This window comes from Oncorhynchus gorbuscha, linkage group LG20 (genome assembly GCF_021184085.1).
Source record: "Oncorhynchus gorbuscha isolate QuinsamMale2020 ecotype Even-year linkage group LG20, OgorEven_v1.0, whole genome shotgun sequence".
NCBI lineage: Eukaryota > Metazoa > Chordata > Actinopteri > Salmoniformes > Salmonidae > Oncorhynchus > Oncorhynchus gorbuscha.
Window position 1 is genome coordinate 282,501 of NC_060192.1, and position 110,000 is coordinate 392,500.

The 110,000-nt window shown below is 47.0% G+C and overlaps 2 protein-coding genes across 6 annotated transcripts; both read left to right on the top strand.

The window, feature by feature from the left end:
- The first annotated feature begins 6,118 nt into the window (after positions 1–6,118).
- On the top strand, positions 6,119–54,192 carry LOC124006781 (metal transporter CNNM4-like). 3 transcript variants are annotated; one of them, XR_006833835.1, is made up of 9 exons: positions 6,119–7,575; positions 15,264–15,407; positions 26,606–26,743; positions 27,805–27,974; positions 34,444–34,540; positions 46,178–46,267; positions 50,960–51,135; positions 52,449–53,687; positions 53,743–53,757. XR_006833835.1 is itself a non-coding variant. In XM_046316929.1 (8 exons), exons 1-8 carry the CDS (start codon positions 6,162–6,164, stop codon positions 52,872–52,874), a joined length of 2,655 nt encoding a protein of 884 aa, XP_046172885.1. In that variant the 5' UTR covers positions 6,119–6,161; the 3' UTR covers positions 52,875–54,192. The 3 variants fall into 3 exon arrangements, 2 of the variants coding, with proteins under 2 accessions (XP_046172885.1, XP_046172886.1); XM_046316929.1 differs by having other exon boundaries at positions 52,449–54,192; XM_046316930.1 differs by lacking the exon at positions 46,178–46,267 and having other exon boundaries at positions 6,120–7,575; positions 52,449–54,192.
- A 5,515-nt stretch (positions 54,193–59,707) lies between these two features.
- LOC124006951 (metal transporter CNNM3) lies at positions 59,708–85,073 on the top strand. Of its 3 annotated transcripts, XR_006833851.1 has the most exons (14): positions 59,708–60,454; positions 60,752–60,946; positions 61,860–61,999; positions 62,355–62,531; positions 62,745–62,902; positions 63,088–63,231; positions 63,943–64,101; positions 64,921–65,090; positions 67,558–67,654; positions 75,883–76,013; positions 76,113–76,242; positions 78,638–78,706; positions 84,312–84,365; positions 84,707–85,073. XR_006833851.1 is itself a non-coding variant. In XM_046317144.1 (13 exons), the coding sequence occupies exons 1-12, from the start codon at positions 59,741–59,743 to the stop codon at positions 84,326–84,328; spliced, it is 2,232 nt and encodes a 743-aa protein (XP_046173100.1). In that variant the 5' UTR covers positions 59,709–59,740; the 3' UTR covers positions 84,329–84,365; positions 84,707–85,073. The 3 variants fall into 3 exon arrangements, 2 of the variants coding, with proteins under 2 accessions (XP_046173100.1, XP_046173099.1); XM_046317144.1 differs by lacking the exon at positions 78,638–78,706 and having other exon boundaries at positions 59,709–60,454; XM_046317143.1 differs by lacking the exons at positions 78,638–78,706; positions 84,312–84,365 and having other exon boundaries at positions 59,709–60,454.
- The last annotated feature ends 24,927 nt before the right edge of the window (positions 85,074–110,000 follow it).

Genomic DNA, 110,000 nt, shown 5'->3' on the forward strand with positions numbered 1-110,000 from the left:
TAAAGATAATTAAATCACATCTAGGCCTCCCTCAATATTAAACGGTGACATATTTAAAACGTATGCACACAAATTGAATGATCTAAAGCATTTAATAAGAGATTTGATTATTTCAATCACTACACTAGTCTATTAGCCGACATTTCGACATGATACAGCCTATTTTAGGATATATTAAAGACTGTTTAAAAATACATATGGAGCGAAGACTGAAACAAGTTTTGTTGTTGTCCACCCTCTGTTGGATACCTCAGCTCAAATGTCATGTACAAAACACCTGGGAAGTCTGAACTCAGAAATATCCCAATTCAGTGCATTCAAGACAATTTGCAACTCAGGGAAAAAATATCTCAGACTGGAAAAATGGCTTTCAACAGTCATCCAACACAGAATTCCAAGTCGGAAACTCCGGCATCTTTCTAGAACTCGACTTTTAGAACTGAAGATCACTGGCGTCATGATTTGACCTAGTGTTTTTCCGTGTCTCCAGTTTTCGTGAAAGCACCAAAGGTAACATCCAGTGACCTCGAGGCTTTGAGATATAATGCCACGTTCAAACAACTGCAAACTCAGAAAAACACGAGGTCAAATCATGACCTCAGAGATCTTAAGGTTGGAAAGTCGGAGCTCTGGAAAGCGGCCCGAGTTCCCGAGTTGGAATTTTGAGTTGGATGACCGTTCAAATCAAATTTTCCCCAGTTCCCAGTTGTTTTGAATGGAAGGAAGTTGGAGATTTCCATGTTCCGAGTTCCCAGTGGTTTTGAATACAGCATAATCCCTTATTGCGCGGTGGTCGGACACATTGCCACTCCCCAAAAGGAGCAGTCTTCCATAGGAATGAGTGGAATTCTACAGTATTTCAATAAAAAACTTCAGGGACTAAATTGCAAAAACAAATGTCGACATTAATAAATGCCTTTCTATAGTTCCCTAAATGGTTTTTACAATGGTGGGGGCGTACCAAGATGGAGACGCCGGTGGGGGCGTACCAAGATGGAGACGCCGATGGACGCGTACCAAGATGGAGACGCCGGTGGGGGCGTACCAAGATGGAGACGCCGGTGGGGGCGTTCCAAGATAGAGACGCCTGTGGGGGCGTACCAAGATGGAGACGCCGGTGGGGGCGTACCAAGATGGAGACGCCGGTGGGGGCGTACCAAGATGGAGACGCCGGTGGGGGCGTACCAAGATGGAGACGCCGGGGGCGTACCAAGATGGAGACGCCGGTGGGGGCGTACCAAGATGGAGACGCCGGGGGCGTACCAAGATGGAGACGCCGGTGGGGGCGTACCAAGATGGAGACGCCGGTGGGGGCGTACCAAGATGGAGACGCCGGGGGCGTACCAAGATGGAGACGCCGGGGGCGTACCAAGATGGAGACGCCGGGGGCGTACCAAGATGGAGGCGCCGGTGGGCGTACCAAGATGGAGACGCCTGGGGGCGTACCAAGATGGAGACGCCGGTGGGGGCGTACCAAGATGGAGACGCCGGGGGCGTACCAAGATGGAGGCGCGGGGGCGTACCAAGATGGAGACGCCGGGGGCGTACCAAGATGGAGACGCCGGTGGACGCGTACCAAGATGGAGACGCCGGGGGCGTACCAAGATGGAGACGCCGGTGGGGGCGTACCAAGATGGAGACGCCGGGGGCGTACCAAGATGGAGACGCCGGTGGGCGTACCAAGATGGAGACGCCGGGGGTGTACCAAGATGGAGACGCCGGGGGCGTACCAAGATGGAGACGCCGGGGGCGTACCAAGATGGAGCGCCGGGGGCGTACCAAGATGGAGACGCCTGGGGGGCGTACCAAGATGGAGACACCGGTGGGGGCGTACCAAGATGGAGACGCCGGTGGGGGCGTACCAAGATGGAGACACCGGTGGGGGCGTACCAAGATGGAGACGCCGGTGGGGGCGTACCAAGATGGAGACGCCGGTGGGGGCGTACCAAGATGGAGACGCCGGGGTGGCGTACCAAGATGGAGACGCCGGTGGGGGCGTACCAAGATGGAGACGCCGGGGGCGTACCAAGATGGAGACGCCGGTGGGGGCGTACCAAGATGGAGACGCAGGGGGCGTACCAAGATGGAGACGCCGGTGGGCGTACCAAGATGGGGGCGTACCAAGATGGAGACGCCGGTGGGGGCGTACCAAGATGGAGACGCCGGTGGGGGCGTACCAAGATGGAGACGCCGGTGGGGGCGTACCAAGATGGAGACGCCGGTGGGGGCGTACCAAGATGGAGACGCCGGTGGGGGCGTACCAAGATGGAGACGCCGGGGGGCGTACCAAGATGGAGACGCCGGGGGGGCGTACCAAGATGGAGACGCCGGGGGGGCGTACCAAGATGGAGACGCCGGTGGGCGTACCAAGATGGAGACGCCGGTGGGGGCGTACCAAGATGGAGGCATCAAAACAGCGCCCCTGTCAGTCATTTAGTGTATATATAAGTCATTGGTTACATCGCTGACAGTGACCGCAGCTGTGACCATCGACAATCCATCTGCACCCCCACTTGGCACAGACGTCACAGCATTATCCAGATCTGCCCTTGGGTTTGCTTGAATCTGAAAACAACTTTTAGCTACTGTATTGTTGAAACATATTGAACTGAGACCAAAACTGTGTTTCCCACATTGACATTGATGACCTTTTATAAATTCAACCAAATAGTCACGTTGAGGCATTTATGTTAACTAATTAAATAAAAGCCTAAACTGAAATAACAATTAACAAACAACACGTTGATTCAGCCCTTTTTTTTTATCAAGAGCCTCTGGTTTCTCAAGGGGCTTCCTTCCCTTTGCATCCCACCAGAGGAGGCTGGTGGGAGGAGCTCTAGGAGGACAGGCTCATTGTAATGGCTGGAATAGAATGAACAGAAAAATGAAGGCCACTCACCTTCCTCCAGCCATCATCATTGGTCGCTCCATGGTGAGTCACATCTCGGTTGTTGGAGCAAAAACCCTGTGCTCGGTGAAGAATATCACAGGATATTTTCCATCCGTCCTACATCAACAGCCAAGGGCCGCTGCTGTCGTAGTGAATGTGGGATCAAATGATATCAAAAGGGTAAATCAGAGCTAATGAAACAGGATTTTATTGAGCTGATCAACACCCTGAAAGGCTCTGAAACGCAGCTGATTCTCTCTGGCCCCAAGGTTCAGCAGGCTCTTAGGCACTTCACATCCGGCTTTGGATAAAAGCGTCTGCTAAATGGCACATATATATATATATTAAAGACTACTGCCACTCTGTTGGCATACCTTTTATTGACCATTTCAAACACTTTTTGGAAGAAAATAAAATGCTCTACAGAGATTATGGACTCCATCGAAAACATCTCGGAGCCTGGAGCCTCTCTTTTTACATTTCAAGGCCGCTTTAATAAGATATTGACACAGAGACAGACCTGGCCACGCTCAGGTGTTACCCACGAACTCAAGATTCTTCCGTGTGAAAATGTTGCCAAAGTCCAGCTAAGGTAATCACATCCATAAATCAGCATTGTCATCATACTGCAGGCCAACAACAGGTAAACCTCACTGACTCTCGTTTTAACCCACGTCCTTGAGGCATAGGCCCGGTGGTTCAGTTCTAGACAATCCTATACCAACTCAAATCAATCCTAGGGTATATTCTAATAAGGGCTTACCTACTGATCATAGCATGCTTGTATTAGAGACTCCACCTGACCTGAGAACTGCTGCTGCGGTTTTAGATTAGTTTAGATCCAATTATGGATCAGAAGGAAGATTCGGACTCCTCAGTCCAACGTGGACATTCTGATCATTTCTGAAACTTGGTTGAATAATTCTGTGCTGGTGTAACGGATGTGAAACGGCTAGCTTAGTTAGCGGTGTGCGCTAAATAGCGTTTCAATCGGTTACGTCACTTGCTCTGCAAGGGCCGTGGCTTTTGTGGAGCGATGGGTAACGACGCTTCGTGGGTGACTGTTGTGGATGTGTGCAGAAGGTCCCTGGTTCGCGCCCGGGAATGGGCGAGGGGACGGTTTAAAATTATACTGTTACACTGGCCTGTGATGTGTCTCTGTCTGGTTATAATGTCTACAGATCAGACAGAATTGGCAGAGGTGGGGAGGGGGGTATTGCCATATTTACAATTTAGATGTTTTCTACCTCTGTCAATATGCAGTTTGATTGTCTCATTCTTAATGTGGGCCTTGGTCATAATAACCAGCTGACACTAGTAGGAGGAGTGTAATCGTACTCCCTCGGCTCCCCTCGTTCGCTCTTAACAATTTATCTGAATTTCTATGGTAAATCTGAACTATTAATTATGGGCAATTTCAATATTGATTGGAGGATGTCAGTGTGAAATACACTGAAAGGTATTTGCTCTGAGCTAAACCTGGCAGCTGATAACTGGATACTATATGGAAATCTACTTTGATTGATGTTAGATAAATATGTTGCTAGTTGGGTTTTCCCCTGGATTTTAGTGACCCTTGTCTGTGTCAGAGATGTGACAATGCATTAACCTAAGCCTCCTGTCACCACTAAGAGGAACTTTAAAAACTTTAGTGAACAAGGTTTTTTTTAACATTATCTTTATTTTATTGACCTTGATTGTATCTCAGCTCTCCCTGAACCTGATTTAGCTTTAAGCTTTTTTTTGGACAATTTATTCAATACTATTGGAGATAATCATGCCCCCTCCAAATGTCCCCTTTCGTGGTTAGAGCATTGGGCCAGTGACCGAAAGGTTGCTAGATCGAATCCCCGAAGCTGACAAGGTAAAAATCTGTCGTTCTGCCCCTGGACAAGGCAGTTAACCCACTGTTCCTAGGCCGTCATTGTAAATAAGAAGTTATTCTTAACCGACTTGAATCCAGCGAGTCTCTGCATACAAATACATTGGTATTTTGGCAATGATTTATTGTTTAACAATTATACAAATTAGCTTGTTAAGAAACTAAGATTTAAATTGGGATTTTTCACTATAACTTCACTATAAAGATTTAAAATGACAAGTTATCAAATCCGTTCACAGGTAGTTAACTCCGGAGACTCATTTTGGCGTAAACGGGCATTTAGTTTTTCTGCTCCATATATTTGGAATAATTTCCAAAAAACAGTACACAGTACAGCCTTAGTGTCCCTAGTGGAGATTAGAGAGTGGACCGAGGAATTTTATAATGAAGAATGTGTTTAGTTGATCGTGTTTTGTGTATATATTTATGTTTGTCTGTGCAATTTGTGTCGTGCTGTATTTGACTTGTTTTATATTGTATTTCATGTTTTTGTTCTATGAAATTCTATAAGCAGGGCTTCCTTTAAAAAGAGACACTTTTCTAAAGTAAAACATTTGAAAGAAAAGAAGGGAAACCGCGTTTGACTCCGTTCCATTAATTCAATTCCAGCCATTACAATGAGCCCGACCTCCTATAGCTCCTCTCATCAGCCTCCTCTGCATCATACATTTAGGAGCGGGTACAGAGCCAGGGAGATGCTGGTGAGACGTACAGATGCAGTGTGCGGCACTTTATATAACAGCTTTGTCTCTGACTGAATACAAACCGATGGGCACCGCCACCACTTTGCTGCATTGCCTTGGGCCTTTATGGCAAAATGTGAGGATGCCAGTTAATTGTGGATAATATACCTCGGGCTCATATCAAGATGCAACAACACAATTTTATGTGGCTATAAAGTTTATGGGCTATAAACGCAATCATAATGGTGAGTCTAATAAATGACAGATAAACTACAGAATGCAATTAGCAAACACTCAAATTGCTCAAAATAAAGTTTGTGTGCAAGATACAGTAGGTTAGTTACATATAAATAGAGTGATTTATTACATTTCTATGGTTCGTTCTACATAGCATTACGCTTGCCTTAGTCTCCCATGCACGCGCACGACCATGCGACATGAGAAAAACTGCAGCGCGGTCCCTCGTGAACGTGCAGCTCCGAATATTGCCCAACAGTAGCCCAATATCAAACCCAAACAGTAGCCAAAAAAAAACAAATCCTGCATAGTAACGTGTTCAGGATGGCGCGTGTTTGTATGTGGGGCTGTACTTGCCGTGTCCGATAGGCGGTGCTTTAGGGTTATTACGGTACTAAAGGGGCGGGGCCGGAGGGACATCAGTAAGTGACGTCAGCTCCCAGTTCGCCAGCGACAGAGTGAAACAAACATGGCGACAGAATGGAGCGGGCAGCAAGGCTACGTTCTGACTCTAATCGTTTTCCTTTGGAGTGCAGTCGAGGGACGCACCGAAACGGCCACGTCGAGTGTCAGCAACAGCGGGACCCAGGTGCTCGGTATGCGGCTGGAGAGGAGCGACAAACCGGCTACGACCACTGACGACGGGGTCATACAGGTAACGGAGGAGAGCACAGTGCAGCTCCGGTTCTACGGTGTGCAGCTCAACTCGGGCACCTGGGCGCAGATCCGCTTCACGGAACGAGGGGATGGGAGTGATGAGGGGGGGGACAATAACATTATTGACGACACACCTAACAGGACTTGTGTTGATTTCACCAAAGACTTCAGCATCGCGACCTACATGAACATCAGTAGCCGGGGGACCACAGGGATACTCAGCATAAACATTAAACCCCTTCGAAAGAGCGAGCCGCACAAGGAATATGGGTTGTGCATCAAGAGTTTGGCCAATGGCAGGTGGGCTCTGCTTGGGGATAGCGACGGGAGACTCCGGGTGGTGGAGGGGGAGAAAACTCTCCTCCCCCTGTGGTTCCAGATCATCCTTATCTGTTGTCTGTTGGTGCTGTCTGGCATGTTCAGTGGGCTGAACCTGGGGCTCATGGCTCTGGACCCCATGGAGCTCCGTATAGTCCAGAGTTGTGGTTCAGAGAAGGAGAAGAAATATGCCCGCAAAATTGAGCCCATCCGCAGTAAGGGGAACTACCTTCTCTGCTCGCTGCTGCTTGGCAATGTCCTGGTCAACACCACACTCACCATCCTCCTGGATGACTTAATAGGCTCTGGGCTGGGCGCTGTGGTCGCCTCCACAGTGGGTATCGTGATTTTCGGCGAGATCGTCCCTCAGGCACTGTGCTCTCGCCACGGGCTGGCGGTGGGCGCCAACACCATCCAGGTGACCAAGTTCTTCATGTTGCTCACCTTCCCCCTCTCCTTCCCTGTCAGCAAGCTCCTAGACGTGCTCCTAGGCCAGGAGATTGGCACTGTGTATAACCGCGAGAAGCTGGTGGAGATGCTCAGGGTGACGGAACCCTACAACGACCTGGTCAAAGAGGAGCTCAACATGATTCAGGGTGCTCTGGAGCTCCGGAGTAAGACGGTGGAGAGCGTGATGACTCCGTTGGCACACTGTTTCATGATCCAGAACGACGCGGTCCTGGACTTCAACACCATGTCGGAGATCATGGAGAGCGGCTACACACGTATCCCCGTGTTCGACGACGAGCGCTCCAACATCGTGGACATCCTGTACGTGAAGGACCTGGCGTTCGTGGACCCTGACGACTGCACCACCCTGAAGACCATCACTAAGTTCTACAACCACCCGGTGCACTTTGTGTTCCACGACACTCGACTGGACTCCATGCTGGAGGAGTTCAAGAAAGGTGTGTGCATCTGGAGGGTGTGTGTGTGTGTGTGTGTGTGTGTGTGTGTGTGTGTGTGTGTGTGTGTGTGTGTGTGTGTGTGTGTGTGTGTGTGTGTGTGTGTGTGTGTGTGTGTGTGTGTGTGTGTGTGTGTGTGTGTGTGTGTGTGTGTTTGAAAGGTGTGTGCATCTGGAGGATGGTTGTGCACGTGTTTGTGCATCTGGAGGATGGTTGTGCGTGTGGTTGTGTGTTTGTGCACGTGTCATATGCTTACATGCATGGTTGATGTATTTCAAATGCATTCATCTCTCCACATAATCAATAGGCTACACTTTGACACACACACAGCGATGTGCCTGCCATTTGGTGTGGACACACCCCGTGGCTGTATTGACGTGGGTATCGACGAGTGGAATATCTCGACGCGGTTGTCACGGCAGGGAACCAATGTGATGAACACCACAATCTAGGGTTCAGCAACTCTGACCCTGGAGAGCTACATAGACACGGGGTGCAGATTTGAGTCCCAGACTTGCACTAATCAGGTGTGTTCGTGATGGGCTGGAATGAAAGCCTGTATAGGTAGCCTAGTTCTCCAGTTACCCCATAATTAGTTCAGAGTAATGGTTGTCAAACTCATTTCTTCATATTCCCATGTGTTGTAGGTTCGACCCTACTTTACATCCATCTGAAGTGTTTGTGCCCGTCATCTGTTGAGACACAACTTGCTCTTGAATACAGGGTGGAAGTCATTTTCATCATAGAAATAGAATTCATAGATTGTACCGATCCCTTTAGACCACTGCAATTTAGCTTGTTAACCAATTGAAATGGATTTACAGTCACAAAAATGGCTGCCGGTCCCCGCGCCGTTAAATGCCAACTTAAATGGTCATGACTATTCTATTACCTATATTTATTTGGTTTCTTTAGTTTTCCTATGGAGTAGTGACGGTATAATTTAAAACAACAGATATTCCCATTCAAATCAACATTCTCTGATGTGTGGGTCTCCAGCCATCTTTGCAGTACCATTTTAAATTCTAAAGTTTTAGTACATTTGTCAGCCAAAACATGACATCCTCCCTGTATTCGAGAGCATGCTGTGTCTCAACAGATGGCGGGCACAACACAGCTCGGGTGATGTAGCAAAATAGGGTCTAAGCTACAACATATGCACATATTTAAAAAGTCTGAGTAGATGTGCTTTCAGGTAATTGACATCAAAGGTATAAAAAGATCTTTTGAAAATGAAGAAACCCATCTCTCAACCGTTTATCTTCTCTAGTGATGAAGACGTGGATGTGTCATGGTATGGTGGAGTATGGAAAATTGGTTAACTTTGAGCACCCATCTATGGAATGTTTTGGCCTTGGTTCAAAAAGTCACTTTCTAAGCACTTTTACGATGGGCTGATATGTATGGAAGGTTTCATTCAAACCAAAAAAACATCCATTCTGTTGTCGTTTAGCTCTTAAGAGTAGAAGGGCCACGCAGGAGAGAGCATTCATTGGGCTAGTGCTGCTATCATCACTCAGCCGTAGGTCTATACAGGGTCTAGGCTGTTGTTGAAATACAAAACATTAAGAACATCTTCCCCCACCACACACGCACTTTTACCCTCAGAACAGCCTCAATTCGTCGGGGCATGGACTTTCAAGGTGTCGAAAGTGTTCAACAGGGATGCTGGCCCATGTTGACTCCAATGCTTCCCACAGTTGTGTCAAGTTGGCTGGATGTCCTTTGGGTGGTGGACCATTCTTGATACACACGGGAAACTGTTGAGCGTGAAAAACCCAGCAGCGTTGCAGTTCTTCACACAAACTGGTGCGCCTGGCACCTACTACCATACCTCGTTCAAAGGCACTTAAATCTTGTCTTGCCCATTCACCCACTGAATGGCACACATACACAAATCAAGCCTCAATTGTTGTAAGGCTTTAAAATTCCTTCTTTAACCTGTCTCCTCCCCTTCATCTACACTGATTTACTAAGTGTATTTACTAAGTGACATCAATAAGGGATCATAGAATTCACCTGGTCAGTCTATGTCATGGAAAGAGCAGGTGTTCTTAATGTTTTGTATAGTCAGTGAAATGTTTCTTACAGATATTTACTGTACTTTTCCTCATTTGTTTAATAACAAAACTAAAATTTGTTGGAACTCTGGATACATTCAGTAACAGAAGAATATTCCTGGAAAACGTGGGGTACAGTTGAAGTCGGAAGTTTACATCAACCTTAGCTAAACATTTAAACTCAGTTTTTCACAATTCCTGAAATTTAATCCTAGTAACAAATCCCTGTCCTTAGGTCAGTTACGATCACCACTTTACTTTAAGAATGTGAAATGTCAGAATAATTCATAGTAGAGATTTATTTCAGCTTTTATTTCTTTCATCACATTCCCAATGGGTCAGAAGTTTACATACACTCAATTAGTATTTGGTAGCATTGCCTTTTAAATAGTTTAACTTGGGTGAAATGTTTCGGGTAGCCTTCCACAAGTTTCCCACAATAAGTTGGGTGAATTTTGGCCCATTCCTCCTGACAGAGCTGGTGTAACTGAGTCAGGTTTGTGGGCCTCCTTGCTCGCACGCTCTTTTTCAGTGCTGCCCACAGATTTTCTTTTGGATTGAGGTCAGAGCTTTGTGATGGCCACTCCAATACCTTGACTTTGTGGTCCTTATCTACATCATTTTCCTGCCTCATGATGCCACTATTTTGTGAAGTGCACCAGTCCCTCCTGCAGCAAAGCACCCCCACAACATGATGCTGCCACCCCCTTGCTTCACGGTTGGGATGGTGTTCTTCGGCTTGCAAGCCTCCCCCTTTTTCCTCCAAACATAACGATGGTCATTCTGGCCAAACATTTCTATTTTGTTTCATCAGACCAGAGGACATTTATCCAAAAAGTACGATCTTTGTCCCCATGTGCAGTTACAAACTGTAGTCTGGCTTTTTTATGGCGGTTTTGAAGCAGTGGCTTCTTCCTTGCTGAGTGGCCTTTCAGGTTATGTCGATATAGGACTCGTTTTACTGTGGATATAGATACTTTTGTACCTGTTTCCTCCAGCATCTTCACAAGGTCCTTTGCTGTTGTTCTGGGATTGATTTGCACTTTTCCCACCAAAGTACGTTCATCTCTAGGAGACAGAACGCGTCTCCTTCCTGAGCTGTATGACGGCTGTGTGGTCCCATGGTGTTTATACTTGCGTACTATTGTTTGTACAGATGAACGTGGTACCTTCAGGCATTTGGAAATTGCTCCCAAGGATGAACCAGACTTGTGGAGGTCTACAATTGTTTTTCTGAGGTCTTGGCTGATTTCTTTTGATATAACCACAGGTACACCTCCAATTGACTCAAATGATGTCATTTAGCCTATCAGAAGCTTCTAAAGCCATGACATCAATTTCTGGAATTTTCCAAGCTGTTTAAAGGCACAGTCAACCTAGTGTATGTAAACTTCTGACCCACTGGAATTGTGATACAGTGAATTATAAGTGAAATAATCTGTCTGTAAAAAATTGTTGGAAAAATGACTTGTCATGCACAAAGTAGATGTCCTAACCGACTTGCCAAAACTATAGTTTGTTAACAAGAAATTTGTGGAGTTGGTTGAAAAACTAGTATTAATGACTCCAACCTAAGTGTATGTAAACTTCCGACTTCAACTGTCGGTGCATGATAAGACAAAACAATGACAAGGGTTTGAGTGAGAGGACTAACTGCTGTCTCCCAAGTGGCCACACACCTCTCCAAAGTGTGCACCGTAGTAATTCCAATGCACTTTTATGACTCAAGGAAGAGTCTTGAACTATAAGGTGCTCTTTAGAACTCTCCTAGCTATGTTGTTAAGGAACTAGAGCAGGCAGACTTGTAGTAGTTTTGTTTGGAACACAGCCCCGCATCCCCCCCCGCCCGCCATCTCATCATTTCTGTTGTTTACGCAATCCATAAACGACCCTTTATCAATTGCAATCTGGTTCAGGCATCATTTGAAAGCGAGTGCAAATGTTCTTTTTTAATAAACAAACAGGCTCATTCTGTTCAGGACAGCCCTGGGAATGATGCCGTGTCATCTTGTAACTGTATATCAAATGTTGCCCAATTAGCGGCAGGGATGGGGGGGGGGGGGGGGGCAGCTTCTTGTCACGTGCAGTGCTCACGTTCAGAATGCTTGTCAGTCAAATCCCACAGCCTGAGCTGTGACACAATGTATAGCATGTTACTGTATAGCCTGTCCGTGCCGATTTAGGCTCTTATTAGTGCCCAAATCTGCCATTTGTAACCCATATACAGGTACAAGTGTAAAGGGCTACTGATGTAACATCAAGTCATTTGACATGGCACGTTCATAGAACACGAAACGTTGTGTGGCTAACTAGTCCTGTGCCTCGCCGGTTAGCTGACCGAAACAACCGTTTGTGTCACCATGAGTGGGTAAAGACAGTTGTCACCAGTGGTCATAAATGTTTGTGACAGAGTTATATATAGCCTAGGCCTTATGGCAAAGAGAATCTTAGTGAAGCGTCACTGCTGTTGTTATCCAGAACGCACCACAGAGAGCAGAACGTACTCACTGTATCTTCAGAAGTCTCTTCACTGTGCTTAGAGCAGGGTTGCCTGGAATACAAAACTTATGTACTGCAAATTGAGCATATCAATTTGTATTTCAGGCAAGGGATGGACAGCTCTGGTCCTGGGGAGCCACATTGTCTGCTGGTTGCAGTGTCTGCTGGTTTCCTTCCTCAAAGTTTAATCAGAGATTGATTTAGACTTGGGAAACCGGGTGTATGTACTCTCTGGGCAATCAGAGAACTGAATGGATCGGTTAGGAACATGAGAGAAACAGAAATCAGCTGTACTGTCAGTCAGGCAATGTAGCGCTCCGCTATAAAGCAAGCTGCTGGTAACCAAGTATCAAGACAGCGAAGTACCTCACCCTGGTGCTGGAAGGTTGGGGATAAAGTATTGGTGAGGGTTACGGGTAGAGTTAGTGATTGAAGTAGCCTAGTTTCTGTTGTTAGACAGCATGGTGAGATAGTGGAGGGATATTGATAGTTACAGTCCTGATCCTGACATCACACAAGCCGATCAAAGATGGCTGACCGAACCTAACAACCGACACTGACCGAACCTAACAACCGACACTGACCTAACAACCGACACTGACCAACCCTAACAACCGAACCTAACAACCGACACTGACCGACCCTAACAACCGACACTGACCTAACAACCGACACTGACCTAACAACCGACACTGACCGACCCTAACAACCGACACTGACCCTAACTAACAACCGACACTGACCCTAACAACCGACACTGACCTAACAACCGACACTGACCGACCCTAACAACCGACACTGACCGACCCTAACAACCGACACTGACCTAACAACCGACACTGACCGACCCTAACAACCGACACTGACCTAACAACCGACACTGACCTAACAACCGACACTGACCTAACAACCGACACTGACCTAACAACCGACACTGACCGACCCTAACAACCGACACTGACCTAACAACCGACACTGACCGACCCTAACAACCGACACTGACCTAACAACCGACACTGACCGAACCTAACAACCGACACTGACCGACCCTAACAACCGACACTGACCGACCCTAACAACCGACACTGACCTAACAACCGACACTGACCGACCCTAACAACCGACACTGACCTAACAACCGACAATGACCGACCCTAACAACCGACACTGACCGACCCTAACAACCGACACTGACCGACCCTAACAACCGACACTGACCTAACCTAACAACCGACACTGACCGAACCTAACAACCGACACTGACCTAACAACCGACACTGACCGAACCTAACAACCGACACTGACCTAACAACCGACACTGACCGACCCTAACAACCGACACTGACCGACCCTAACAACCGACACTGACCGAACCTAACAACCGACACTGACTGAACCTAACAACCGACACTGACCGACCCTAACAACCGACACTGACCGACCCTAACAACCGACACTGACCGAACCTAACAACCGACACTGACCGAACCTAACAACCGACACTGACCGACCCTAACAACCGACACTGACCTAACAACCGACACTGACCGAACCTAACAACCGACACTGACCTAACAACCGACACTGACCTAACAACCGACACTGACCGACCCTAACAACCGACACTGACCTAACCTAACAACCGACACTGACCGAACCTAACAACCGACACTGACCGAACCTAACAACCGACACTGACCTAACAACCGACACTGACCTAACAACCGACACTGACCGACCCTAACAACCGACACTGACCGACCCTAACAACCGACACTGACCTAACCTAACAACCGACCCTGACCGAACCTAACAACCGACACTGACCGAACCTAACAACCGACACTGACCAAACCTAACAACCGACACTGACTGAACCTAACAACCGACACTGACCTAACAACCGACACTGACCGGACCTAACAACCGACACTGACCGAACCTAACAACCGACACTGACCTAACAACCGACACTGACCTAACAACCGACACTGACCTAACAACTGACACTGACCTAACAACCGACACTGACCTAACAACCGACACTGACCGAACAACCGACACTGACCGAACCTAACAACCGACACTGACCGAACCTAACAACCGACACTGACCGAACCTAACAACCGACACTGACCGACCCTAACAACCGACACTGACCGACCCTAACAACCGACACTGACCGACCCTAACAACCGACACTGACCGAACCTAACAACCGACACTGACCGAACCTAACAACCGACACTGACCGACCCTAACAACCGACACTGACCGACCCTAACAACCGACACTGACCGAACCTAACAACAGTCACGGCTATATAATCACTGACCTCACTCTTCTGACCCAGTGGCGTCTCTTCTCTTTATTGGCTGCAGAATTTGAGGTGTCAGCAGTGTTGTCAGTGGAATGTTTGTTTGTTAGGTTGACTTGACAGCCAATCACTTCCCACTTCCTGTTCACCCCCACTTTAAGTGGAGACTGACAATACAATTGGCTGAATATTATACGTTATGTGACAGAAATGTTGAAATACACGGCACAGTGTGTTCCCAACTCTAACACTTGGAGAGGAGGGATAGTAAGTTAAGAGAGTGAGTGGTTTACTCCTTCTGTCTTTTTATTCCCATCCCCCTTTCTTGTTACAGACTTAGAGCTTAAAGAGAGGAGAACTGGGGGAACTGCCAGAGGGAGATGAGATGACTTACTATACAGTGCACTAAAGTACCCCCAGGGACCAGGCACTGTCTCTCCTCTCAACCTTCAGAAATCCCCCCGACAGAACTGACTGACAGACTGACTGACTGACTGACTGACCGCAGTACTGATTGATTGACTGACTGACCGCAGTACTGACTGACTGACCACAGTACTGACTGACTGACCGCAGTACTGACTGACTGACTGACCGCAGTACTGACTGACTGACTGACCGCAGTACTGACTGACTGACTGACCGCAGTACTGACTGACTGACTGACCGCAGTACTGACTGACTGACTGACTGACCACAGGACTGACTCCAGTACTGACAGATCTTGGTCTTGTCACTGTCTCATTGGTATACACTAGGTTGTGGTCTTGTGGGTTTTAAGTCTTGACTCTAACTCTGGTGTGCTACTCTTCTAGGTAAATCCCACCTGGCCATCGTTCAAAAGGTGAACAACGAGGGGGAGGGTGATCCCTTCTACGAGGTGCTGGGATTGGTCACCTTGGAGGACGTCATCGAGGAGATCATCAAATCAGAGATCCTGGATGAGTCCGACCTTTATAGTGAGTCAAACTACACGTCGACAATGGATCGATCCGGAGTCCGTTTACTTAAACTGTAGTGACCTGTGTGTAGTGTAATGAGTTGGGCCATTAGTAAACCCTACTCCTGCAGGGTTTGGTTCCTATTCTAACACATCTGATTCTACTAATGAGCTGAATGAAGCGTGTAACTGCAGGGTTGTACTTGGTGGCATTTGGGCATGGTATTTGTTTTTATTTAAATGTATTTTGGGTACATATTCCCATTCAAAAGGAACTAAATAGTTAACTAAATGTTAAAATAAATAATGTGTGTAGGGCTAAAAAAAAGAGTCTACCTATTGGCTTCCCAGGGGATCGTTGGCCTCTCCTGCTAAACATGATTTTTTTTATTGAAAAGGTTTTATGATAGTGACTTCACTCGTGTGCACATGCTGCAATGTTTTTGACTTGAGGTTATTGTTCATAGGTGCCAGATAAATTGTACGATTTTCCCTTTTTGTTTGAGGGAATGAGTCCCGTCTGGTCTGTCAAATCTATACCAATGCAAAGGACTGGAAAGTCAACTTTTCATTAACCCTTAAACATTAGAAATAACTTTAAAACAATTAGGCTTCTCCAAGCTCTGATGCTGCTGGTGGTCATTTAGTAGCCTACCAAACTTGATAACTGCCAGATACTCAGCACTCTATTGTCCCTCTAATCACTCTGACATTAATGCAAATGTCATCGAAAATCTAATCAAAGACTTCATGAGAGCTCATGTTGCGCAACATTTCTATCGGCTATGCAATTGCATGAGAAAACAGAGTGATGGCCTTTTAAAAGGAGGATCCCATCAGCCTTCTATAGGCCAGGCCTACTATATTTATTTCTCATCTTTACTAATATTAAGCACATTGCTTATCTTTACTACAGGAGTATAGACTACCTGGCTGGCATGAACCACAGGAAAGTGCATAGATGACATGTATTTTTCCCACTGTTTCGAGACTGGCGCACGATAATGGTCCATTCTAAATCAAAACAAATTTCATACATATAATATTTAGCATGTGTAAAGACCAGATTAAATCAATCAAGTGTCTGATGGGTGACAATATTAGCATATCACTTGTGAATTATAAACTCGGCAAAAAAATAAACTTAGTTTATTTTCAGAACTTAACATGTGTAAATATTTGCATAACAAGATTCAACAACTGAGACATAAACTGAACAAGTTCCACAGACATGTGACTAACAGAAATGGAGTAATGTGTCCCTGAACAAGGGGGAGGTCAAAATAAAAATAACTGGTGTGGCCACCAGCTGCATTAAGTACTACAATGCATCTCCTCCTCATGGACTGCACCAGATTTGCCAGTTCTTGCTGTGAGATGTTACCCCACTCTTCCACCAAGGCACCTGCAAATTCCTGGACATTTCTGGGCAGAATGGCCTAAGCCCTCACTCTCCGATCTAACAGGTCCCAGACGTGCTCAATGGGATTGAGATCTGGGCTCTTCGCTGGCTATGGCAGAACATTGACATTCCTATCTTGCAGGAAATCACGCACAGAATGAGCAGTATGGCTGGTGGCATTGTCTTGCTGGAGTGGCATTGTCATGCAGGAGGGTCATGTCAGGATGAGCCTACAGGAAGGGTAACACATGAGGGAGGAGGATGTCTTCCCTCTAACGCTCAGTGTTGAAATTGCCTGCAATGACAACAAGCTCAGTCCGATGATGCTGTGACACACCGCCCCAGACCATGATGGACCCTCCACCTCCAAATCGATCCCGCTCCAGAGTACAAGCCTCGGTGTAACGCTAATTTCTTCAACGATAAACGCGAATCCGACCATCTCCCCTGGTGAGACAAAACCGAGACCCGTCAGTGAAGAGCACTTTTTACCAGTCCTGTCTTGTCCAGCGACGATGGGTTTGTGCCCATAAGCGACATTGTTGCCGGTGATGTCTAGTGAGGACCTGCCTTACAAGAGGCCTACAAGCTCTCAGTCCAGCATCTCTCAGCCTATTGCGGACAGTATGAGCACTGATGGAGGGATTGTGCGTTCCTTGTGCAACTCAGGCAGTTGTTGTTGCCATCCTGTACCTGTCCCGCAGGTGTGATGTTGGGATGTACCGATCCTGTGCAGGTGTTGTTACACGTGGTCTGCCACTGCGAGGACAATCGGCTGTCCGTCCTGTCTCCCTGTAGCACTGTCTTAGGCGTCTCACAGTAAGGACATTGCAATTTATTGCCCTGGCCACATCTACAGTCCTCGTGCCTCCTTGCAGGATGCCTAGGGCACGTTCAGGCAGATGAGCAGGGACCCTGGGCGTCTTTCTTTTGGTGTTTTTCAGAGTCAGTAGAAAGGCCTCTTTAGTGTCCTAAGTTTTCATAACTGTGACCTGTCTATAATAAATAATGGATTTGTTGTGACGGTGTAGGCTATATTACATGGATTTATTAGACTTTTTAAAATGTATATGTTCCAAAGGTCTGCATCAGTGGCTTGTAGGTGGAAGCCAGGAGATGCTACATGTCTTTGTTATTTGACGGTTAATTACCATGAGGCCGACAGTTATTTGCTTGACAGTCACCGGCTGAGGAAATTTCGTGACCGCCACAGCCCTACTCAGACCTAAAGAAATTCCAGCCCGGTAGCCATGAAGTGCTTTGAAAGGCTGGTCATGGCTCACATCAACACCATCATCCCGGAAACCCTAGACCCTCTGCAATTCCCGTACCGCCCCAACAGATCCTCAGATGACGCAATCTCAATCGCACTCCATACAGCCCTTTCCCACCTGGACAAAAGGAACACCTATGTGAGAATGCTGTTCATTAACTACAGCTCAGCATTCAACACCATAGTGTCCACAAAGCTCATCACTAAGCTAAGGACCCTAGGGCTCAACACCTTGCTCTGCAACTGGGTCTTGGACTTCATGACAGGCCGCCCTCAGTATGGTAAGGGTAGGCAACAACACATCTGCCACGCTGATCCTCAACATGGGGGCCCCTCAGGGGTGTGTGCTTAGTCCCCTCCTGTACTCCCTGTTCACCCATGACTGCGTGACCAAGCACGACTCCAACACCGTCAAGTTTGCTGACGACACAACGGTGGTAGGCCTGATAACCAACAACGATGAGACAGCCTATAGGGAAGGAGGTCAGAGACCTGGCAGTGTGGTGCCAAGACAACAACCTCTCCCTCAACGTGAACAAGACAAAGGAGATGATCGTGGACTACAGGAAAAGGAGGGCCGAACACTCCCCCATTCACGTCGATGAGCTGTAGTGAAGCGGGTTGAGAGTTTTAAGTTCCATGGTGTTCACATCACCAGAAAACTATCATGGTCCAAACATACCAAGAGAGTTGACAACACCTTTCCCCCCTCAGGAGACTGAAACAATTTGGCATGGGTCTCCAGATCCTCACAAATGGGTCTCCAGATCCTCACCCAAGTCATAGACTGTTCTCTCTGCTACCACACGGCAAGCTGTACCAGAGTGCCAAGTCTAGGTCCAAAAGGCTCCTTAACAGCTTCTACTCCCTAGCCATAAGACTGCTAAACAATTAATCAAATGGGCACCCAGACTATTTGCATTGACACCCCCCCCCCCCGTCCCTTTGTTTTTACACTACTGCTACTCGCTGTTTATTATCTATGCATAGTTACTTCACCTCTATGTACAAATTACCTCGACTAACCTGTACCCACGCACATTGACTCGGTACCGGTACCCCCTGTATATAGCCTCATTATTGTTCATTTTTACATTAGTTTATTTAGTCAATATTTTGGTAACTTTTTTTCTTACCTGAATTGTTGGTTAAGCGCTTGTGCTCTTTTGGCGGTAAGGTCAACCTGTTGTATTGTGACATACGATTTGTTTTGAATCATACAATCAGAAGCTCAACAACTCTCTCTTACCACACAACAAGAAAGGTTATCAGAACTACCAGTAGTCTTCATAAACAACTGAACACATAAACAAACACAGTGTAAATGACAATAAAACAAACTAAATACTGGTTGGAAAAAGTTGTAATAAGTCAATGGAATCCGCCACGAACAGAAAGGCCACGAAGAACAGCAGAGACCACCGGAGATGGGTAGTCCAACAATGTGTCCCGGAGATGGGTAGTCCAACAATGTGTCCCGGAGATGGGTAGTCCAACAATGTGTCCCGGAGATGGGTAGTCCCACAATGTGTCCCGGAGATGGGTAGTCCAACAATGTGTCCCGGAGATGGGTAGTCCAACAATGTGTCCCGGAGATGGGTAGTCCAACAATGTGCCCCGGAGAACAGCAGAGACCACCGGAGATGGGTAGTCCAACAATGTGTCCCGGAGATGGGTAGTCCCAACAATGTGCCCCGGAGAACAGCAGAGACCACCGGAGATGGGTAGTCCAACAATGTGTCCCGGAGATGGGTAGTCCAACAATGTGTCCCGGAGATGGGTAGTCCCAACAATGTGCCCCGGAGAACAGCAGAGACCACCGGAGATGGGTAGTCCCAACAATGTGTCCCGGAGATGGGTAGTCCCAACAATGTGTCCCGGAGATGGGTAGTCCCAACAATGTGTCCCGGAGATGGGTAGTCCCAACAATGTGTCCCGGAGATGGGTAGTCCCAACAATGTGTCCCGGAGATGGGTAGTCCCAACAATGTGTCCCGGAGATGGGTAGTCCCAACAATGTGTCCCGGAGATGGGTAGTCCCAACAATGTGTCCCGGAGATGGGTAGTCCAACAATGTGTCCCGGAGATGGGTAGTCCAACAATGTGCCCCGGAGATGGGTAGTCCAACAATGTGTCCCGGAGATGGGTAGTCCAACAATGTGCCCCGGAGATGGGTAGTCCAACAATGTGTCCCGGAGATGGGTAGTCCCAACAATGTGTCCCGGAGATGGGTAGTCCCAACAATGTGTCCCGGAGATGGGTAGTCCCAACAATGTGTCCCGGAGATGGGTAGTCCCAACAATGTGTCCCGGAGATGGGTAGTCCCAACAATGTGTCCCGGAGATGGGTAGTCCCAACAATGTGTCCCGGAGATGGGTAGTCCCAACAATGTGTCCCGGAGATGGGTAGTCCAACAATGTGTCCCGGAGAACAGCAGAGACCACCGGAGATGGGTAGTCCCAACAATGTGTCCCGGAGATGGGTAGTCCCAACAATGTGTCCCGGAGATGGGTAGTCCCAACAATGTGTCCCGGAGATGGGTAGTCCCAACAATGTGTCCCGGAGATGGGTAGTCCCAACAATGTGTCCCGGAGATGGGTAGTCCAACAATGTGTCCCGGAGATGGGTAGTCCAACAATGTGTCCCGGAGATGGGTAGTCCAACAATGTGTCCCGGAGATGGGTAGTCCAACAATGTGTCCCGGAGATGGGTAGTCCAACAATGTGCCCCGGAGAACAGCAGAGACCACCGGAGATGGGTAGTCCAACAATGTGTCCCGGAGATGGGTAGTCCCAACAATGTGCCCCGGAGAACAGCAGAGACCACCGGAGATGGGTAGTCCAACAATGTGTCCCGGAGATGGGTAGTCCAACAATGTGTCCCGGAGATGGGTAGTCCCAACAATGTGCCCCGGAGAACAGCAGAGACCACCGGAGATGGGTAGTCCCAACAATGTGTCCCGGAGATGGGTAGTCCCAACAATGTGTCCCGGAGATGGGTAGTCCCAACAATGTGTCCCGGAGATGGGTAGTCCCAACAATGTGTCCCGGAGATGGGTAGTCCCAACAATGTGTCCCGGAGATGGGTAGTCCCAACAATGTGTCCCGGAGATGGGTAGTCCCAACAATGTGTCCCGGAGATGGGTAGTCCCAACAATGTGTCCCGGAGATGGGTAGTCCCAACAATGTGTCCCGGAGATGGGTAGTCCAACAATGTGTCCCGGAGATGGGTAGTCCAACAATGTGCCCCGGAGATGGGTAGTCCAACAATGTGTCCCGGAGATGGGTAGTCCAACAATGTGCCCCGGAGATGGGTAGTCCCAACAATGTGTCCCGGAGATGGGTAGTCCCAACAATGTGTCCCGGAGATGGGTAGTCCCAACAATGTGTCCCGGAGATGGGTAGTCCCAACAATGTGTCCCGGAGATGGGTAGTCCCAACAATGTGTCCCGGAGATGGGTAGTCCCAACAATGTGTCCCGGAGATGGGTAGTCCAACAATGTGTCCCGGAGAACAGCAGAGACCACCGGAGATGGGTAGTCCCAACAATGTGTCCCGGAGATGGGTAGTCCCAACAATGTGTCCCGGAGATGGGTAGTCCCAACAATGTGTCCCGGAGATGGGTAGTCCCAACAATGTGTCCCGGAGATGGGTAGTCCAACAATGTGTCCCGGAGATGGGTAGTCCAACAATGTGTCCCGGAGATGGGTAGTCCAACAATGTGTCCCGGAGATGGGTAGTCCAACAATGTGTCCCGGAGATGGGTAGTCCAACAATGTGTCCCGGAGATGGGTAGTCCAACAATGTGTCCCGGAGATGGGTAGTCCAACAATGTGTCCCGGAGATGGGTAGTCCAACAATGTGTCCCGGAGATGGGTAGTCCCAACAATGTGTCCCGGAGATGGGTAGTCCAACAATGTGTCCCGGAGATGGGTAGTCCCAACAATGTGTCCCGGAGATGGGTAGTCCAACAATGTGTCCCGGAGATGGGTAGTCCAACAATGTGTCCCGGAGATGGGTAGTCCAACAATGTGTCCCGGAGATGGGTAGTCCCAACAATGTGTCCCGGAGATGGGTAGTCCCAACAATGTGTCCCGGAGATGGGTAGTCCCAACAATGTGTCCCGGAGATGGGTAGTCCCAACAATGTGTCCCGGAGATGGGTAGTCCCAACAATGTGTCCCGGAGATGGGTAGTCCAACAATGTGTCCCGGAGATGGGTAGTCCCAACAATGTGTCCCGGAGATGGGTAGTCCCAACAATGTGTCCCGGAGAACAGCAGAGACCACCGGAGATGGGTAGTCCCAACAATGTGTCCCGGAGATGGGTAGTCCCAACAATGTGTCCCGGAGATGGGTAGTCCCAACAATGTGTCCCGGAGAACAGCAGAGACCACCGGAGATGGGTAGTCCCAACAATGTGTCCCGGAGATGGGTAGTCCCAACAATGTGTCCCGGAGATGGGTAGTCCCAACAATGTGCCCCGGAGAACAGCAGAGACCACCGGAGATGGGTAGTCCAACAATGTGTCCCGGAGATGGGTAGTCCCAACAATGTGTCCCGGAGATGGGTAGTCCCAACAATGTGCCCCGGAGATGGGTAGTCCCAACAATGTGCCCCGGAGAACAGCAGAGACCACCGGAGATGGGTAGTCCAACAATGTGCCCCGGAGAACAGCAGAGACCACCGGAGATGGGTAGTCCAACAATGTGTCCCGGAGATGGGTAGTCCAACAATGTGTCCCGGAGATGGGTAGTCCAACAATGTGTCCCGGAGATGGGTAGTCCAACAATGTGTCCCGGAGATGGGTAGTCCAACAATGTGTCCCGGAGATGGGTAGTCCCAACAATGTGTCCCGGAGATGGGTAGTCCCAACAATGTGCCCCGGAGAACAGCAGAGACCACCGGAGATGGGTAGTCCAACAATGTGTCCCGGAGATGGGTAGTCCCAACAATGTGCCCCGGAGAACAGCAGAGACCACCGGAGATGGGTAGTCCCAACAATGTGCCCCGGAGAACAGCAGAGACCACCGGAGATGGGTAGTCCAACAATGTGTCCCGGAGATGGGTAGTCCAACAATGTGTCCCGGAGATGGGTAGTCCAACAATGTGTCCCGGAGATGGGTAGTCCAACAATGTGTCCCGGAGATGGGTAGTCCCAACAATGTGTCCCGGAGATGGGTAGTCCCAACAATGTGCCCCGGAGAACAGCAGAGACCACCGGAGATGGGTAGTCCAACAATGTGTCCCGGAGATGGGTAGTCCCAACAATGTGCCCCGGAGAACAGCAGAGACCACCGGAGATGGGTAGTCCCAACAATGTGTCCCGGAGATGGGTAGTCCAACAATGTGTCCCGGAGATGGGTAGTCCAACAATGTGTCCCGGAGATGGGTAGTCCAACAATGTGTCCCGGAGATGGGTAGTCCCAACAATGTGCCCCGGAGAACAGCAGAGACCACCGGAGATGGGTAGTCCCAACAATGTGTCCCGGAGATGGGTAGTCCCAACAATGTGCCCCGGAGAACAGCAGAGACCACCGGAGATGGGTAGTCCCAACAATGTGTCCCGGAGATGGGTAGTCCCAACAATGTGTCCCGGAGAACAGCAGAGACCACCGGAGATGGGTAGTCCCAACAATGTGTCCCGGAGATGGGTAGTCCCAACAATGTGCCCCGGAGAACAGCAGAGACCACCGGAGATGGGTAGTCCCAACAATGTGTCCCGGAGATGGGTAGTCCCAACAATGTGTCCCGGAGATGGGTAGTCCCAACAATGTGTCCCGGAGATGGGTAGTCCCAACAATGTGTCCCGGAGATGGGTAGTCCCAACAATGTGTCCCGGAGATGGGTAGTCCCAACAATGTGTCCCGGAGATGGGTAGTCCAACAATGTGTCCCGGAGATGGGTAGTCCCAACAATGTGTCCCGGAGATGGGTAGTCCAACAATGTGTCCCGGAGATGGGTAGTCCCAACAATGTGTCCCGGAGATGGGTAGTCCCAACAATGTGTCCCGGAGAACAGCAGAGACCACCGGAGATGGGTAGTCCCAACAATGTGTCCCGGAGATGGGTAGTCCCAACAATGTGTCCCGGAGAACAGCAGAGACCACCGGAGATGGGTAGTCCCAACAATGTGTCCCGGAGATGGGTAGTCCCAACAATGTGTCCCGGAGATGGGTAGTCCCAACAATGTGTCCCGGAGAACAGCAGAGACCACCGGAGATGGGTAGTCCCAACAATGTGTCCCGGAGATGGGTAGTCCCAACAATGTGTCCCGGAGATGGGTAGTCCCAACAATGTGCCCCGGAGAACAGCAGAGACCACCGGAGATGGGTAGTCCAACAATGTGTCCCGGAGATGGGTAGTCCCAACAATGTGTCCCGGAGATGGGTAGTCCCAACAATGTGCCCCGGAGATGGGTAGTCCCAACAATGTGCCCCGGAGAACAGCAGAGACCACCGGAGATGGGTAGTCCAACAATGTGTCCCGGAGATGGGTAGTCCAACAATGTGTCCCGGAGATGGGTAGTCCAACAATGTGTCCCGGAGATGGGTAGTCCCAACAATGTGTCCCGGAGATGGGTAGTCCCAACAATGTGCCCCGGAGAACAGCAGAGACCACCGGAGATGGGTAGTCCAACAATGTGTCCCGGAGATGGGTAGTCCCAACAATGTGCCCCGGAGAACAGCAGAGACCACCGGAGATGGGTAGTCCCAACAATGTGCCCCGGTGAACAGCAGAGACCACCGGAGATGGGTAGTCCAACAATGTGTCCCGGAGATGGGTAGTCCAACAATGTGTCCCGGAGATGGGTAGTCCAACAATGTGTCCCGGAGATGGGTAGTCCAACAATGTGTCCCGGAGATGGGTAGTCCCAACAATGTGTCCCGGAGATGGGTAGTCCCAACAATGTGTCCCGGAGATGGGTAGTCCCAACAATGTGCCCCGGAGAACAGCAGAGACCACCGGAGATGGGTAGTCCAACAATGTGTCCCGGAGATGGGTAGTCCCAACAATGTGCCCCGGAGAACAGCAGAGACCACCGGAGATGGGTAGTCCCAACAATGTGTCCCGGAGATGGGTAGTCCAACAATGTGTCCCGGAGATGGGTAGTCCAACAATGTGTCCCGGAGATGGGTAGTCCAACAATGTGTCCCGGAGATGGGTAGTCCCAACAATGTGCCCCGGAGAACAGCAGAGACCACCGGAGATGGGTAGTCCCAACAATGTGTCCCGGAGATGGGTAGTCCCAACAATGTGCCCCGGAGAACAGCAGAGACCACCGGAGATGGGTAGTCCCAACAATGTGTCCCGGAGATGGGTAGTCCCAACAATGTGTCCCGGAGAACAGCAGAGACCACCGGAGATGGGTAGTCCCAACAATGTGTCCCGGAGATGGGTAGTCCCAACAATGTGCCCCAGAGAACAGCAGAGACCACCGGAGATGGGTAGTCCCAACAATGTGCCCCGGAGAACAGCAGAGACTACCGGAGATGGGTAGTCCCAACAATGTGCCCCGGAGAACAGCAGAGACTACCGGAGATGGGTAGTCCCAACAATGTGTCCCGGAGAACAGCAGAGACCACCGGAGATGGGTAGTCCCAACAATGTGCCCCGGAGAACAGCAGAGACCACCGGAGATGGGTAGTCCCAACAATGTGCCCCGGAGAACAGCAGAGACCACCGGAGATGGGTAGTCCCAACAATGTTCCCCGGAGAACAGCAGAGACCACCGGAGATGGGTAGTCCCAACAATGTTCCCCGGAGAACAGCAGAGACCACCGGAGATGGGTAGTCCCAACAATGTTCCCCGGAGAACAGCAGAGACCACCGGAGATGGGTAAGTCCCAACAATGTTCCCCGGAGAACAGCAGAGACCACCGGAGATGGGTAGTCCCAACAATGTTCCCCGGAGAACAGCAGAGACCACCGGAGATGGGTAGTCCCAACAATGTGCCCCGGAGAACAGCAGAGACCACCGGAGATGGGTAGTCCCAACAATGTGCCCCGGAGAACAGCAGAGACCACCGGAGATGGGTAGTCCCAACAATGTGCCCCGGAGAACAGCAGAGACCACCGGAGATGGGTAGTCCCAACAATGTGCCCCGGAGATGGGTAGTCCAACAATGTGCCCCGGAGAACAGCAGAGACCACCGGAGATGGGTAGTCCCAACAATGTGCCCCGGAGAACAGCAGAGACCACCGGAGATGGGTAGTCCCAACAATGTGCCCCGGAGAACAGCAGAGACCACCGGAGATGGGTAGTCCCAACAATGTGCCTCGGAGAACAGCAAACGTTTAAATACAACAAACGTTTAAATACAACAAACAAACGGAGTAAAGGAGCTTCCGAACTGAGGGTTGAACACTTCCTCAATCCCACCACTGTCAACCATCTTTTGTGCAGCTGACGCTGGCTATTTAATAGGAAATGAAAAGGTAAGCTCCCCATTTGGGAGGAGAAGCACTGAGGCGGTTCAGACAAATTCAGGGCCGTCACAACACGGGTCAGTGCTAAACATGTTAGTTGCTGTTTTCTCTCTCCAGCTGACAACAGGAACCGAAAGAAGGTGGACCCTAACAAGAGAACGCGTGACTTCTCTGCTTTTAAACACACGGAGAACGAGTGCAAGGTGAAGATCTCTCCCCAGTTGATGCTGGCTGCGCATCGCTTCCTGGCTACAGGTGAGTGGACTGTCATAAGCACGTAAGAGCCTTCCTAATGTCTTATAATCCATTTTATAATCAATGGTCTCTCTAAATCAATGAAAGTATCTATTTGTATCAACAGAACAGCCGGTATTTAGTCTGGATGATAATGGGATTAGACAGAATTCTCATCAGTTTTATGATGCATCTTAATGGTTAGAGTGTAGAGGCGGGCGGCAGGGTAGCCTAGTGGTTAGAGTGTAGAGGCGGGCGGCAGGGTAGCCTAGTGGTTAGAGTGTAGAGGCGGGCGGCAGGGTAGCCTAGTGGTTAGAGTGTAGAGGCGGGCGGCAGGGTAGCCTAGTGGTTAGAGTGTAGAGGCGGGCGGCAGGGTAGCCTAGTGGTTAGAGGGTAGCCTAGTGGTTAGAGTGGTTAGAGAGGCGGGCGGCAGGGTAGCCTAGCCTAGTGGTTAGAGTGTAGAGGCGGGGGCAGGGGCAGGGTAGCCTAGTGGTTAGAGTGTAGAGGCGGGCGGCAGGGTAGCCTAGTGGTGGTTAGAGTGTAGAGGCGGGCGGCAGGGTAGCCTAGTGGTTAGAGTGTAGAGGCGGGCGGCAGGGTAGCCTAGTGGTTAGAGTGTAGAGGCGGGGGCGGCAGGGTAGCCTAGGCGGGCGGCAGGGTAGCCTAGTGGTTAGAGTGTAGAGGCGGGCGGCAGGGTAGCCTAGTGGTTAGAGTGTAGAGGCGGGCGGCAGGGTAGCCTAGTGGTTAGAGTGTAGAGGCGGGCGGCAGGGTAGCCTAGTGGTTAGAGCGTTCGACTAGTAACCGGAAGGTTGCAAGTTCAAACCCCGAGCTGACAGGGTACAAATCTGTCGTTCTGCCCCTGAACAGGCAGTTAACCCACTGGCAGTTAACCCACTGTTCCTAGGCCGTCATTGAAAATAATAATTTGTTCTTAACTGACTTGCCTATAAAGGTTAAATAAAGGTAAAACTAAAGGTTCAAAAGTGTTAGCGCCTTCAATTCAGACAGATCGGTATCTGTAAGTCTGATTTCCGGGTGTCTCTCTCTTCCCGTTCAACCCTCACCCCCTCTCTCCTTTCCAACAGAGGTGAGTCTGTTCAGTCCCTGTCAGGTCACTGAGAAGGTGTTACTGAGGATCCTGAGGCACCCTGATGTCATCCAGGAGATCAAATTCAACGACGGCGACAAGCGATCCGCTCTACACTACATCTACCAAAGAGGCAAACCTGTCGACTACTTCATACTCATACTGCAGGTACCCATTACACTCTCTCTCTCTCTCTCTCTCTCTCTCTCTCTCTCTGTCTCTCTCTCTCTCTCTCTCTCTCTCTGTCTCTGTCTCTGTCTCTGTCTCTCTCTCTGTCTCTGTCTCTCTCTCTGTCTCTCTCTCTGTCTCTCTCTCTCTGTCTCTCTCTCTCTGTCTCTCTCTCTCTGTCTCTCTCTCTCTGTCTCTCTCTCTCTGTCTCTCTCTCTCTGTCTCTCTCTCTCTGTCTCTCTCTCTCTGTCTCTCTCTCTCTGTCTCTCTCTGTCTCTCTGTCTCTCTCTCTCTCTCTGTCTCTCTCTGTCTCTCTGTCTCTCTCTGTCTCTCTCTCTGTCTCTCTCTGTCTCTGTCTCTCTCTGTCTCTCTCTGTCTCTGTCTCTCTCTGTCTCTCTCTGTCTCTGTCTCACTCTCACTCTCACTCACCTCAACATCTACCAGAGAGGCAAACCTGTCGACTACTTCATACTCATACTGCAGGTACCCATTACTCACACACTCTCTCTCTCTCTGTCTCTCTCTCTGTCTCTCTCTCTGTCTCTCTCTCTCTCTGTCTCTCTCTCTCTCTGTCTCTCTCTCTGTCTCTCTCTCTGTCTCTCTCTCTGTCTCTGTCTCTGTCTCTCTCTCTCTCTCTCTCTCTCTCTCTCTCTCTCTCTCTCTCTCTCTCTCTCTCTCTCTCTCTCTCTCACACCTCAACAGAGGCAAACGTATATCGACGACTTTACTCATACTGCAGGTACACTCACACGTGTGCAAAAGCGCACTTAAACTGCAATACCACATTGTGGCATCTATCCTATTCTTACAGGTTTCATTATTAAACCTTTCTTTAACTAGGCATGGTAGAGACGTAGACTGCTGTTTAACTAGGCATGGTAGAGAGGTAGACTGCTCTTTAACTAGGCATGGTAGAGAGGTAGACTGCTCTTTAACTAGGCATGGTAGAGAGGTAGACTGCTCTTTAACTAGGCATGGTAGAGAGGTAGACTGCTGTTTATTTAACTAGGCATGGTAGAGAGGTAGACTGCTGTTTATTTAACTAGGCATGGTAGAGAGGTAGACTGCTGTTTATTTAACTAGGCATGGTAGAGAGGTAGACTGCTGTTTATTTAACTAGGCATGGTAAAGAGGTAGACTGCTGTTTATTTAACTAGGCATGGTAGAGAGGTAGACTGCTGTTTATTTAACTAGGCATGGTAGAGAGGTAGACTGCTCTTTAACTAGGCATGGTAGAGACGTAGACTGCTGTTTATTTAACTAGGCATGGTAGAGACGTAGACTGCTGTTTAACTAGGCATGGTAGAGACGTAGACTGCTGTTTAACTAGGCATGGTAGAGACGTAGACTGCTCACTTACAGCTTTAAACACACGCAATCTGTCTGAAATCTGACTTGCCTACTACTTATGGCATATATTACTTAATAAAACTGCATACTCTTGACTAATCGTACTACGTACGTAAATATCACATACTCTAAAGTATGTTCTATTCTCGCATACCCAACATCTCTACTATTTAGAACGCAAGTACGGGTATTCAGGCACAGCCACAGACTTCTTGACTGTGAATTAGGCTCAGCTGTGTGGTTCCTTTGGTGTGACTACTGGCTTCAGCTGTTTAAGTGTACAGCACAATGTACATGTGTATATAAATATATATATATATGTACATAAATGCCTAGTGAAAGTAATATGTATATATGTACATAAATGCCTAGTGAAAGTAATATGTATATATGTACATAAATGCCTAGTGAAAGTAATATATATATGTACATAAATGCCTAGTGAAAGTAATATATATATGTACATAAATGCCTAGTGAAAGTAATATATATATGTACATAAATGCCTAGTGAAAGTAATATATATATGTACATAAATGCCTAGTGAAAGTAATATATATATATATATATATATATATATATATGTGTACATAAATGCCTAGTGAAAGTAATATGTATATATGTACATAAATGCCTAGTGAAAGTAATATATATATATATATGTACATAAATGCCTAGTGAAAGTAATATGTATATATATATGTACATAAATGCCTAGTGAAAGTAATATATATATATATATATATATATATGTACATAAATGCCTAGTGAAAGTAATATATATATATATGTACATAAATGCCTAGTGAAAGTAATATATATATATATATATATATATGTACATAAATGCCTAGTGAAAGTAATATATATATATATGTACATAAATGCCAAGTGAAAGTAATATATATATGTACATAAATGCCTAGTGAAAGTAATATATATATGTACATAAATGCCTAGTGAAAGTCTACACACCCCTTTGTGTACAGTGTTCGGAGTTTTCTGAAAGGGATTCATTTGTTGTTTTTTTTGTACAGATCTACTTCACATATTTCAAAGTGCAAGAAAGTTGGAGAAATTAATGAATTAAAAATAAGATAACGAAGATGTCTTGATTGTGTATGTCTTCACACCCCAGAGTTAATATTTGGTAGAAGCACCTTTAGCTGCCTAATAACTCTTAGGGCAACCTATGTCAAATCAAATCAAATCAAATTTATTTATATAGCCCTTCGTACATCAGCTGATATCTCAAAGTGCTGTACAGAAACCCAGCCTAAAACCCCAAACAGCAAACAATGCAGGTGTGTGTGTGTGTGATGCTTAGCTGTGGGGCAGACTTGCTCTTCACTAATTGATCCCTTTTATGTAAGGAGAAACCGAAAGCGGGAAGAGGAGTGGAGAGAGAGAGAGAGGATTGGAAAGGGGAGGAAAATACAGTTGATGTCGGAAGTTTATATACACTTAGGTTGGAGTCATTAAAACTCGTTTTCCAACCACTCCACACATTTCTTGTTAACAAACTATAGTTTTGGCAGTCGTTTAGGACATCTACTTTGTGCATGACACAAGTCATTTTTCAAACAATTGTTTACGGACAGATTATTTCACTTATAATTCACTGTATCACAATTCCAGTGGGTCAGAAGTTCATATGCACTAAATTGACTGCACCTTTAAACAGCTTGGAAAATTCCAGAAAATGGCTTTAGAATCTTCTGATAGGCTAGTTGACGTCATTTGAGTCAATTGGAGGTGTACCTGTGGATGTATTTCAAGGCCAACCTTCAAACTCGGTGCCTCTTTGCTTGACATCATGGGAAAATCAAAAGAAATCAGCCAAGACCTCAGAAAAACAATTGATGACCTCCACAAGTCTGGTTAATCCTTGGGAGCAATTTCCAAATGCCTGAAGGTACCACGTTCATCTGTACAAACAATAGTACGCAAGTATAAACACCATGGGACCACGCAACCATCATACCGCTCAGGAAGGAGACGCATTTTGTCTCCTAGAGATGAACGTACTTTGGTGCGAAAAGTGCAAATCAATCCCAGAACAACAGCAAAGGACCTTGTGAAGATGCTGGAGGAAACAGGTACACAAGTATTTATATCCACAGTAAAACAAGTCCTTTATCAACATAACCTGAAAGGCCACTCAGCAAGGAAGAAGCCACTGCTCCAAAACCGCCATTAAAAAATCCAGACTACGGTTTGCAACTGCACATAGGGACAAAGATCGTACTTTTTGGATAAATGTCCTCTGGTCTGATGAAACAAAAAATAGAACTGTTTGGTCAGAATGACCATCGTTATGTTTGGAGGAAAAAGGGGGAGGCTTGCAAGCCGAAGAACACCATCCCAACCGTGAAGCACGGGGGTGGCAGCATCATGTTGTGGAGGTGTTTTGCTGCATGAGGGACTGGTGCACTTCACAAAATAGATGGCATCATGAGGTAGGAAAATGATGTGGATATATTGAAGCAACATATCAAGACATCAGTCAGGAATTTAAAGCTTGGTCGCAAATGGGTCTTCCAGATGGACAATGAGTCCAAGCATACTTCCAAAGTTGTGGCAAAATGGCTTAAGGACAACAAAGTCAAAGTATTGGAGTGGCCATTACAAAGCCCTGACCTCAATCCTATAGAAAATGTGTGGGCAGAACTGAAAAAGTGTGTGTGAGCAAGGAGGCCTACAAACCTGACTGTTACACCAGCTCTGTCAGGATCAATGGGCCAAAATTCACCCAATTTATTGTGGGAAGCTTGTGGAAGGATACCTGAAACGTTTGACCCAAGTTAAACAATTTGAAGGCAATGCTACCAAATACTAATTGAGTGTATGTAAACTTCTGACCCACTGGGAATGTGATGAAAGAAATAAAAGCTGAAATAAATCATTCTCTCTACTAATATTCTGACATTTCACATTCTTAAAATAAAGTGGTGATCCTAACTGGCCTAAAACAGAATTTTTACTTTGATTAAATGTCAGGAATAGTGAAAAACTGAGCTTAAATGTACTTGGCTAAGGTGGATGTAAACTTCCGACTTCAACTGTAGAACATCATTCTCATTCAGACAAGAATCACATCCCTGTTTAAGTCAGCGCTATGCTGCATCAGGCACACACACGCATCAGTCCACTCTGACTGCAGACCGTAAAAGCCTGCAGTGTTTAGACTAGTATGTTTGCCCAGCCCACAGACACACTGCCTCACAGAGCACATCATTAAATCATAGCCTGGCATTCCGCTCCCTTGATGGCGGTCGGGCAAAGGTTAACCCTCCCCTCACACACACACACACACACACGCACTACCCCATGCTGATTCACCGGGGGGATTACCCAGATCACCCTGGGGAAGAGATCGGGGCGATGAGTCTTAAACGACCCTGAGTAATCAGTCATTTCAGCATGGCTGTCAGTGTGTGTAATCGTGCCAGGTTTGAATCTCTTCTGAGAAAGGGCAAGGCACTACAAGTGTACATACCACAGCCTACCACAATACGCACAGACGATACATCAACACATAGACCAGGGGTACTCAAGTGCTATTTATTGTTTACACAGCCCTCTCCGCTGACAGTCCAATAGCTGCCGATGTTATTCATGACTTTGTATCCCAGGCTGAGACGGAGTCACCTGAAGCAGTAAAGCTAACCACAGAGAACTTTAACCAACATATCAGCAATATGTTACATGTCCTACCTGAAATGAAGCCTGTCTGGACCTCTGTTATGGTAACATCCCAGGTGCGTGTTCTTCCAAGGCGCTACCCGATCTTGGGGGTTCAGATCATAACATGGTTCAGCTCATCCCAGCTACTGAAGCCCTCCAGGACCGTTTTGAGTCCACTGACTGGACAGCACCAATGACCTGGACGAGGCAGCGCATACTGTCTCAGAGGATATCCGTTTCTGTGAGGCTCTCGTTATTTCTAAAAAAGAAAGTCAACATCTTCCCCAATAATAAAACGTGGGTAGTAACTCAGGAATTGAAAGAGCTCCTCTGCCAGACAAAACGAGTGTTTAAATCAGTGCAAGGCAGCATACAAAGACACATGTAGAAAAACATTTTCAAGGACAGTAGGAAAGGCTGGCAAAGGCTACAAACCATCACAGGCTACAAACCATCACAGGCCACAAACCATCATTCAACCACCATTCAGGAAGGTGTGTGTGCACGGTTCGGCTGTGTGTGTATGTGTCATCTGTTGGCGGGTTATTGGGATGTATTTTGCCAGGGCACATTGACATTAGAGTGTGTGTGTGTGTGTGTGTGTGTGTGTGTGTGTGTGTGTGTGTGTGTGTGTGTGTGTGTGTGTGTGTGTGTGTGTGTGTGTGTGTGTGTGTGTGTGTGTGTGTGTGTGTGTGTGTGTGTGAGAGAGAGACACTGGAACCTCAGCATGCACACCTGCACTGTGATATAATATTGATGAGACCACCGGGGTTCTCTTTTACCTTGGTAGGAAGGCTCAGTCATAGAAACGTAGCAGATAGATCAGACAACATTAGCAGTAGAAATATAATCATAATATTCCTGGTCAGATGATCAGGCTTAACTTGACGACTGCATAAAATTGCATTGATGTCAATGGAGTTAGGATTCGGGTCTTTGTGGCTAGATCAGTGCTAAAACAGCATACTATAAAAAGTAGAATGTGGAAACGTAGTAGATAGAAGAGACAACACCACTGAAGCAGTAGAAACGCTGCATCTCTGTGTGTTCACTTTGTCCGACTGAGATCTGTGTGTGTGTTAATGTATGTCAAACTGCTCATCAGTGTGTGTGTGTGTGTGTGTGTGTGTGTGTGTGTGTGTGTGTGTGTGTGTGTGTGTTAATGTATGTCAAACTGCTCATCAGTGTGTGTGTGTGTGTGTGTGTGTGTGTGTGTGTGTGTGTGTGTGTGTGTGTGTGTGTGTGTGTGTGTGTGTGTGTGTGTGTGTGTGTGTGTGTGTGTGTGTGTGTGTGTGTGTGTGTGTGTGTGTGTGTTAATGTATGTCGAACTGCTCATCAGTGTGTGTGTGTCTTTATTTCATTGGTTTACTTTTTGTTCACAGCACCTGCAAGTCAAAGTGTGTATATTGCTTTGAAACTCTGTGTTCCTCAGGGCCGAGTGGAGGTGGAGGCTGGAAACGAGAACATGAAGTTTGAGACAGGACCCTTCTCCTACTATGGAGTCATGGCTCTTAGCTCACCATCACTGGGTGAGCACACACACACACGTAATGTACGATCAGACCACAGACACAAGCAATGCTCTTCAACACTGGCACAGAGACACACACACAGACGCTCTCGCTCTCTCCCCCTTTCTCTCTCATACACACATGCACAAACAATGTGTTAACTTTCGGTGCGCTTGCCTGTCTAAACTTGTTTCAGTCAGATAGTGTTTCTGGTCTTCAGCATCAACACACCAGAAGTGATGGGGGAAAATGCTCAACTAGCGCTGTGCACAGCTCACAATGAAATGTGTGTTAGCTCCCAAGTAGGTGAGTGTGTGTAATCACTTAGGTTTTAGGAGATCCACCAGACAGACATGTAATCAACAGGTAGACAAACGTACACCGCTGTTACCTAGGGCTGTTGCGGTGACCGTATTATCGCCACACCGGCGAATCAAATTCCACGTGACCGTTCGGTCACGGTAGCTAAGCTTCTCCAGGCTCTGATGCTGCTGATGGTCATTTAGTAGCCTACCAGACTTGCTAACTGCCTGGTACTCAGCACTCTATTGTCCCTCTAATGACTCTGACATCAGTGCAAATGTAATGGAAAATCTAATCAGAGACTGAGAGAGAGAGCTCAAGTTGCGCAACATTTCTATAGGCTAAAGGCTAAATGTCTTTTATTAAAGGGTGAGAGGATCCCATCAGCTTTCTATAGGCTATAGGTAAATGTCTTTTATTAAAGGGTGAGAGGATCCCATCAGCTTTCTATAGGCTATAGGTAAATGTCTTTTATTAAAGGGTGAGAGGATCCCATCAGCTTTCTATAGGCTATAGGTAAATGTCTTTTATTAAAGGGTGAGAGGATCCCATCAGCTTTCTATAGGCTATAGGTAAATGTCTTTTATTAAAGGGTGAGAGGATCCCATCAGCTTTCTATAGGCTAAAGGCTAAATGTCTTTTATTAAAGGGTGAGAGGATCCCATCAGCTTTCTATAGGATAAAGGCTAAATGTCTTTTATTAAAGGGTGAGAGGATCCCATCAGCTTTCTATAGGCTATAGGTAAATGTCTTTTATTAAAGGGTGAGAGGATCCCATCAGCTTTCTACAGGCCAGATTTCCCACATATTATTTACTATATTTAAAGACGACATCAAGAATAATCTGATGGGTGACAATTGCGACTTTTTCGAATCACAGTCGCACACCTCATGTAGCCTACTCGCCCATAGGCAGGTTTGCATCACAACTTAAGTGGCCAAATAACTTCTCAATATTAAACAAATGAATCCGCTTTACAAGGGCATACATATGCAGCTGGTGAGTTTGGGGAAGAGAGTTTTCACCATAAAAATACACATTTTTGATAAAAGCATGACGTGTCACTTTTGATAATGGCATTTTGCCACTAATGGAACATTCCTGCTTATAACCTACTGCCGTGTGAGAGCATTGCGGTGCTTATAATGTGTAGAAATAACCTAATAGTTTATCAACATTTTAGTGGTTGCATTAATTTGGGATCTATCGCATCCCACAACTGTCCCAGTTTGGAGTGTTTCTCGCACAGAATATAATAGGTCAGTTTTTGTACTATGGGGGATAGTAGATTTCAATTTTGTGATCGCCACAGCCCTAGTGTCACCTATAAAGGACAAGGTGTGTGTGTGTGTGTGTGTGTGTGTGTGTGTGTGTGTGTGTGTGTGTGTGTGTGTGTGTGTGTGTGTGTGTGTGTGTGTGTGTGTGTGTGTGTGTGTGTGTGTGTGTGTGTGTGTGTGTGTGTGTGTGATGGATGTCACACACACACACATTTGGATACAGAGAGCAGTGTTTAGTCCCAGGACAGGACACTTTCGCTCTAGAAGTTTAAATAGGAGAGAAATGAGTCCAGATGCTTTAGAAACGCTGATGACACCTAGCGGTCAGATACCAGTATGACTAGCTGCTCTGACACCTAGTGGTCAGATACCAGTATGACTAGCTGCTCTGACACCTAGTGGTCAGATACCAGTATGACTAGCTGCTCTGACACCTAGTGGTCAGATACCAGTATGACTAGCTGCTCTGACACCTAGTGGTCAGATACCAGTATGACTAGCTGCTCTGACACCTAGTGGTCAGATACCAGTATGACTAGCTGCTCTGACACCTAGTGGTCAGATACCAGTATGACTAGCTGCTCTGACACCTAGTGGTCAGATACCAGTATGACTAGCTGCTCTGAAATATATTATTTGACTAGGCAAGTCAGTTAAGAACAAATTATTATTTACAATGACGGCCAAACCCGGACGACGCTGGGCCAATTGTATGCCGCCCTATGGGACTCCCAATCACGGCCGGTTGTGAAACAGCGTGGAATCAAACCAGGGTGTCTGTAGTGACTCTTCGAGCACTGAGATGCAGTGCCTTAGACCACAGCAGCACTCGGAAGCCTCTACATTATCAACGTAGAGATGCTGTAAGTCATAGAAATGGTTGGAGGTGAGCTTTCAATGTTGCCAGTAGTGTAGTACCTCTGTAGATGGTGTAGACCTCTGTAGATGGTGTAGACCTCTGTAGATGGTGTAGACCTCTGTAGATGGTGTAGACCTCTGTAGATGGTGTAGACCTCTGTAGATGGTGTAGACCTCTGTAGATGGTGTGTACCTCTGTAGATGGTGTAGACCTCTGTAGATGGTGTAGACCTCTGTAGATGGTGTAGACCTCTGTAGATGGTGTAGACCTCTGTAGATGGTGTAGACCTCTGTAGATGGTGTAAGACCTCTGTAGATGGTGTAGGACCTCTGTAGATGGTGTAGGACCTCTGTAGATGGTGTAGGACCTCTGTAGATGGTGTAGACCTCTGTAGATGGTGTAGACCTCTGTAGATGGTGTAGACCTCTGTAGATGGTGTAGACCTCTGTAGATGGTGTAGACCTCTGTAGATGGTGTAGATGGTAGATGGTGTAGACCTCTGTAGATGGTGTAGTACCTCTGTAGATGGTGTAGACCTCTGTAGATGGTGTAGACCTCTGTAGATGGTGTAGACCTCTGTAGATGGTGTAGATGGTAGATGGTGTAGATGGTGTAGACCTCTGTAGATGGTGTAGTACCTCTGTAGATGGTGTAGACCTCTGTAGATGGTGTAGACCTCTGTAGATGGTGTAGATGGTAGATGGTGTAGATGGTAGATGGTGTAAACCTCTGTAGATGGTGTAGACCTCTGTAGATGGTGTAGATGGTAGATGGTGTAGACCTCTGTAGATGGTGTAGATGGTAGATGGTGTAGATGGTAGATGGTGTAGACCTCTGTAGATGGTGTAGACCTCTGTAGATGGTGTAGACCTCTGTAGATGGTGTAGACCTCTGTAGATGGTGTAGACCTCTGTAGATGGTGTAGACCTCTGTAGATGGTGTAGTACCTCTGTAGATGGTGTAGACCTCTGTAGATGGTGTAGACCTCTGTAGATGGTGTAGATGGTAGATGGTGTAGACCTCTGTAGATGGTGTAGACCTCTGTAGATGGTGTAGATGGTAGATGGTGTAGACCTCTGTAGATGGTGTAGACCTCTGTAGATGGTGTAGACCTCTGTAGATGGTGTAGACCTCTGTAGATGGTGTAGTACCTCTGTAGATGGTGTAGACCTCTGTAGATGGTGTAGACCTCTGTAGATGGTGTAGACCTCTGTAGATGGTGTAGTACCTCTGTAGATGGTGTAGACCTCTGTAGATGGTGTAGTACCTCTGTAGATGGTGTAGACCTCTGTAGATGGTGTAGACCTCTGTAGATGGTGTAGATGGTAGATGGTGTAGACCTCTGTAGATGGTGTAGACCTCTGTAGATGGTGTAGACCTCTGTAGATGGTGTAGACCTCTGTAGATGGTGTAGTACCTCTGTAGATGGTGTAGACCTCTGTAGATGGTGTAGACCTCTGTAGATGGTGTAGACCTCTGTAGATGGTGTAGTACCTCTGTAGATGGTGTAGACCTCTGTAGATGGTGTAGTACCTCTGTAGATGGTGTAGACCTCTGTAGATGGTGTAGACCTCTGTAGATGGTGTAGACCTCTGTAGATGGTGTAGTACCTCTGTAGATGGTGTAGTACCTCTGTAGATGGTGTAGACCTCTGTAGATGGTGTAGACCTCTGTAGATGGTGTAGACCTCTGTAGATGGTGTAGACCTCTGTAGATGGTGTAGACCTCTGTAGATGGTGTAGACCTCTGTAGATGGTGTAGACCTCTGTAGATGGTGTAGACCTCTGTAGATGGTGTAGATCTCTGTAGATGGTGTAGACCTCTGTAGATGGTGTAGACCTCTGTAGATGGTGTAGTACCTCTGTAGATGGTGTAGTACCTCTGTAGATGGTGTAGATGGTGTAGACCTCTGTAGATGGTGTAGACCTCTGTAGATGGTGTAGACCTCTGTAGATGGTGTAGTACCTCTGTAGATGGTGTAGACCTCTGTAGATGGTGTAGACCTCTGTAGATGGTGTAGACCTCTGTAGATGGTGTAGACCTCTGTAGATGGTGTAGACCTCTGTAGATGGTGTAGATGGTAGATGGTGTAGACCTCTGTAGATGGTGTAGACCTCTGTAGATGGTGTAGACCTCTGTAGATGGTGTAGACCTCTGTAGATGGTGTAGACCTCTGTAGATGGTGTAGACCTCTGTAGATGGTGTAGATGGTAGATGGTGTAGACCTCTGTAGATGGTGTAGATGGTAGATGGTGTAGACCTCTGTAGATGGTGTAGATGGTAGATGGTGTAGACCTCTGTAGATGGTGTAGACCTCTGTAGATGGTGTAGATGGTAGATGGTGTAGACCTCTGTAGATGGTGTAGACCTCTGTAGATGGTGTAGACCTCTGTAGATGGTGTAGACCTCTGTAGATGGTGTAGATGGTAGATGGTGTAGACCTCTGTAGATGGTGTAGACCTCTGTAGATGGTGTAGACCTCTGTAGATGGTGTAGACCTCTGTAGATGGTGTAGACCTCTGTAGATGGTGTAGACCTCTGTAGATGGTGTAGACCTCTGTAGATGGTGTAGTACCTCTGTAGATGGTGTAGTACCTCTCTAGATGGTGTAGTACCTCTCTAGATGGTGTAGACCTCTGTAGGTGGTGTAGACCTCTGTAGATGGTGTAGATGGTAGATGGTGTAGACCTCTCTAGATGGTGTAGACCTCTCTAGATGGTGTAGACGGTAGATGGTGTAGACCTCTCTAGATGGTGTAGACCTCTCTAGATGGTGTAGACCTCTGTAGATGGTGTAGACCTCTGTAGATGGTGTAGATGGTAGATGGTGTAGACCTCTGTAGATGGTGTAGACCTCTGTAGATGGTGTAGATGGTAGATGGTGTAGACCTCTGTAGATGGTGTAGACCTCTGTAGATGGTGTAGACCTCTGTAGATGGTGTAGACCTCTGTAGATGGTGTAGACCTCTGTAGATGGTGTAGACCTCTGTAGATGGTGTAGACCTCTGTAGATGGTGTAGTACCTCTCTAGATGGTGTAGTACCTCTCTAGATGGTGTAGTACCTCTCTAGATGGTGTAGACCTCTGTAGATGGTGTAGACCTCTGTAGATGGTGTAGATGGTAGATGGTGTAGACCTCTCTAGATGGTGTAGACCTCTCTAGATGGTGTAGACCTCTCTAGATGGTGTAGACCTCTCTAGATGGTGTAGACCTCTGTAGATGGTGTAGACCTCTGTAGATGGTGTAGTACCTCTGTAGATGGTGTAGACCTCTCTAGATGGTGTAGACCTCTCTAGATGGTGTAGACCTCTGTAGATGGTGTAGACCTCTGTAGATGGTGTAGACCTCTGTAGATGGTGTAGACCTCTGTAGATGGTGTAGACCTCTGTAGATGGTGTAGACCTCTGTAGATGGTAGATGGTGTAGACCTCTGTAGATGGTGTAGACCTCTCTAGATGGTGTAGACCTCTGTAGATGGTGTAGACCTCTGTAGATGGTGTAGACCTCTGTAGATGGTGTAGACCTCTGTAGATGGTGTAGACCTCTGTAGATGGTGTAGACCTCTGTAGATGGTGTAGACCTCTGTAGATGGTGTAGACCTCTGTAGATGGTGTAGACCTCTCTAGATGGTGTAGATGGTAGATGGTGTAGACCTCTCTAGATGGTGTAGACCTCTGTAGATGGTGTAGACCTCTGTAGATGGTGTAGACCTCTGTAGATGGTGTAGACCTCTGTAGATGGTGTAGACCTCTGTAGATGGTGTAGACCTCTGTAGATGGTGTAGACCTCTGTAGATGGTGTAGACCTCTGTAGATGGTGTAGACCTCTGTAGATGGTGTAGACCTCTGTAGATGGTGTAGACCTCTGTAGATGGTGTAGACCTCTCTAGATGGTGTAGACCTCTCTAGATGGTGTAGACCTCTGTAGATGGTGTAGTACCTCTGTAGATGGTGTAGACCTCTGTAGATGGTGTAGACCTCTGTAGATGGTGTAGACCTCTGTAGATGGTGTAGACCTCTGTAGATGGTGTAGACCTCTGTAGATGGTGTAGACCTCTGTAGATGGTGTAGACCTCTGTAGATGGTGTAGACCTCTCTAGATGGTGTAGACCTCTCTAGATGGTGTAGACCTCTGTAGATGGTGTAGACCTCTGTAGATGGTGTAGACCTCTCTCTGTAGATGGTGTAGACCTCTGTAGATGGTGTAGACCTCTCTAGATGGTGTAGACCTCTGTAGATGGTAGATGGTGTAGACCTCTGTAGATGGTGTAGACCTCTGTAGATGGTGTAGACCTCTGTAGATGGTGTAGACCTCTGTAGATGGTGTAGACCTCTGTAGATGGTGTAGACCTCTGTAGATGGTGTAGACCTCTGTAGATGGTGTAGACCTCTGTAGATGGTGTAGACCTCTGTAGATGGTGTAGACCTCTGTAGATGGTGTAGACCTCTGTAGATGGTGTAGACCTCTCTAGATGGTGTAGACCTCTGTAGATGGTGTAGACCTCTGTAGATGGTGTAGACCACTCTAGATGGTGTAGATGGTAGATGGTGTAGACCTCTCTAGGTGGTGTAGACCTCTGTAGATGGTGTAGACCTCTGTAGATGGTGTAGACCTCTGTAGATGGTGTAGACCTCTGTAGATGGTGTAGACCTCTGTAGATGGTGTAGACCTCTGTAGATGGTGTAGACCTCTGTAGATGGTGTAGACCTCTGTAGATGGTGTAGACCTCTGTAGATGGTGTAGACCTCTGTAGATGGTGTAGACCTCTGTAGATGGTGTAGACCTCTGTAGATGGTGTAGACCTCTGTAGATGGTGTAGACCTCTGTAGATGGTGTAGACCTCTGTAGATGGTGTAGACCTCTCTAGATGGTGTAGACCTCTGTAGATGGTAGATGGTGTAGACCTCTGTAGATGGTGTAGACCTCTGTAGATGGTGTAGACCTCTGTAGATGGTGTAGACCTCTGTAGATGGTGTAGACCTCTGTAGATGGTGTAGACCTCTGTAGATGGTGTAGACCTCTGTAGATGGTGTAGACCTCTGTAGATGGTGTAGACCTCTGTAGATGGTGTAGACCTCTGTAGATGGTGTAGACCTCTGTAGATGGTGTAGACCTCTGTAGATGGTGTAGACCTCTGTAGATGGTGTAGTACCTCTGTAGATGGTGTAGACCTCTGTAGATGGTGTAGACCTCTGTAGATGGTGTAGACCTCTGTAGATGGTGTAGACCTCTGTAGATGGTGTAGACCTCTGTAGATGGTAGATGGTGTAGACCTCTGTAGATGGTGTAGACCTCTGTAGATGGTGTAGACCTCTGTAGATGGTGTAGACCTCTGTAGATGGTGTAGACCTCTGTAGATGGTGTAGACCTCTGTAGATGGTGTAGACCTCTGTAGATGGTGTAGACCTCTGTAGATGGTGTAGAGACCTCTGTAGATGGTGTAGACCTCTGTAGATGGTGTAGACCTCTCTAGATGGTGTAGATGGTAGATGGTGTAGACCTCTCTAGATGGTGTAGACCTCTGTAGATGGTGTAGACCTCTGTAGATGGTGTAGACCTCTGTAGATGGTGTAGACCTCTGTAGATGGTGTAGACCTCTGTAGATGGTGTAGACCTCTGTAGATGGTGTAGACCTCTGTAGATGGTGTAGACCTCTGTAGATGGTGTAGACCTCTGTAGATGGTGTAGACCTCTGTAGATGGTGTAGACCTCTGTAGATGGTGTAGACCTCTCTAGATGGTGTAGACCTCTCTAGATGGTGTAGACCTCTGTAGATGGTGTAGACCTCTGTAGATGGTGTAGACCTCTGTAGATGGTGTAGACCTCTGTAGATGGTGTAGACCTCTGTAGATGGTGTAGACCTCTGTAGATGGTGTAGACCTCTGTAGATGGTGTAGACCTCTGTAGATGGTGTAGACCTCTCTAGATGGTGTAGACCTCTCTAGATGGTGTAGACCTCTGTAGATGGTGTAGACCTCTGTAGATGGTGTAGACCTCTCTCTGTAGATGGTGTAGACCTCTGTAGATGGTGTAGACCTCTCTAGATGGTGTAGACCTCTGTAGATGGTAGATGGTGTAGACCTCTGTAGATGGTGTAGACCTCTGTAGATGGTGTAGACCTCTGTAGATGGTGTAGACCTCTGTAGATGGTGTAGACCTCTGTAGATGGTGTAGACCTCTGTAGATGGTGTAGACCTCTGTAGATGGTGTAGACCTCTGTAGATGGTGTAGACCTCTGTAGATGGTGTAGACCTCTGTAGATGGTGTAGACCTCTGTAGATGGTGTAGACCTCTCTAGATGGTGTAGACCTCTGTAGATGGTGTAGACCTCTGTAGATGGTGTAGACCACTCTAGATGGTGTAGATGGTAGATGGTGTAGACCTCTCTAGGTGGTGTAGACCTCTGTAGATGGTGTAGACCTCTGTAGATGGTGTAGACCTCTGTAGATGGTGTAGACCTCTGTAGATGGTGTAGACCTCTGTAGATGGTGTAGACCTCTGTAGATGGTGTAGACCTCTGTAGATGGTGTAGACCTCTGTAGATGGTGTAGACCTCTGTAGATGGTGTAGACCTCTGTAGATGGTGTAGACCTCTGTAGATGGTGTAGACCTCTGTAGATGGTGTAGACCTCTGTAGATGGTGTAGACCTCTGTAGATGGTGTAGACCTCTCTAGATGGTGTAGACCTCTGTAGATGGTAGATGGTGTAGACCTCTGTAGATGGTGTAGACCTCTGTAGATGGTGTAGACCTCTGTAGATGGTGTAGACCTCTGTAGATGGTGTAGACCTCTGTAGATGGTGTAGACCTCTGTAGATGGTGTAGACCTCTGTAGATGGTGTAGACCTCTGTAGATGGTGTAGACCTCTGTAGATGGTGTAGACCTCTGTAGATGGTGTAGACCTCTGTAGATGGTGTAGACCTCTGTAGATGGTGTAGACCTCTGTAGATGGTGTAGTACCTCTGTAGATGGTGTAGACCTCTGTAGATGGTGTAGACCTCTGTAGATGGTGTAGACCTCTGTAGATGGTGTAGACCTCTGTAGATGGTGTAGACCTCTGTAGATGGTGTAGACCTCTGTAGATGGTGTAGTACCTCTGTAGATGGTGTAGTACCTCTGTAGATGGTGTGTACCTCTGTAGATGGTGTAGTACCTCTGTAGATGGTGTAGACCTCTGTAGATGGTGTAGACCTCTGTAGATGGTGTAGGACCTCTGTAGATGGTGTAGTACCTCTGTAGATGGTGTAGACCTCTGTAGATGGTGTAGATGGTAGATGGTGTAGTACCTCTGTAGATGGTGTAGACCTCTGTAGATGGTGTAGATGGTAGATGGTGTAGACCTCTGTAGATGGTGTAGTACCTCTGTAGATGGTGTAGTACCTCTGTAGATGGTGTGTACCTCTGTAGATGGTGTAGACCTCTGTAGATGGTGTAGACCTCTGTAGATGGTGTAGACCTCTCTAGATGGTAGATGGTGTAGACCTCTCTAGATGGTGTAGACCTCTGTAGATGGTGTAGATGGTAGATGGTGTAGACCTCTGTAGATGGTGTAGATGGTAGATGGTGTAGACCTCTGTAGATGGTGTAGATGGTAGATGGTGTAGACCTCTGTAGATGGTGTAGACCTCTGTAGATGGTGTAGACCTCTGTAGATGGTGTAGATGGTAGATGGTGTAGACCTCTGTAGATGGTGTAGACCTCTGTAGATGGTGTAGACCTCTGTAGATGGTGTAGACCTCTGTAGATGGTGTAGACCTCTCTAGATGGTGTAGACCTCTCTAGATGGTGTAGACCTCTCTAGATGGTGTAGACCTCTGTAGATGGTGTAGATGGTAGATGGTGTAGATGGTAGATGGTGTAGACCTCTGTAGATGGTGTAGATGGTAGATGGTGTAGACCTCTGTAGATGGTGTAGATGGTAGATGGTGTAGACCTCTGTAGATGGTGTAGACCTCTGTAGATGGTGTAGACCTCTGTAGATGGTGTAGATGGTAGATGGTGTAGACCTCTGTAGATGGTGTAGTACCTCTGTAGATGGTGTAGACCTCTGTAGATGGTGTAGACCTCTGTAGATGGTGTAGACCTCTCTAGATGGTGTAGTACCTCTGTAGATGGTGTAGACCTCTCTAGATGGTGTAGACCTCTGTAGATGGTGTAGACCTCTCTAGATGGTGTAGTACCTCTCTAGATGGTGTAGACCTCTCTAGATGGTGTAGACCTCTGTAGATGGTGTAGACCTCTGTAGATGGTGTAGTACCTCTGTAGATGGTGTAGACCTCTGTAGATGGTGTAGACCTCTGTAGATGGTGTAGTACCTCTGTAGATGGTGTAGACCTCTGTAGATGGTGTAGTACCTCTGTAGATGGTGTAGACCTCTGTAGATGGTGTAGACCTCTGTAGATGGTGTAGACCTCTGTAGATGGTGTAGACCTCTGTAGATGGTGTAGACCTCTGTAGATGGTGTAGACCTCTGTAGATGGTGTAGACCTCTGTAGATGGTGTAGACCTCTGTAGATGGTGTAGACCTCTGTAGATGGTGTAGACCTCTGTAGATGGTGTAGACCTCTGTAGATGGTGTAGACCTCTGTAGATGGTGCTACACATGCAGACATGAGCAGAGTAGGTTCTGGTTTTCTAAAAGCCTTTTAAATGTTGAATCATAAGATCACAGTTGGATGACAAACTGGTTCTCTCTCTTTCTCTCTCTCTCTGTGATAGTCTTCTCTGTGCTTTGTGTGCGCAGCATCTATGTAATGTGTGTGTGCATGCGCTATATGATGTGTGCTGTACTACTGCCTACATGTGTCAAACTGTGTCCAACTCATGTCAGCGTCTGATGTCACTCAGTTACGCCCCTCCCATTGGGCTATCTGCCCCCTCCAATCCGACAGCAGGCCTTCGTTGACCTGTGAAAATGACGAGTCACCCGGGGCGAATCTGAAATTGCATCCTATCCCCTATGTAGTGCACTACTTTATGCCATAGCCTATGTGGCTAATCCTGGCCAAAAGTAGTGCACTACATAGGGAATGGGGTGCCATATTGGACACAGCCTCAGTGAATGGTTCACTAAATGATGTATTGAGGTGAAAATGTCTATGTGCTCTGGAGGAGAAAGGTTTGTTTCTTCAGGGCACCCTACCGTGCTATTACTGCCTATCGATGATTAAACGAGAGCGTCTTTCTCTCTCCCCCTTCTCCCACCCTTCGCTCAGCCGTAACTCCCCCTCTCTCCCCATCAGTGGCGTCCCCTCCTCCACGACGTCTCTCTTTAAAGAGATTCTCTCTGTTCTCTCGCTTCCCAGGTAAAAGAACCAACCGCCCCGAGGGGAGGGGTAACATGAGGGAGGGAGGGGCCCCTTTTTATGCCAAGATCACCTTTTTTGTTTCCCTCCCATCATCCTCTTCTTCAGAGCCCTGCTCCAGCAAGTACAACCTGATAGGCAGACAGCCTAGAGATTCACTGGAATATCAATACTTTACATTCAGTTATACCAAGTGTTTGCCTTACCTGCTTTTCTCTGAAGTAGAATAAAATATGAAAACGTTCTACCTTTACCTTCCAAGATTTTATTCTTCTCTCATTCTGTGTTTGTTTTATTACTTTTCGAAACCAAAGGGTACAAAGCCTAATCTAATCAGGCCTTACTGTGAGTCGGCTACCGAGAGCATTAGTTAAAGCAGAGTTTCCCCATTCTCGGTTCTGGGCCCCCCCCCTGGGGGCACGTTTTGGTTTATGCCCTAGCACTGCACAGCTGGTTCAAATAACCAACTCGTCATCAAGCTTTGATTTATTTGAATCGGCTTGGGAAACCCTGCTCTATGACGCTCTCCTCCAGAACTCGATAGCCGACTCACAGTAGCCCGGTTAAACACTGCACACGCTCGAGATGAGTCGGCTGCGCTAATCCTAGCTAATAGTGTATAGTTAGCCTCATTTTTGCGTCTAATATTTAATGCTGATTTTACGCTCCGCTATACCCTCTGGTGGAGTTGGATGGTATTGATTTAATAGGTTGGTGGAAAAGCCGGTGCTCTGCAGTGGTCTCTCTCTTAGTGACTGAGTGATGTGGTGAGGTTCTACTTGCAGTTCTTACTCGGCCGATGACTGCTGATCAGGTCACATCAGTGGGTTTGTCCTCAGTCAGCAGGACAGGACAGGACAGGACAGGACAGGACAGGACAGGACAGGACAGGACAGGACAGGGCAGAGCAGAGCAGCCTGGGACAACGTCACTCAGTTGACAGGCCCTGTTCCAATAAGGTAAGGGTTAAGATGAAGTTACGTGCATATTATGCGTCTCCTTTCTTCCTTTCTTTCCTTCCTTCCTTGGTCTCTTCCTTGGAATACTCACTGATCTGGTTTCCTCAGTACTGCTTTCACCAGTGACAAGGAAGGAAGGAAGGAAGGAAGGAAGGAAGGAAGGAAGGAAGGAAGGAAGGAAGGAAGGAAGGAAGGAAGGAAGGAAGGAAGGAAACATTATCTTCAGATAATTTCTTCAGACCTGTGGCAGAGCTGGACTCCACAGTACCGACTGAGGAAGAGGAGGAATAGAGGAGGAAGGAAGAAACTTGCTGGATGGGGCTCTAGGTGGAGCCACTCTGCTCCACGGCACTACCTCTCATATCTGACCTCTAACCCCTACTAGTTGCCCTAACCACTGGTCCAGGGTCAGATGTTTCCTTATTGCCTCATTGGTTACATTTGGGGTAATCTAATACTGGGTCTGTGGTTAAAGGCATCTTCTACTGTATCTTGTGCGACTACCTGATCCTGTCACTAGCATAGAATTAGAGTTCTATGGTCACTACTCACTCACTTCACAGAAATCACCAAACTACTTCTGACCCACTCACTACTTCCTGTACCATATAGTTCCCTAACCCCTTCCCCTAGGCACTAGATCTGAAAAGAGAATATGCGTATAGGCAATAGGATGACAACCCAGCCTACCAAAAGACACGGTGATACTAATTTACCAATTTGTCAATACCTATCCAATGTTTTTAGATGTGTGCCTAGAAGGAACGAGCTAGGGGTCAACATTGGAACAGGGCATGCATCACTCACTACACACTCCTTAACCCCAACTTACCCAACCACAAACACTCATACACAGTTACGAAGCCCCCCCCCCCCATGCCAATCAGAGCCTCATTTGCATGGCATGTCTGGCGAGCCAATCTCTGAGCCACGGTGAACGCTCAGGAACACCAAAACGCCCACAGGTGACTTGGTTAAGCATAGAACCATCGTTGATTGGTTGCCAAAATGCCATTTCTCCTGATCCTGGCTGTTGATTGGTCACCATCACCCCCTATCCTTGATGTGATATGGGGAAGCCTGGCACCTGATAAAATCCCTCCCTCCCAGCATATAATCATAATTTAACCCCACCCTCCTCTGTAATCACCAATCGTACTCATCCTTCATCTTTGGGTGTGCATACGTTTGTGTTGCTGTGTTGTGCATATACCTGTTGCTCTCTGTGATGCTGTGTGTATACATTTGTATCGCTGTGTGTACAATGCCGTGAAAAGCTTTTTGCCCCCTTTCAAACATTCTAGATTTTAACATATTTTTGACGCTGATTTGTTGTCAGACCTTCAACCAAAACCTAATTTTAGATAAAGGGAACCTGCGTGAACAAATAACACAAAACGGTGATACTTGTTTAATTTCTTTAATAAACAAACTTGTGCGACACCCAATGGCGCTGTGTGAAAAGGTTTTGCACCCTTCCACTCGGTGAACTGGTTGTGTCATCTTTATCTACAATGGCTGCAACCAAACGCTTCCTGGAGTTGCCGATCAGTCTCACGCCTCCAGTACCAGTCAAAAGGTTGGTCACGTGCATTCGAGGTGTCTACCTCATGAAGCTAGTTGAGAGAAGGCCAAGAGTGTGCAAAGGGTGGCTCGGTCTGGACTTTTGACTAGTTCGTCCCGAAACAAAATATTGCTTCTCAGCCATTCTGATGCAGACATGTGGTGTGTGATTTTGATCGTGGTCTTGCTGCACTTCAAACCTTTTAAAACCTCGTGCCTGAGATTCTCCCTCTGTAAGATGGAGCAACTGCTTTTTCACACGGGGGCGTTGGGTGTTGCATAACTAAGATGTTATTTGTCCACGTTTTTCATGGCACTGTAGGTGTGACGGCACGTGTTGCAATGTTCACTAACCGTCAGTATCCATCTAGTGATCCAAACCACGCTGTAGTGTTTTTCATTAACTCAATGTCTCTGTCGTTGCTGTCAGCCGTGCCAAATACTGTTTATGTTGCTCCTACTGTCTACCCCATCACTCTCACTACAATCATATCCTCCTACTGTCTACCCCATCACTCTCACTACAAGCATATCCTCCTACTGTCTACCCTATCACTCTCACTACAAGCATATCCTCCTACTGTCTACCCCATCACTCTCACTACAATCATATCCTCCTACTGTCTACCCCATCACTCTCACTACAATCATATCCTCCTACTGTCTACCCTATCACTCTCACTACAAGCATATCCTCCTACTGTCTACCCCATCACTCTCACTACAAGCATATCCTCCTACTGTCTACCCCATCACTCTCACTACAAGCATATCCTCCTACTGTCTACCCCATCACTCTCACTACAAGCATATCCTCCTACTGTCTACCCCATCACTCTCACTACAAGCATATCCTCCTACTGTCTACCCCATCACTCTCACTACAAGCATATCCTCCTACTGTCTACCCCATCACTCTCACTACAATCATATCCTCCTACTGTCTACCCCATCACTCTCACTACAATCATATCCTCCTACTGTCTACCCCATCACTCTCACTACAAGCATATCCTCCTACTGTCTACCCCATCACTCTCACTACAAGCATATCCTCCTACTGTCTACCCCATCACTCTCACTACAATCATATCCTCCTACTGTCTACCCCATCACTCTCACTACAATCATATCCTCCTACTGTCTACCCTATCACTCTCACTACAAGCATATCCTCCTACTGTCTACCCCATCACTCTCACTACAAGCATATCCTCCTACTGTCTACCCCATCACTCTCACTACAAGCATATCCTCCTACTGTCTACCCCATCACTCTCACTACAAGCATATCCTCCTACTGTCTACCCCATCACTCTCACTACAAGCATATCCTCCTACTGTCTACCCCATCACTCTCACTACAAGCATATCCTCCTACTGTCTACCCCATCACTCTCACTACAATCATATCCTCCTACTGTCTACCCCATCACTCTCACTACAATCATATCCTCCTACTGTCTACCCCATCACTCTCACTACAAGCATATCCTCCTACTGTCTACCCCATCACTCTCACTACAAGCATATCCTCCTACTGTCTACCCCATCACTCTCACTACAAGCATATCCTCCTACTGTCTACCCTATCACTCTCACTACAATCATATCCTCCTACTGTCTACCCCATCACTCTCATTACAAGCATATCCTCCTACTGTCTACCCCATCACTCTCACTACAAGCATATCCTCCTACTGTCTACCCCATCACTCTCACTACAAGCATATCCTCCTACTGTCTACCCCATCACTCTCACTACAATCATATCCTCCTACTGTCTACCCCATCACTCTCACTACAAGCATATCCTCCTACTGTCTACCCCATCACTCTCACTACAAGCATATCCTCCTACTGTCTACCCCATCACTCTCACTACAATCATATCCTCCTACTGTCTACCCCATCACTCTCACTACAATCATATCCTCCTACTGTCTACCCCATCAATGGACAATCTCATTCTCTTTTCATGTTGTTTGCTCTAATTCACTGTTCTGTGTGCGCCTGAATGTGCACGTGTGTGTTTATGTACTGTGTGTGCGCCTGAATGTGCACGTGTGTGTTTATGTACTGTGTGTGCCCGTGGGAATGTGCGTGTTTGTGTACTTCATGTGTGTGTGTTATCTCCAGCTCACCCTGTCTCTCCCTCTCCGTATCTCAGAGTTCCGTTCTCCTACTCACGCGAGCGGTCTGAACCGCTCTGCGTCGCTAAGCTGCACTGAGCGTGGCGCTTCCGGAGAATGCGGCTCAGTAACTGCTAGCAACACGCAGCTCACCGCCTGCCAGTACACACCAGACTTCTACGTACGGGCTCTCACTGACCTGCAATATGTCAAGGTAACACACTCACCTTTAACCTCTAACCCCTGCCAGTGCCATGGAAATGGAAAAGCTACAATGGGAAAAGGCCCTATTTCTACAGTTGTGACTTTTTAAAATGCCTGTGCTTCAGAAATTGTAAGCCGTTAAGGTGACAAACTCTCTCGCCAGAGTGACGCCGCCAGTCGCCAAATTTTTGTTTACAATCATCTAGGACGGACCCATGTGATGAAACGGTGACCTGAAATATTTCAGAAATTAGCCCAGACATTTCAGCCCACTGTTCAGCTCTGCTGAGAAGCCTTTTACCAGCCCAACTGAATGGCCAGCAGTGGGGTAGTGGAGGGTAAACGCTGCTGAGAAGCCTTTTACCAGCCCAACTGAATGGCCAGCAGTGGGGTAGTGGAGGGTAAACGCTGCTGAGAAGACTTTTACCAGCCCAACTGAATGGCCAGCAGTGGGGTAGTGGAGGGTAAACGCTGCTGTGAAGCCTTTTACCAGCCCAACTGAATGGCCAGCAGTGGGGTAGTGGAGGGTAAACGCTGCTGAGAAGCCTTTTACCAGCCCAACTGAATGGCCAGCAGTGGGGTAGTGGAGGGTAAACGCTGCTGAGAAGCCTTTTACCAGCCCAACTGAATGGCCAGCAGTGGGGTAGTGGAGGGTAAACGCTGCTGAGAAGCCTTTTACCAGCCCAACTGAATGGCCAGCAGTGGGGTAGTGGAGGGTAAACGCTGCTGAGAAGCCTTTTACCAGCCCAACTGAATGGCCAGCAGTGGGGTAGTGGAGGGTAAACGCTGCTGAGAAGCCTTTTACCAGCCCAACTGAATGGCCAGCAGTGGGGTCGTGGAGGGTAAACGCTGCTGAGAAGCCTTTTACCAGCCCAACTGAATGGCCAGCAGTGGGGTCGTGGAGGGTAAACGCTGCTGAGAAGCCTTTTACCAGCCCAACTGAATGGCCAGCAGTGGGGTAGTGGAGGGTAAACGCTGCTGAGAAGCCTTTTACCAGCCCAACTGAATGGCCAGCAGTGGGGTAGTGGAGGGTAAACGCTGCTGAGAAGCCTTTTAGCAGCCCAACTGAATGGCCAGCAGTGGGGTAGTGGAGGGTAAACGCTGCTGAGAAGCCTTTTACCAGCCCAACTGAATGGCCAGCAGGAGCGTTTACCCACCAAAGTAGAGGGAGCGGTACATCTCTGAGGCCCAGTGCACCCTGGGTTGTCCCTGTGATGATGGTGGTCTGTTCATGACACTATACTCTCTCACACTTTGCTGTCTCTCTCATGTCCTTGTTTTTCCTCTCCTCTCTCTTCCTAACACTCTCTTTCCTCTCCTCAGATCACTCGTTCTCAGTACCAGAATGGTCTGCTGGCGTCGAGGCTGGACAGCACCCCCCAGTCCCCCGAGGGCAGCCACCCCCGTCTGGACAGCACCTCTGCGCTCCCCATCACCCCACCAGCCCCTCCCCGCACCCCCTCCCCTGGCCACCACACCTTTCAAGCGCCCCCTTGCTCTCCCCCATCCCACCCCCTCCCACCAGCCGTACCCCCTTACCCCAAACCACCACCCCCACTCAAGTCAACCCCCGCCCGGCCCTGCCCCAATCCACCCCTCCTCCCACCAAAGGCACCCCGCTTCCTCAAACACCTCCTCCTGCCTCCTCGGGTGCACGCACCACTCACCCGCCTCCACCCTCCACCTCCTCTCTCCCCCACCCACCTCTTCCCTGCACCTCTCTCCCCCCCGAATCCCCCTCTTCCGTGAGGCCAGGGGGGGAGAATGGTCCGGGTGAGAAGACCTCTCTGCTGTCTGAGCAGCCGCAAAACTGCGTACGCGGCACACGCAGGCCCAGCTACCCACAAACACACACACAACACCCTCACACACACCAACACATGCACACACACGTGCACACCGTCAGCCACGCACACACAGAGAGCACCATCTGACAACAACCCCTGTGGGGGGGGTTGTTGTTAAGATTTGTAAAAATTGAATACACACAAGTTTTGTTGGCCGTGGACTGGAGCACTGGAAGATTCTAAGGTGCATTGTGGGAACACTCATGTCTCTGTCCTACCCGCCCACCTACCTCTCAAGATGGGGTGAAGAGCAACACAGCTGCATTACACACGTGTGCAGAGTGTGTGTGATGCAGCTTGTCTCTGTCATACAGGTAGGTGCATTACACACGTGTGCAGAGTGTGTGTGATGCAGCTTGTCTCTGTCATACAGGTAGGTGCATTACACACGTGTGCAGAGTGTGTGTGATGCAGCTTGTCTCTGTCATACAGGTGCATTACACACGTGTGCAGAGTGTGTGTGATGCAGCTTGTCTCTGTCATACAGGTGCATTACACACGTGTGCAGAGTGTGTGTGATGCAGCTTGTCTCTGTCATACAGGTGCATTACACACGTGTGCAGAGTGTGTGTGATGCAGCTTGTCTCTGTCATACAGGTAGGTGCATTACACACGTGTGCAGAGTGTGTGTGATGCAGCTTGTCTCTGTCATACAGGTAGGTGCATTACACACGTGTGCAGAGTGTGTGTGATGCAGCTTGTCTCTGTCATACAGGTGCATTACACACGTGTGCAGAGTGTGTGTGATGCAGCTTGTCTCTGTCATACAGGTAGGTGCATTACACACGTGTGCAGAGTGTGTGTGATGCAGCTTGTCTCTGTCATACAGGTAGGTGCATTACACACGTGTGCAGAGTGTGTGTGATGCAGCTTGTCTCTGTCATACAGGTAGGTGCATTACACACGTGTGCAGAGTGTGTGTAATGCAGCTTGTCTCTGTCATACAGGTAGGTGCATTACACACGTGTGCAGAGTGTGTGTGATGCAGCTTGTCTCTGTCATACAGGTGCATTACACACGTGTGCAGAGTGTGTGTGATGCAGCTTGTCTCTGTCATACAGGTGCATTACACACGTGTGCAGAGTGTGTGTGATGCAGCTTGTCTCTGTCATACAGGTGCATTACACACGTGTGCAGAGTGTGTGTGATGCAGCTTGTCTCTGTCATACAGGTGCATTACACACGTGTGCAGAGTGTGTGTGATGCAGCTTGTCTCTGTCATACAGTCATACAGGTGCATTACACACGTGTGCAGAGTGTGTGTGATGCAGCTTGTCTCTGTCATACAGCTGCATTACACACGTGTGCAGAGTGTGTGTGATGCAGCTTGTCTCTGTCATACAGGTGCATTACACACGTGTGCAGAGTGTGTGTGATGCAGCTTGTCTCTGTCATACAGCTGCATTACACACGTGTGCAGAGTGTGTGTGATGCAGCTTGTCTCTGTCATACAGCTGCATTACACACGTGTGCAGAGTGTGTGTGATGCAGCTTGTCTCTGTCATACAGGTGCATTACACACGTGTGCAGAGTGTGTGTGATGCAGCTTGTCTCTGTCATACGGTTCAGTGTGTGTGTATGCAGTGTGTGTTTGACAGTTTTCCGGTGGCTGCAGGCACAGTCTGGGATCAGCTTTGTTGGTGGGGAGGAGGGGGAGATAGACCACCATGTATAGCATGTTTATAATATGTGTTGATTCTCTGCACTCCGGTTGTCAGTATAAATAAGTATAGAAATATGACCTGTAGTGACAGCAAATATGTTTTTAAAGAGAAATGTAGCGATATTTAGAGATTCATGCATTTTAGCTTAGTGTTCACTGTGAACTCTCATCTACACACACCTGTGTTCTCTAAAACACTTTCTGTACCACTCCCACGTGCTCCGTTTCCATGGAAATTACATTCAACACCCCCCCCCCCAATACAAATGGAACATTCTCAGGAGGGATTTCTAGAATCTTGTTTTTATTTTTTTGGTGTCTGTTCTTTCTTCCAAATATGGCAATTTCCAAAAAGACGTTAGTATTAGGGGATTATTGAGTTTGGGGCCTGTTGACACGGGCTTGACAGGAGTGTAGCGGTTTGTGTGTGTACCTTCTGAGCTGTCTCTCATTTCGGAAAGTTTATGACCACATGACCCTGTCAGGCCTATCAGGCTGGGGTGGAGGGCGGGGTTGCTGGAGGGGAGGAGTTGGCTGGCTAATTGACTGACAGCTGGGTTTGTTTACCATGAACCCACCTAACCAGAGATGTGAAGTATATTATATGATTAATTATTTAAATATGAATATATTTATTTTGCATTACAGATGACTTTTTTTTATGTATTTTGAGATTTATTTGATGTCAATGTTTTATATTGTATAGATTGTTTTTCTTTTGTTGAAGACTCTCAAAACTCCATTATACTGTGACTGATACTCCTAAACAGAGACTTTTCTACTGTACTGCAACCAACTCCCCCAGAACCTACAAACTCTCAAACACACCTAACTGAACAGAGCTCAAATTCAACTATGATACTAGCGCCTCTTTATTTTTGTATTATTGTATAATTTCACTATGATACTAGCTCTGCTTCCTGTTTGTGAACATAGCTCAATTCAACTACAATACTAGCTCATTTTCCTGCTTGTATAATTTCACATAATAAGCAGTGGACTAGCATCTGAGACGCTGTGGTTTAACACGATTGGTTGCTTTGGAGTGTTATTGAGTGATGTCACAATGGAATTTTGAAGTCACTGTTTTCAGGGGTGATGTCACTATGGAGTTAACATTCCACTTTGTGATGCCACAATGGAGTTGAGTTCAGAGTTTGTGTGTGATGTCACAGTGGAGTTTAGAATTGAGTTTTACCGTGTGATGATACAATCAGTGAGGGGTTGTTGTCACTGCTAACGACATGAGAAAAGGCACGCCACCCCACCACAATGTTCCCTTACCATTTACATGGTAGGTACTCCAAAAAGACATTCCAAAAACCAGGGGATCCACAATTGACCCTTCAGATTCAATCTGATGTCGGATTTATTGTGTGTATAAATGAAGCTGTTACACTCACTGTGCCCTGCCGTGCTGTCTTAGAGATGACTACATGTGTTCCCCTCACCATGCATTCTCTCTGGGTGGAGGGCAGACCAGACATATAATGCTGCTATCATCTACCTGTCTTGATCCCTAGAAATATATTGTGACGTGACAATGAAGTAACTCGAGCAATGGTCGACATGAAGGAAAAGAATGTACACATACACATGTATTTCTAAGTAAATACTTACCACTGGTAAGAAAATCACTTTAGAACAACGACAGCGAACTGAGTATTTATTCCAAAGAATTTCTGTAAGGTCTGTTCCTACCTGAGTTTTAAGAGGATATCCCCTCCTTAGAATTGGAATCAATAGAACGGACACACGCCCCTCAGTACAGGGTATCAAATGGGGTCGTCCATTCTAGGATTTCTAAGTCTGTGGTTGGTGCAGCCTTACACACTACTACACACAAAAACCCTAGACCTGACTGCTGGTTCACATTGGTCACTTCATAGCATTGGGCCTTACTGGTTCCATTACACCACTGGTCTAGTTCCCAGTCTAGCCACTGGTTGGCTGCGAAGGTCCTAGTCTACTGAGAACAGTCAGATTATGAAAGCGTTTTTGTATTTATTTTGTTTTTGTCTGTCAACGGTTTACTGGGACGGAGGAAGAGATTTGTTATATATTTCCTGCTTGTATTATGTTACTGTGAATACTACTGTATATTGTGAAGACATTCTACTATATTATCTGTGATGGGAGTGAGAGGGGGATGCCTATATGGAACACATGTATAAAGTACCCTCTGTGAGAATACTTACCGCATATATAAGAACTTTTATCTCCTTCCACTGAGTCATTTTACTTGGAAGATATTGTATTAGCAATAAAATTATTGCTCTGTTTTGACCTCAAAGAACATTTCTACCTTTCTCTCAAATTCATTTTTCCCGCATTGAAGTAGCATGTAGTAGCATTCTGACCATGATTTATTGCATAGCTGTGTTAATGTAGCTGTTAGCTTCTGTTGTGTCTGGCTAGACCGAACTACCTTGCCCTTCACTAGCACTCTCCTTTCCTTTTCCACTCTTCTTTCCTCTCCTCTTCCTCCCTACTCTGCTACTTTCCTTACCCTCTACCCCAGCTTCTCTCCCCTCACACCCCCACTTCTTCCCTTCTCCTCTTCCTCCCTACTCTGCTACTTTCCTTACCCTCTCCCCCAGCTTCTCTCCCCTCACACCCCCACTTCTTTCCTCTCCTCTTCCTCCCTACTCTGCTTACTTTCCTTACCCTCTCCCCCAGCTTCTCTCCCCTCACACCCCACTTTTTTCCTCTCCTCTTCCTCCCTACTCTGCTACTTTCCTTACCCTCTCCCCCAGCTTCTCTCCCCTCACACCCCCACTTCTTCCCTTCTCCTCTCTTCCCTACTCTGCTACTTTCCTTACCGTCTCCCCCAGCTTCTCTCCCCTCACACCCCCACTTCTTTCCTCTCCTCTTCCTCCCTACTCTGCTACTTTCCTTACCCTCTCCCCCAGCTTCTCTCCCCTCACACCCCCACTTTTTTCCTCTCCTCTTCCTCCCTACTCTGCTACTTTCCTTACCCTCTCCCCCAGCTTCTCTCCCCTCACACCCCCACTTCTTCCCTTCTCCTCTCTTCCCTACTCTGCTACTTTCCTTACCCTCTCCCCCAGCTTCTCTCCCCTCTCACCCCCACTTCTTCCATTCTCCTCTCTTCCCTCCTCTCCCGCCGGTCATGTTATATTGACATTCCTTGACTGCTGGTCTGAACAGTCTTATAAGCTCTTTTTAATGTCCAGATCCTTGTAGCTGGTGGGTGGTTCCTGGCGGGAGGGCAAGGCTTAACTGGCAGCCAGGCTCTGCTCTGCTGTGTTGTTAGCTCAGCTCCAGTGTGATTATTCGACCTAAACGAGGAGGGTTTAAGAGTTCTGGTGCTGTATTCTCAGACCAGGGACAGCTTTTCCACTGCGTAGACAAAGGGGTGCCATACTAGCCTGGTTCCAGATCTGTTTGGGCTCTCCGCCAACTACTATATAGGAGATGGCACAAACCGATCTGGGTTCAGGCTGGTGCCATACTGCTAGACTGTGTGCTTGGGAACCAGAACCCTACAATGGAATAGAACACTGTCCTCCAAGAAGGATGTTTTTGTGCTCAGAGTTCAATGATTATAAACACTACAGTCTAATACGGGTTACTCAGACAGAGATAAGCACACGAGTCCAGTGTCGGGCCCCATATGTAAAAACACACACTGAACAGTCTGACTGAGACTACGGGTCTGGCCTCCAGGCACACACACTGATCTCCTTCTCTCTGCTAGTCTTCCACAAGAAGCTGGTCAGTGATGACGTTCTAAAGGTTCTATGTATGACTGAAAGTTAGGGGTTTGGAGTGCTTGTTTTCAACAACTACGACTCCTGTTTAATGACTGATCGGTGGTAAAGTTCTGTGGTAGAGACTTCTCCCGGTCTGTTGTCTTTCTTTCTTGGAGGGCGATGTTGATTGAAGAGTAAATGCCTGTCACTTCATCTGACCCCTGAAGTTGTTTAACTTAAAGCGACGTGTACATACTGTTTTATAATGACTTTGGAGGGAGCTGTGAAGAAGTCAACACGGGGTTAATAAACCGGAGTTATATTTCTCTACGTAAACTACTGTCTCCTGCTCTCTTTTTTTATTTGACTGTCTGTGTTCACTGTTTTTCTCACTTCAGTTGAGTCAAATGTACAGAAACAGATGAGGTTTCCCCACAATCGCAATGTCAACAGTAGGTCACAAAGATTAGTGACTGTTGGCAAACAGTGGAGCTATGTGACAAAGTAGGCTAAGTAACAAAAGGTAAACAAAAATGCTCTGTGGTGCATAACTTCACAACAGCACAAAGTGATCTAGTTCAGTTTGCTGGGTACAAAAGTATACAGGCCCAGTAGAAGCCTTCCACTGTATGTCCATGGTGTGTGTTCATCTGAGTTACATGGTGACTACAGAGTGTGGGCTCAGTGACAGGTGATTCACAGGAATCCTTCATCAGTAACCATGTTTTAACTGACCCAGACTCTTTAGGATTCTCTTGTGAATGTATCCGGCTATGTGTCAGAGGGAGCTGTCTGTGCACAGAGTAGGATGACTTTGTCCCTAGTAGGTGCTGGTCTGTGTAAATTGTGTGCTCCCTCCCCAGAATAGTTGAGGTTAGGATTTAGGGAGGGAGGGTAAACTGATCTTGGATCTGTGTTTTCAATGCACAGAACAAAGCTGATGATAACAATGTCCATCAAACGAAGGAAAACAAAAAAAAGCCCGGCAAATGGTTAGTTACATAGTCGTTAGGCTGCCTAAGTCATCTCAATTATGCGTCAAGGAATATTGACGAAGACCCTTTAAATTTGACTTGTTTTCAAGACTCTCAAACAAAGATGGGCGTGGCACGATACTAATTTCCCTGCACCCATTGGATGTCATCAGCCATGGACTCTCATTGGTTAATTTCTGAGAAGGTGGGTTTAGTTTGCGAGGAAAGTGCGTCCATTGTGGCTCTGAACGAGAGCAGCGGATGACACTAAACCAATGCCCTTTCTCCCCAAAATGGCGTCAAAAGGGAGCCAGTTTTTATCTGAGCGCTGTGTGGCTCGCAGAGCCTCCGTGGGCGGGCAGCTGCGAGAGGGAGGCAGTCACATGATTCGCGCAGAGCCCAGCTGCCCAATTCCAATATGGTGGCCAGCTTGGCAGACCTACGGTTCTTGTTGATGATATTGTTGCTCTGCGGGAGGATCGGGGACGGCGCCTGCAGCCAGCAAGCCCCGCGCGTTCTGGGGTTGCGACTGGAGGACCCAGAAGGCCGGGTGTATATGAAGGAGAGGATCATCTCTGCGCCGCAAGGGGCCAGTTTCAAGCTCCGGCTGTTCGGCTCGAATCTGAATGGTACCTGGCCGTGGGTGGCGTTCGCTGGGGCTAGACTGGGAGAGGCCGGGGCGGTGGGGGATGCAGCCGACCCGTGTGGGCAGGAGACCCGCCGTGACACCTCCGCCTTCCAGGTCACCGGGGAGGTCACGGCGGATGAGGAGTACAGCGGGCTGATAGAGGTGAAGGTGCGGGACAAGAGCATTATGTCTCTCGCTGCAGGGGATGATGCCAACCCGACCTACCACCTGTGTGTGCTGAAGAGCGGGAGTTGGGTGTCAGTGGGACCGGACAGGCTGCGGATCAACAACGAAAATGGTCTCCCAGCGGACTACATCCCTCCGTGGGGCGTGGCGGTGCTGATTGTGCTGCTGATCCTGGTGTGTGGGTTGCTGAGGACTGTGAACCTCAGCCTGCTGTGGCTGGACCCTCTGGAGCTCTATGTCCTGCACAGCTGCGGCTCTGAGGAAGACAAACGGGCCGCCAAGCGCCTCGAGCCCATCCGGAGAAGAGGCAACTTCCTGGTGGGTCCCTAGTGTACACACACACAGTTAAACACCAGGATTTGGGGGGTCTCCAACTTTCACCAGTCCTGGAGAGCCAGGGTTCTGGGTGTGCATGCAGGCTTTTGTTCCATCCCAGCACTAACGCACCTGTTTCAGATAATCAGCTGGTGTCTAGATTGGAACAAAAGCCTGCATGCTTACCCAGTAGCTCTCCAGGACCGGAGACCCCTGTACTACCCTCAAGAATATTCACATGTATGACATCTCTCTGGCTCCACACTATCTTACTCCACATCTCTCCACTCTCGGTTCTAGGTGTGTTCCCTGCTTTTCCTGTGCGCTCTGGGCCATTCGGTTCTAGGTGTGCTGCTCTACCTGGCCGTGGGTTCCATAGCGCCCGCCGTCTTCACCAGCGGGTTCCTCATCTTCCTGGTGTCAGAGCTGGTTCCACACATAGTGTGTTCCTGCTACGGCTTCCAGCTGGCCCCAGGCCTCACCTGGCTGGCACAGGTCTGTATGTAAAGCCAGGCTTGTGTTCATTAGGGAGGGCCTCACCTGGCTGGCACAAGTCTGTATGTAAAGCCAGGCTTGTGTTCATTAGGGAGGGCCTCACCTGGCTGGCACAGGTCTGTATGTAAAGCCAGGCTTGTGTTCATTAGGGAGGGCCTCACCTGGCTGGCACAGGTCTGTATGTAAAGCCAGGCTTGTGTTCATTAGGCACCAACCAGAAGGAAACGGACAGGGAGGGTCTACCTTTTTGAAGACTTATTCTGTTGCCCTTAATGCAGTGGTTCTCTTTCCTTGGGGACCCCTAGCCGTTACATGTATTTTATCAGTTCCAGACTTAGCACACCTGATTCAACTTGTCAACTCAGCCAAGCCTTTGGTCGTGTTCCTCCGCTCAGACACATGCCGGATCTTACAACTCCTGGATAGGTGTTTTACCTATCAGCTGACCACATCATGTGTTATAGCAATCTGGTGCCCGACGGCACAGTCAGTGATGTGGCACTCGACTGTTGGTTCATGCGTCTGAGCAGGGGAACACGTCTCCTGACTAGGTGACTGAGGTGAGCTACTTCAGGGCTACAACGAAATTGTGACATGTCCGGGGATCCCCGAGGAGAGGTGTGAGAACCACTGCCCTAATAATATATAATATAATAATAATATATGCCATTTAGCAGACGCTTTTATCCAAAGCGACTTACAGTCATGTGTGCATACATTCTACGTATGGGTGGTCCCGGGGATCGAACCCACTACCCTGGCGTTACAAGCGCCATGCTCTACCAACTGAGCTAATGAACACAACCTCAGTTTCCTTTAGCCTCTGGTTGGACGGGTGCCTTCTAGGACCCTTTATCATGCTTTTTCTTAATACGATATCATTGAACAGGCTCCTCCTTTCTCTAACTACCAGGTGTGTATGGTGCTGACGTGCCCACTGTCGTGCCCACTGGGCCTGGTGCTGGATCTGGCACTGAGGCGTGACATCAGCACCTGCGGCGTGAGGGAGAGGGCCATGGAGATGATACGCACCAATGTCAACGACCCCTACAGGTACCTGACACACACACACACACACACACACACACACACACACACACACACACACACAGACACACACACACACACACACACACAGACACAGATGACCGTGTGTTGTGTTCATGGGTGGCACACACTGCTCTATGAATGGGGTGGCCAACGGGTGCAGGCTTTTGTTCCAGCCTATCATGAACCTGATCAGGTTGGTGAGTGCTGGGCTGTAACAAAAGCTTTTTACTCTCCTAGCTCCCTAGCGCTGTAGTTCTCCTTCCTCTGCTTAGGGTGTTTTGTAAAGTTCTTTTGAAGGCCCTGTATATGGTGTCCATGTGATCCATCCACGGTCATCGCTGTTGTGATTCCATTGCAGTGAGTTTGTGAAGGAGGAGTTTAGCCGTGGTGCGCTGCGCAGTAAGACAGTGGAGGACATCCTGACTCCGCTCAAGGACTGTTTCATGCTGCCGTCCACCGCTGTGCTGGACTTCTCCACCATGTCAGAGATCATGCAGAGTGGATACACCCGTGTCCCAATCTACGAAGAGGAGAGGTGGGACGATCTGACACGCACTTAAAGGGCCACACACACACACCAATGACTGGTTCTATGAATAACTATAATGGGGGATCCCGTTTACTGCTTAAATGCGGACGGACTTGAACTTCCGTGTTTACAATGGGGGGGGGGGGGGGCAGTCATTCTCCCCTGACGCACACACGCATGCAGTCACACACTAACAGGTATCTAATGTAATTTACCCAGGTCCAACATCGTGGAGATACTGTACGTGAAGGACCTGGCTCTGGTCGACCCTGACGACTGTACTCCCATGACAACCATCACTAAGTTCTACAACCACCCGCTGCACTGTGTCTTCAACGACACCAAACTGGACGCCATGCTGGAGGAGTTCAAGAAAGGTGAGACAGTGCGTGCTTGCGTGCACGCGCACGTGTGGTGATAGTTTTTTGTTAGAAAAATAGCCAATGAAGTCAGTCATTTCTTTAATGCGACCTACGGAGGCCTGCCTTGTGAACAGCCAAAGTTGTGATCCGCTTATGAATTCACCTTTGATGGGCTCCTGACCCTTTACCCCTCTCTCCAGGAAACTCAGCCCTGGCCATCGTCCAGAAGGTGAACAACGAGGGGGAGGGGGATCCCTTCTACGAGGTGCTGGGATTGGTCACCTTGGAGGACGTCATCGAGGAGATCATCAAATCAGAGATCCTGGATGAGACTGACGGATACAGTAAGACGAATAGATTGTGTGAGAATTAAGAGAATGTAGGGGAGTGTGTCTATGGGAATGAATGAGATACAGAGAGCGTTTGTGTAATGGGTTACTGGGTAAGAGGACAGCATTTTGTATTTAGTATGATTGCTAGAATTTCCTTCTGTCTTCCTACAATTTATATTCCTCCTCTCTTGCCCTCTCTGTCCTCCTGTCCCCTAACCCTTCTGTCCTCCTGTCCCCTAACCCTTCTGTCCTCCTGTCCCCTAACCCTTCTGTCCTCCTGTCCCCTAACCCTTCTGTCCTCCTGTCCCCTAACCCTTCTGTCCTCCTGTCCCCTAACCCTTCTGTCCTCCTGTCCCCTAACCCTTCCGTCCTCCTGTCCCCTAACCCCTCTCCCTTCCTCCTGTCCCCTAACCCCTCTCCCTTCTCCCTCCTTCCTGTCCCCTAACCCCTCTCCCTCCCTCCTGTCCCCTAACCCCTAACCCCTCTCCCTCCTTCCTGTCCCCTAACCCCCTCCCTCCCCCTCCTGTCCCCTAACCCTCTCCCCCTCCCTCCCTCCTGTCCCCTAACCCCTCTCCCTCCCTCCCTCCCTCCTGTCCCCTAACCTCCCTCCCTCCCTCCTGTCCCCTAACCCCCCCCTCCCTCCCTCCTGTCCCCTAACCCCTCTCCCCCCTCCCTCCCTCCTGTCCCCTAACCCCTCTCCCTTTCCACCCTGTCTTTCTGTAGTCGACATGAAGGTGAAGCGTCCTCTGGCCCCTCTGGAGATTTCCCTGGAGCCTCGCAGCGTCCACGAGGAATTCTCTCTGTTCAAACTTCCCGAGGGTGAACCCAAGACCCGCACGTCTCCCCAGCTACTGCTGGCCACACACCGCTTCCTGTCCAGAGGTGGGAGTACATGTGTGTCCATGCGTTAGAAAGACTCCTTAAAATGAGTAAATGAGTAAAGGAAATGAGACACCCGCACTTCTCATGTATCCAGCCTGTTATGACCCTAACCTTCCCACTCAGTCAGTGGTTTACCAGGACCGTGACAGTGTAACTTTCACTGGGGTCGGGTTTTGTATCACATTCCAATGATAAGTAGGACTAAACAAGGCAACTGTGTGCTTTAGGACCATGCGGACACCTCCAAACGGTCGGGTAGGCTGTTTGGAGTGTTTATCCGACTGGATAAAAAATGATTAAATAATGTCCCCTCACTTCTAAAACCAAAGTTGCGCCCCTGTTAACACCACTGGTAATGATCAAATCACTGAAATAGAAGTCAATGGAAACACAAGCTAAATACTCAGTGGAAAATAGGCAGGAATGGATATTCAACAGGCATAGTTAATCTGTGTGTGTTGTAGGATGTAGACTTTGGATGTGGGTCTCTGTTGTTTGACATTTCTGTCCTCTTCAGCTGCTTGACATGGCGCCATCTTAAGCCCATAAGGTTTCGACTTAAAACAGAACAGAATGTAGAATCTAATGACAGTTGATGAAACCGTAGGCCCGGGATCGCCCAAACCTGCTCCTGGATAGTTGCGAGGTGTACAGGCTTTTGCCCCAGCCCGACACAAATGTATTGGGTAACGAAAGCAACACACACCTGTGTATTTGGCAACACGCTTGTGCAAAGCAAAGGTCCTAAGAAGATGCAGTTCCTGTGTGTGTGTGTGTGTGTGTGTGTCCTCTCCTGTAACTGTGTGTGTCTCCTCACAGAGGTAGAACACTTCAGTCCAGCCCGTGTGTCAGAGAAGGTGTTGTTCCATCTGCTGCGTCACCCCAGTGTCAACCAGGAAGTCCACTTTGACCCCTCCAACCGCCTGAGCGCAGACCACTACCTCTACACACGCAACCACCCTGTAGACTACTTCATACTGCTACTACAGGTCAGTGTGTGTGTGTGTGTGTGTGTGACCACTACCTCTACACAACCACCCTGTAGACTACTCCATACTGCTACTACAGGTCTGTGTGTGTGTGTGTGTGTGTGTGTGTGTGTGTGTGTGTGTGTGTGTGTGTGTGTGTGTGTGTGTGTGTGTGTGTGTGACCACTACCTCTACACACGCAACCACCATGTAGACTACTTCATACTGCTACTACAGGTGTGTGTGTGTGTGACCACTACCTCTACACAACCACCCTGTAGACTACTTCATACTGCTACTACAGGTCAGTGTGTGTGTGACCACTACCTCTACACAACCACCCTGTACACTACTTCATACTGCTACTACAGGTGTGTGTGACCACTACCTCTACACACGCAACCACCATGTAGACTACTTCATACTGCTACTACAGGTCTGTGTGTGTGTGTGTGTGACCACTACCTCTACACAACCACCCTGTAGACTACTTCATACTGCTACTACAGGTCAGTGTGTGTGTGTGTGTGACCACTACCTCTACACAACCACCCTGTACACTACTTCATACTGCTACTACAGGTCAGTGTGTGTGTGTGTGTGACCACTACCTCTACACAACCACCCTGTACACTACTTCATACTGCTACTACAGGTCAGTGTGTGCGTGTGTGACCACTACCTCTACACAACCACCCTGTAGACTACTTCATACTGCTACTACAGGTCAGTGTGTGTGTGTGTGTGACCACTACCTCTACACAACCACCCTGTACACTACTTCATACTGCTACTACAGGTCAGTGTGTGCGTGTGTGACCACTACCTCTACACAACCACCCTGTAGACTACTTCATACTGCTACTACAGGTCAGTGTGTGTGTGTGTGTGACCACTACCTCTACACAACCACCCTGTACACTACTTCATACTGCTACTACAGGTCTGTGTGTGTGTGTGTGTGTGTGTGTGTGTGTGTGTGTGTGTGTGTGTGTGTGTGTGTGTGTGTGTGTGTGTGTGTGTGTGTGTGTGTGTGTGTGTGTGTGTGTGTGTGTGTGTGTGTGTGTGTGTGTGTGTGTGTGTGTGTGTGTGTGTGACCACTACCTCTACACACGCAACCACCATGTAGACTACTTCATACTGCTACTACAGGTCTGTGTGTGTGTGTGACCACTACCTCTACACAACCACCCTGTAGACTACTTCATACTGCTACTACAGGTCAGTGTGTGTGACCACTACCTCTACACAACCACCCTGTACACTACTTCATACTGCTACTACAGGTCAGTGTGTGCGTGTGTGACCACTACCTCTACACAACCACCCTGTAGACTACTTCATACTGCTACTACAGGTCAGTGTGTGCGTGTGTGACCACTACCTCTACACAACCACCCTGTAGACTACTTCATACTGCTACTACAGGTCAGTGTGTGTGTGACCACTACCTCTACTCCATACTGCTACTACAGGTCAGTGTGTGTGTGTGTGTGTGTGTGTGTGTGTGTGTGTGTGTGTGTGTGTGTGTGTGTGTGTGACCACTACCTCTACACAACCACCCTGTACACTACTTCATACTGCTACTACAGGTCAGTGTGTGTGTGTGTGACCACTACCTCTACACAACCACCCTGTACACTACTTCATACTGCTACTACAGGTCAGTGTGTGTGTGTGACCACTACCTCTACACAACCACCCTGTACACTACTTCATACTGCTACTACAGGTCAGTGTGTGTGTGTGTGTGTGTGTGACCACTACCTCTACACAACCACCCTGTACACTACTTCATACTGCTACTACAGGTCAGTGTGTGTGTGTGTGACCACTACCTCTACACAACCACCCTGTACACTACTTCATACTGCTACTACAGGTCTGTGTGTGTGTGTGTGTGTGTGTGTGTGTGTGTGTGTGTGTGTGTGTGTGTGTGTGTGTGTGTGTGTGTGTGTGTGTGTGTGTGTGTGTGTGTGTGTGTGACCACTACCTCTACACAACCACCCTGTACACTACTTCATACTGCTACTACAGGTCAGTGTGTGTGTGTGTGTGTGTGTGTGTGTGACCACTACCTCTACACAACCACCCTGTACACTACTTCATACTGCTACTACAGGTCAGTGTGTGTGTGTGTGACCACTACCTCGACACAACCACCCTGTACACTACTTCATACTGCTACTACAGGTCTGTGTGTGTGTGTGTGTGTGTGTGTGTGTGTGTGTGTGTGTGTGTGTGTGTGTGTGTGTGTGTGTGTGTGTGTGACCACTACCTCTACACAACCACCCTGTACACTACTTCATACTGCTACTACAGGTCAGTGTGTGTGTGTGTGTGTGACCACTACCTCTACACAACCACCCTGTACACTACTTCATACTGCTACTACAGGTCAGTGTGTGTGTGTGTTACTACAGACGTGTATGTGTGTGTTGTGTGTTGGCACATGCATGTGTTTTCCTTTAACTGACTGTCTCTGTAGGGCCGTGTGGAGGTGGAGATCGGTAAAGAGGGCTTGAAGTTTGAGAACGGAGCGTTCACATACTACGGTGTGTCTGCACTCACAGCGCCAACCTCAGGTAAGACACGGTACTGCAGGACACACATACCTCACTACCATTACCTCACAGCGCCAACCTCAGGTAAGACACGGTACTGCAGGACACACATACCTCACTACCATTACCTCACAGCGCCAACCTCAGGTAAGACACGGTACTGCAGGACACACATACCTCACTACCATTACCTCACAGCGCCAACCTCAGGTAAGCCACAGTACTGCAGGACACATACCTCACTACCATTACGTGTAGGTCGAGATTCACAGGGGGCTCATTTAGACCTGTAACCTTTTCAAAGAAACTGCCTGCATCTAGAACATTTTGATTTAAGGCTTTCAGTATAGAGGTTCTCTGTTACAATCTGTGTCTACCAACAATTGTTTAGGAAGCTGCATGCAAAAATTTGGAGTGAAGGCCTCCTGGGTGGTGCAGTGGTTAAGGGCGCTGTACTGCAGGGCCAGCTGTGCCACCAGAGACTCTGGGTTCGCGCTCAGGCTCTGTTGTAACCAGGTGCGCATCCAACCCGGAAGCCAGCCACACCAATGTGTAGCGTCGTCCGGGTTAGGGAGGGCTTGGGGTATCAGTATCTCAATGCATTCTTCACCGACATTTCTATACATTTAGCAGTGTGTTGACCTCAATCAATCTGATATCCTTGTCTCAACACGCACCAGCGACTCTTATGGCGGGCCGGACGCAGTGTGCGCTAACCAAGGTTGCCAGGTGCACGGTGTTTCCTCCGACACATTGGTGCGGCTGGCTTCCGGGTTGGATGCGCGCTGTGTTAAGAAGCAGTGCGGCTTGGTTGGGTTGTGTATCGGAGGACGCATGACTTTCAACCTTCGTCTCTCCCGAGCCCGTACGGGAGTTGTAGCGTTGAGACAAGATAGTAGCAACAAACAAAAACAACAATTGGATTCCACGAAATTGGGGAGAAAAAGGGGTAAACATTTTTTTTTTTTTTAATAATAATAATTTGGAGTGGTTATTTAAATTATCCAAAGTAGATTTAAGGTAGTGGTCTGCTTTCAGTTTTCGGTCATAGCCACACCCAGATTTCAAAGACTGTTTAAAAGCCATCCAATCATCCGCCGAACCAGACCCTCTTGCTTTAAACCACATAGCATAAGTTCATCAGTAAACCAAGGGTTCTCTGACCTTAATCCTGATTTCGTTTTTAAGGGGCCTATTGCAGACATCCTGGAATGTGTTGTGGAAGGGAGAAACTGATAATTCAACATCGGGGATTCATTCAATTAAATTCCATTCAATGCTAAATATATCATGTAAAAAAAAAATGGAATATCAAACTGCTTTCAGTTTTTTATCGTAATGACACGTGGCAATAGCACAGTGATCACTAATGTCATTTGCAAAAAATACCAGCAGCATTAAAACGATGAGGAGTATTGGTTAAGATCAAATCAATCAGAGGATTTCAGAGGAGACTTTATATTTAACCTAGTTAGTGTTGACAATCTGAGTGAGATTGTAGGTATTGCATTTTGATTTTGTATTTATTAGGGATCCCCATTAGCTGCTGCCGAGGCAGCAACTACTCTTCCTGGGGTCTGAACACATTAAGGCACTTACATTACATATAAAACAAAAGATAAAACAGTACGTCCTATAACATTATTACACCACTACATGTCTACAATACAACATGTATAATACCACCATACAACAATATCACAATGTATGTGTGTGTCTGTATGTGTGTCACATTAATTTTCTCATCACAAATCAGTATCTCAATGCATTCTTCACCGACATTTCTATACATTTAGCAGTGTGTTGACTTCAATCAACCTGATCAAAATAAACCAACCCGTCTAAATCGATTACAGGCACAGTTGACCAACCACACCCCTTTTCCCGGCACTCAAATCTTCTTCCGTTTCTTCGCTGTCGTCTTCAGAGAGCTTCACAGTTCAAAGTGGCCCATGATAATGTCCCAATGTCTAAGGAATAATCACATTTTCCCAGACAGACTGTCTGACCTGAGCCCCACCACTAATGCCTGTTATGTCTTGTCCATTTGCCAACCAGTATTACAAGCAACATGAGAGACGTTTTGGATCTAATCTCTCTCCATGCTCACTCCACTGTCGTACTCCCGAGAGAGAAAATCAGTTGATATCTTGGATTGGATGCTGTGTGTACAGGTTGCTGGCTCGGACTCAGGTCTCTCGATAGAAATGGTGCAGGACAGGGCCGTATTGAACTTTGGTTCAGAGGGGGTTTTGAGGTCCATGCCGTTTGGTCAAATTGTCCCTTCTATGCATCTAGATACCATCTGTAGTCCCCTTCGATGAGAGAGAGAGGACAGATCAGAACAACAGTGCAATAGGCATTTCCGGTTCAAGAAATTCAGACAAATTCAAGAAACCAAACAAAATATTTTCTGCATGACAAATTATTACCATTATTCTCACTGCAAAGTTCTAAGACAAATGTCAAAGAAAATAAATGGTTTCAATAATGTTGAAACCATTTTTTCATCTTGGCTTATACTCCCCTGTCACACTGTCGACCTCATCGCCGAGTCACAGGATCAGGAATTTAGAGAGTATATCTCGATCATTCAGCAGACCCAATCTGGTGAGATTTGTATAGAAACAAACAACACAACAAACAACACAACAATCCACTCCTTCATACATCACTCGATGCACTTCTACATATCACTCGATGCACTTCTACACATCACTCGATGCACTTCTACACATCACTCGATGCACTTCTACACATCACTCGATGCACTTCTACACATCACTCGATGCACTTCTACACATCACTCGATGCACTGCTACACATCACTCGATGCACTTCTACATATCACTCGATGCACTTCTACACATCACTCGATGCACTTCTACACATCACTCGATGCACTTCTACACATCACTCGATGCACTTCTACACATCACTCGATGCACTTCTACACATCACTCGATGCACTTCTACACATCACTCGATGCACTTCTACACATCACTCGATGCACTTCTACACACATATCACTCTTGAGGTGTCAAAATGGGGGAATTACCAGTCCTCTGAGGGGTTTTGGATTGAAGTTTACGCACACGACTCCCAAAGTGATTGTGTAAAAACAACAAATCAAATTATAATTACTACCTTTTAACTCCATAAAGAAAGAAAAAATGTACCCATAAGCTCATAGTAAAATAGACTAGAGACAGGTCTATCCTTCTCACGTGGTCCGAATCACACATCTATTACTTAAAACTAGATAATTATCAATCTTACAAATTTCCTTCAAATCAGTATTACATGTGACCTTTAAATCATCACCCAACGTCTCTCGGGCATTCCAGTGAGGGTGATCAACCCACACTAGAAAGTCAGGACAGAGATCAAACCCTTCATTCAAACCCTTCAAATAAGTGTTTATTTCTCTATTCGATCAATGATTTCATATCCCAGATTACAGTAAGTGTATGCGGTACATTCCTTATAAAATAATTCACAAGTTCAATTAACTCGGAACATAAAAACTTTAAAAAATTAAATGTGTGCCCCTTTAAGATAACTTTGCTAGAACCTGTGAAAAACCCACTAAAACCAAATGAAATGGACCACTCACAATAAATCAGACAAAGCATTAAAAACACTAACAAATAATCATAATGTAAGGTAAAAACAAACAATTTGCCAGGACTTATTTAATGTGGGAGCTCCTGTAACATACATACTGTAGTGGACTTCCTTCAGGAAAAAATCCTACTCTAAACACATCAGATAATAGTGTTCCGTTAACCTCTCTCGGGTATGTGGGATACTAGCTTCCAATCTGGCCAACTTCCAGTGAGATTGCAGAGCGCCAAATTGAAGTACAGAAATACTCATTATAAAAATTCAGAAAACAAAACATTTTACATAGGGTTTAAAGATTAACTTCTTGTGAATCCAACCACGGCGTCAGATTTCAAAAATACTTTATGGCGAAAGCATACCTTACGATTATTTGAGAACATAGCCCAGTTGACAAATTATTACAAACATTAACCAGCCAAGCAGAACTGTTACAAAACTCAGAAATAGAGAGAGAATTAATCGCTTACCTTTGATCTTCATATGGTTGCACACAGAAGACATTAATTTACTCAATAAATGTTCCTTTTGTTCGATAAAGTATCTTTATATCCAAAAACCTCCATTTGGTTCGCGTTTTCTTCAGGCTCAAACGCAGTCAAAACAGGCAGACACAAAATCCTAATTGTATCCGTAAAGTTCATAGTAACATGTCAAACGATGTTTTATATTCAATCCTCAGGTTGTTTTTAGCCTAAATGATCTATAATATTTCAACCGGACAACAACGTCGTCAATATAAAAGGTAAACAAGAAATGCACTCTCTCGGGATTGCGCATGAAAAAGCTCTGTGACACGGCAGGGTCCACTCCTTCAGACTGGTCTTACTCCCTCATTTATAAGAAGCCTGAAACAATTTCTACAGACTGTTAACATCTAGTGGAAGGCATAGGAACTGCAAATGGAGTCCTAAGTCAATGGATACGGTAATGGCTTTGAATAAAAAACTACAAAACCAACAACAAAAATACTTCCTGAAATCAGTTCTGTTATACTCACAGACACTATTTTAACAGTTTTGGAAACTTTAGAGTGTTTTCTATCCAAATCTACCAGTTATATGCATATCATATATTCATATCATATATTCTGGGCCTGAGTAGCAGACCTTCTAATTTGGGTATGCTTTTCATCCAAAATTCTGAATGCTGCCCCCTACCCTAGAGAAGTTAAGTGGAATATACACCTTATGGTAAACAATCAGAGAGCCCCTTTCTGGTAATCTTATCATTTTAACCTGTTGAATTCATTTAGTCAAAATATAAATCCTCTTATAACAAATCTAGGACCTACAAAAAGTTGGTGCTGTCAGGAGCTCAATATTAAAACATTCACTTGAAATACTGTTCCACGTAATGGAAACAGATGATAGTTTAAAAGGACCTTCCTGCTCCAATTCACTGCTGTTACCCAAACTCTAAAACCGAGCAACAATAATCAGAAACTGTCAAAGAACATTTCTCATACCTCTGCTCCAAATGTCCCAATGCTTCCCTTACAGCTCGCTTTCGACCGCAGCTAATCTATTTCTCAATCGCAAGGCTCAATAATTTAACCTAGTATTGAAAGTATTAGTATTCTTCAAATTACTGAAATATGGCATTATTAGGTGCTATCCAAAAAAAAAACACTAATAACATATACCACTCACATCCTGTCAACACATCAATATATCAATCCCCTTTATCAATGTCACTGTCACACATCGTAAGGTTTAGAAAATAAAATACCCCAAAACATGATTATTCTCTCCTTACTGGAAGGCAGTGTTTACGTTGTGGCAACACACAAAATTACTACCTCGAAATAGCCCCTCTATTCATGTTGAATAAATTATTTTCAATTTGATCTAAACAAGCTGCTAAAGCGTTCAGTTTACATCTTATAATGTTTATTATACACTTCCATGTATAACATAGGAAATCTTAGGTCCTCCTACGTTAAGCATTCCATGTGCATTTTCAACGACTCCATCGCCATAATCCCAGCGGAACCCAAGAACTTTAGTTTCCTGGACGCTGGCCGGTCATGGGAATAATGCTCCACACGTATCATCAACGGTTCTCTAGACTTCCAGAAATGATACAGTTGCCGCTACTGTTCTAAAATAGCATTCCGTGCCCAATACCACCCCGTGATATTCTATGATGGGCAGTGATGGACGGAACCCTAAGATAATGCTACATATCGAACTGTATTATCCAAATGATTTCCACACTCTCACATCACAAACATAGGACACACGGGGGGGATGAGACGGACGAGGAAAACCAGGTTAGCGCTGTTTTTAAGATTTCAAACCCTGTCTATATGAACAGGGAAACCTGTCCTTTATCAAAATATTGGTGGTCCCAAAACGGGGTGTTGTATCCACCCGGGGATATTGCCTACTGTGGAATAGATGATTTTATGTCTATCCAAAATCTGCAAATCTACCTACAGAGTACCCATGTCTCCTATCTAACAATGTAACACGGTCCCAAAAATCCAATCCCAGTACCAGGAATATCAAGACACTCGCAATAACATCTAAAAATAGTCAGGGCATACCTGTTAACCTCATTTGTCAAAACATTCCATGTTTATAATTTGAACTTCACCAAGCCAGATGCCCTCGTAAGGCGTCACCTGCACTCTAGTCCCTCGTTCAATGAGCTTCACCAAGCCGAGTTCTCTCGCAAGTCCACTCGCGCTCTAGTTCCTGGCTCTACACAATACCCTCACCAGTCCTGATCAACCCAGTACCACGGATATGGACTTTTGGTTACCCGCAGCTGGCTAATTTAACAATCATGTCCGAGGATAACTCACTTAAGAACACTCTTATCAACTCAACTCAGTCCTGCCAGTTACCTCTGCTGTGATCCTCTTAAGGAAGACCTCGCTCTGAGCATACCCTCAACAGGGGCTTCTTATTTTTACATTTTCATCACTTATTGATGGATTGTCTAAGCCTACCTCTCTCAGTACTAATTTTGGTATCTGGCATCCACCCGCGTCCACTTCCTCTCAGGTCTTAGGCGAGTCCAGCTGCTCTATCATGAGTGCTGTTTCCCTGAGATCCCAATTTCGGATCCCCTGTGCCCAGTTTACACAGATCTTACACAGATCTTCAGGAGCGGTCAACAGGTGAAGTTGCAGATCTTCTCCTTGTTGCCAAAAATGTAGTGGAAATTCATGTATACTGAGAGAGACTTTGTCATTTCTTCAAACAATCACCTTCATTTAATATCGATTTAATTGTTGCAATAATGAAGCTGGTCGACCACACATTCCGTAGTGTGTGTTGCCGATAGCTGAACCTTTTTTAATGAGAACTGATCTTATCAAGGAGACCCAGAAATGCTTAGTCATGGCTGGTTAACCAATCCTGATTCAGATCAGCCATCAAGACAAACTCCGAGTTGACATGCTGTGATAACAGTCCTAAAAAATACAATCCAGAGAGCCAACAGTAGCAGATGGAGGTCAATAACAACAAGATACAACAATATTTAAAGATGAGCCGAGGTTTAGGTTCAAAGACAAATATTCAAATTGCTTAGTTTTAATAACAGAAGTCAGATCGACCGCTGAGAACTTGCGTATACAGCAACAACACCACCCTTAGATTTACCATCTGCATGAAAAACATTGTAACCATTTATACCAATATTTATGTCTGTAAATATATATTTAATCCATATATTCACAATCATATTGCGTCAGACTACGTCTTCCATTCATATGCAGAAACTTCAGGCCACTCTGACTACGTAATGTGGCAGGGGTAAACATGTCAGGACCTGATTTTAGATTGCACATTTCCGTAGAAGCAGCACGATGATGGCAAGTCTAGCGTGGCAGTTACAACATTTGGATTTACAGACGGCACTTGAACGACAATCCACATCCTTTAACGTCACATATTTCATTAGGGGAATCAACGGAATAAAAAACAATTAACGTTTCACAATGGAAAACAATCATGTTTGGGGGGGTGTACATTTTCTTCCGAATGAACACAGCCCTCTGATGTATCACACCACAACATTCGCTAGCTCGTGCTTTTATCTTGAGTTCCAGGCTACCAGTGTTGCATGTTGCATTCTATTGTTTTTGATATTTGATAATGCAAAGTTAGTGTCATATGATGCTGTATTTCAATGTGGTGGCACAGTTTGACAGGGAAGCATGAAATGAGCTGACACAGGTGTTGTCCCTTGAGATTCCTGTGAACTTCAGTGCAACACCACCGTCTGTGTGTGTGTGTGTGGTGTGTGTTTGATGCTCTTGTGTGTGTGGGTGTGTGTTTGATGTGTGTGTGTGTGTGTGTGTGTGTGTGTGTGTGTGTGTGTGTGTGTGTGTGTGTGTGTGTGTGTGTGTGTGTGTGTGTGTGTGTGTGTGTGTTTGATGCTCTTGTATGTGTGTGTGTGTGTTTGATGCTCTTGTATGTGTGTGTGTGTGTGTGTGTGTGTTTGATGCTCTTGTGTGTGTGTGTGTGTGTGTGTGTGTGTGTTTGATGCTCTTGTGTGTGTGTGTTTGATGCTCTTGTGTGTGTGTGTTTGATGCTCTTGTGTGTGTGTGTGTGTTTGATGCTCTTGTGTGTGTGTGTGTGTTTGATGCTCTTGTATGTGTGTCCAGTGCACCAGTCTCCAGTGTCGACCCAGCGTCGTTCTCCCAGGGATCCGTTTGAGTTGGGAGACGCCACCAGCTCGTCCAGCTACTGTCCTGACTACACCGTCCGTGCCCTCACTGACCTGCAGCTCATACGGGTGAGGGTGTGACTGTGTTAGAATACGTGTGAGGGTGAGTGTCGTGTGTGTGTGTGTGTGTGTGTGTGTGTCAGACTCACAGTGCCCTCCCTCTGCCAGGTGACTCGCATGCAGTACCTGAATGCTCTGATGGCGTCACGTGTTGGCCAGAGCCCAGACCCTTCTGAAATCAAGATCCTGCCCAACAGTCAGACCAAGCTGCTCAACGAGAGGAACATCACCACGCAAGGTAGGTCACATAGACATACAATTGAAGTCGGAAGTTTACATTTTTATTCAGTTTTTCACAATTCCTGACATTTAATCCTAGTGAACACTCCCTGTCTTAGGTCAGTTAGTATCACCACTTCATTTTAAGAACGTGAAATGTCAGAATTAGAGTAGAGAGAATTATTTATTTCAGCTTTTATTTCTTTCATCACATTCCCAGTGGGTCAGAAGTTTACATACACTCAATTAGTATTAGGTAGCATTGCCTTTTAAATTGTTTAACTTGGGTCAAACGTTTCAGGTAGCCTTCCACAAGCTTCCCACAATAAGTTGGGCGAATGTTGGCCCATTCCTCCTGACAGAGCTGGTGTAACTGAGTCAGGTTTGTAGGCCTCCTTGCTCACACATGCTTTTTCAGTTCTGCCCACAAATCTTCTATAGGATTGAGGTCAGGGCTTTGTGATGGCCACTCGAATACCTTGACTTTGTTGTCCTTAAGCCATTTTGCCACAACTTTTGAAGTATGCTTGGGGTCATTGTCCATTTGGAAGATCCATTTGTGACCAAGCTTTAACTTCTTGACTGATGTCTTGAGATGTTGCTTCAATATATCCACATAATTTCCCTGCCTCATGATGCCATCTATTTTGTGAAGTGCACCAGTCCCTCCTGCAGCAAAACAGCCCTACAACATGATGCTCCACCCCCATGCTTCATGGTTGGGATGGTGTTCTTCGGCTTGCAAGCCTCCCCCTTTTTCCTCCAAACATAACGATGGTCATTGTGGCCAAACAGCTTTATTGTTGTTTCATCAGACCAGAGGACATTTCTCCAAAAAGTACAATCTTTGTCCCCATATACAGTTGCAAACTCTGGCTTTTTTATGGCGGTTTTGGAGCAGTGGCTTCTTCCTTGCTGAGTGGTCTTTCAGGTCATGTCGATATAGGACTCGTTTTACTGTGGATATAGATACTTTTGTACCTGTTTCCTTCAGCATCTTCACAAAATCCTTTGCTGTTGTTCTGGGATTGATTTGCACATTTCGCACCAAAGTACTTTCATTACTAGGAGACAGAACGCTTTTCCTTCCTGAGCGGTATGATGGTTGCGTGGTCCCATGGTGTTTATACTTGCGTACTATTGTTTGTGCAGATGAACATAGAACCTTCAGGCGTTTGTAAATTGCTCCCAAGGATGAACTAGACTTGTGGAGATCTACATTTTTTTCTGAGGTCTTGGCTGATTTCTTTTGATTTTCCCATGTTGTCAAGCAAAGAGGCACTGAGTTTGTAGTTTGAAATACATCCACAGGTACACCTCCGATTGACTCAAATGATGTCAATTAGCCTATCAGAAGCTTCTAAAGTCTTGACATCATTTTCTGGAATTTTCCAAGCTGTTTAAAGGCACAGTCAACCTAGTTGTTGTGAACTTCTGACCCACTGGAATTGTGACACAGTGAATTATAAGTGAAGTAATCTGTCTGTAAACAGTTGTTGGAAAAATGACTTGTGTCCTGCACAAAGTAGAAGTCCTAACCGACTTGCCAAAACTATAGTTTGTTAACAAGACATTTGTGGAGTGGTTGAAAAATGATTTTTAATCACTCCAACCTAAGTGTATGTAAACTTCCGACTTCAACTGTACATACATACTGTACACCACACACACACCTTCCCAGACCCCCATGAAGTATGATGATAATTGTTGTTGCCTATCTCATGTATAACCTTTACTGTGTTTACTGCTCTTTGGGTGAACTAAGACTTCTCTCTTTTTTCTCTTCCTTTTCTCCCCTGTCCTTTGGCCACTCCCCTGTCCTTTGGCCACTCCCCTGTCCTTTGGCCACTCTCCCCTGTCCTTTGGCCACTCTCCCCTGTCCTTTGGCTCCCCTGTCATTTCTCCCCTGTCCTTTGGCCACTCCCCTGTCCTTTGGCCACTCCCCTGTCCTTTGGCCACTCCCCTGTCCTTTGGCCACTCCCCTGTCCTTTGGCCACTCCCCTGTCCTTTGGCCACTCTCCCCTGTCCTTTGGCCACTCTCCCCTGTCCTTTGGCCACTCTCCCCTGTCCTTTGGCCACTCTCCCCTGTCCTTTGGCCACTCTCCCCTGTCCTTTGGCCACTCTCCCCTGTCCTTTGGCCACTCTCCCCTGTCCTTTGGCCACTCTCCCCTGTCCTTTGGCCACTCCCCTGTCCTTTGGCCACTCTCCCCTGTCCTTTGGCCACTCTCCCCTGTCCTTTGGCCACTCTCCCCTGTCCTTTGGCCACTCTCCCCTGTCCTTTGGCCACTCTCCCCTGTCCTCTGGCCACTCTCCCTGTCCTTTGGCCACTCCCCTGTCCTCTGGCCACTCCCCTGTCCTCTGGCCACTCCCCTGTCCTCTGGCCACTCCCCTGTCCTTTCCTCTGGCCACTCCAGAGTTCCCTGCAAACTTTTCTTTCTTTGACAACATTGACAACTACTGTTAGTGTTTTCTGTGTGCATGAGGTAAGAGTCATGAGCTGTGTTCGAATACTCATACTAACCGTACTATTTGTGGCGGAAATTGATTATGTAGTATGCTTGTTGGTCATAGTATGGATATAGTTAGTATGCCAAAAGTTACTGGATGTTGTACTAAATTCGCCAATATACTAAGGATACAAGCAGTAGACACTATTTCTGTGCTTTTAGGGCCCATAATGCAATTCTCCAGAAAATGGGCGTGGCTTCACATTTTCAGATTTGAAGAAAATTGCGAAGTGGTTACAAATTCATTGCTTAACATTCATCATATTTAGTTAAAGCAATCTAATAAAGAAATTACTTTTCAAATAAGTTACATTACACATTTGGCTGACAATTTGTTAGCTACGCTATCCTTACGTGCGAAGCATTACAGCAACTAGTTACCTAACGTTAGTTGGCTAATACATCAAACTTGCCAGGTAGTGTAACTATGCTAACTAACTGCCCAATGTTTATTGACTTGATTATTCACACCATTCTTAGCTAAGTGTGTTCTCAATGGACATTGTTAATTCTGGCTATCGACTCCGATTTCAGAGTGTGCCAGAGTGCAAAATAACTGGTGAATTTACGAACACTCAACACCTGTTGAATATGGGTAGTGTCAGTAAATGTTGCCAAAAAAAGTCATTAAATTGTTGCCAGCAGCACAGTTAGTCACCAATGATCTGGATAACATGAAAACAGCCTAACCAGCTCTGCTAGGGTGAGTAAAATGGTCAGAGTGAGGTGTTCTTCCCTGAGGAGCTAAAAGCTCTGAAAGCCGGTAGGGAAGTTGCAAAGGAGAGCCGTCTTCTCTCTCTCGCCCCAGACTATGATCAAATCCTTGGAGTGATCAGAGTCGGAGGGAGGCTGTGCCAAGCAGAAGTTTTGGACCCCGATGCTATCCACCCAATTATCCTTGACTCCAGACACCCTCTTACCAGGCTCCTCATCAAGAGTTAGGATGAGAGGCTTCTCCACCCAGGGCCAGAGAGGGTCTATGGGGAGATGAGGCGGAAGTACTGGATAATTGGAGGACGAGGAGACATTCGTAAGCACCAATACGCCTGCGTAGAATGTCAGAGATGGCGGGCCGGAGCCACGGTGCCCAAAATGGCAGATTTACCCCCTGCTCGCTTGCGCCTCCTTAAACCACCCTTCTGGTCAACAGATTGCTTCGGCCCCTTGATGATCAAGTTAGGTCGTCATGTGGAAAAGCGCTGGGGCATTCTATTCAAGTGTTTGACAACTAGATGTGTCCACCTGGACCTACTGGAGAGTTTGGATACTGAAGTCTTCCTCATGGCCCTATGGCGGTTTATCTCCCGACGGGGGAAACTCTACGAGATCCTGGCTGACAGAGGTACAAACTTCAAGGCAGGAGAAGCCAGGTTGTAGGAAGCTTTCCAAGCAATGGAACCCAGCCTCCGGGATCAGCTGGTGGACCAACAAATCTCATTCAAATGTAACCCTCCAGGAGCTCCTCATTTTGGAGGAGAGAGATCAAATCTGTAAAGACGGCCTTACGAGTCGTACTAGGGGACCAAACTGTCACGGAAACTGTCTTGAGGACCGTCCTGATAGAGGTGGAATGGATTCTGAACTCCAAACCCTTGGGATATCTCTCTGCAGACATCGCTGACCCCGATCCCGTTACACCGAATATGCTCTTGATGGGACGCCGAGATGCGTCACTTCCTCAAGCCATGTATGCTGATACCAACCTCGTTAGCGACTACAGCCAGATCTTAGCTGACCATTTCTGGGCCCGATTCATTCAGGATTACCTTCATTCAGGATTACCTACCAAGTCTACAGCACAGAGGGAAATGGTGGAGAGAAATGGCCAGCCTGGAAATTGCCCAAGTAGTAATGATGGTGGACCCTCAGCTGCTTCGAGCCTCCTGGCCGGTGGGCCGTATCACGAAGACCATGCCTGGGACCGATGGTCGTGTTAGATTGTTAGTTTGGGTGCTTGACTGGTGTTGTAAGGTCAGAATGCTCGGATCAACCCTACTCCTCGGCCAGAGTGTACTCTGAACTCTCCGAGAGCAAAACGCTCTGAGTTTACGAATTGACTGCTCTCTGGCACTCCAAATTGAATTGTAAAACACAGCCGAAATCATAAAATGACAAGCTATTAATTTGTTGTGCTAACAAGCTGTCAAGAGGTTGCATAGCAACACCATCAACTTCCGGTAGACAGGCGAAGCGCTAGTATGCTCAACTGAAATGATACCGTTCATTTACAGTATACTAAAATTAACTCATAATACACTGCTCAAAAAAATAAAGGGAACACTAAAATAACACATCCTAGATCTGAATGGATGAAATATTCTTATTAAATACTTTTTTCTTTACATAGTTGAATGTGCTGACAACAAAATCACACACAAATTATCAATGGAAATCAAATTTATCAACCCATGGAGGTCTGGATTTGGAGTCACACTCAAAATTAAATTGGAAAACACTACAGGCTGATCCAACTTTGATGTAATGTCCTTAAAATAAGTCAAAATGAGGCTCAGTAGTGTGTGTGTGGCCTCCACGTGCCTGTATGACCTTCCTACAACGCCTGGGCATGCTCCTGATGAGGTGGCGGATGGTCTCCTGAGGGTTCTCCTCCCAGACCTGGACTAAAGCATCCGCCAACTCCTGGACAGTCTGTGGTCCAACGTGGCGTTGGTGGATGGAGCAAGACATGATGTCCCAGATGTGCTCAATTGGATTCAGGTCTGGGGAACGGGTGGGCCAGTCCATAGCATCGATGCCTTCTTCTTGCAAGAACTGCTGACACACTCCAGCCACATGAGGTCTAGCATTGTCTTGCATTAGGAGGAACCCAGGGCCAACTGCACCAGCATATGGTCTCACAAGGGGTCTGAGGATCTCATCTCAGTACCTAATGGCAGTCAGGCTACCTCTGGCGAGCACATGGAGGGCTGTGCGGCCCCCCAAAGATATGCCACCCCACACCATGACTGACCCACCGCCAAACCGGTCATGCTGGAGGATGTTGCAGGCAGCAGAACGTTCTCCACGGCGTCTCCAGACTCTGTCACGTCTGTCACGTGCTCAGTATGAACCTGCTTTCATCTATGAAGAGCACAGGGCGCCAGTGGCGAATTTGCCAATCTTGGTGTTCTCTGGCAAATGCCAAACGTCCTGCACAGTGTTGGGCTGTAAGCACAACCCCCACCTGTGGACGTCGGGACCTCATACCACCCTCATGGAGTCTGTTTCTGACCGTTTGAGCAGACGCATGCACATTTGTGGCCTGCTGGAGGTCATTTTGCAGGGCTCTGGCAGTGCTCCTCCTGATCCTCCTTGCACAAAGGTGGAGGTAGCGGTCCTGCTGCTGGGTTGTTGCCCTCCTACGGCCTCCTCCACGTCTCCTGATGTACTGGCCTGTCTCCTGGTAGCGCCTCAATGCTCTGGACACTACGCTGACAGACACAGCAAACCTTCTTGCCACAGCTCGCATTGATGTGCCACCCTGGATGAGCTGCACTACGTGAGCCACTTGTGTGGGTTGTAGACTCCATCTCATGCTACCACTAGAGTGAAAGCACCGCCAGCATTCAAAAGTGACCAAAACAGCCAGGAAGCATAGGAACTGAGAAGTGGTCAGTGGTCACCACCTGCAGAACCACTCCTTTATTGGGGGTGTCTTGCTAATTGCCTAGAATTTCCACCTGTTGTCTATTCCATTTGCAACATGTGAAATGTATTGTCAATCAGTGTTGCTTCCTAAGTGGACAGTTTTATTTCACAGAAGTGTGATTGACTTGGAGTTACATTGTTGTTTAAGTGTTCCCTTTATTTTTTTGAGCAGTGTATAACATGGAGTTACACATTTCTCTGGAAAAAAAGTTATTAAAAGGACTAACTATTCCCTGTATATACTCATTAAGGATGTCTTATACAGAATGTTAGTATGGGTATTCGAACACAGCTATGGTCTTCTCAATAGCATGACATCAATCGTACACACTCTCTCTCTCTCTCTCTCTGAAAGGTTACCAAGGCATTGAGAGAGAGAATTAAACCATCTAGGCATTTTCTTTTATAGTCAGTCATTAAGGGCTTTATTCAGACTTGAGATCCACTACACTTGAATGTTCACGGAAGTCTTCCATTGACATCAATTAATGGTTTATGGGAAGATTAAGCCGATTTCAAGTCTGAATATGGCCTTAAGAAAGGTTTGTCTCTTTGGCAGATCCTTCTCAGACACTAGAATAACGCTTACTGAGGGGAACCCTCTCAGATGGAAGAGTTTTCTTTAGACTTCGACTATTTCCTCTCAATACTTAGTGCCCTTTATTTGTATCACACAGATAGTGAGATATAATCATGAGATTACAAGCATTGGTTTCTCAAATGATTGCCTCGCCTGGTTTACCAACTGCTTCTCAGATAAGAGTTCAGTGTGTCAAATTGGAGGGCCCGTTGTCCGGACCTCTGGCAGTCTCTATGGGGGTGCCACAGGGTTCAATTCTCGGGCCTGCTCTTTTCTCTGTAAATATCAATGATGTTGCTTTTGCTGCGTGTGATTCCTTGATCCACCTCTATGCAGACGACACCATTCTGTATACATCTGGCCCTTCTTTGGACACTGTGATAACAAACCTCCAAACGAGCTTCAACGCCATGCAACAATCCTTCCGTGGCCTCCAAATGCTTTTAAATGCTAGTAAAACTAAATGCATGCTCTTCAACCGATCACTACCCGCCCGGCCGACTAGCATCACAACTCTGGACGGTTCTGACTTAGAATATGTGGACAACTACAAATACCTAGGTGTCTGGCTATACTGTAAACTCTCCTTCCAGACTCCATATTAAGCATCTCCAATCCAAAATGAAATCTAGAATCGGCTTCCTATTTCACAACAAAGCCTCCTTCACTCACGCTGCCAAACATACCCTCGTAAAACTGACTATCCTACCGAAATGATGTCATTTACAAAATAGCCCCCAAACACTGTACTCAGCAAACTGGATGCAGTCTAACACAGTGCCATCCATTTTGTCACCAAAGCCCCATATACTACCCACCACTGCGACCTGAATGCTCTCATTGGCTGGCCCGCGCTACATATTCGTTGCCAGACCCACTGGCTCCAGGTCATTTATAAGTCTTTGCTAGGTAAAGCCCCGCCTTATCTCAGGTCACTGGTCACCATAGCAGCACCCATCCGTAGCAAATCGCTGAAGTTGGCGACTTATTTCTCCCTCACTAACTTCAAGCATCAGCTATCTGAGCAGCTAACTGATCGCTGCAGCTGTACATAGCCCATCTGTAAATAGCCCATTCAACTACCTACCTCATCCCCATATTGTTTTTATTTACTTTTTTTTGTGCTTTTGTACACCAGTATTTCTACTTGCACATCATCATCTGCACATCCATCACTCCAGTGTTCATTTGCTAAATTGTAATGACTTCACTACTGTGGCCTATTTATTGCCTTACCTCCTTATTCCATTTGCACACATTGTATATAGATTTTTCTATTGTGTTATAGACTGTACTCTTGTTTATTCTACGTGTAACTCTGTTTTTTTTGTCGCTTTGCTTTATCTTGGCCAGGTCGCAGTTGTAAATGAGAACTTGTTCTCAACTGGCCTACCTGGTCAAATAAAGGTAAAATAAAAGCAATCAGGTCCGGGGTGAATGAGAGTGCATGGAAAGCCCATTTGTTTCCTCATACTCTCTCTTGTCCCATATTTCTGTCATTTTCTGCCTGCCCTATCTCATCCCTCTCTACTGCTTATGTATGGTGCTCTTTTCCCACTTCTCCTTCATCTGCTGTGTATACAGTACACCCACAGGAGGTAAAGACTAAATGCTTTGTGACTTCATAGTGGGCTGCATTGTGATTTGTTTCACCGGTGCCATTGTGGAAGTCATAACGGGTGGCATTGTGATGTCATCTCCCCCACTCACGCCCTCCTCCTCTCTCTCTCATTGGCTGGGTTCTACAGGTGGCAGTAAATCCCAGGAGAGTTCCACGGAAGAGGAGGCTCATGGGTAATGCGGTTCTCTCCCTCAGAACGACGTGTGTTACTCAGACGACCAACCGACAGCCACGTGCGACTGTTTTTAGGAGTAGACTTCATGTGTTTATCTCTGAAAATGCAGTGATTGAACCTGGCTAGTGTGAGCGTGTGTGTCGCTGCTGCACCATCCTCAGCTGTACTTCTCATTCATTGTGTGTGTGTGTGTGTGTGTGTGTCCTCCCTGTTGTAATTCAGCCTCCTTTCCTAAACTTTACATTGCCTGTTCCTTCATTTATTATCAGTGTGCCAAAGCGACTCACCTTAACCTCCTGTGGGTGTACGTACGTGTGTGTGTGTGGATTGTCAAAACCCATCCATCCAAGCATTAGACAGAGGGTGGTAAAAAAAAACACACAAAAACCAGTTGATTTGCTTTAGTCGTTGAATTATACGTCCATTTAATTTTATACACTCCCACATTTCAGATGCATACATATTTGTATGTAGAGCCAAATATTGCTTGTTGTTGTTTATACCATTCAATGCAGTACTTATTGCTGCCTAATGAAGGCCTGTATTTTCTTCTTTAGTTAGTGATAGATCGCTCAACATTTAATAAATATCTATTTGAACATTTTCGGTGAACTATCCCTTTAAGAGAGGTGATTCGATGCCCATTCCTCTGCTTTAGGTCTGAGCTGTGATGAGCGAGGCAGATTACCCTGACCCAATCTGCTTTCATGCATTCTTTTTGTGTGGCCAACAAGATTCATGAAGTTGCCGTAGTGTGTGTGTGTTTTTGTGTCATATCTAAAGCACCTTGTTGATTTTTCTCATCCTTGTAGGTTGAGTTCCATTAACATTCCGCATCACTTCTGTGTCCAGGTGTGGGAGTGTGTGTCTGCTGTTTGGTTGGCCATATGTTTATTGTCCGTCAGTATTCAGTCTTACAGACTCCTTCAGGAAACTCAATTTCCCATGTTGCAGCGTACCTACCCATGTGTGCAGGGAACACATCTGTTACCCACTGTAGAGACTGGAAACCTAGAGAATGGCCTGGTCCAGAATCAACCCCTTGGGCCTTCCCCTAATGCCTTCCCCTGGCCCATAGCCGTCTACCCTTGTCTTGTAGGCCCTAGTTATAAAATTAATGTTGGTTTATCTAAAGAAAAGGTGGTGACTCCACCTAGACTTTGTCAGGCCTATAGGTCATGGTGAAAGGTCCCATCTGATTAATTCTGATCTGCAAATATCAAACAGGGGGGGTAGGAGTCTTTGGAGTGGATCAGAGTGCACAGTGCAGATCATAGCAAAATGTTTTGCAATGGAAAATTAAAAAACAATTTCTTATTGGACAGGTTTGGGTATTCCAACCCTGTTTCAGTCGTGTTCTTCTGTTTGGTGCCTAATGAACATGACAGTGTTTCCCAGGGGTCATGTTAGGGGTCGGCCATCTTGTTTGCCTCAGTCCTTCCCCACCCTTCTGAGGGAGGGTCTCGTTTGTGTTTATCTACTTTAACAATGATTTTTTTTGTTAATCTACACACAATGACAAATCAAACTGTTTTCTTAGTTTGTTTTCTGCTAATTTATTCAAAACAAAAAACAGTACCTTATTTATATAAGTATTCAGACCCTTTGCTAATGAGACTCGAAATTGAGCTCAGGTGCATCCTGTTTCCATTCATCCTTGAGCTGTTTCTACAACTTGATTGGAGTCCACCTGTGGTAAATTATATTGATTGGACATGATTTGGAAAGGAACACACCTGTCAATATAAGGTCCCAGAGTTGACAGTGCATGTCAGAGATAAAAACCAACCAATGAGGTCGAAGGAATTGTCCGTAGAGCTCCGGGACAGGATGGTGGCGAGGCACAATTCTGAGGCAGGGTACCAAAACATTTCTGCAGCACTGAAGGTTCCCAAGAACACAGAGGCCTCCATCATTCTTAAATGGAAGAAATGTGGAACCACCAAGACTCTTCCTAGAGCTGGCCGACCTGCCAAACTGAGCAGGAGAGAAGGGCCTTGGTCAGGGGGTGACCAAGAACCTGCTGGTCGCTCTGACAGCCCTCTAGAGTTCCTCTGTGGAGATGGGAGAACCTTCCAGAATGATCACCATCTTTGCAGCACTCCACCAATCAGGCCGTTATGGCAGAGTGGCTAGACTGAAGCCACTCTTCAGTAAAAGGCACACGACAGCCCTCTTGGAGTTTGCCAAAAGGCACCTAAAGACTCTCAGACCATGAGAAACAAGATTCTCTGGTCTGATGAAACCAAGATTGAACATTTTTGCCTGAATGCCAAGCTTCACATCTGGAGGAAACCTGACACCATTCCTATGGTTAAGCGTAGTGGTGGCACATCATGCTGTGGGGAGATTTTTCAGTGGCAGGAACTGGGAGACTAGTCAGGATCAAGGTAAGACGAACAGAGCGCTCCTTGATGGAAACCTGCTCAGGACCTCCGACTGCGGGGCGAAGGTTCACCTTCCAACAGGACAATGGCCCAAAGCACACAGCCAAGACAATGCAGGAGTGGCTTCAGGACAAGTCTCAATGTCCTTGAATGACCCAGCCAGAACCCGGACTTGAACCCCATCAAACATCTCCGGAGAGACCTGCAAATAGCTGTGCAGCAACGCTCCCCATCCAACCTGACAGAACTTGAGAGGATCTGCAGAGAAGAATGGGAGAAACTCCCCAAATACAAGCTCGTAGTGTTATACCCAAGAAAACTCATTGCCAAAGGTGCTTCAACAAAGTACTGAGTAAAGGGTCTGAATACTAATGTAAATATTAAAGTATTTTTTTATTTGAAATACATGAGCAAATGTCTGTTTTTGCTTTGTCATTATTGAGTATTGTGTGTAGATTGAGGGGGGGGGGACTATTTAATACATTTTAGAATAAGGCTGTACCAATGTGGAAAAGGTCAAGGGGTCTGAATACTTTCCTAAGGCACTGTAATTACGTACATATGCTAATTAAGTGATTCACCGTTTGATTTAAAGTTAAGCTGTTTTAACAATTATTTTGTATCAAGTCCATTCATATTGTATCAAAGACTGAATGTATATTGTAAAAAAAGGTCATTACTTGTGCTACTTATACTGATCTGGATAATTATTTTGTTTGATGATGTAGAGAACTGTATATTGTATACATATAGAAATAATATGAATCAAGGATGTAGATTTTAAACTTGTAGTTTTAATCTCAGTTTTCAGGTACATATGTATAATACTGTTACCATGATGATAAAGGCCAGACCAGGTCTACTTTCTCTCCAGGTTTCGTTTGTATAGATTCTTTCCCAAGTTTTCTCTGGAATGCTGAGTTGTGGCTGCAGGGAACATTGCATTGAAATCTTAAAATATCTGCTGTTTTTTAGTAATAAACCCAGACCTGGTTTATACATCTGTCTTTTTTAGTTTTTTATTTTTTTCTACCCTGATTTCAGAAGAGGCTGGTGGGAGGAGCTATAGGAGGATGGGCTCATTGTAATTGCTGGAAGGGAATCAATGGAACGGAGTCAAATATCATTAACCGAGACTACAATTATTATTTTAACCTTTATTTAACTAGGCAAGTCAGTTAAGAACAAATTCTTATTTTCAATGACTGCCTAGGAACAGTGGGTTAACTGCCTGTTCAGGGGCAGAACGACAGATTTGTACCTTGTCAGCTCGGGGATTCGAACTTGCAATCTTCCGGTTACTAGTCCAACGCTCTAACCACTAGGCTACCCTGCCTCCCCTATAGGCTATATAATGTTGCAAATGATTGAGCAGAGTTGATTAGGCCTAGCTACTTCACTCTGCTCAAACGTTCAGAACATTTTGACTAGCAGGACCCTGCTACTAAACGTGGACTTTGGTGTTACCAATGTGGGAAGCTTATGATTTTCTTTCTCTGACAAAATGATGTATCATCAAAAGTTGTCAAGTTCTTATTAGTTTAGTTGGTTGGCTTGCTTTCTCTGTCGGAGTATGCTACTAGGCTAGCTAGCCACTAGCCAACCAAGTAACTAGCGCTAGCTATTGTTGGCAAAACATGGCTACTCTTTTCATCGACCATAAACACAACAACATACCTCATCCTTCCCATGCTTCACAAGCCAGCAGCAACATTCTAGGAGGAGCCTTTCCACCGGCATCTCCGCTGCGGTTAATTTTCTTTGCCTTGATGAACTTGTTGCAAACCCTACCCCACTTTTTCGAACAAGGGGTTGTGTCGGACCCCAGCATCTCCGCGATATCCCTCCACGAATTAGCATTTACATGCTGGTCTTTTACATAATGTATGGCTAGAATCTTAGCGGTAAAGGTACTTCTGTACCTCCTCGGCTTGGACATGCTTGAAGTTGTCATTCACCATGTTGAATTCACACTGAGTTTTGGGATGAATTGACAAGGACGTAGGGGCGTAAGACTTCAGCTCCTGAACTTTGGCAGCAACATGAGGAATAATGTCCCGAACACCAGACCTAACAACAATGTCATCATAACATCTCAAACTGTTCCGAACTGTTTCGGTTGGGAAGCAAGCGGTCGCCTTTATCAGGGTCTGTTCACACTGCTTGTGGCAAAAACGCTTCACCGGAAAGGAAGCATTTGGTTCAGTTGCACTTGCACTTTGCAACCAAACGCGGACAACATCCAATGGAATGGCTGCCTTTCTGCCGGAACGCCTTTGCAGCGTCTCCTGTGAACAGACCTTCACTAGTTTTCCACCCGTATTTATTTGAAGTCAGATGCATAGAAGTTTCGGAGTTGATCATATGTTAGACATAATTCCTCTGAACACCTGGCTCGTTAGTGCATCATCCACGTTCTCAGAATACTGTGACTGGTTCAACTAACTAACATTGACGTTATAGATCAGGGGTATTCAACTCTTACCCTATGAGGTCCAGAGCCTGTTGGTTTTATGTTCTACCTGTTCTACCGGGGTAGCCTAGTGGTTAGAGCGTTGGGCCCGTAACCAAAAGGTTGCTGGATCGAATCCCTGAGCTGACAAGGTAAAAATCTATTGTTCTGCCCCTGAACAAGGCAGCTAACCCACTGCTCCCTGGTGGGCCATCATTGTAAAAAAGAATTTGTTCTTAACTGACTTGCCTTGTTTAAATACAATGAATTGTATCTGCCTGATGTCCCAGGTCTAAATCAGTCCCTGATTAGAGGGAAATAAACAAATACAACCATACGACTGGCTTTGAGGTCCAGAGTTGAGTTTGAGAGTTATAGATATATATTATTATTATTCTGAGAGCGGTCTTTGGTATGGTAGCTGGTTGACACTAGAGGGAGCCAAAAGCATGCTGTACCTGCGAGAGTAGTTGGTGAGGTAACATCTGATATTTTCTTTTCACATCAGATTAGTGCAAAAAAAAGATGCAGCCTTAGACACACATCAACATTCTAGACTAATAACATCACATATACATTGTGTTTGCCCTCTTTTCTGATTTTCTTTATCTTTGCAACAGATCTTCAACCAAAACCCAATATTAGTTCAAGGGAACCTGAGTGAACAAAATAACACATCTGATACTAATTTCATTTATTTAATAAACAAACTTATGCAACACCCACAACGCACCTGTGTGAAAAACACCCAATTGCCCCCTTATGTTTGTTAACTGGTTGTGCCACCTTTCGCTGCAAAGACTGTCTGCAACAGTTGGCAAAGACTGGCAAAGACTGTCTGCAACAGTTGGCAAAGACTGTCTGCAACAGTTGGCAAAGACTGTCTGCAACAGTTGGCAAAGACTGTCTGCAACAGTTGGCAAAGACTGTCTGCAACAGTTGGCAAAGACTGTCTGCAACAGTTGGCAAAGACTGTCTGCAACAGTTGGCAAAGACTGTCTGCAACAGTTGGCAAAGACTGTCTGCAACAGTTGGCAAAGACTGTCTGCAACAGTTGGCAAAGACTGTCTGCAACAGTTGGCAAAGACTGTCTGCAACAGTTGGCAAAGACTGTCTGCAACAGTTGGCAAAGACTGTCTGCAACAGTTGGCAAAGACTGTCAAAGACTGTCTGCAACAGTTGGCAAAGACTGTCAAAGACTGTCTGCAACAGTTGGCAAAGACTGGCAAAGACTGTCTGCAACAGTTGGCAAAGACTGTCTGCAACAGTTGGCAAAGACTGTCTGCAACAGTTGGCAAAGACTGTCTGCAACAGTTGGCAAAGACTGTCTGCAACAGTTGGCAAAGACTGTCTGCAACAGTTGGCAAAGACTGTCTGCAACAGTTGGCAAAGACTGTCTGCAACAGTTGGCAAAGACTGCAACTACGGCTTTCGGTAGTTGTTGATCAGTGTCACATCGCTGTGGGGGAATTTTGGCCCACTCTTCCATGCAGAACTGAGACATTTGTGGGGTTTTGGAGTATAAACTGCTCGTTTCAGGTCCTGCCACAACATCTCAATTGGATGTAGGTCTGGACCATTTCAAATCTTGATTTGGTTTTTGCTTTTTAGCCATTCGGATGTAGAGTAGCTTGTGGGTTTTGGATCATTGCCTGGACCCAGCTGCACTTTCGCTTCCGATCATGAACGGATGGGCTTACATTCTCTGATACAGAGCAGAATTTATGGCTCCTTCAATGATGGCAGGTCGTCCAGGTCCTGAGGCAGCAAACATCCCCAAACCATCACACTACTACCACCATGCTTGACTGTTTGCATGAGGAGTGCCTTCCGTCTGGCCACTCTACTATAAAGGCCTGTTTGGTTGAGTGCTGCGGAGATTTGTCCTTCTGAAAGGTTTTCCCATCTCCACAGAGAAACTCTGGAGCTCTGTCAGAATGACCATCGGGTTCTTGGTCACCTCTCTGACCAAAGCCCTTCTTCCCCAACTGCTCAGTTTGGCCAGGCGACCAGATCTGGTAGAGTCTTGGTGGTTCCAAACTTCATCCATTTAAGAATGATGGAGGCCACTGTGTTCTTGGGGTCCTTCAATGCTGCAGAAATGTTTTTGTATCCTTCCCCAGACCTGTGCATCGACACAATCCTGTCTCTGATGCTCTAGGGACATTTCCTTCAACCTCATGGCTTGGTCTTTGCTCTGACATACACTGTCAACTGTTGGACCTTTATATAGACAGGTGTGTGTCCCTTTCCAAATCATCTGCAATGAATGTAATTTACCACAGGTGTACTCCAATCAAGGATGAACAATGGAAACAGGATGCACCTGATCTCAATTTCGAGTTGCATAGCAAAGGGTCTGACTACTTATGTAAATAAGGTATTACTGTTTTTTTTCTGCTTTATGAATTTGCAAAACATTATATAAACCTGTTTTCGCTTTATTATGGGGTATTGTGTGTAGATTGCTGAGGATTTGTATTGATTTAATCCATTTTAGAATAAGGCTGTAACGTATCAAAGACAATGGGTCGGAATACTTTCCAAAGGCACTGTATGTAGCCTAAGAAACGCGGTTCATGAAATCGTTAACGTCTCAGTAACAGAGAACACTCATATGCTGACCATCTCTAAAATTCACTTAGATAATACCTTTCATGATACAGTTGTAGCAATAGATGGTTTCAACAGCTTCAGAAGAGACAGGAATGCCAATGGTGGAGGTGCTGCCGTTGACGTTCCTGTCAAGCTTCGAGAGGATCTCATGTCAAGTACTTCTAAAGTCATATAATATATATATAATATATGCCATTTAGCAGACGCTTTTATCCAAAGCGACTTACAGTCATGTGTGCATACATTCTACGTTTGGGTGGTCCCGGGAATCGAACCCACTACCCTGGCGTTACAAGCGCCATGCTCTACCAACTGAGCTACAGAAGGACCACATATGGCTACAGGTTCACCTGCCTCACCGAAAGACACATTTTGTGGGAAGCTGCTATAGACCACCAAGTGCTACCAGTCAGTGTCTAGATAATATGTGTGAAATGCTTGATTAATGTATGTGATCTCAACAGAGAAGTATATTTCCTGGGTGACTTAAATATTGACTGACTTTTATCAAGCTTGCCCACTCTAGAAAAGCTTCAAACTGTAACCAGCGCCTGCAACCTGGTTCAGCTTATCAGTCAACCTACCAGGGTATTTACAAACAGCACAGGAATGAAATCCACATGTATTGATCACGTCTTTACTAATGCTGCAGAAATTTGCTATAAAGAACTATCAAAATCCATCGGATGTAGTGATCATATTATGGAATATATCTAGGAAAACCAAAGTTCCAAAAGCTTTGCCTCGTATAAGAGGTCATACAATAAGTGTTGTAGTGATTCTTTGTAGAAGATGTAAAGAATATTTGCTGGTCTGTGGTATGTAATGAGGAGCAACCAGACGCTGCACTATGAAATTGCTCACTCCAGTTGCTAATAAGCATGCACCCATTAAGGAAATGGCTGTAAAAACAGGTGAAAATCCCCATGGATTGATGAGGAATTTAAAACATGTATGATTGAGAGGGATGGGGCAAAAGGAATGGCAAATCAGTCTGGCTGCACAGCCGATTGGCAAACGTACTGTACTTTTAGAAATCATATGACTTAAACTGAACAAAAAGAAGAGGCAAATATCAATTATATAAAGAATGATAGTGAAAAGCTTTAGAGCACCTTGAGTGACATTTTGGGCAAAAAGGCAAACTCGGCTCCATCAGTCATTGAATCAGATGGCTCATTCGTCACAAAACCCACTGATATTGGCAACGACTTTAATGATTTTTTTCATTGGCAAGATTAGCAAACTTAGACATGACATGCCAACAACAAATGATAAACCTACACATCTACGCATAACTGACCAAATTATTGAAAGACAAGACTAACATTGTCATTTTGAATTCTGTAAAGTGAGTGTCAGAGGTGAAAAAAGGATTGTCTTATCAACAATGACTCAATGACTTAATCAACAATGACTCAATGACTTAATCAACAATGACTCAATGACTTAATCAACAATGACTTAATCAACAATGACTCAATGACTTAATCAACAATGACTTAATCAACAATGACTCAATGACTTAATCAACAATGACTCAATGACTTAATCAACAATGACTCAATGACTTAATCAACAATGACTTAATCAACAATGACTTAATCAACAATGACTCAATGACTTAATCAACAATGACTTAATCAACAATGACTCAATGACTTAATCAACAATGACTTAATCAACAATGACTCAATGACTTAATCAACAATGACTCAATGACTTAATCAACAATGACTCAATGACTTAATCAACAATGACTTAATCAACAATGACTCAATGACTTAATCAACAATGACTTAATCAACAATGACTCAATGACTTAATCAACAATGACTTAATCAACAATGACTCAATGACTTAATCAACAATGACTTAATCAACAATGACTTAATCAACAATGACTCAATGACTTAATCAACAATGACTTAATCAACAATGACTCAATGACTTAATCAACAATGACTTAATCAACAATGACTTAATCAACAATGACTTAATCAACAATGACTCAATGACTTAATCAACAATGACTTCATCAACAATGACTCAATGACTTAATCAACAATGACTTAATCAACAATGACTTAATCAACAATGACTTAATCAACAATGACTCAATGACTTAATCAACAATGACTTAATCAACAATGACTTAATCAACATTGACTTAATCAACAATGACTTAATCAACAATGACTTAATCAACAATGACTCAATGACTTAATCAACAATGACTTAATCAACAATGACTTAATCAACAATGACTTAATCAACAATGGCTTAACAGATTTTGACGTTGGAATCTGTGCATAAAATATATTTTTTAATGAGGCCACTCGTTATCATCACTACTCATACAACATACAATGCCTTCAAGTATTTACACCTCTTTACTTTTTTCACATTGTGTTGTGTTACAGCCTGAATTTAATATTGATTCAATTGAGATTTTGTGTCACTGATCTACACACAACACCCTATAATGTTAAAGTGAAATTTTGTTTGTAGAACATTCTCGCAATTAATAGAAGATGTAAAGCTGAAACGTCTTGAGCCAATGAGTATTCAACCTTTGTAATGGCAAGCCTAAATACGTTCAGGAGTAAAAATGTGCTTAACAAATCACAAAATAATTTGCATGGACTCATTCTGTGTTCAATAATAGTGGTTAACGTGATTCTTTAAAGTTTTTAACCACTACCCCATCTCTATGCCCCACACATACAATTACCTGTAAGGTCCCTCAATCGAGTAGTGAATTTCGGTGAACCGATGCTTCAGGTCTGAAAATGACCGAGCAGCAGCTGGGGACCATGTGAACAGAACCTTGGGAGAGGTGAGAGCAGAGAGGGGGGAAGCCAGGGTGCTGTAGTCCCAAATAAAGCAGCTGTAGAAATGTGCAAATCCCAGAAAACGTTGCAGCTGCACTCTGGTCGTGGGTTGAGGCTAATCAACCAATCGAACCACTGCTCTCATCTTGTCAGGATCCATCTGTTCCCCGCTGCAATGACATATACCAGAAAGGAGATAGTGGAACGATAGAATTCACACTTCTTAGCTTTGACAAACAACTGGTTCTCCAGAAGGCGTTGTAGGACATCTCTGGTGTGGAGGACATGCTCCTGAAAAGAACGGGAAATGACAAGGATGTCATCCAGGTAAATTAACACGAATCGGTTCAACATGTCACAGAGCACATCATTGACCAGAGCCTGGAACACTGCAGGAGCATTGGTCAATCTGAATGGCATCCCCTTGTAGTGCCCTCTAACGGTATTAAAGGCCGTTTTCCATTCATCTCTTTCCTGTATCCGAACCAGATTGTAGGCGTTCCAAAGGTCCAACTTCGAAAAATACAGTCGCCCCCTTGGAGAGGTTCGAACGCCGAGGAGAGGAGTGTTAGTGGGTAACGGTTCTTTACCATGATGTCATTGAGGCCTTGGTAGACGATACAGTGGGGTTGTGTGGAGATACTCAGCTCCGACTCCAGGGCAGAGTCCAGGAGCACCCGGAGAGATTTAGACCGGTCATCCAGGATAGCATGGGAGAGGAATACGAGTAAAGGGAGATGGGAGACTCCCTCTTTTGCCCACCAGTGTACTCGTACCTACTGATGGGCCTGGGATTTTTATTGGACAGGTGGATATTAATGTCCCAATGTTAACAGTCACTTTAACAATAACAGTTCCTCAGGGGATAATCTAGCCTTGCCCAGTTGCGTGGGCGCTGAAGGAGACGAGTTGACATTCTTCGATTCCCGAGGGAACTCGTACCTTCGGATTCTTTCGGGAGTGTAGGCGTCGGGGACTTCCAGGATTCTTCAGAGATGAGGGAAAAACCGAGGACAAGCGAGGGAACAGACTTCCTCTCCCTCCTGCGTTCCCATGGCTGCCATCAAACCTTATGGTCAGGGCTATGAGTGAGTCGAGGTCCATGGGTAGCTCACGGGCTGCGAGCTAGTCTTTAATCCTCTCCAATAATCCACGAAGGAAGGTGTCAAATAGGGACTCCAGATTCCAGGCGCTCTCGGTGGCCAATGTGCGAATGTCTACCACGTAGTCAGCCACACTACGGGAATCCGGACAGTAGCTTCCGAGCCACCTCTCTCCCCGACATCGGAGAATCCAACACCTTCCTTACCACCGCCACAAATGCCTCCAGATTGTGGCACACAGCGGTTTGTTGGTCCCACACCTCCGTGGCCCAGGCGAGTTCCCTCCCAGGCATCAGCGTTATAAGATATGCTATCTTCGAGCAATCCGAAGGAAACAAAGAGGGCTGCAGCTCAAAGATGAGGGAACACTGGGAGAGAAATGCCTGACATGTTTCAGAATCCCCAGTGTAGCGCTCGGGAGGAGGTAAGTGAAGTTCCCGGAGAGCCTGGGTAGGAAGGGGAGAAGCACCACTAGTAGTGGTGTTACAGAGGGTCTGGGCGGGTACTGTTGTGGCTTGTGGCGTGTTCGGTAGCTCTCTGAATTTCTCCAGTAAGGTGTGGAAGGTTTGGTCATGGTGTTCTGCCACGGTGTGGAAGCCTTTCATAAGGTTTTGTAGCAACTCCTCGTGTCTTCTAATGGTGGCTCCTTGTGAGGAGACAGTGTTGCAGAGCTGGTCCGAGTCTGCTGGGTCAGTCATGGCCAGTTCGTACTACTACAACTCAGGATATGACCCAGATGCAGACACAGGAGGTGGATAGCACAGTTCTCATCATATTTATTATACAAGCAGACAGGGCAGGTTGAGGGCAGGCAGAGGTCAGTAATCCAGGACCGTGTCAATGAGGTACAGAACAGCAGGCAGGCAGAATGGTCAGAACCGATAAGCCTAGAAAGACTTTTAAAAAACTGGAAAACAGGCTGGTAAGACTTGATGGGACAAGACGAACATCAGCAGACAAACAGTGGTATAAATACACAGGGGATAATGGGGACAAATGGGAGACACCTGGTGGAGGGTGGAGACAAGCACAAGACAGGTGAAACAGATCAGGGTGTGACACCTGTTGGGGGGCGGAGACAAGCACAAGACAGGTGAAACAGATCAGGGTGTGACACCTGTTGGGGGGCGGAGACAAGCACAAGACAGGTGAAACAGATCAGGGTGTGACACCTGTTAGGGGGCGGAGACAAGCACAAGACAGGTGAAACAGATCAGGGTGTGACACCTGTTGGGGGGCGGAGACAAGCACAAGACAGGTGAAACAGATCAGGGTGTGACACCTGTTGGGGGGCGGAGACAAGCACAAGACAGGTGAAACAGATCAGGGTGAGACACCTGGTGGGGGGCGGAGACAAGCACAAGACAGGTGAAACAGATCAGGGTGAGACACCTGGTGGGGGGCGGAGACAAGCACAAGACAGGTGAAACAGATCAGGGTGTGACAACAGGCAAAATCTTAAAGGACTTTCAGCATGACAATAACTTAAAACACAAGACCAAATCTACAAATCTATCTGGCTTTACTTACCAAGACAGCATTGAATGTTCCTGAGTGGCTTCGTTACAGTTTTGACTTAAATCGTCTTAAAAAGCTATGGCAATAATTGAAAATGGATGTCGAGTAATGACAGAGCTTGAAGAATAAAAAAATTATAATGGCCAAATATTGTACAATCCAGCTGTGCAAATATTTGAGACTTACCCAAAAAGACTCACAGCTGTCTGTAATCGCTGTGTTTCTAACATGTATCGTCTCAGGGGGTTGAATACCTATCAAATCAAGATATATTGGTGTTTCATTTTCCATGTATTTTTATAAATGTTAGAATTTTTCTTCCACTTTCACGTTACAGATCGTTGACCGAAAATTACAATTAAATCCATTTTAATCGCACTTTGTAACACAACACAATATGGAAAAAGTCAAGGGGTGTGAATACTTATGTCATGGGAAACACTGTATGTCATGGAAATCAATTTGAAAACCATGATTGATCTTTTGTGCAGATTGAGCACCCCCTTGTCTGAAAAAAGAAGTTACAACATTGCTGGACAACAGGAAGTAGAGATTGAAAAACCTGGAGTGTGACATTACTTCACTGCCTGTTCAGCAAGTGACGACTGCCTCGATTCGGTCTTACGTAGCAAAACTTAAAATTGTGTTTTTTTTACATGAAAGTATAGACTCAAAGATATAACATGTTCTATCATATACTGCAGTTGAAGAACAATGGAAGAGTAACCTGCGAAACTGAAAGTGAAAACCACCTCCATTTTGGGCATCTCCGGCGCGGCCCACGCTTGGATTGCGTCCTACCTGACAGGTCGCTCCTACCAGGTGGCGTGGCGAGAATCTGTCTCCTCACCACGCGCTCTCACCACTGGTGTCCCCCAGGGCTCTGTTCTAGGCCCTCTCCTATTCTCGCTATACACCAAGTCACGGCTCTGTCATAACCTCACATGGTCTCTCCTATCATTGCTATGCAGACGACACACAATTAATCTTCTCCTTTCCCCCTTCTGATGACCAGGTGGCGAATCGCATCTCTGCATGTCTGGCAGACATATCAGTGTGGATGACGGATCACCACCTCAAGCTGAACCTCGGCAAGACGGAGCTGCTCTTCCTCCCGGGGAAGGACTGCCCGTTCCATGATCTCGCCATCACAGTTGACAACTCCATTGTGTCCTCCTCCCAGAGCGCTAAGAACCTTGGCGTGATCCTGGACAACACCCTATCGTTCTCAACTAACATCAAGGCGGTGGCCCGTTCCTGTAGGTTCATGCTCTACAACATCCGCAGAGTACGACCCTGCCTCACACAGGAAGCGGCGCAGGTCCTAATCCAGGCACTTGTCATCTCCCGTCTGGATTACTGCAACTCGCTGTTGGCTGGGCTCCCTGCCTGTGCCATTAAACCCCTACAACTCATCCAGAACGCCGCAGCCCGTCTGGTGTTCAACCTTCTCAAGTTCTCTCACGTCACCCCGCTCCTCCGCTCTCTCCACTGGCTTCCAGTTGAAGCTCGCATCCGCTACAAGACCATGGTGCTTGCCTACGGAGCTGTGAGGGGAACGGCACCTCAGTACCTCCAGGCTCTGATCAGGCCCTACACCCAAACAAGGGCACTGCGTTCATCCACCTCTGGCCTGCTCGCCTCCCTACCACTGAGGAAGTACAGTTCCCGCTCAGCCCAGTCAAAACTGTTCGCTGCTCTGGCCCCCCAATGGTGGAACAAACTCCCTCACGACGCCAGGACAGCGGAGTCAATCACCACCTTCCGGAGACACCTGAAACCCCACCTCTTTAAGGAATACCTAGGATAGGATAAGTAATCCTTCTCACCCCCCTTTAAGATTTAGATGCACTATTGTAAAGTGACTGTTCCACTGGATGTCATAAGGTGAATGCACCAATTTGTAAGTCGCTCTGGATAAGAGTGTCTGCTAAATTACTTAAATGTAAATGTAAATGTAACCACTGCAAAGCGACTGGTAATATGTCAGAATATAAACAGTGTAGTTATTCACGCCGCAAGGCAATCAAGAAGCTAAACGTCAGTATAGAGATAAAGTGGAGTCTCAATTCAAAGGCTCAGACGTGAGACGTATATGGCAGGGACTACAGACAGTCACGGACTACAAAATGAAAATCAGCCACGTCGCCGAGACCAAGGCCTTGCTTCCGGACAGACTAAACACTTTCTTCACACACTTTGAGGATAACACAGTGCCACCGACATGGCCCGCTACCAAGGACTGTGGGCTCTCCTTCTCCGTGGCCGACTTGAGTAAAACATTTAAACGTGTTAACCCTCAGGCTGCCGGCCCAGACGGCATCACTAGCCGCGTCCTCAGAGCATGCGCAGATCAGCTGGCTGATCCCAGTCTGCTGTCCCCACATGCTTCAAGATGGCCACCATTGTTCCTGTACCCAAGAAGGCAAAGGTAATAGAACTAAATGACTATTGCCCCGTAGCTCTCACCTCCGTCATCATGAAGTGCATTGCGAGACTAGTCAAGGATCATATCACCTCTACCTTACCTTCCACCTTAGACCCACTCCAATTTTCCAACCTGCCAAATAGATCCCCAGATGATGCAATCGCCATCACTCTGCACACTGCCCTACCCCATCTGGACAAGAGGAATACCTATGTAAGAATGCTGTTCATTGACTATAGCTCAGCATTCAACACCATAGTACCCTCCAAGCTCATCATGACGCTTGAGGCCCTGGGTCTGAACCCCACCCTGTGCAACTGAGCCCTGGACTTCCTGACGGGCCAACCCCAGGTGGTGACGGTAAGAAACAACACCTTCACTTCGCCGATTCTCAACACAGGTGCCCTACAAGCTAATCCTTAACACAAGGGTGCGTGCTCATCCCCATCCTGTACTCCCTGTTCACCCATTACTGCGTGGCCAAGCATGCCTCCAACACAATCATCAAGTTGCAGACGACACAACAGCAGTAGGTTTGATTACCAATGATGACGAGACAGCCTACAGGGAGGAGGTGAGGGCTCTGGGAGTGCGGTGCCTGGTAAACAACCTCACTCAAACAACCCCCCCCCCCTTATCTACATCGACGGGACCGCAGTGGAGGAGGTGGAAGGTTTCAAGTTCCTTGGCGTACACATCACTGATAAACTGAAATGGACCACCTGTGTGGTGAAAAAGCCGCAACAGAGTCAAACTCAGGAGGCTAAATAAATTTGTCTTGTCACCTAAAACCCTCACAAACCGTTACAGATGCACAATTGAGCGCATCCTGTCGGGCTTGTATCACCGCCTGGTATGGCAACTGCACCACCCGCAACCGCAAGGCTCTCCAGAGGGTGGTGCGGTCTGCCCAACGCATTACCGGGGGCAAACTATCCGCTCTCCAGGACACCTACAGCACCAGATGTCAGAGGAAGGCCAAACAGATCAAGGACATCAACCATCCAGAAGCAAGGTCAGTACAGGTGCATCAAAGCTGGGACAGAGAGACCATCAGACTGTTAAACAGCCATCACTAGCACATTAGAGGCTGCTGCCTATTGGTAAAGATGAGAAATCACTGGCCACTTTAAGGAATGGAACACTGGCAACTTTAATAATGTTTACATATCTTGCATTACTCATCTCACATGTATATACTGTTTTCTATACTATTCTACTGTATCGTAGTCTATGTATTACTCATCTCATATGTATATACTGTTTCCTATACTATTCTACTGTATCTTAGTCTATGCATTACTCATCTCATATGTATATACTGTATTCTATACTATTCTACTGTATCTTAGTCTATGTATTACTCATCTCATATGTATATACTGTATTCTATACTATTCTACTGTATCGTAGTCTGTTCCGCTCTGACATCGTTCATCCATATATATATTGTCATGCAGGTGAAAGAGGACCCAAAAGCGACTTGGCGAAAACAGAGTCTTTAATCCAGTAAAGTGAATACAATCAAAAAAACACAACTTTCACTCGAAATGACGAGGACAAACTGGAGACTCGATCTTGAACAGCAGGTGAACAGCAGGTTGCCTCGGGAAGGCACTTGAACCAGACAGACTCAGACACCTGCTCACCACGCAGCATCTGAGGAAAACACGACACGACAGGGCGATACACAAACACAGCACGGTGAAATCTAGACAAGGAACCGACAGGGCAGAAACGAATAACAAGGAGAGAAATAGGGACTCTAATCAGGGAAAAGGATCGGGAACAGGTGTGGGAAGGCTAAATGATGATTAGGGGAATAGGAACAGCTGGGAGCAGGAACGGAACGATAGAGAGAAGAGAGAGCGAGAGAGTGAGAGAGAGGGAGGGGGAGAGAGAGGGATAGAAAGAGGGAAAGAACCTAATAAGACCAGCAGAGGGAAACGAATAGAATGGGGAGCACAGGGACAAAACATGATAATAAATGACAAAACATGACAGTACCCCCCACTCACCGAGCGCCTCCTGGCGCACTCGAGGAGGAATCCTGGCGGCAACGGAGGAAATCATCAATGAGTGAACGGTCCAGCACGTCCCGAGACGGAACCCAACTCCTCTCCTCAGGACCGTAACCCTCCCAATCCACTAAGTATTGGTGACCCCGTCCCCGAGAACGCATGTCCATGATCTTATGTACCTTGTAAATAGGTGCGCTCTCGACAAGGACGGGAGGGGGAGGGAAGACGAACGGGAGTGCGAAGAAAGGGCTTGACACAGGAGACATGGAAGACAGGATGGACGCGACGAAGATGTCGCGGAAGAAGCAGTCGCACAGCGACAGGATTGACGACCTGGGAGACACGGAACGGACCAATGAACCGCGGAGTCAACTTACGAGAAGCTGTCGTAAGAGGAAGGTTGCGAGTGGAAAGCCACACTCTCTGGCCGCAACAATACCTTGGACTCTTAATCCTGCGTTTATTGGCGGCTCTCACAGTCTGTGCCCTGTAACGGCAAAGTGCAGACCTCACCCTCCTCCAGGTGCGCTCACAACGTTGGACAAACGCTTGAGCGGAGGGAACGCTGGACTCGGCAAGCTGGGATGAGAACAGAGGAGGCTGGTAACCCAGACTACTCTGAAACGGAGATAACCCGGTAGCAGACGAAGGAAGCGAATTGTGAGCGTATTCTGCCCAGGGAGCTGTTCTGCCCAAGACGCAGGGTTTCTGAAAGAAAGGCTGCGTAGTATGCGACCAATCGTCTGATTGGCCCTCTCTGCTTGACCGTTAGACTGGGGATGAAACCCGGAAGAGAGACTGACGGACGCACCAATCAAACGACAGAACTCCCTCCAAAACTGTGACGTGAATTGCGGGCCTCTGTCTGAAACGGCGTCTAACGGGAGGCCATGAATTCTGAATACATTCTCGATAATGATTTGTGCCGTCTCCTTAGCGGAAGGAAGTTTAGCGAGGGGAATGAAATGTGCCGCCTTAGAGAACCTATCGACAACCGTAAGAATCACAGTCTTCCCCGCAGACAAAGGCAGACCGGTAATGAAGTCTAGGGCGATGTGAGACCATGGTCGAGAAGGAATGGGAGCGGTCTGAGACGACCGGCAGGAGGAGAGTTACCCGACTTAGTCTGCGCGCAGTCCGAACAAGCGGCCACGAAACGGCGCGTGTCACGCTCCTGAGTCGGCCACCAAAAGCGCTGGCGAATAGACGCAAGAGTGCCTCGAACACCGGGATGACCAGCTAACTTGGCAGAGTGAGCCCACTGAAGAACAGCCAGACGAGTGGAAACAGGGACGAAAAGGAGGTTACTAGGACAGCGCGCGGCGACGCAGTGTGCGTGAGTGCTTGCTTAACCTGTCTTTCAATTCCCCAGACTGTTAACCCGACAACACGCCCATAAGGAAGAATCCCCTCGGGATCAGTAGAAGCCACAGAAGAACTAAACAGACGGGATAAGGCATCAGGCTTGGTGTTCTTGCTACCCGGACGGTAAGAAATCACAAACTCGAAACGAGCGAAAAACAACGCCCAACGAGCTTGACGGGCATTAAGTCGTTTGGCAGAACGGATGTACTCAAGGTTCTCATGGTCTGTCCAAACGACAAAAGGAACGGTCGCCCCCTCCAACCACTGTCGCCATTCGCCTAGGGCTAAGCGGATGGCGAGCAGTTCACGGTTACCCACATCATAGTTGCGCTCAGATGGCGACAGGCGATGAGAAAAATAAGCGCAAGGATGAACCTTATCGTCAGACTGGAAGCGCTGGGATAGAATGGCTCCCACGCCTACCTCTGAAGCGTCAACCTCGACAATGAATTGTCTAGTGACGTCAGGAGTAACGAGGATAGGAGCGGACGTAAAACGTTCTTTTAGAAGATCAAAAGCTCCCTGGGCGGAACCGGACCACTTAAAACACGTCTTGACAGAAGTAAGAGCTGTGAGAGGGGCAGCAACTTGACCGAAATTACGAATGAAACGCCGATAGAAATTAGCGAAACCTAAAAAGCGCTGCAACTCGACACGTGACCTTGGAACGGGCCAATCACTGACAGCTTGGACCTTAGCGGAATCCATCTGAATGCCTTCAGCGGAAATAACGGAACCGAGAAAAGTAACGGAGGAGACATGAAAAGAGCACTTCTCAGCCTTTACGTAGAGACAATTCTCTAAAAGGCGCTGTAGAACACGTCGAACGTGCTGAACATGAATCTCGAGTGACGGAGAAAAAATCAGGATATCGTCAAGATAGACAAAAACAAAGATGTTCAGCATGTCTCTCAGAACATCATTAACTAATGCCTGAAAAACAGCTGGCGCATTGGCGAGACCGAACGGCAGAACCCGGTACTCAAAATGCCCTAACGGAGTGTTAAACGCCGTTTTCCACTCGTCCCCCTCTCTGATGCGCACGAGATGGTAAGCGTTACGAAGGTCCAACTTAGTAAAGCACCTGGCTCCCTGCAGAATCTCGAAGGCTGATGACATAAGGGGAAGCGGATAACGATTCTTAACCGTTATGTCATTCAGCCCTCGATAATCCACGCAGGGGCGCAGAGTACCGTCCTTCTTCTTAACAAAAAAGAACCCCGCCCCGGCCGGAGAGGAAGAAGGCACTATGGTACCGGCGTCAAGAGACACAGACAAATAATCCTCGAGAGCCTTACGTTCGGGAGCCGACAGAGAGTATAGTCTACCCCGAGGAGGAGTGGTCCCCGGAAGGAGATCAATACTACAATCATACGACCGGTGAGGAGGAAGGGAGTTGGCTCGGGACCGACTGAAGACCGTGCGCAGATCATGATATTCCTCCGGCACTCCTGTCAAATCGCCAGGTTCCTCCTGAGAAGTAGGGACAGAAGAAACGGGAGGGATGGCAGACATTAAACACGTCACATGACAAGAAACGTTCCAGGATAGGATAGAATTACTAGACCAATTAATAGAAGGATTATGACATACTAGCCAGGGATGACCCAAAACAACAGGTGTAAACGGTGAACGGAAAATCAAAAAAGAAATAGTCTCACTGTGGTTACCAGATACTGTGAGGGTTAAAGGTAGTGTCTCAAATCTGATACTGGGAAGATGACTACCATCTAAGGCGAACATGGGCGTAGGCTTATCTAACTCTCTGAAAGGAATGTCATGTTTCCGAACCCATGCTTCGTCCATGAAACAACCCTCAGCCCCAGAGTCTATCAAGGCACTACATGTAGCACCCGAACCGGTCCAGCGTAGATGGACCGACAAAGTAGTACAGGATCTTGATGGAGAGACTTGAGTAGTTGCGCTCACCTGTAGCCCTCCGCTTAAAGATGAGCTCTGGCTTTTACTGGACATGAATTAACAAAATGTCCAGCAACTCCGCAATAGAGGCACAGGCGGTTGGTGATCCTCCGTTCCCTCTCCTTAGTCGAGATGCGAATCCCTCCCAGCTGCATGGGCTCAGTCTCTGAGCCAGAGGAGGGAGATGGTTGCGATGCGGAGCAGGGAAACACCGTTGATGCGAGCTCTCTTCCACGAGCCCGGTGACGAAGATCTACCCGTCGTTCTATGCGGATGGCGAGAGCAATCAAAGAGTCCACATCTGAAGGAACCTCCCGGGAGAGAATCTCATCCTTAACCACTGCGTGGAGTCCCTCCAGAAAACGAGCGAGCAGCGCCGGCTCGTTCCACTCACTAGAGGCAGCAAGAGTGCGAAACTCAATAGAATAATCCGTTATGGACCGTTCACCTTGGCATAAGGAAGCCAGGGCCCTAGAAGCCTCCCTACCAAAAACTGAACGGTCAAAAACCCGAATCATCTCCTCTTTAAAGTTCTGGAACTTGTTAGAGCAATCAGCCCTTGCCTCCCAGATAGCTGTGCCCCATTCTCGAGCCCGGCCAGTAAGGAGTGAAATGACGTAAGCAACCCGAGCTCTCTCACTAGAGTATGTGTTGGGTTGGAGAGAGAACACAATCTCACACTGCGTGAGAAAGGAGCGGCACTCAGTGGGCTGCCCGGAGTAGCAAGGTGGGTTATTAACCCTAGGTTCTGGAGGCTCGGCAGGCCAGGAAGTAACAGGTGGCACGAGACGTAGACTCTGGAACTGTCCAGAGAGGTCGGAAACCTGAGCGGCCAGGTTCTCCACGGCATGGCGAGCAGCAGACAATTCCTGCTCATGTCTGCCGAGCATGGCTCCTTGGATCTCGACGGCAGTGTAACGAGCGTCTGAAGTCGCTGGGTCCATTCCTTGGTCGGTTCCTTCTGTCATGCAGGTGAAAGAGGACCCAAAAGCGACTTGGCGAAAACAGAGTCTTTAATCCAGTAAAGTGAATACAATCAAAAAAACACAACTTTCACTCGAAATGACGAGGACAAACTGGAGACTCGATCTTGAACAGCAGGTGAACAGCAGGTTGCCTCGGGAAGGCACTTGAACCAGACAGACTCAGACACCTGCTCACCACGCAGCATCTGAGGAAAACACGACACGACAGGGCGATACACAAACACAGCACGGTGAAATCTAGACAAGGAACCGACAGGGCAGAAACGAATAACAAGGAGAGAAATAGGGACTCTAATCAGGGAAAAGGATCGGGAACAGGTGTGGGAAGGCTAAATGATGATTAGGGGAATAGGAACAGCTGGGAGCAGGAACGGAACGATAGAGAGAAGAGAGAGCGAGAGAGTGAGAGAGGGAGGGGGAGAGAGAGGGATAGAAAGAGGGAAAGAACCTAATAAGACCAGCAGAGGGAAACGAATAGAATGGGGAGCACAGGGACAAGACATGATAATAAATGACAAAACATGACATATATAGTCTTAATTCATTCCAATTTAGATTTGTGTGTTTTGGGTATATGTTGTGTAATTTGATAGATATTACTTGTTAGATATTACTGCACTGTCGGAGCTAGAAGCACAAGCATTTCGCTACAAATCAACAGTTGTAGACATTACAGTGAAATGCTTACAAACCCTTATGCAGTTTTAAGGAAAATACCAACAAACACAAAGGTAAGAGATAAGTATACAAATAATTAAAGAGCAGCAGTAAATTACAATAGCGGGGCTATTGATAGGAGAATTATGTTCTCCAGGTACATCACACAATTGAATTATATTACTCTGTCTGCAAACCAGAATTTGTAAGATCCTGGTCCAATGAAACAGACGGAGGCCCAGCTAAATGGTCAAAAAGGTTGATTCACGGAACGTTCTGAAGTCAAGAATACAAATCAATTAATTTTATACTGACTTCTCACGCCCCCACACATACACACAAACATACGCACACACTGTCAGTCTCACTTCCCAGCCGACAGAGATAGCAAGGTTGTCCTTGAGACGTACTCCCCGTTCTCTCCCAAATCTCTAGCCAGGTCGGCACCAAGCTCAGACAGTCTGTGTTTGAAATACCATAAAGGCACATTGTTTTACCCTAATTCTGACTAGGACTATGTAATGAACTTCGTCTGTTGTTTGTAGAAAGTCAGACCGAAATGCAGCGTGTAGGTTACTCATGACTTTTAATGAAGCTAATACGGTACATGAAATAACGGAAGAAGAAAACAACAAATGAATGAAACTAATACAGCCTATCTGGTGACTAACACAGAGACAGGTACAATCTCCCACGAAATACAACGCGCACTCAGGCTGCCTAAATACGGTTCCCAATCCGAGACAACGAGAATCAGCTGACAGGCAGCCAAGCCTAACTAGACACACCCCTACTAATACACACTCCTAATTAATACAAACCCCAATACGAAATACAACATATAAACCCATGTCACACCCTGGCCTACCCAAACATATAACAAAAACACAAGATACAATGACCAAGGCGTGACAGAACCCCCCCCCCTAAGGTGCGGACTCCGGGACGCACCTCAAGAGTATAGGGAGGGTCCGGGTGGGCGTCTGTCCATGGTGGCGGTTCTGGCTCGGGACGTGGACCCCACTCCATAAATGTCCTAGTTCCTCCCCTTCGCGTCCTAGGATAATCCACCTTCTCCGCCGACCATGGCCTAATAGTCCTCACCCTGATCCCCACATAACTGAGGGGCAGCTCGGGACAGAGGGGCAGCTCGGGACAGAGGGGCAGCTCGGGACAGAGGGGCAGCTCGGGACAGAGGGGCAGCTCGGGACAGAGGGGCAACTCAGGATAGAGGGGCAACTCAGGATAGAGGGGCAACTCAGGATAGAGGGGCAACTCGGGATGGAGGGGCAGCCCGGGACAGAGGGGCAGCCCGGGACAGAGGGGCAGCCCGGGACAGAGGGGCAGCCCGGGACCGAAGCAGCCCGGTACTGAGGGGAAGCCCGGTACTGAGGGGAAGCCCGGTACTGAGGGGAAGCCCGGTACTGAGGGGAAGCCCGGTACTGAGAGGAAGCTCGGTACTGAGAGGAAGCTCGGTACTGAGAGGAAGCTCGGTACTGAGAGGAAGCCCGGTACAGAGAGGGAGCCCAGTACATAGAGGGAGCCTAGTACTGAGAGGAAGCTCAGTACTGAGAGGAAGCTCAGGCAGGTAGTAGGCTCCGGTAAATCCTGGCTGGCTGGTGGACCTGGATGATTAAGGTTGTCTGGCCGATCTAGAAGATCTTGGCAGACTGGAACTTCTGGCGGATCCTGGCAGACTGGCACTTCTGGTGGATCCTGGCAGACTGGTGACGCTGGGCCGACAGGAGACTCCGGCAGCACAGGAGAGGAGAAAGGCTCTGGCTGAGCTGAACAGGCGGGAGACTCCAATAGCACAGGAGGAGAGAAAAGCACTGGCTGTGCTGAACAGGCAATGCGCACTGGACGCGCTGGGCCGACTGGGAGCACTGGTGGCGCTGGACAGACAGGAGACTCCGGCAGCGCAGGAGAGGAGAAAAGCTCTGGCTGCGCTAAACAGGCGAGGCGCACTGGAGGCCTGGTGCGTGGTGCTGGAACTGGTGGTACTGGCGCGAGGACACGCACAGGAAGCCTGGTGCGGGGAGCTGCTACCGGAGGACTGGTGTGTAGAGGTGGCTCTGGATAGACCGGACCGTGCAGGCGCACTGGAGCTCTAGAGCACCGAGCCTGCCCAAGCTTACCTGGCTCGATGCCCACTCTAGCCCGGCCAATAGGAGGGGCTGGTATAAGTCGCAGCTGGCTCTGCACCCGCACTGGAAACACCGTGCGCTCCATAGCATAACACGGTGCCTGCCCGGTCTCTCTAGCCCAACGGTGAGCACAGGGAGTATGCACAGGTTTCCTACCTGGCATAACTATTCTCCCTTTTAGCCCCCCCCCAATAAATTTTTTGGGGTGACTTTCCGGTTTCCAACCGCGTCGCAGTGCTGCCTCCTCATACTCACGCCTCTCCGCTTTAGCTACTTCTATTTTCTCCTTGGGACAGCGATATTTTCCCGGCTGCGCCCAGGGTCCTTTTCCGTCTAATATCATCTCCCAAGACCAGAAGTCCTCATATTGCTGCTCCTCACAATTAACAGGGAGAGTAGGCTCAGGTCTGACTCCTGACTCTGCCACTCTCTCTCTGCGCTTTCCCCCGTTACCTACGGTTTTCGCTCTGTATAGCCGTGCTCTCCTTTTCGATTCCATCCGTGTATAGCCCTCTTCGCATTGCTGTAGGGAATCCCAGGCGGGCTCTTGCACTCGCACTGGGTCGGCCGCCCACCTGTCGATTTCTTCCCACGTCGTATAATCCCTGCTTCTGCAGTCCATATCGTCCTCCTTTAGCTCCTGCCAGTTCACACGCTGCTCGGTCTGTGAATCGTGGTGGGTGATTCTGTAATGAACTTCGTCTGTTGTTTGTAGAAAGTCAGACCGAAATGCAGCGTGTAGGTTACTCATGACTTTTAATGAAGCTAATACGGTACATGAAATAACGGAAGAAGAAAACAACAAACGAATG

What these genes read in the sequence shown, in the direction of transcription:
- LOC124006781 (XM_046316929.1), top strand. Translation starts at nt 6,162, where the DNA reads ATGGCGACAGAATGGAGCGGGCAGCAAGGCTACGTTCTGACTCTAATC. An exon ending in ACTTCATACTCATACTGCAG is followed by an intron (nt 27,975 to 34,443) that starts GTACCCATTACA and finishes TGTGTTCCTCAG; the next exon opens with GGCCGAGTGGAGGTGGAGGC. An exon ending in TCTTAGCTCACCATCACTGG is followed by an intron (nt 34,541 to 46,177) that starts GTGAGCACACAC and finishes CCCTTCGCTCAG; the next exon opens with CCGTAACTCCCCCTCTCTCC.
- LOC124006951 (XM_046317143.1), top strand. Translation starts at nt 59,741, where the DNA reads ATGGTGGCCAGCTTGGCAGACCTACGGTTCTTGTTGATGATATTGTTG. An exon ending in ACACCGCTTCCTGTCCAGAG is followed by an intron (nt 64,102 to 64,920) that starts GTGGGAGTACAT and finishes GTCTCCTCACAG; the next exon opens with AGGTAGAACACTTCAGTCCA. An exon ending in ACTCACAGCGCCAACCTCAG is followed by an intron (nt 67,655 to 75,882) that starts GTAAGACACGGT and finishes ATGTGTGTCCAG; the next exon opens with TGCACCAGTCTCCAGTGTCG.